The sequence below is a fragment of the Tursiops truncatus genome, chromosome 5 (assembly GCF_011762595.2).
Source record: "Tursiops truncatus isolate mTurTru1 chromosome 5, mTurTru1.mat.Y, whole genome shotgun sequence".
Classification (NCBI taxonomy): domain Eukaryota; kingdom Metazoa; phylum Chordata; class Mammalia; order Artiodactyla; family Delphinidae; genus Tursiops; species Tursiops truncatus.
The window spans coordinates 82425093-82569271 of NC_047038.1; the positions used below are offsets into that span (position 1 = coordinate 82425093).

At 32.3% G+C, this 144179-nt stretch overlaps 1 protein-coding gene and 1 pseudogene across 1 annotated transcript; both read right to left on the reverse strand.

Moving 5' to 3' along the window:
- Positions 1-23573: 23573 nt before the first annotated feature.
- On the reverse strand, positions 23574-115320 carry TECRL (trans-2,3-enoyl-CoA reductase like). The gene is made up of 12 exons (XM_019928033.3): positions 115087-115320; positions 89079-89130; positions 67746-67790; positions 63050-63153; positions 55406-55521; positions 51019-51124; positions 49678-49750; positions 43839-43882; positions 33355-33412; positions 25176-25261; positions 24580-24625; positions 23574-23701 (listed from the first exon to the last, which is right to left on the reverse strand). Exons 1-12 carry the CDS (start codon positions 115318-115320, stop codon positions 23574-23576), a joined length of 1092 nt encoding a protein of 363 aa, XP_019783592.2.
- A 24743-nt stretch (positions 115321-140063) lies between these two features.
- Positions 140064-141702, reverse strand: LOC101333184 (importin subunit alpha-1 pseudogene; annotated as a pseudogene).
- Between the last annotated feature and the right edge of the window lie 2477 nt (positions 141703-144179).

A 144179-nucleotide genomic window follows, 5' to 3' on the forward strand; every position in this document is an offset into this window, starting at 1 on the left:
CATAATTTAGTACGTATGTGTATTAAAAAAATAAAATGAACAACTGAAGAATATGCATTCTTTTTAACATACAAAGGATATTTATATAATTTAAGAGCAAACTGGACCATTTAAGAAAGTTTGTAAACTTAAATCATTGATATCATTAAATAACATGCTCTGATAATAGCAGAATTTGGATAGACATTAATAATGAAGAAAGATATATTTAGAACATAATTATACATTTGGAAACTTGTAAACGCCATTGTAAATAACGCATGAGTTAAAGTATAGCAATTAAATTGTAAAATACTGTAAGCTATGCTATAAAAAATTTACAGTTCTGAATACTATTTGTAAATATCTCATGATTCAAAGAAGAAACAATAATCAAATTTTAAAATAATTTGAGCTCTTCCATGAGGAAAATGTATATTCTTGAGTGCTAATATCAAAAAATTTGGAAACACTAAAAATGTATTTTTAAATGTGCTTGTAGGAAGTTACAAAAAGAATGACAAAATTTTAGTGTGGCAGATTTTATTTTCTAAAGCTGGTTGAAAAAATATGTGCTCTTCCAACAGCATGACTGACTCTTCTCCCAACAAAGGGAGGTGTGGTCTTCATTTGCTTCCCTTGAATCTCAACAGAAACTTGGGACTATTCATTTAAGTAGAGGATATTAGAATGATGCTCTCAAGTCTAAGGCTTGGTCATAAAAAGCATAGACCTTCCACATGACTTCTCACTCTCTAATGATAGGTGCCATGGGAGACATGAGTGGACATGCAAAAAAGTCCAAATACTGTGAAGCCTCTATGCTAAAGAGGTCACATGTAGACACCACATAAAATAAATATGCCCAAGGAGCTTCAGCCTTACTGGCCCTTAGCTCTTTGAGTTTTCCCAGCACCAACCACCAGACTTGTAAATGAATATGTTCTAAGATGATTCCATGTCCTGGCCTTCAAACTGCAATAAGAGATGCCAAGTAGAGCAGAGACAAGTCTTCCCCACTGTGTCCTGTCCAAATTTCTGGCTCACAGAATCTGTGAGCATAATAAATAGTTGACAACTTAGCTAAAACTGGAAACTATATTTTCCATATTCCTCTTTCATATATATTTCTAAGTTAGAGTTGACCAAAACAGGAAAATGAATAAGAATTAAAAGTTGGAAATAAAGAAGCATTACTTTACAAAGACCTTAGGAGCAGGTCAGAGCTAGACATAGAGGTGCCTAGAGGACTCCAGAATCCAGGTGATCTTTCAGACTACTGGCCCCAGCAGCCAATTGTGGACCCAAGACAGCTCTCAAACCCTTCACTGAAGTTGAAAAATAGCAAATTCCACAGGTATCTCCACCAGATTTCCCTTCGTGGTTTCACTTTGACAGCAAGACATGCGTGAATTCCAGGATTTCCCTTAAAGCTCAAATCTGCCCAACTGTTTCTGTGACTCAGGCTTTTATTGACAGTGATTGTACCTTATTACCAATTCCCATCTTTCTTATTTCATTTAGACAATTTCACTCACATTTGTGTAAGTCCTAATTTCTACAGTAAACTCTTTAGCCCTATAACATTTCAAATAGTTATGTCCTAATTAAACACTGATTAATACAATCATGAATTTATCACCTATTATATAAAAAAATGTCTTTGGGAAATATAAACATTTTTTAATTCTCTAGCTTATATTAGAGGCTACATCATTGGATAAGAGATCTTGAACATAAAAAAATTTGCAAAGCAAACAACGTATATTTAACCTACAAGGATTTTCATACATCTAGAGTGGGGTTGGCAACCTGTTTTTGCAAAGGATGAGATAATATTTTAGAGTTTGTAGGCCTTATACTCTCTGTTACAACTACTCAACTCTGCAGGTGCAGTGTTAAGTCAGCCATAGACAGTACATAAAAAATGATTGTCCTATGTTCCAATAAAACTTTATTTACAAAACAACTGTTAACAGGCCAGACTTGGTCCACAGACCATAGTTTGCTGAACATGGTCTATGGAATCAGGTTGAAACAACTAAAAAGAGAAGAATCTGAGAATCTATTCTACTTTGGATTCTACTTAATTAACTTACAACACTGCTATGTGCAAACCATATTTTATTACATGTTCCTGGCTTAACCATTCATTACTCCCTAATTTCTATCACACATGCATTTTTCTTCTGACTCTAAATATCTTAGATATGACACTTTGACTTTTGAAATGTACAGCTCATTTCCAATTAAAGTCTAATTCCACATATCAGTTGACAAATTACATAGACTTGAACTCTCACAATCTCTTGTGTATCAGCTCATTTTATGCTCCAAATATCCTCTCATATTTGTTATGGAAACCTGGTAAATATGTGGGCTCCCCCATGGTAAAATGTCAAGGGAAATAGTGGTACATGAAATTTAAATTGATTAAGCCCCACAATACTGAACTTCAGGTTGTAAAGCAAATGTGAGGATTTATTCCCTTTGCTCCTTGCTAATAATATAACACCTAAAGAGTGAAAAATAGAAAGAATAAATGAAACACTAGTTCAAAGAGCCTGAAGAACTTGTTAACATTCACATCTTGTGGACTTTACCTCTTTTAGGCAATGAAATCTCAGATTTATTTGGTTACCCTCAGAAGAAAACAAATTACTGTGACATTCCAGAAACGTTTGTAATTCTATCCACAGGCAGCTTAGAGCCTCTCCTTCATTAAGACTCTACATTCTGTAGCTGCTGTAGTCTGTTAAAGTCACAGTAAACATTTCTGACAGCCAGCTGTTTCTTTCTTATGCCATAACTGAACTTTTTTTTCCTCTTTTATATATATATATATTTTTTTTTTCTTATTAGTTATCTATTTTATACATATTAGTGTATAGATCTCAATCCCAATCTCCATAACTGAACTTCTTAAAGTAAATCATTAGTTGTATTAAATCCACACACATTTTTGTCACTCAAATGATAAAAATATTCATCTGTAAATATTACTAATGTGAATTTTGAGTAATATGAAATGCTTCTCTGAGAGAAAAATTACATTTCAAGTTAAAAAAATCTATTCTTAATTGTACACAAAAGTTCAAATACTATTGAATATTTATGTCACTATGTTTTGACTTTGAACCGTGACTGGTTAAGAAGATTTGTTTTTTCCCCTATGTGAAATGGCATTATTAGAAATGTTAAAGAACTGTCAGTCAACTATAGCTGTTGATTGTTCAGTTTACACTGAGCTTAAATTTTAGGCATTTAAAGTGAATGTCATCCTTTTTCTCAAGTAACTGATGATATTTTCATCTTTGATTTTAATTCAGGCAGGTATTTTTAACTGAGATACATAGACATATTTTGGTGTCCTTAAATTCCCTTAAATTGTATGCATGCTTGTGCATGTGATTTTTTTCTGGTGAAAAAAAGTCTGTAGATATTAGTAGATTAAAAAATGGAACTATGAACCAAAATGATCATTAACAGGAAGATGATTGCTATGACATTAGGATAAAAAAATAACTTTTCCCCACTTTTTTCATACAATAACAACATATGTTTTAACTTTATTGTGAAAACTTAGACTCTAAAAATAATTCTGTTTCTGGATTTAAAGGCTTTAAATTAACACTTAAAGACAATTTTCATATCACACACAAAAAGGCATTGCCTAAGACTTACAAGAAATGACAGCAGAATCAATGCCTTTTGCTGAAATCAATCAATAACTAACATTATGTGACAAATATATTGTAAACCAGAATTTTTCACTGTGCTTCTAATAATGACATGTGGCCCTATGATATAGGAGAGCTATAAGAACTTCTTTCAAGGTTTTGATGTAATCACGCTTGGGTCTGTGCCAGGGCACCAACTGTTTTCTACTATATACCATTTGTAAAGTCCCAGACAAGTTTTTATTGGTTGCTTGATTTTGTTGTTTAGGCTTTCTCCTTCAATGAATTTTTAAACCACAAAATCATGTATTTGGAGCATGTTCATCTAAAAAATCGGTCTGGGTTAGGCTAGAAGAGAACTAGCAAATAGGGCATATTTCTAATTATCCTTACATAACATTCAAGTTAAAAATAAAATAGAAACCAGTTTCAGAAGAATGACTTAAAACGAAGACACTTAACCTTCCTGATTCTTTAGTTTTATCATTTGTAAAATCTCTTTTAGCTTGAAACTGCTGTGATTTCAGTTTCAATAAAATTCTAGCAAATGAACCATGAAAACAATACTGCATCGATCAGGATAATGGATTAAAAAGGATATAATGAGTATTGGTGATACCCTCTCAGTGGAATCAAGCTATTAAACACCTAAGGTCAATTTCAGCCATCAGCTACTCAGAAATTTTCACTTCAGCTACTAGGTAAATTTAATTGAGCAGAATTTGGGCTTGTGTACTTGTCTCAGTAATGTACAGTGAAAACACTATGGCATAGTGTCTAATGCTAATGAGGCAGGTAACCCATCTGTTCCTCCAGGCTTATTGGATTGACCTAAGAACAATACTTGCTAAATATTATAATTGGTGGGATGATCCACTCTTCACTGCCATAGAGCAAAAGGAGAAATAGACCCCGGTGGAGGTCTATTCAGAGACGTGAATATTCTGAATTGAAATAAATATGTGAATGCTTCTAAACTGAGAGTCTGCTGAAAAAGAATAACACAACTTCTCTTATTTTTTAACTATATTTAACACTTGACTATTTATCCAGTATAAAAATGTACAGATATTTTAGTTCTGGAAGCTTTATCTTTTTGCTTGTATGATCATACCAGAAGAATTGACCCCTCCTATTTCAGTGAAATGATACAAATAATTGCTTATATTTAGAAACATGATATTCAGCTACAACTGTCAATATTTTAAAAGTAAGTTCAAGGATGGTAATGAGAAAGTTGCCTTCATCACATCATTTAAAAATAAACATGAGCGGGCTTCCCTGGTGGTGCAGTGGTTGAGAGTCCGCCTGCTGATGCAGGGGACATGGGTTCGTGCCCCGGTCCGGGAAGATCCCACATGGCGCGTAGCAGCTAGGCCGCTGGGCCTGCGCGTCCGGAGCTTGTGCTCCGAAACGGGAGAGGCCACAACATTGAGAGGCCCACGTACCGCAAAAACAAACAAACAAACAAACAAAACATGAGCAATTAAGAAATACAAACAATACAAAACACCCAGGGAAAATAATTATAAATGTAAGAGATAAAAATAACTACAACATATTTCTCTGTGTAGTCATTTATGGTCAGTTAGAATGTGCTTTTAGATTACCTTTACTGGAAAAATTATAAGATTTTTTGTCTTAATATTAGTCTTTTTAGGAACTTTGTGAAATATGGTTTAATTTTGTGAGGTGGAAGGTATACACATTAATCATATAAATGAGTATATAAATTGAACATCTAAACAAATTTACATTTAAAATCAGATTTATTTATTGAAGAAAAATGGCAGATCTAGAACGTGAGAAACAGAGAAGATTAAATTGATATTTTTGTGAGATGAGCTACCATTATAAAGAAGCCTTTGAAAAAATAAATGAATGAGTTAGATTTTTAGGTGCTTTTGCTTTCTATTATGAGATGCAATCCTCTAGTTTGTGCATTTTCAGGGAACCCAGAAAATATGTTAATTAATTTACAATAATATTTAGATATCTGATTTAAGAGTTTTTAAGTAGAAAACCATGAAAATTTTCTTTATAATTACATAATTTTGTTCAAATTACCAAGAGTATCATAAGATCTTGTTAGGAAAAAATGCTTGATCTTTTAAAATAACTGATTTAGTTCAAACGTCTCTATTTATGAGAAAATAGAGATGTAACAATTGTCTTATTAAAGGACAATATTACTTAACTGAAATAAAAATTCTGCCTTCCATTTCAGTGATTTTCTCTAGTTTCAAGGGTTACCTGTGATTGAGAATCTAATGATTAGATAAGAAGTAGAAAGTATTATAATCTAAAGCACAACACCCTTCAAATCCTGGCTAAATTGCCTTGATTCTTTTCATATAAGAAAAAACCAGCTTGAAGTACAAATATTTTTGACATGAAAATATTTATTTTCAAAACTTTCCCGTGCAGACGCAAACCTTTTCATTCAACCCAGTGGACTTAGTTGTGTGGCTTACTAAGTTCTCTTGGCAGAGGAATGCAAGAACATGAACATCAAAATTTTGAGGCTATAGAGATATTTATTATGTGCTGCATTGTAGCGTAGCTTCCAGACACTCCATTTGGTTAACTTAATACATAATCAATCTTTGGATATGTGAACTGAAGGTCCCAAGTACTCTGAGTTCAATAAATACTTTCTGTAACAACAAGTGGGCTGTACATTCTGGCAGGACTTAAGACCAAAATAAAATGAATATAAATCATGAATAAAGATGATGCTTATTACATGATTTAGAAACAGAATGTGGAGATTAAGGTAAGAGATTAAAACTTACTTGGCTAAGGCTCTGGAAATTTATCAATTGTCAGACTTAAGTGGGGATGAATGGAGAAGTAACTAGTATTATTGAGTTCCTATTATGTGGCAGGTGCATAATGCATATAGTGTTTCACTTAATCTAATAATTTAGTATCTTAATTCCCATTTTTATAAATAAGAAATCAAAGATATGTTTACTTTAAAGATTCCATGTGCTGATAACAATGAGGACACTTAAAATCCCATCTAGAGGTCAACTTGGAAGGTGTCAATTAACGTTCTTCTGCAACTAAGCATGTTTGGGGAAGACAAAAATGACTGCTACATTCCAATTTAAGAAGAGTTTTAAGTGAGTTTTATTTAAATTCTCAAATACCTTTCTTCTTGGCAGGCCCATCCTTTCTTCTCCAAATAAAAATCAAATCTGAAGCACAAATTCTGTGTAAATTAAACATTCACTTTCCATGCAATGTTGAAAAAACTTGAAAATCTAGTATGTTATCTTTAGAGATTTTAGAAATTTACCCCCAAACTGGAAATATGAAAAAAATATTCTTCTGTTAAAATTATCTCAAAATTAAATAGGATTAGAAAGTACTCATAAATGTAAGATTTGAACATACAGAATCTCAAATACAAATATTTATGTGTGTGTGAAATTATTAATTACAAAACCATGGATTTTCTATGTAGCTCTATTTAGAAGACTGACGGGACCCAAATTTTATACAGTGGGCCCTCTGTATCTGCAGATGTGTAACTCGTGGATATGGAGGGTTGACTGTAAGGGACTTGAACATCAGAAGATTTTGGTATCCATGGGGATCTTGGATAAATTAGCAAAATTGATGGATGGCAAAATAAAAATATACATATTATAATAACCATTGTCCTTTCTGACTATTTTAATTTCAATAAGATTTTGGATGCGATAGTAATAAAACATATACAGCCTTGAAATGATGAAAAGACATTAAATTTTCAGCAGAGAAATGGAAACTATAAAAAATAACTAAATGGAATTTTAAGATTTGAAAAATCTTATTTACTAGATTTGAAAAAATCTAGTAAATCTAGTAAAAAATCTAGTAAAAAATCTAATTTACTAGATTTGAAAAACAAATACTTCAAATTTAACAAATAATTTACTAGTCAAATGGCAAAATAGAGAACTGATGAAAGAGAGAGTAGTTGGAAAGATAGATCAATGAGCATTGCTCAATCTGAAGAATGGAGAATAAAGATATTTTTTAAAAAATGAATCAAGACTCAAGGACATATGAGACAATGTCAAATGATCTAACATTCATGTCATAGTAGCCTTCAGCAGAGACTTCCCAGAGAAGAAAAATGTATGACATCAACCAATTCCCAAATCTGGTAAAAGGCAAATGCTCAATAAACAAGAAATGAACAAATATAAGAATACAAAGACATTATAAACAAGCTACTGAAAATTTTTAAAAATCCTGAAATCAGGCAGAGAAAAATAAAATATTACATATGGTAACAATAATATGAATTACAGTAGATTTATCACCAGAAACATGGGAGGTAGAAAAAAAGAACAACTTAAAAACAAAAATATTTTCAAAAAATTATGACATTCTACACACCAAACTGAAAAGAAAACAAGAGAAATGGTGAATAACTGGATACATATAAAGGACTAATGTTCTTCTTTTAAATAATTTAAAATATATATTACTGTTTAACACAAAATTAGAACATAGGTGGGGTTTTCACTTATGTAGGTGAAATATATATGACACCAATAACATAAAGGGGGGGACTAAAGGGACTTACATGACTTGTAAGTGTTATATATTTTATTTGAAATAATAAAACAACTCTAAATAGATTGTAAAGGTTAGTTGTACATATTGTAATCCCTACCTATATGTAAAACAAAACAAAACAAAACAAACAAAAAACCCACCAAATTTGGAACATTCCACTATATGAAAGCTGAGTGCTTATTTGCTGCTTGGCAACAGATTCTTCTTACATCTTAGGGGAAACCTTTCCCATTTTCTAGGTACACAGTGAACTTCTTTGTATTGCTTAAGAGTGTGCACTATATGGCTTTTGGCCAGTCTCACCACCAATATATCTGTCCCTCCAGGAAGGGAATGGTATCTTCACCTGCATCACAAGAGGGGTACATGCTGTCCATCACCCTGAATCAGCTATGGGGAGGGCCTGCTGGCTAGTGGGAGACCTGCACACACTACAAACACTGAATTGTTTTATTTCTTTTCCTTTCTGTAAGTAAAACATTGCTCCACCAGTGACTTGTGAGTTGAGTCTTTCTTGGAGATTCCAAACCTGTAAAATACGCCATGGACCTATGTCTGCAAGCACCTACTTCTGGAGGTTGGCATTATGACTTTTGCCATCTTCCACACCGTGGGAATCCTCCCTTGTGATTGGTAGTTTGGAACTTCCTGCTCAACATGTAGAGTATCCCGTATATGTCTGTTAGATCTAGTTGGTTGCGTTGTTCAAGCACTCTATTTGCTTGCTGGTTGCTCTACTCATTATTTAAAATGTGATATTGAAATATTTATTATTGTAGAAATGTCAATATCTCCCTTTAATTCTGTAACTTTTTGCTTCATATAATTTGATGGTTTATTATTAGGGACATAGGTGTTTATAATTTCTATGTCTTCTCAATATATTGAAACTTTTATTAATAGATGATGTCTTTTTTGTCTCTAGTAAAATTTTTGATTTAAAGTATATTTTGTCTTATGTTAGTATAGCCATGCCAGCAATGAATATCTTTTTCCAGCATTTCCCTTTCTACCTATTTATGTCTTTGGGTCTAAAGTGAGACTCTTGTAGATAGCATATAGTTGGCTCATGTAATTTTTTTTAAATTCATCCTACCAATATCATTCTTTTGTTGGAAAGTTTAATCAATATATATTTAAATTACTTACTGATAAGGAAGGACTTAATTTTGTCATTTCGCTATTTGTTTTCTATATGCCTTCCAACTTTTTTGTCCCTCATTTCCTGCATTACTGTCTCTTTTATGTTCAGCTGATTTTTTTCTAGTGAAACGTTATAATTCCCTTCTAATTTCCTTTTGTATATATTCTATAACTATATTTTTAGTTACCATGGGGATTACATTTATCATCCTAACATTATAACACTCTAATTTGAATTTATACCAGCTTAATTTCAATAACACACAAAAACTCTGCTCATTTACAGCTCTGTCCCTACTCTTTTCACTTATTGACGTCACAAAATTACATCTTTGCACATTGTGTGTCCAAAATCATAAAGTAATAATTTTTAATGCATTAGTCTCTTAAATTATTTAGAAAACAAAACAAGGAGTTATAAACCAAAGTTACAATAATACTAGCTTTTAGACCAATAACTTTGCAAGGTATTAGTCTCATATCATGTAGAAAACAAAAAATGGAGCCATAAACCATTGTTACAACAATGCTAGCTTTTATAATCGCCCATGTATTTTCCTTTACTGAAATTTTTATTTCTTCATATGGCTTTCTAGTTACTGTCTGGTATCCTTTTATTACAACCTGCAGGAATCCCTTTAGAACTTGTTTCAGAATAAGCCTAGCGATAACAAACTTCCTCAGCTTTGTTTATCTGGGAATGTCTTAACTTCTTCCTCATTTTTGAAGGATATTTTTACCAGATATGAGATTCTTGCTTGGAAGTTTTTTCTTGTAGCACTTAACTATATAACCCACTGTCTTCTGGCTTTCAATGTTTCTGGTAAGAAAACTACTGAGGATCCTTTGTATGTGACGAATCACTTCTCTCTTGTTGCTTTCAAGATTCTCTCTTTGTCTTTTTCTTTCCACAATTTGATTATAACATGTCTTGGTTTGAGCCTCTTTGAGGTCATCCTGCATGGAGTTCCTTGAACTTTTTGGATGTTTATATTCAGGTTTTTCACCGTACTTTTGAATTAAATTTATGTGAAATGGTACTGCCTTTTCAAATATATTTCATAATTCATATGACCAAAGACATTTCCATTTGTCTCTTAAAAATGTTCTCTTGATTTTTAAAATAGTCTTCTGTACTTCAGAGAAACCATGTTATTCAGTGGACTAAAAAGAGAACTAATCAATCTGAGACTATATAGTTTCTAATGAACATATTTTGCCAATAAAGACATGTGTGAAATCTACCTTTACATTTACACCATCATCGTTTGGGAGGAAAAAAAATAATCAGCTACACTTCCATGAAATGGAAGACTTAAAAAGACTCAGAAAAATACACAATTCAAATAAAGCTCCCAAAATGAAATATGTTATTTTAATCTCTGGTAGACTAAAAACATCTATCCATAGATTTATTTAACCTTACCATTCCACATCACTGATTTTTGAAGGTAAATGTTTAATTGAAGTTTAATTTTTATTTAATGCTGCCTAGACTTTCTATTCAATACCACAAACATTTAATAGTATTTTGGCAAATTTTAGTAATCTGTCTAGTATATCCCCAGCCCATTAGTTTATTTAATCTATCAAAAAAAATCCTAAATGACTGTTCTCCTTTGTCTACTTTCATTTATTTTGATGCTATAAAATTATAGCATGTGTTATTGTCTGTAGATTGTATATGTCAACAAGAGAAATAAAATTGTAATTACATTTTCAAAATATTTCTGAAAAATAACATTCCCAGTGCTTCTCAGGGGTAAATGTCTTGTCATCATGTTTTATAATGCACTATTCATAAATAATAGTGTAGAAGCAGTGTGATCATTCACTATACCTACTCTATGAATGAGAAAATTAAAACAATTTTTTTTCTCACACGCTATATGTTTTATAGTCCTTAGAACATAAAGCTGCTTGCTTTGCTTTGCATTTCCCAGTAGCCTGTCGCACGTGTACAGACGTGGTGTTCTTACATGAACTGAGCTCAAGTAGACAAAAGTGACCATTTTCTCTAAATACTTACTGAATGATAGTCCAATTGTCAGTCTTTTAAAACTGAGCTTTTCCCCATGTAGCAGTTGCCAGAAAAGATGTCATCTGAATCATACTGTCGTAGAACAAAAACTGATTTCACATTAAGAACTCTAGATTCAACATTTCCAACTGAGAGAGAAAAAGAAAGGGAAAGAAAGAACCCTAAAATTGAGCTTTTATAAGTGTGTCATCTCTAGATTGAAACCTCTATAGTATTCTTGAATAATTACTCATCACTGCAGATGCACGGATGATTAAAGCTTGATTCTTGACTTTAAGAAAAGCAGAGAGTATACTATCTACCAATGCAGGAAGATAATAAGTACATGTAATATGATATGATAGATAACCTGCTCTAATAGAGTATATTTGAGTATAACAGGGTATAGTAAGCATATTTGGGTGCCCAAAAGAAACAACAACCTGAACCTGCCAGAAGAGAAGAGAAAAAGAAAGGGTCAGGTTATGGAAAGTTTTATAGAGAAGCTGTCAATTCAGTTCATCTTTAAAGATGATTTCATAGCTTTATGAAATAAAATTTTTCCCCTTTCTGGATAAACACACATGTGTGTGCATACACACACACACACGCTCTCTCTCTTTCTCTTTCTCTCTCTCTCTCTCTCTCTCTCTCTCTGTCTCACACACACACACACACACACACACACACACACACACACACACACACAGAGTTAATTGTAATGGAGATGAAGGCTGTTAAAAGCCAGATTAGACAAACACCTTCAAGGGACATTTTTTTTTTTTTTTGCGTACGCGGGCCTCTCACTGCTGTGGCCTCTCCTGTTGTGGAGCACAGGCTCCGGATGCGCAGCCCCAGCGGCCATGGCCCATGCGCCCAGCCGCTCCACGGCATGTGGGATCCTCCCGGACTGGGGCACGAACCCGTGTCCCCTGCATCGGCAGGCGGACTCTCAACCACTGCGCCACCAGGGAAGCCCCAAGGGACATTTTGAATATTAAAATTTGGCCCAATTTGTTCGGTTGGCTCAGAAGCCAGTACTACCCGAAGGCAGAATGTTATTTTCACTTACATTTAAATTTAACTTAAATCCACGTTAATTAAGTTGTAAGTGCTTAATAAATAGTGACAAGTAATAATAATCAGGGCCTTAACATTTAAAAGTATATATGTTCCTATTCTCCTCCAATTAATCACAGGTGTGGAGAATCAGTTGGAGAAACAGCTATTTAAAATAAAATATGTTAAATAGAAAAATAGCTAAAAGAGTCATTTGCTTTCATTTTTTCTCTTGATGAAACTTTGTTGGGTAGTAATGAGGTTAGTTTATTTAGGGAGATTATATGTATTCAAATGCTGAAGGTGCACAAATGAATCAATAAACAGATTTTCTGGACCAACAGAGGATACACTGGTGAATAATGTGGAAATGTTCCAGTTGATACAAGGGCTTGGAGTGTGCAGAAATGAGAAGGTAGACTGTAATCAAGATCTGCTGCTGTTGTGGGATGACTTCAGGTACTGGGTTAAGAATTAGCTTAGCAGGATAATTTATAAAAACTGGAAAGTACTCTGAGAATAGCATAGGTTATAGGTATGTAAAATAACTTTTCGCTCATGAAGTGAAAAGTCAAAGTGAAACTGCACAGTGGTACCAACATAGAAAGTCACCAAATGCACGTGATGTGCCTATTGCTGATGCTTATGAATTAAGTAGTTTGGAGAGATTTTCCAAATGAAAAATTTGTGGATACAGATATCTTTTTCCCCCTTGAATTCTAAACACAATCTAAACACACGTGGTTTTTCATGACTATTAAGTAGTAATAAAAGACTATTTTAAAATCTATAACAATTACATTCTTTTTCTTATATAACCTGTAATTAATTTCAGAACAGTTAAGACCAGTTTACTAGTTTATAATTTCCAAATTATCATCTTTATAGTATTTAAAGACTAACTTTAGTAAATGCTAAATATATTTTTAGTATTTAATACTAATTTAAACACTAATTTGGTGTGAATTAGAATTTATATTTAAATTTTCAAATCATAATTCCTATAGTATATAATATTTTACAGTAGTTTTATATCAAAACCATACCCTGATAAGGCCTACAAGATAGTTATAAGATAAATTTATTTGAGTAAATTAGTATATCTGTGTCTTGTGGAAGAAACTAAGTTATACAGAGGCAGATTATCTACATTTAGACAGATATTGAATGAGAAAAAGTATCCTATTTTGCTTCCAGAAAATTGTTTATATAACTGACTTAATGTTCTCTATTAGTTCTTATTTGGACTATATTTACAATGTCTTTGCCAAAGTTATTTAATTTGTTATTTGTCCTCATTTTAACTGAGACTTAAAAATCTGCCTTATAAAATATCACATATTTAATATATATGAGAACACAATGTGAAGCCTTGTCTGCCTATCTTTAGCTCCATGACTTTAAATACAAAGCAAATAAATAGATATGCACATGATATTAGGGGAAGAGAGAAGGAAAATATAAAACTTACTGGAGAAGAAAAGATTGGAAAAGAATTTCTAGAGACCATAAACCTTGAGCTGGATCTTGGGTATTAGAAAAACTTGGGATGAGATCAAGTGTATTACAAGCAGGGACAATGCATGAATGAAAGCAGACATATTGAAAATAGAATATTATGATTGAGGAACTATAAATGATTGTTCTGGCTGAGTGGAATTGAGATAGTTATGGCCTGATTATGGAGAGACCTGTGTACCAATGTAACCAGCTTGCTTCTATACTTAAAAATTGCTAAGAGAGTAGACCTTAAATGTCCTCACCACAAAAAACAAACAGAAAACCAATTTAAAAAAGCTTATGTGAGGTGATATATGTATTAACTAACCTTTCTGTGGTAATCATTTTGCAATATATATGTGTATCCAATCACCATGTTGTATATCTTAACCTTACACAATGTTACATGCCAATTATAGCTCAGTAAAACAGGAAAAAGTAAAAGAAAGAAACAAAAAACCCACAAAGCAACCAGCTTGGTCTTAATTTTAGTATTAATGGAGAACCACTTAATGGCTTTAAATAAGAGAGATATGTCCAGATTACCATTTGATGTAACTCACTCTATCCGTTTTGTTGAAAAAATGTATATCAACTAGGAGTAGTTTCAAAAATGCCACAGAGTGTGAAAGTTAATAAACACAAAAGAATATAAGGAGAAGAACAATTTATGACATACTTTTAGGAAATAAGTTTTGAGATACATTTTGAACTAATATATTGTCTTGAATTTCTGTTTCTGATCTTCCGTTGTTAGTGTATAGAAATGCAACCGATTTCTGTGTATTAATTTTTCAACCTGCAACTTTACCAAATTCATTGATGAGCTCTAGTAGTTTTCTGGTAGCTTCTTTAGGATTTTCAATGTGTAGTATCATGTCATCCCCAAACAGTGACAGTTTAACTTCTTCTTTTCCCATTTGGATTCCTTTTATTTCTTTTTCTTCTCTGATTGCCATAGCTAGGACTTCCAAAACTATGTTGAATATAAGTGGCAAGAGTGGACGTCCTTGTCTTGTTCCTGATCTTAGAGGAAATGCTTTTTACCGTTGAGTATGTTAGCTGCAGGTTTGTTGTATATGGCCTTTATTATGTTGAGGTAAGTCCCTTTATGCCCACTTTCTGGAGAGTTTTTATCATAAATGGGTGTTGAATTTTGTCAAAAGTTTTTTCTGTAGCTATTGAGATGATCATGTGGTTTTTAGTCTTCAATTTGTTGATCTGGTGTATCACACTGATTGATTCTCAGATATTGAAAAATCCTTGCATCCCTGGGTTAAATCCCACTTGATCATGGTGTATGATCCTCTTAATGTACTGTTGGATTTGGATTGCTAGTACCTTGTTGAGGAATTTTGCAGTTTTATTCATCAGTGATATTGGCCTGTAATTTTCTTTTTGTGGTATGTTTGTCTCGCTTTGGTATCAGGGTGATGGTGGCCTCATGGAATGAGTTTGGGAGTTTTCCTTCCTCTGCAATTTGTTGGAACAGTTTCAGAAGGATAGGTGTTAGCTCTTCTCTAAAGGTTTAATAGAATTTGCCTGTGAAGCCATCTGGTCCTGGACTTTTGTTTCTTGGGAGTGTTTTAATCACAGTTTCAACTTCAGTACTTATGATTGGTCTGCTCATATTTTCTATTTCTTTCTGATTCAGTCTTGGGAGATTATACCTTTCTAAGAATTTGTCCATTTCCTTGTGGTTGTCCATTTTATTGCCATAGAGTTGTTGGTAGTAGTCTCTTATGATCCTTTGTATTTCTGTAATGTCATTGTAACTTCTCCTTTTTCATTTCTAATTTTATTAATTTGAGTCCTCTCCATTTTTTTCTTGATGAATCTGGTTAAAGGTTTATCAATTTTGTTTTTTCAAAGAATCAGCTTTTAGTTTCATTGATCTTTGCGATTGTTTTATTTATCTCTATTTCATTTATTTCTGCTCTGATCTTTATTTCTTTTCTTCTACTAACTTTAGGTTTTGTTTGTTCTTCTTTCTCTAGTTGACTTATAATATATATATATGTACACAGAGTCTATAAAACAGTTGATTTTAGCTCTACTAATTACAGACAGTATAATTGTGGACAAGTTACCTATCCTATATATCTGAGATTCTCAATGTCAATACTATTACCATTTTTAACTGGGTAATACTTTATTGTACATATGTTGGGGGTGTTGGAGGAGGTGTATCTTGTGTATTGTAGAATGCTTAGCAGGACCTCTGCCTTCTACTCTCTAGGTGCCAGTAGTAACCTCCCAGTCATGGCAATCAAAAATGTCCCAAATATTGTAAAATATTTCCTGTGGGAGAAAAACACCCTGTTGGTAAGCCACTGATGTATACCCTCTCAAAATTCAATGTCTTCAGTAATACTGTGAAGATTTGGAGCACATTAAATGAAAATATGTAGTTCCCGATTGTCAATAAATGTTAGCTTATCGCATTGTTTTGATTTTATCATAATACATGTTAATATATAGATGTGTTTTTTCTTTGTGAAATATATATAAATTATAGAGGTATATATTTCACAAAGGATTACTTTATTATATATAAATTATGCATATATGATTTTTTACCTGTTTGAAAAATAAATTATGAATAAAGAAAGTTGTGATTATGTTAGATTTTTGTGGGAAATGGAAGAATGAGAAGATGATTTACGCAAGTGGGTGGGTACAACTCTGTGTTTTGAGATGATGGAGATGGCAAAGCCCCAAGAGGAAACAATAATTATTCTTGTGAAACTGGAAAACTCTGAATAATTCTGTTAAATAAAGATATGCTAATTAGATGATGGAAACAGTAGTAAATATAGGTGTGTATTGAATAAATAATTAGGGAAATAAGAATATAGATGTTGGAGCTGGAAAAGAGATGCCAAGAAGAAAAAGGTTGTTACAGTTCTCTACTTAATATAAACAATACTCCACATTGTTTTTTGTTTGTTTGTTTTTGCATCTTATCTAGACTGCAGGTGATTATGACCTACCGTCAAAGAAATGGAGCCTCAAAACTAAAAGAAACTCTGTTTTTACCTGTTATGGCTGGGAAATAAGAATTTCAGTGTCTTCTTTACTTTGGGCTGCTATAACAAAATACCATAATAGACTGAGTACCTTAGGGGGAAAAATATTTCTGCCAGTTCTAAAGGCTGGGATCAGGGTACCAGTGTCATAGGGTTCTGATGAAGATATTGAAAGGGATGAGGATGTCACAAAATTAGAAAACTGTGTGCAAAACTACATGAACAATATTAATCTTGCATGTTTTGAGTAAAAAAGAAAAAAAAACAAGAATAAATTACAGCAATTGTAAAATTAATCTATATTAGAAGTCATACTAGTTTTACTTTTGGGGAGGTTAGTAACTACAAGGTAGCAAGAAGGGGGGCTTCTGGGTTGCTGGAACATTCTGTTTCTGAAATAATCTGACTATATGCAGATTATACTTAGAATAATGTATACTTTTTGCTATATATTTTATGTACAAAGGTGAATTTTAATATAAAGTAAAATAAAAAAGATCTTTAAGAGAGTTCATATTATAAAATGAAGAACATATACAGAAATTTGGCCATATAAAATCACTTGAAAAATTCAATACATTTTATGTTGATCAGTTATTATTTAAACGTAGGGAATATGAGAAAATATGTGTGGAGATTACACTAGAAAAAAAATGCAGGAACCAGTTCTTAAGGAATCTGTTGTGTTTAATAAAGTTGTTTAAAAATTTATAATCGATTATACTTGTTCATGGAAAACTATCTGGAAAGCATAAAACAGACAGGAAAAAAGTTTTTTTAATCCTCCTAGCCTAAAATCATTGTGAATATTTTGATATCATTTGTGGTATTCTTGCTTTTATATTATGATTTAATATGTAAATAAATTTCTTTTGTCTTCTTTGGTAGGTTTATTTTTTTATTATTTTAGTTTTGTAAAATACCTACAGGATAATTGTTTACCTATTTTTACATTTTATTTAATCTTTCATATGAGGATTTAATTATGCCAATTAAAATTCCTAGAATATGTATTTTAAAGGCTACAAATAACTCCATTATTTAGCTATAACATAAATTGATTTGTTGGATCCTTTATCCATTCAGTCCACACCTGATGTCTGCCTGAACATTATCATGCATACATATATACATTATCATGCCTGTCTCAATTGTTTCTAGATAAAATTCTTGATACTAAAATAGTGTTTGATGCACAGTGCTAAATTTGAATATACAGCTGACCCTTGAACAACATGGGTTTGGGCTGCATGGGGTCCACTTATACAGGGATATTTTCAATAGTAAATACTAGAGTACTACACAGTCTGTACTTGGTTGAATCCAGGGATGTGAAAGAACTGCAGATAAGGAGAGCTGACCATAAGTTATATGCAGAGTAACATCTACCTTTTTCAAAGGTCAACTGTGTATCATAATTTTAGGATGTAATAAGTCTGATTGATTTTGGTGGGAAAATTATTGGAGATTTCTTTGGATCTAAAATCAGAATTTAAAATTTAATGAAGGTTGATGAATTTATTCTACCTCTGAACCTGCTGTAGCACTTTCTGTACTCAGTGTGTCCAGCTTTTTATGTAGCAGTCTCATATGGCTAATAAGATCAGGACAGTTTATCTTGATGGTTACACTGTTCAGACTGGTCAGTACATACAAAATTGTTTGTGTGGGGGACTCATTAGAATTGTATGGAGTGGTATCTTCCTCAAGACCAGTTTGTGTATCTGGAAAAATCAGGTTTTGGGTCCTTTCAGCCTTTTCAGAAAGATGCATTTGTGCAGGCTCATAGGCTTTGATAAAATCCTACATATTCTAACTAGGAATGTTGTTCTGGGGCATTTTTGGCAAATGTATGTATGTGAATGGGCATGGGAAGCTCTTACTAACCCTTTGAAGGAGGGGTTATTGACACTGAAGTGGTTTTTGGTCTGCTTACTCAGGGCAATAAAGGGGCTTCTTAAATAATACTTGAAATCTAGGCCCATCTTGCCCTCACTCCAATTCTTCCCTGTAAACTAGAATGTCCCATAGATGGTGGTGGGGATCCCATAAATTTTCTTCTCTCTATAGCAAAAGCAAAACCCAGAGCATTCATGACAACTAAATGTTTCTCCCCTTGGATATTACTGGATTCTTCTAAATGCATTCCTATGTCATCTCTTTACCCATAACAATTTGTCCAGATGAGATGGAATAATACATTTTAAAAAGCATATCAGATTACATTATAATATTTATTTGCCCTGAATAAAATTTTTCTTTCAGTTAGAATAAAATATAAATTCTCTACTATCCTCTTGGAAATTATCTTGATGCAATTTCATATGTGTCTCCTCCAACTCCTCGTTTTCTTGTATTCTATGACAAAATTGAATATTCTAAAATAATATATCAAAGTAACATAGATCTAGACTGGTCTAAGAGCCATGCATTACATGTCCTTTCAATACCTCTCCAAATCCAGGATAAATGACTCTTTCTCTTACTCAGTATGTTCCAACTACACTGGGTGACTTGCTGGTCCTCAAGCACACCAAGGTTTTCCTGTCCCAGTGCCTTATATAAATCAGTTTTATTTGTCTAAAACATTCTTCCAGTAATCATTCACCTGGCTAAATACCCTAAAAGTGTCAGTTGAAAGGTCACCCAATTAGAGAGAAAATTCACAATCTCACCATCTGACTCATCCTGCCCCTCATATTACTCAGTCAAATAACATGAAAATATGTCTTCTATATTCTCAAGGAAACAAATCTGTTATGATTATATTCATTTTAAAAAATATTTCTGAGCATATTTTTCTTACATTTTTTAAGCACCATTATAGAACTACAGCTAAAAGCCAAAATCCCATTTTAGCAGGGAACTTCTGCCTCCAAAAATGCTTTTGTACATTTCCATGATCAAACCTCCTCTGAGGGAAAGCTAATTATAGGCTTCAATATGCACCTGGGTGAAAATTAACTTTTAAGCAGCCTTTAAAATGGTTTTTAATTATTATCATTATGCAAAAGCTGCATAAATGCCTTTAATTGTACTTATAAAGTAACATTTGCTGTAATCACCTCTAATATTCAGGAGCAACTACAACAGTTTTCTTTTTTATTAAAATAAAAATATAAGTAACCCTCATTATTGATTCACAGGTCATTTTATTTTATGAGTACAAATGTTATAAATGAAGTACAGCAACTGCTAAAATTTAACATGCATTGAATGATAGTTACTCAAAATTGAGCTTAAAATATCTTGAAAATATGTTTAATTACTGGAAGATGATTAAAGGTCAGTATACAAGATATTCAGCTATAATGTTGAATTTTATGATTTGATTACCCCTCAGTATTAGGCATAATATCTTTTCATAGAGAAATATAATTGAACATGCACATTTAAAAAATAAGAATATATTTCATTTATTTTAAAAAAATTTAATGCTACCATATTTGTATTGTCTCTTTTAAGAAATGGTATTGCTTAAAATTTCTGTGTCTGTGTCTGCGTATGAGTTAGAGAATAATTTTCCACAAAACTCTTGCTAAAAGACAAAATGTGTTGAGTCTATTTTTATTTAAATTTAGCCAGAAATTAAAAAAAAAAACACACATGCAAAAAAACCCAAAAACACCTTTAAAGTAGTAGCTTTAGGGAGAAATGATGAAGGGGTGGGGAAGTGAGGCAAGAGGCTGTGATAATACGGGGTGGTATAGCAGCTGATTCAACTTTTGTACTTTTGTTTTTCTTTTGATTTCTCTCCCTCTCTAGCACTTTTTATAAGAAATGTATAAAAGATGAAGATGTGGTATTTTAAAAGCACTGTTTTCAGTTTTCATTTTTGGATAGAAAAAAAATCATTCTAGACAATTATTTAAAAATTAACTATCAATGCCTAAATTAATTTAACTATGATGCTTCTTTGTAATACTATATGTAATCACAAATCTAATATCTGTCAGAAAATTCTAATGTTAATTTATTAAATCTTGAATACTTATTTTCAAAAAATTTAAATACATTATTAGCTACCATCCTAATATTTAAACTAATATTTAATTTAAATTGAAGATGCAAAACTGTAGCTTGCCAGGCATCCTAATTGTTACATTAAATGATTTGGAGGCAGAAGCTAATATCTGTGTCCTGTGATTTTATTTTTCCACTCCTGCTTAAGATTATTTCCAGCATTTGTTTGGAATGGGACCTTTATTAGTAAAGATATAGTAAGTTCTACTTGGATGAGGGGCAGATTTATGTGAAAAACTCACTCCCTACTTGGTCCAGTCTACTTTGAGTAGTTTCCTCCTGAAGACCCCTTAAACTGATTCACATATAAATATGTAGAAGAGAGTTACTAAACACAAAGTAAATGAATGGATAACTCAATCTATGAAGATATCATTGGACATTAATTCATATATCTATGCATTTTCCAGAAGAAATATTCATAGTATATTTTTATATACCAACCAGTAATGGTATATTTTCAGTTTTTTAACTTTTGAGGGTTTTGTTTCTTTTGATTATTAATGGTATGTTCTGCAAAAGTGATAGAAATGGAGAGCAAATGCATTCTAATATATTATCATGGAGAAATGGCCTGAGAGAAGACTGATCATGTGAACCAGGACATTTAATACAACCAGGGCAGATAATTTTTAACAGGCATATACAGGTTGAGGTAATATCCATTCCTTTATATCCCATGTAGCCCAAGGAATAAAAGAACAAAGACTAACTTTAATATTGTCTTCATACATGTTTTAATTAATTTCAATTAATGCTACTAACAATTCATTTTATCTTTAAGAATTATGTTGTCTTTTAACTAAGTAAACTATCTAAAAAACAAGACCTGCATTATTTATTCCCTTTTCTGCTCTCATCTACTGTTCGTCTACAGTTGACATTTAGTTCCTTTAACAAATCTATCAATAAATAGAGTATGAAAATTTGAATGTTAAATGGCAGTATTTTAGTACTGTTTCCCAGTTGATATGGCCAATCGTAGCATTTAACTTGTTCCTTTCCCATACTACAAGACTTCTTTTGACCAATCCCATATTACTTTGATGATGATATCATGCATAGACATACCTCATTTAAATTAGAAATAAGACCTATTTGTCTTTCTCTATTGAAAGCAGGGAATTTATGAGTTGCTAATATCATCATAACCTTTACATTGACATAAAAATCACAATTGTTGAAAATACACACAAAAGAACTTTAGAATTTGATAATGTAATTGCATCTTATTTATAAGATGAGAGTAGTCACATTTTTCGGGAATATAGTATAATGAAACATATTTGGGATAGCCTATTACATCAACAAATAACTATGATTCCATACTATTTTGCTGAATGAATATTAGTGAATTAAACTTTGTTGTTGTCTTCCCGTGAGATATATTAATACTGTGCATTTGGGAATGATAAAGCTTTTAAATGGGTGCTTCTTTTATATCTTGAAAGTTGGTCACGTATATTAACAGTAAACACCCACAGAATGCATATAGACCTACCTTTACCAAGGATATTTTGTCATATATGTATATATCTAATATATTGATATATGTATATCCATCTATCATCTATCTATCCATCTGTTTATCTAGATACATTTATATCTAATAATTGGAAAGGCTCTAGAAATTAACCAATGTAAATAATCCCAATTTAAATATGAATAAACTAAGATTTTAAAAAATATTTACCTAATATGTATTTAATTTTTGTAATATCATCCCTCTCCTTGTCAAAATATATATGCATATTTACATACACACTCATACACATACCACACTGACTTTGAGAAGACATAAGAATTTAAAAATATGAAAATAAAGCAAAAAATCTTTCCACTCTAAATCTCAAAGTTCCAATGCACTCTCTCTTCATCATCACATATAATCCATTTGAAATATATATATATATTTCTATATATATGCATATATAAATATGATGTATGTATAAATATATATTTCAATATAGTATATTCAAATGATTTAATAAGTAATGTCTAGAAAATATTTTGATTGTTATAATTTCAGAATGATATACAATGTATATGTTATGAATAAGATTCATGGCTAATTAAAAATATTTAACTTTTAATATAGGAAATTGAACTACTGACATAAGACATTTGATATTTCTCAATAACATATTGAACAATAAAGAAAAAAATTAAATTACTATCAAAATAATATGTAAGATTCAAGTGATTTAAATGTTACAACTTTTTAAAATATTTACTTTTTAAAATTCAGATATTCTAAATGGTCTTAAGCAAATAGTTATGAAATATTTAATGCGGTAAGAACATTTCATTCAAGGATCAGTCTCTTGCAAACATACTGGATGCTATTTACCATTAGTTATATCGATAATTTCTACTTTTCATTTACCTCAAGTTTATTACTCTAAATTCAGCTAGAGTCTACCATTTTGTATTTTTACTCAAGCAAAAAATACTGTTGTTTGTGAGTTTCTGGAGCATAATAGGCAACTATCCTTTATCAAGTTTGATTTAGTGAGTTTATATACTGCTTTCTGTATATGAGATAAGATCACTTATTTTTTCTTACAGTATAAATGGAATCATTGCTGATTTCCTATGCATATAAGAACTGAATTTCTTCAGATACATCTTATGTTTCTTTTGTGCCCACAAAGACATCTGGATACTCATCAGAAGTGTAAAAATCCCAACTAGAAGAAAAAAGAAATAATTGTTCTTTATTTCTTATTTTTATTATGGATGTAGCAAGCTATATTAGAAAAAAAATCATATATACTTCTTAAAATATTTCTCGTGTTGCATAGTTCTCTATCAATTTTCTTTACTCATGTATATTGCCTAGCATCATATACATTCAATCAATATTTATTGCATAGCTGAATAAACATAAAAAGTATATAGAGATCAAAATAAATCTATGTTTTTTACATCCCACTGCCACAAAATACTCCCAAATAAGGCATTTAAAAATATCCTTGAATTTTTCAATAATAGTTTTTCATATGTGTATAAAATACTTCTACACACACATACACACATACGACAAGCAGCATTAATTTTAATCCACATTTTTGTACAGTGGAACAAAGAATTGATGAAAAGGATATGACACATATCCCTTTAATACATGGAGTTCATTACAATTTAACTTCCTTGTGTGTTAAAATGACCAGCGTTCAAGATTACACATTCATGCTCCCAGCTTTCCCTTCACAGATGCATATGAACACTTGAAGACACAGTACATGCAAGTCTGTGCACATGCACAAGAGAGGGTTTAAAATGAAGTGTATTATTATTACCACTCCTTTTTAACAAAAGCTTGTTGCTTAATAAATATATTTGGACTACATTTTCTAGCTTGGATTAAGCCACAATTATATAGAGATGCATAGTAAATAATGTTCCAATATATTTTAATACTGCTAAAAAAATCCAAACTAAAAATAAAGGCAAAACATCCCTTTACAAACATGCCTAATTTTAGTACCATACAATCTGTTCTCAGAAATCACTTCTCCTAAAGGTGTATCTACTTCAATTAAATGTCAGTAAACACAGATCTCACCTGGCAATGTTTGCGTCATGACTGTGAAACTAATCCATGATCCAATCTGTTAGATTAAAACATAAATTAACAAATATTGATAGTCAGTCTAGAAATTTGCTCACTTGTGAAATTAAATAGGTAATTTAAAAACTAAACAGTAGGAAAATTCTAAGTAGAAATAAATTTCCTAAAGACAATAATTTTGTTGTTAAATATAATAAAGTTATTAAACAATCCCATAAAACAGTATCATATTCATAAGAAAATGAGACATTATTCCAAAATTTTTGGTAAAAAATAAAATCCTGAAGCTTCTCAAGACATTTTATATGATGATTATAAAATTTTCTTTAAATCTAGATAAATATATGCACATATATTCTATATTCTGCAGGGAAAATTGAGGTTGAACTATTCCAGTTTCCTATGCCTATAACTTAAATTGAAATCTATATAATCATCTATATCTTTGGCTATACCTATATCTACAGACAAAACATATACACATATTATCATATATATATATTAATCTATAATACATGTAAGTACATAAACACATGTATTTAGTATATTATCAGATAAAGTTCAGTTACTTGCATACATAGCTAGCATACCTCATAGGTGTAGTTAGGACATGAAACCAGGAAAAACATCCACGTAAAGGGGTTATAATTTGGACTTGGAAAACAGGCATTATTTCCTTTTAAAAAGTAGAGTAAAATGTCAATGATGTTACATATTGCAAATTTGATCACATATTTATTGTATAATTCTAAATTCCCTAGAACAACTATATACCACATGAAATGTCATCATATATTTACAGAAACCTATTTCACAAATTACTCAGAAGAGACCCAGTTTCAAATGTTATAACCTTTTGACTGAAATAGTATCCCTATCATTTTCTGACCATGTCTACAGCTATGTTGCTGTAAAATTACAGAATACCATCATAATAATCAATTGTTTAAGTTTTAAAATCAAACAATATATAGATATTACTTTATCAAGTAGAGCAGCAGTATTGCATACTGAGATTCATAAATGTGTTTTCACAATTGCATACCTCTTCCTATTCTCCTTTTAGTGTCAAAGAATATATTTTTGGTTGAGAATATTAAATACCTCAAACCTCTTTCTATTAAATTACTGAAAATCCAAAGAGAAGTTCATAATTATGTCATTTATATCAGAAAAGTATGAAAATCGCTCATAAGAGGATTACAGTGAATATCAGTATAGTTAATATTCAGAAATACCATATAAATTATTTCTGCTCAGTAATCAGGATTGTTATTTACAACTCTCATTATACTTAGCATATTGTCACTTGATTTTTGTTAGCTACTTTTTGCCTTTCAAATTTTTTTGAGAAATATTTTGGATAACAAATTTATAATGATTTCAAGTTGAACTTTGAGCTATGACATTTTGTAAAAGTAAATATGAATTATAAAATTACTGTTTATTCTCCATAGCAAGATTTAATCAGATAACACATCAACTAATCTCTTTTAGTTGTAATTCTAAAGTCATAATGAAATGTCAGTATGTTGTTTTCAAAATTGTAACTATTGTTGAACTATCACAGTGAAAAATATATTAGGCAATGTGCAGATTTCATGCATTGCTCATTTCAAGATAAGGATAAATATGTACGCCATTTAATAGTACAGATTCTCTTGGTAACATTTATGTAAACATCTTTGTGTAGCCTCCATATATTCATCAAAAGAAAGATAATTGAGGAACCTACCCACGTTATAGTAAGTGACTTTCAGGTGCAGAATGTGCACACAAGGTAATTTGGGTTAAAGCCAGTTTATGACTGTTCAATTCCTGGAGGTAGTGGAATGATCAGGATCCACAAACACACATTTCTTCCAGATGTGGTTTGCAGATTAAATAACCAATGTGTCTTGTGACACAGAAAAACCTAGTTTTCTTTCCCAGTTTTTGGACTTAAACTAGTTAAACTCATTGATGGAAGAACAGTCTGGGACCCCAGGGAGAAAGACTGCAACATGGAAACAACTGTATACATATAAGGATTCTCACAATCATTCATTAAAATAACTTCACTAAACTATCTACGGTCATCTGTCTGGGGAACTGTATACTAGTGAGAGTAGACTATCCCTACATTTTAAGGACTGCTAAACACAGTTAGTCCACTGCTTCATAGGGGTTATTTCCCCAGACACTGAATGAATAATTGGAATATACATACTTTGTAGTTTGCATAATCCCATTGTGCATTGATTTACTGGCCTTTGGGGCAAGAGCTAGTGGGGAAATCCAAGTGGAAGCCTCTGAAATTGCACTCATTCTTTTGTAAATATAAACAGTCTGCATCCCAATGAGAGATTAATGCTACATTTAAGATCTAAAGTATGTTTGTATGATATTCTCCATTATATCTCCATTTAATTCACTTCTTTAGGTCCTGCAGAAGCCAGATGTATTTAGGAGGGTGACAGTGGAGTACTGCAAACTTGATCACACATTATCCACCATTGCAATTTATTACCAGATATGATATCTTTACTAAAGCAGATTAACCCAAACTTGGGTCTATGGATATAGCCACTGAATTGACAAATGTATTTTCCATCTCTAGTAGAAAGGAAGGCCAGAATTGTTTACTATTCTTTAAAATGGGCAATAGCATAGAGTTTCAGTTGTTTTTTTTTTTTTGTTTTGTTTTGTTTTTCTTTAACTGTTTAATACTCACACCCTTTGCTAAAAAATAGCTCAAGAAGACCCAGGTTGGTTGGGCATCTCACTGAAAATCACTAGATCAATAACATTATGCTATTCATACTGAATGAGTAAGAAGTGTTTAGTATGCTGGTGGCCTTACTTAGACATGTGTGGTCCACAGAAGGGGGGTTGCTAATAAACACTACAAAGATTTAGGGGCCAAAGGATTGTGGGGCAACCTTTCCAAAACAGAGAAAATGTGTGGCAAATTGAAACCCATATCATTAAGAAGGAAGCAAAATGCCTTGTAGGCCTCTTCTAGTTTGGCAGGTATATTATACACCAGGGAAACCTCCTCTGAACTGCACACCATGGAGTACAAAAAGCTGTGAAAGTTTAGTAGGGCACAAGGCAGAAAATTGCAGCAGGTTCAAGTTTTACTGCAAGCATTCCTGCACTTGGACTTATAATCAGGTAGACTCTACATATTAAATTTATCAGTGGTGGAAAAACTTAATATGTGGAACTTATGGTTAGCCCCAATGGAATAATCACAATCCTGAACCTTGGTATTCTAGAGCAGGCCATGGCTTTGTAGCACAGAATTATATCTCTTTGACAAGATAGTCCTGGAATGCTATTGAATCCTGGTATAATTAAGACTCTACTCTAGGGACACCAAGTGACCATGTGGTCCTAACTGAGCACTATAAGCTGAGTTCTGTTAGATGTACCAAGTCATAAGGTTAGGTAAGACTAGTAATAATTCATTTTAAGATAGAAGTGATATATTCAGAATGAAACTGAAAATAGGCAATAGGATACAAACAAGCTGCATTACCAGGCATCCAGACATGTCACACACCACTGTTGAGCCAAAATGTCTCCTAACTCACATGCATGAAAACCTTAGGTATCCCTTCAGGCCAGCTGAAAAGGAGGAAGACCTTGAGCTTAGTTGAGGGATGAGTTGGCTGGCATGTGGGAGGAAGCCAAAATGCACAGCGGCTACAATAGAGTCACATTTAGGGGTCACACCCTAAAAGACAGTAGTGAGGGGTAAATTCTCCCAGTGGGCAGAGTCTCTGTAGTTGAACAAAATATATCCAATCTACATTATACATAAAATAACAGGCAGTGTCAAATGGACAAACTAGTAAGGATTGCAAGACTGCCCATGAATATGAGTGGCCATGAAATATGAAGATATGTGTACCACATGTTAATGCCCCAAAGGGAGCATCAATGATGGAAGAGACAAACAGGTAGAAAATTTGACTTAGCCAGTCACTGTCAGCCTGTTTCTGTAATGGATTACTTATTGCTAGTATGGGTGCATGAATGGAGTATGGTGGCAGGGATGGAAGCTATACTTGGCCTCAATAGCATGAGCTCCCACTTACCAGGGCAGATATAACTACTGCCGCTACCAAGTGTCTAAACTGTCACCAATAAAGAACACCAGTTAGACTGTAACAAGGCACCATTCTGCACAGATATGATCTAGTAACCTGATGGCAAGGTGATTTGTTGAACACCTTCTATTTTTAAAGAGGCAGCAATTCAGATTTGCAGGAAATGACACATACTCTGTGAATGGATTTCCCTTTCCTTCCTTTAGGTCCTGAGTCAGTCCTATTATCTGAGGATTTACACAGTATTTGATCAATTAACACATCTCTTCCACAATACACTATTTGTTTGTTTGTTTGTTTTAACATCTTTATTGGAGTATAATTGCTTTACAATGGTGTGTTAGTTTCTGCTTTATAACAAAGTGAATCAGCTATACATATACATATATCCCCATATTCCCTCCCTCTTGCATCTCCCTCCCACCCTCCCTATCCCACCCCTCTAGGTGGTCACAAAGCACCAAGCTGATCTCCCTGTGCTATGCGCTGCTTCCCACTAGCTATCTATTTTACATTTGGTAGTATATATATGTCCATGCCACTTTCTCACTTCGTCCCAGCTTACACTTCCCCCTCCCTGTGTCCTCAAGCCCATTCATTATGTCTGAGTTTTTATTCCTGTCCTGTCCCTAGGTTCTTCATAACCATTTTTTTTTAAGATTCCATATATATGTGTTAGCATATGGTATTTGTTTTTCTCTTTCTGACTTACTTCACTCTGTATGACAGACTCTAGGTCCATCCACAATACACTGTTACTTTAAGAAATCCATTTTTCAAAAAGGAAGTACAGAAGTGGGCCCATAACCAAAGGAACAATTTCTCATATCAAATACAGCATCATCAAAAAGTTGCCAACCTCTTCCCTGGTGGCGCAGTGGTTGGGAGTCTGCCTGCCGATGCAGGGGACACGGGTTCGTGCCCCGGTCCGGGAAGATCCCACATGCCACGGAGTGGCTGGGCCCGTGAGCCGTGGCCGCTGAGCCTGCGCGTCCGGAGCCTGTGCTCCGCAATGGGAGAGGCCACAGCAGCGAGAGGCCCGCGTACCGCCAAAAAAAATAAAAAGTTGCCAACCTGATGGATTAATTTGCTAATCTGTTGAAGGCACAGTTGAAATGCTGATTTAGGGTCAAAGTACACCTTTAAATCTATAAGATAAGGTTTATAATTGAATAGGAATCAACCCAGGTCCCATGACAGAAAATTCTCCACTTGGAAACAAGGATCTTAAAACCTGAAGACCCCAGTGTTGTGGGGAATGAATCACTACTCTTGGCAGAGTAATTGATTCTATCATGAAAAGGAGGTAAACCTGCTGTTATACAGTGGGGTAAGAAGAGTATATTTTGCCTCTAGTATTTGGACATCTCTGGTATTCCCTTGACCCATGGACAGGGGCCATGTCCATGTCCTGATAAGGACCCTCAAGTGAGGGTCCATGTCATACCACAGATAATCCCTGAGTTGTTAAATGTGTCAGTTGAGGGTGAAGGGAATCTAGAAGTTTGTGGAGGAGGAAGATGGTACAAATCAGTTGTTAGACCAAGGCCATGTGCAGCAGTGAAGGCTGTGTAATTTCCCACAAATATGTCTCTTTCAAATTTCTTCTGGTAGCAGAAAGCTTTCACCTATTACACCCTCTAAAAGGATGGCCTTGACAAAAGAGAACTGCCTTATCCTAGATAATTTCCCCATTTCCAGGGAGCCCCAAATCCAACCTACCTTTTCTCTAGTCATTCCAACTTAGGGTAACTCAGAAGTGTTCTCCTAGTTTCAGATAACCCTAGAGAAATGACTGAGGCCATCCTTCAGACATCACAACTCAGTTTCCTACTAGGCACAATTCTTCCCTTTTTTTCAGTACTTTGTAATAAGCATTTTAAAAATGTGTTCTATATCAAATGGTGTTTTCTGGGGAACACATTTTGTGACATCTTGCTTAAACAGTCAATATAAAATGGTCCCCCAATCCATAATTCATGCCTAAAGCATATCTAAGGTACAGATATTACTACAAACTTGAATTAATATGTAAGTGGGGAAATAAAAATCCAAGAGCAACAGAGACTCATTTAGAGGTGACACAGGAACTGAGAGTTGGATAAGGATTTTATGTAAGGAAAAAGAGTGCACTGTGTATGCAGATATCAAGAATTCATGATCAGAAGAAGAGGGTTTACTCTGAGAAAACGTCTGAGACCTGAGGTTATCAGGACACTGGATACAGAGAACTGAAATGAAATGATTTGAGAGTAGTGAGTCCAGAGGTTTTCATATTAGAAGGCACTGCTTCTAAGAAAGGAGAAAATACTTTGAAGGCTTAGAGGGGAAGGGAAAGAAGGTAGTATTTCTGGGAATTAAGGAATTTAGAAAACAAAGGAGTGTATAGAGGATCAAAAGACACAATGAAACACCCCATCCCCTCCAGAGCACACTTTATTCTTTATAGACTTCACTTCAATCACCCCATCTGTAAAAACACTTGTTATTTCTCTTCAGGGACAATCTACACTCTTAAAATGAACATAAGTTGATCAGTATTCACATAAGGCTTTTATATGAATAAAAACAAAAGCCAGAACTTTTTCCAACTGATAAAAATAACTCCCCCAAAAATTAAAACAGAGAAAAAATTTAATGCATAGAAGCATTTGCAGATAACAAAGAATATAACTGTTAAGAAATCCCAGAACTCAAAATAGGTATGGACAAAACAGGAACAAAAAAATAGTTGATTTTTCTCAAGAATTAAATTGTAGGAAAAAATCACATTACTAATATGGTACATATTTTCAGTTTGCCTAAGGGTAGAATGTTCAGTAGAATAGGGGATATTAAGTAGATGAACAAAAACAGTGAAAAAAAATCTAAAAAGTTAAAAACAGAAAGTGATAGATATATAAAATAGAGGCAGATGTAACATGCGTGTAATGTAACCCCACCCTCTCCACACAGTCCACAATGTAACAAACCAAATTTTCAACTATAATACAAGAAAACTTTCTAGAATTAAAACAAAGACATGAGTCAACCTACTAGAAGATTACATCATGTCTCTGGGAAAATTGATCTGGAATTATCAAATCTAAGACACATCCTGCAAAACTCTGTACAAAATTAATAGACTTCAGTGATAAAGAAAAAGTATCTTGAGTCTAGAGGCAAAAGACCAAGCCAATTAATCAAGGAGGGAAGATTAGATTGGCTTCTGACTTGGCAAGAGCAACATACAAAGCAAGGTAAAGGGTGGAGTAAAAGCATACACACACACATAGAAAAGTCTTTCTCACATAAACATTTCCAAAGTTTGACTTTGAAAACGTGATGATTTAAAATTTTCATTTTCAAGTAATGACTGCATATACCAGATAGATGAAGAAACTTGAGCAAAGTCACAGTTAGAGAGTCAGGGTCAAGACTAAAAGTTGTGATATTCATAACTTTGGCAATGTTAGCATTTTTGTAAAATTGTGTTGTGTTCTGCTTCTATACTTAAAAAAATCAGACTATCAGAAGTTTTTCATCTGGGCTTCACATACTTCCAAAGAGAAATCAGTAGATCTATGAATTTGGATTAGATAAAAATGGCATTTAACCTCTAAATAAAATGCAAGATTTACTTCAATACAAATGCAGACAACAAAACACAATACTATTTGCATTATTCTGTTAATTTTTTTCAGGCAGAGATATTTTCAAATAATATTACAGTTGTTTTAGATTTCCGTATATATAATTTATGGTTATCAATATGGTACTGATCAAAGTGTTATGTAGGAATCAAAACATCTATGTTATATATAATATTACAGCTTTTATGTGTTCACAAATATTCTAATATAATAAATTTCTTTTGTAATTTTATGTATTATAGAAAAAAATATTCTGGAAAGTGTTTCATATATTTCCCCAGCCTGCCAGAACTGTTCAAGACAAGAAAATGTTAAGAAATTCAGGTAGATTCAAGTTAAAACAAACTTGAAGAGACAGACACAACTTTATATTTGCAACTAGATTGATAAAAACATGAAATCCAAATGTTGACCACTGCTATTGGAAATTACAGTTAAATTATGTACAATGTACAGTAAGCCATTGCGAATCCCTACCTATAATTTAACCTGAATGAGAGTATTGATTTACCAAAAATACCTTTAAATTATATAGACAGTGTAAATTTTTTCAAATCTTTTGGCAAACCAGTAAATTCAAAATGTTCTCCCAAACATTGCTATTTCACTGCTGTTGAATTTGTCAAAGAGAAAATTCACTTTTATTAGAAAAAGTTTAAGAAGTCATTTGAAATACAGTGGGATTGTAACATACTGTGCAAATTAGATTAAGAATTGAAAGTTAACCTAAGAAATGTGGATATTCATCAAAGGATTTCATACTTCTTTACTTCTTAATCATGTTTGTTTCTTCATATATTTAAATGAGAGAGACAGAGAGATTGTGTGTGTGTGTGTGTGTGTGTGTTTGTGTTTGTACATGCACACTTCACTTTAGAGAAACCATAATTAGGGAATATAATATAGTTCAAATATTTTGAAAACTTAGGCATAAAAGAGCAATAATTGGGGAATACTAATCTTAAATGTTTCCAACTATTGCTTTAAAAAATAACAATTAGCATAATTCACTCTAGAGGAGATTAAAAAAAGTGACTAACCTGTGTGATTGGGATGAGCCAACACTACATTGATGAAGTGATTTCCAGCTTCACAAATCTGCAAAACATTTCAACCTTTTCAGTGTGATATACTTGTCTTTTTTAAAAATACATTTTTAGATATACAAATATCCATGTAACATATTGATTCTAAAGATCCAAAAATATACTATTACTCTAACTGTAAGAAGAAGAAATTTTGTATTTTAACAATGAAAGAAGCTGCTGTGGACATATGTAGAATCAAAGGAATGAGTTACATTGAGGTAGAGATTTTGAAGGTATTCTTGATCACTTTTGATAGTTATGTTCAAATTGCCTTGTTAATCTGGTCCTGTTGATTATCTGCTTTGTATTTGATACAATAGGTAAATTTTCACAGCATGAAGAGACAAGCCGTATCACTGAAAGATATATTTGGCATAGGTTTATATATTCCAGGTTTACTAACACAGTAGCAACCCTTCCACTGCAAGGGTAGTAGTATGGTTCCTGGTTGGTTTCAGCTCAGTTTAGAAAATGTATTGTAAGCAGTACTGCCCCACAAAGTCACTTGTTGCTTGTCTGTCACCTGACCCCTTAATCATGTACACTCCACTAGTTGTCCCTGTTTAGTAGACAACTATGACCCTCTAAGAAGCTTCAGGGTTAACAATATCTCCTGGGCTAATACTGTTTGAATTTGCAACATGTAGCCTCTGAAGATAGGACTGTTTCCTTTGTCTGTCATATACACCTTACCTGATTCAATGCAAAGTATGTATTCAATATATAAATACTACGTTATTAATAGCAGGTTATGCTATCCAAAATATAAGCAACCCACAGATATTACCAAAATTGCTTTAGTTGTGAAGAACAAGATGGGCTAGATTTTAAAATTGCTATCGCACAACAGTATGAATATACATAACACTACTGAACTGTACACTAAAAATGGTTAAGATAGTAAATGTTATGATATTTTTATTTTTACCACAATTAAAAGTAAAAGAAGCCACTAGGTAAAATGTTTTAAGTGAGAAAGAACATTAGAATGGTAAATGATAAAAATTCAAATAGACTTGTACCTGGATGCATATGGGTGGCTTAAAGTAAATTTTAAAATATTCATTTGTGCTTGATTTTATAAAAACTTTATTGACTACTTGTTGCTTCACAGTAGCATTCATTTGAAAAATGATTCAATAGTCCACTCTCTTCTTCAGAGTTATCATTAGGTGAATAAATAAGAAATATGAAATTTCCAGCTAACAGAATTGAAAAAAATCACAGTTTTTACATGGAAAAAATCATCATTTAAAAAATGTTTTGATTCAGAATGTAATGAAAGCATTTTTACTTCTTTCAGCACCCTTTGTACTCTCAGTTCGTTGAGATTACAATTTTATTTTTAATCAGTACGCCTAAACATTTAACAATGTACAATGTGGGGAATGTTAAATTTTAATAAACCACAAAGCACTTTGGTTAATATATTAGAAGTGACATATCATGCATCACATTGTACTCCACAGATTTTTCTGAAAATATTCCTGATTAAGTTCTACTGTTTTCAGGTTGAAAGACATGATTGTATCAGAATATATAAAATTTCAGCAGTAAGATTCTTATTGTTTAATACTAGGCACAGTAGCCCCTCCCCCTTATCTGCAGTTTCACTTTCTGTGGTTTCAGTTACCCACAGTCAATTGAAGTCCAAAAATATTAAATGGAAAATTACAGATATTAATTTGTGTGTTTTAAATTGCCCTCCATCCTGAGCAGCATGATGAAATCTCAGGCCATTCTAATCTGTTCTGACATTCTCTTGCTGTGCTTAATTTATAAATTAAACTTAGCCATAGTTATGTATGTTAAGAAAAAATACATGATATATATAGGGTTCAGTACTATATGAGGTTTCAGACATTCAGTGAGAGCCTTGGAATGTATCCCCCACAGATAAGGGGAGATGGTTGTATTGTGACTCAGTCATAGCATGTTGGCATTGTAGCAAAGATGGCAGTGGCCAATGACCAAAACAAAAGTTCCAGGGAGACCAACTTGAAGGGAGATGTATATCTTGCTCTTCCTAACAAGTTTCATCATGTTAAGCATTCTCTGCTTTAAATAGTGAAAGTGATGTGTCTTAGAAAAACAAACAACAGCAGACAAATGCCCTAATATAGAATTTGTAGCCATCAATCAAGTAGTCAGGCTGTCATATTATCAAACTAAAATACTTTTAGTTTCCACAGCAAAAACAAGTAACCTTTATTCTGTGATCTCATAATATTTTTAGAGGATGACCATAATCTATCTTTTTTCTGCATATGTTATCCCTACATTTTTATATGCATTATTATTAATTATTGGCAGTTCTAATATCTTATAACTTTATCATTTAAGCAATGTGATAATCATTTTACTAATTTATATGAAACAGAATCTGCTAAAATATTTCTAACACTCTTAAGCTTGAGTTTCGGCTATTTTTTCTCTATAATAATGATAATAACAATAATTATAATTTTGTTATATTTATTTTACCTTAATAAACATTTCAAAAATAAGGAAAATCTAGGCTAAATATATAATTACAAAAAGTTTCACCTGTAAAATATATCAACTCCTCTGATCTTGGGAAGTTAGTTTCTCTTTTTTTTTCTTTTTGGAGAGTTAGTTTCTACTGTAAGGGATAAGGTATATCACATACATTGAAATACTGTTTGATACTATAAGCCAATATACTGTCTCAGCATTCATTAAGTCATAACTTATGATAATTTATATTACTATGATCATAAAATTATAGAACTTTATTCTAATTCCTAATCTCTACTCTTTAATTATGAAACCCACTTATATGTGATTCCATTTTTTTATTCCATTTCTTAAAAAGGATAATATACATGTGTTTCAGAAGAAATATATTCAATATATTAATTATTGGTTTAACAGAAAGTATATGAATACCAACCTATGATTTTTTTTCATTAAGACAATTTTTTTAGAGCAGTGTGAAGTACACAGCAAAATTGAGGAGAAGTTACAGAGATTTACAGACTCCCTGCCAATACATGCATAACCTCCTTCATTATCAACACCCACCATCAGACTGGTACATTTGTTACATTTGATGAACCTACATTGACACATCATTATCAACCGATGTGCACAGTTTACATTACAGTTTGCTTGGTGTTATACATTCTATGTTTGGACAAATGTGTGACATTTATCTATCATTATGGTATCATACAGAGTATTGTCACTGCCCTAAAAATCCTCTGTACTCCTCCTGTTCATCCTTCTCCCCCAACTTCTGGAAACCACTGACTTTTTTTTTACTGTCACCAGAGCTTTGGCTATTCCAGAATATCATAGAGTTGGAATCATACAGTATATAAGCTTTTTAGATTGGTTTAAATATACATTTAAGGTTCCTCCATATTTTTTTCATGGATTGATAGCTCTTTTTTTTTTTTTTAACACTGAATACTATCCCATTGTCTGGATATACCACAATTTATCCATTCACCTACTGAAGGATATCTTTACTGCTTCCAAATTTTTCCAATTATGAATAAAGCTGCTGTAAACATCCCTGTGCAAGGCTTTGTATAGACATATGTTTTCAACTCCTCTGGGTAATACTAAGGAGCATGATTGCTGGATCACATGGTAAGAGTAAGTTTAGTTTTGTAAGAAATGTCAGTCTTTTTAAAATGGCAGTGCCATTTTCATCAGCGGTGAATGATAGTTCTCATTGTTCCACATCCTCACCAGCATTTGGTGTTATCAGTGTTTTGGATTTTGGCTATTCTATAGGTGTATAGTGGTATCATGTTGTCTTAATTTGCATTTCCCTGATGACAGATATGTGGAGCATCTTTTCATATGCTTATTTGCCATCTGTATATCTTCTTTTGTGAAATATTGGTTAAGGTCTTGGTCAATCTTTTAATCAAATTGTTTGTCTTACTGTTGAGTTTTAAGAGTTTTTTTTTTTTTATATTTTGGATAACAGTATTTCATCAGATGTGTCATTTGCAAATTATTTTCGCAGTCTATGCTTGTCTTCTCATTCTCTTGACATTGTCTTTGCATAGCAGTGTTACATTTTAATAAATTAGCTTACCACTTATTGCTTTCATGGATTGTGTTTTGGTGTTGTATCTAAAAAGTCATTGCTATACCTAAAGTCATCTAGGTTTTCTCCTATGTTATCTTCTAAGGATGTTATAGTTTTGTGTTTCACATTTAGGTCTGTGATTCATTTTGAGTCAATTTTTGTGTTGAGTATAAGTTCTAGGCCTAGATTTTTTTTTTTTGGCATGTGAATGTCTAGTCATTTCAGCACCACTTATGACTGTCTTTGCTCCATCGTATTTTCTTTGCTTTAACCAATATACTTTTGAAAATGAAAAACTGAAAGATTTTTTAAAAAATTTCAGACATCATATTTATATTATTGTATGATATGAATGATAAATTTTACTAGTTCTTTTAGTAATTTATTTTTTGCATGAGACTAATAGTTTATTGCCTAAACTTTGCTATAGGAGAGGATATTTTCACTCATAAATTGTAACCCGAAGTCTGATTTTGGAATTGATTTAATGTTTAAAAATATTTTATTTCTCTGATCCATCTCATTACCACAATTTTGGGGATATCTGAATTGTTTTAATCCATAGAGCTTTCATGAAATATTGTATAACAAAAGAGTGTGCACATATAGCATAACAATATAGTATAAGAATAGTACAATAGAGTAGAATTTTTTAAATAAATATTATTTTTTAAATAAATATATACTATGTAGTTAATTATTGTTAAAACACTTGTCATTATTTTGGGGATTCTTTTACATTAGCTTTGATATTATATATTTATATATAATTTATAATTATATATTTTGATAATTATATATCAAGATGATAATTTTTATGGTTATAGTAACTGCTGATTTTATTTTAAATCACTACTGTTATTAGGAGTAAGTCAGTTTTAGCTGAAAAACAACAACAATTATAACAAATTATAATGAAATAGCAAAATATAATATGTATTAATTTTATATCATTAATTTCTTAAAACTAGTTTTCTAAATAAGTTATTTAAGAAGAAGTGAGCTCAAATTTAGGTATAAATGTTGATTCCTATTTATGTTATTATTTATATCAGATATTTCAGGGGCTTTGAGAAGAAGTGAAAATGATGAGAAAACAGAGTCCTAGATTTTAAGTCTTCAGTAAGGAGTAAATGTAAATCATTTTATTCGTATCTCTCAAGAGTTGGCAGAGGATCAGAAAAAAATTGTCATGACCAAATCTGAGCAAATTGCTGAAAATATTTAACTGTGGTACATCTTTTTTTCCCCTCATTCATCTCATCCACAAATACTAAATACTCACAAGCACTTCACTAGCCTTTCTGTGGTTTCCACAGCAGGAACCCACTCTCCTCCACCCTTATTAAAAGCTATGATATATCATTCCCAGAATCCTCTCCCCTAATCAAAAATCATTGTACTATGTACAATGTCCTTTTCAGCTAAATGCTACAAGAGCAGGTGTGACTTCTTGATAAGAGCCTAATTTATTATTTCTCTAAGAGTATTTGCATTTTAATAATGAGAAAACAAACTCAACCTAAATGAGTGAATAACTAATTGTGAGAATGAGGACACAGAGGTAAAACCACGGAGAAAAATTAATGTCACCACTTTTCAAACCATGTCTTATGCATTATTATCTATTCCTCCCATTTTGTACATTATTGAAGAGAGTAAGAAAAGCAAGAAAAAAAATTCTTTTCTGATGTAATGCTCAATGTACAAAGAATTGACAATCAGTTGCTTCTGGAGAGCAAAAATAAAGTTGAAAGAAAGAATGGATAAAGGAAACAAGATTATTATTTATGTAAAATATATATTGTTTTGCAATGGTAATTTTGGTGTTTTGTGGGTGAAGTTGGGTTCAGAGGATAATTAGGGGAATCATAGAAATATGAAGAGCCTGGATTATAGTGTGTCTCAACAATATTTGCAGCAGAAAAATCAAAATTACATCTAAAAGTTTTGTAGAGAGATATTCTAAAGTGCTTACAAAGTTGCATATAATTGATTTTCCATATTTGATTTTTTCCTTGTAGATTTTGTGATACCAGAATATATTCAAGGGAAGTAAATTGTGTTGCAAGTCAAAAAGAATTTATACAAAAAGAAGGGTGATAAAATACTTCTTAGAACATAGTTTAAACATGTTTAAACATGACATAGTTTAAACATGTCAAAACTCAGCAAAATCAGATTTTCCACAAAGAATCATTACCTAATTTTGGAATATATTATGTACACATTGTGAAGTGTCTTGTTTTGCTTGACATATTTTGTTTAGTGTATTAGGGAACTCAGAATATTAGTAGAAAGAAAATGGAGGGAGTAGAAGAAAAAGTTATAATTGTTAATGGTTAGTCTGCAAAAGGGATGATTCATCCATTAATAATTAAGAATTAACTGTAATCATATTCAACACAGTTCTAACATATTATCTTCTTACCAAGTGGTAATCTGGCTCTACATAACTACAGAAGGTAAACCAACTTTAATGAATAATACTTTTCTTCTTCTGTGTTGAAAGAGTGTATAGATCAATAAATGAAGAACATGAAGTTTTGCAAACATAACATTTTATTAGCAAAAACATTAGCACTTGCAAATAGGATACACATTTTCTGGTTGAATTTTATATTATACAAGATTGACCCACGAATTTCCCCTTTGTTTCTTCTATATAATTGATTCTACTATATACTGGTAATTTTAATATAAAATAATTTAAAATAGATTAGACATAAAAACAGTTTGCTTATTTTTTCTAAACTGTTTGCACATATGTATTTGTGATAAACCTGAAACTCACACATATGTTTTCAGTTATTATGAATGAAAAATTTAACCTTGAACTATAGGGTGTTATGCTCATAAGAATATGGTAGGAATCTTCAATTTAGGTGATTATATACAAGCTCAATAAACTCACTAGTTGTTATATTCTGTATTAGAATCAATTTCCTAAAATGTATATCTTACTATCATATTTTATTAGTAAAAGTTCAATGTGTCTTGCCTACATTAAGAAGTTCCAGGATTAGCAGGCCTTTTAATTATATTTACTTATTTTTATTCTTTTCCATTATAGTTTATTACAAGATATTGAACATATTTCCCCATGCTATACATTAGGGCCTTGTAGTTTATCTATTTTGTACACAGTAGCTTGCATCTGCCAATCCCAAGCTCCTAATTTATCCCTTCCCCCACCCCACTCTCCCCTTTTGTAACCATAAGTTTGTTTTCTAGGTCTGTGAGTCTGTTTCCGTTTTGTATCATATTTTAGATTCCACATAAAAGTGATATCATATGATATTTGTCTTTCTCTGTTTAACTTACTTCACTTAGTATGATAATCTCTAGGTCCATCCATGTTGCTGCAAATGGCACTATTTTATTTTTAATGACTGAGTGATATTCCATTTTATATACCACATCTTTGTTATCCATTCATCTGTCAATAGACACTTAGGTTGCTTCCATGTCTTAGCTATTGTAAATAGTGCCACTGTGAACATTGGGTGCATGTATCTTTTCGAATTAGAGTTTTCTCCAGATACATGCCCAGGAGTGGCATTGTTGGATCATATGGTACCTCTATTTTTAGTTTTTTAAGGGACCTCCATACTGTTTTCCCTAGTGGCTGCACTAATTTACATTCCTACCAACAGTGTAGGAGGGTTCCCTTTTCTCCACACCCTCTCCAACATTTGTTATTTGTAGACTTTTGAATGATTGTCATTCTGAATGGTGTGAAGTGATACATAATTGTAGTTTTCATTTGTGTTTCTTTAATAATTAGCAATGTTGAGCATCTTTTCATGTGTTTTTTGGCCATCCGTATGTCTTCTTTGGAGAAATGTCTATTTAGGTCTTCTGCCCATTTTTTGATTGGGTTGTTTTTTGATTTTGTTGTCGTTGTTGTTATTGAGTTGTATGAGCTGTTTGTATATCTTGGAAATTAAGCCCTTGTCTGTTGCATTGTTTGCAAATATTTTCTCCCAGTACATAGGTTGTCTTTTCATTTGTTTATAGTTTCCTTCACTGTGCAAAAACCTATAAGTTTGATTAGGTCCTATTTGTTCATTCTTGCTTTTATTTATACTGCCTTTGGAGACTGACCTAAGAAAACTTTGCTACGAATTATGTCAGAGAATCTTTTGCCTATGTTCTCTTCTAGGAGTCTTATGGTGTCATGTTTTATATTTAAGTCTTAAAGCCATTTTGAGTTTATTTTTTGTGTGTGGTGTGAGGGAGTGTTCTAACTACACTGATTTACATGACGCTGTCTAGCTTTCTCAACACCAGTTGCCAAAGAGACTTTCTTTTCTCTATTATACATTCTTGCCTCCTTTGTCGAAGATTAATTGACGGTAGGTGTGGGAGCTTATTTCTGGGTTCTCTGTTCTGTTCCATTGATCTATATGTCTGTTTTTGTGCCAGTACCATGCTGTTTTGATTACTGTAGCTTTGTAGTCTTGTCTGAAGTCTGGGAGGGTTATGCTAGAAGGCCTTTTAAATTTGTCATCACAATTTACAAGTTTAACAGAGTCACAGTGGAACTTATGTTGCTTTGAAATGTGGAATTAAAGTTCTTACATTTACCTAGTACGTCTGTATTGGACATAGTCTATGCTACTATTAATTGGTATTTGTGTAGTTTGGTGCCTTGGCTCCTATAAGACAGCAACTGTGATAAAGTTTTCCTATTTGCCTAATTCTTCTTGTTATTATTTAATAAATGTTTTCCAGTGGATAATGTACAAAATAGCACTGACTAATAAAGGCATGTATGAGAAGGAAGAACTAGTATATTAATAAAAAGGGCATATTTTTAAAAAATCTTTAGGGGAAAATGTACATAGCAAACTATTAGAATTTTGATTATTTCCAATTATGTATCTTTTCACTTTTTAAGAAAAATATTATAACTATTATGACATATAGTGTTTTAAAAAGTTAAAATTTTTCTTTCACACCAGAGCCATGGATTTATAACCATATCACATTTGAGAAAAGGGAAGAAATCAAAAATATTATATAAAATGAGAGCTGTGTAAATATTTACAATGAAATAAATGACAGTAAATGAGTTGCAAAAAAAAAGTAGGAGATATCTTAAGGAGGAAAAATAAAACAATCAGATATTAATCTAAATACATATCTGAATAAATAGCAAGTGTGTGGTTATTATTTTGTTCACTCATCAATTTATTCTTCCATTTGCTCACATTTACTGAGTAGTTAATACACAGAGAACATTAGACTTGGTTCAACATAGGTTAACAATGAAGGCATCAAAATAAATGAATTGCAAGATTGCTGACTATAAACAATATGCACACATGGAAAAGTAAAAGGCAGTGATATATTTACAAACTATTTGCTTTAAAATTCTAAATAAAATAATTTGTAATTTATTCAAGCAAGTGGTGAGTACACTTGTACAATACTAGGTGCTAAAAAGATAAAAGCATAACCTGCCCCTCTCAGAGCCAACACAGTAGTGGATGTTATTAACTAAATTATTAATTCTATATACATATATATCTATGTGTATTTACACACATATACACATAGAGGTTCATATGAGAGCTTTTTACAAAGTGTAGTGTATAATCTGTTCCTTGTATGAAATGGTGGGGTATAAGTTGTTCAATACAAACTTCACAAAGGATCTTGTCATGTACGTGAGTCATGGGTGTTTATTAATGTATCAGGGACAGGAATAATGAAAGTTAATCTATCAAGGGCAAGAATGAGGGAAAACACGACTAAAGAATGAAATCATGGAGTTATATGGCATGTGGAGCTAAATATATATCTAATAAAATAATGCATTTCAGAAATAATAAAGAATATTTTGTAGTCAGATTGATTTGTATCAGATTCAGACAATGCATATGTGAAGTTAAATAGAATGATCTAAAGAACTGGACTGAGGACAATTAGTATAGAGCCCTGTTTCATTCACAAAAGTAGACTTTGTTTTCATTCAGAATTACTTAATAATTACGCCAGAGTTTTCTGCATAATCATCAGGTAGACTTGTAAAACTTTCTGCTTTTAGCAGTTTGTAAGTTGGTAAATGTGCAGACAATTGGAAGAATTACTGAGTTTAATTTTTCCCCCAAATTTTACTATATTTCAAATAATTCTAATCATCCTTTATAGATGAGTAGAACATTTTGATGAAAAGATTTAGAGAGCTAATGACTTGATTATGGGAAGTTATTTGATTTATTTAATTTAATGCCATTATGCATATAATATAAAAATAAATCATATTTTCTACATGACAAATCCTTAAATGCAATCTATTTGAATGCTTAATAATGTCACAACTAGAGCATGAATAGCAAATTATATAAATAATACATACCAGAAAATTGATAGCAGATACTGTGACTTGCCTGTTTCCAAATGCTAGAAAGCAGAAGAAGATGTTATGTAAGCACTCATTTTTTGGATTGGCAAACTATAGATATAATTCAGGAAAGGTTTATTGGATATCACTACCCTCTAATAAACAGTACTATGTGATATGTGATATGTACTATCTGACCTTTTGGAATGATACTTTTGCAATCTAAAGAGATGACAATATTTTGCTTTCTATGTATACTTATCTTCTAGTGACCTAATGATATTTAGAATATAAATGGAGTCTATTTATAATTTTTATTATTAAACTATTTGAAAACAGATTTAATATACCTTGTTTGTCATTTTAAAAGCATATTAGTATGACCTAGTGTGTAATTGCACTCAATAATATCTCTTCTTTTTAAATGTTCAACAATAAAAAGAAAAATGCTAATAATAGTAATTTTTATTTTTGCATTGATGTTTTGCAACAGGCAATATTTTAAGTGTTTTATATATTTTCACCATAAAAACAAACACATGAAGCAAATATTATTGTTCTCACCTTACAGTAAAAAATTATACTTTATATAACTTGCCAAATCATATAAAGAGTAATGAACAAAATGGAATTTGAAACAGAGTTCTAAATTCACCTTGTTTATAGAGGAGAATTTGGAATATACAAAAATAATGAAAAATAAAATTATCTAATAAGCTCATTATCTATATTAACAGTTGCATTTCTTCTAGTTTTATGTAAATTGCATTTATTTATATAAACACATCTACAAATAAAAATTAATGTAAATACTCATTTTGAATCAGGTTTTTTACATAAGAATATATTTAAAGACTTTTACGATATTATTAAATATTCGTGGTCAAAGGTATGATAGAAACTACATCACAATGTATAATGTGGCTAGTCTTAAAACATTAAATATTATCCAATTGCTGCATAATTAGAATTACTTTAATTTTATAAATAATAGTACTGTTTCAAACATCTTTCCATATAAATCTTTTATTTAAGTTCTATTTCCATGGGCTAGAAACTTAAGAGGGTAATATAGTTAAATTTTATATAAGTATTTATGCATGGATATATGTAAAACACGTACATGTATTGGAATTTTTTTAATAAAGTACATATATATTATTATAAAATAAAATATATTAATGGAGACATTTTTGAAAGACATAAAAGTGTAAAGGGAAAATAAAATTCATCCATGGAAAACCAGTTAATATTCAGATTTTTCCCTTTGGAAATATACATATTTGTTATATACTTTTACCATATTTGATAGAATTATTTTATAATCACTTAGTCCCTTAATATTATGTTATACACATTTTGCCATATAATTAAATATTTTTCTCTAGCTAAATCATAATAATTAGTTGGTATTCATCCCTATAGAGCATAATTTTTAAAAATTTGTATCTACTACTAGACTAAACTTCACTAATTCAACACTAGTTTTTAGTAATTTATATGGCAGGCTGTGTGACTGTGGATAAATTAATTATAAATAAACACAAATGCAGCCCTTATCTTAATAGAAATTATTTTCTGACAAGGAAACAAATACTCATCACACGCTAACAAATGAAAGCATGCAACTTTAATGTGTTACTGAGAAGGATCTATGCAATATTTAATATAAGAGCTAAAAAGAAAGATTTGTTGTAATCAGGGAGATCAGGGAGAACTTTGAGTACATGACTGAACTTTTATCTAAAAAAATGAATAGATATTAACACAGGGATGAGAGGGTTCAGAACATTTCATCAAGACTGTGAAGATATGCCTTGTTTCAATTTTTTCATGAGAAAAAATAATGATGTGGTATAAAGGTACTGGGCCAAAGAGTGTAATTTTAAAGTATTTTTATATTTATTTCCAAAAAAAGTTACAGATAATATAATTTGAAATAAACTTTCTAGAAAAAATGTTAGATACCATTAAAACCTTATATAATGTTTTTATAATTTGTATAATATTTCACATTTAGATAGGCAAAAATATAGGTCATTTTTCCTTGACTGTTTTTGATACTGAATATTTTTGTATTAAACTTCCTGAACATATACATTCCAGTTTATGGTTAATGGAATATTCCTGCCATTGGGCAGTCCAATTATGATAATATATTTTTCTTATTTATTTTAAATATTGTTCAAGTATGTAAAGTGACCTCCCTAATGGTATATGTGTTGGAAATACATACCAATATGTTGTTTTTCATTTAAGTACTTTGTGTGTGTAAATGTGCAAATGCTATTTATTTTGTGCAGTCAGATCTGTTGAGAATAGGGCTATAAAAAATGTGAAACTGTTAGTGTAGAGAATACAGAAAGAGGTGAAAAAAAAACCCAATTGATGTAAGGGGCAAAGCACAATGTAAATTATGACAACATAAAAATAACAGAAAATTAATTATCATATCTGTAGTAAGGACAAAATATCCTGAATTAAACACTTGAGTATGTAAGTCAAAAGAACATATACAAAGTGAAAGCACAGAAAAATATGATGAAAAAATTAAACATGCATAAAAAATACAACCACTGTTTCTTCTAATTGTGAGGATAAAATGAAGGAAGATTACATTGTAAGCATTCAGGTTTTAAAGAAAATTTTCAAGGGAAATAATTTAAAAATTGGCTCAACTATTCTACAACTCTTAAGTACCTGAACTTAATGCAGCATATAATTTGAGTACAGTGTTTTAATATAAAGGAATTTTTAACTTGTTTAATTAGTATGTTTGTTTCATTTTCCTTAAATATGATTATTTAATAAGATTATAACTACTTGGCTAAAAAAGCTCTGATATGTACTGGTTACTCTTTTGTCACTTTGTCATTGTCTTTTCTGTAATGTATTTTTACTTTTAAATTCAATAGTTATTTAGGAATAGGTTTTTAAGTATCTAGTTTTAAAATTTTTATTTAAAAATGTTTTATACTTATCTATGTTTTCAGGTTTAGTTCATCTCATCTAAAGATAATGTAGTTTGTACCGTTTTTTTCTTTTTTTTGGATTCCACATATAAGCCTATTTACAAAACAGAAATAGAGTCACAGATGTAGAAAACATACTTATGGTTACCTAGGGGGAATGTGGGGAGGGATAAATTGGAAAATTGGGATTGACATATATACACTACTATATATAAAATACATAACTAATAAGAACATACTGTATAGCACAGAGAATTCTACTCAATACTCTAATGACCTATAAGGGAATAGAGTCTAAAAAAGTGTGGATACAGGTATATGTATAACTGATTCACTTTGCTGCACAGCAGAAACTAACACAACATTGTAAATCAACTATACTTCAATAAAATTAATTAAAAAATAAAGATAGTGTAGTTTGTACTAGTTCTACTTTGAAGGAACAGCATTGGATTTTTACAATCTAATATATAATCAAAAATTTTACTCTATAAATTCTAATCAAAGAGTTATAAAAGGGGAAGAACAATCTTTAAAAATCTTAGGCAGAGATAATGAATGCAAGGATCGAACTTTTTGTAGCATTTATGCAGAAAAGTGAAATTCTAAGGAAAAAATAAAACCTAACAAATGTCATAATCACATGACAACTTAGATCCCATTATTTGCCTGCAATGTGGGCTAATTATCCTAGGCCCCTCACCACTATTGCTATAGACTGAATGGTGCCTCTCAACATTTAGATGTTGAAACCACAATCTTCAATATAATGGTGTTTAGAGATGGACCTTTGGGAAGTAATTAAGTTTAGATGAGGTCATGAGGTTAGGGCCCTTTTGATGGGAATTAGTGTCCTTAATAGAAGAGATGCCAGAGAGCTTGCTTTCTCTCTCTCCACCACGTGAGCACACAGTGAGAAGGGAGCAATCTGCAAGTCAGGAAGAGAGTCCCCACCAGGGAACCCAATCTGCCAGCACCTTGATCTTGGACTTCCCAGACTCCACAATTGTTCCAGTTATTTGCTGGTTGTGAGTGAACTGAATAAGAGATGTGCAGTTATCAACCACCATCAGATGTCACTGACCATGATGTGCATCCATTATTTATAGAGTGATATGTGGACTAAAGAGCTAGCTGCAATTGTGAAATTACAATTAGCGTATGTGGTAACTGAATTTGAAGCATGGTTTTAGGGGCTGGTATTATTTAAATAAACCATAAAAACTGAAATCCATGCATATCAGAGCCATGCAAAGCATGCAGTGCATGTATATGATATTCACCCTCCACTTGGAATAGGTATTGTAATGCTCTATATATTTTCACATTATTTGAGTCCTACTTACATCATATTCATTTAAGAGTCTTAAGCACAGTAAAATTAAACTTTCAGAGCCTTATTTTCCTAATATATAATGGGGAATATTAACACCTACATAATAATATTGTTTCTAATTACAAAAGAAATAGCAATTTTACAGTTCTTGACAAACAATAAGTGTTCCATAAATATTTTGCATATATGACACAGTTAACCTCTATTATTTTGTATCAGATATATGAATGTAGCATTTTTCAGAGGCTCCTCTTTTTAAACATACTATGGATAAAAAATATCTTTTAAAAAATTTTTCTGTTCATGTTCTAAACTTAGAAGGTACATCTTCTGTTAAAATATTTTTAAAAATCAGCTAGAGTTTTGTGAGATCAGGGAATTTTCTCCTTCAATATTCATAGTTAATTTGTTAGTATTTAGAAGAGTTAAAGTTCTGAACATTGCAATCATTTACTGTGATTGCTGAACTAGATTTGCTGATTTTGGCAAAAACCCTGAATAATGTAATTCTCTGTGTCAGTGCTTCAAGAAAAGATATTAATTTATTTTAATGTCTTTAAGATTTATGTTATTTTATAAAATCTAAAATAAAGCTTGAATACATCATTTATATCCATTTATTTTCAAACTTTATAAACTAGAAATAGACCACAAAAAATAACTCTCAGGGGCTTCCCTGGTGGCGCAGTGGTTGAGAGTCCGCCTGCCAATGCAGGGGACACGGGTTCGTGCCCCAGTCCGGGAAGATCCCACATGTTGCGGAGCGGCTAGGCCCTTGGGCCATGGCCTCTGGACCTGCATGTCCGGAGCCTGTGCTCTGCAACGGGAGAGGCCACAACAGTGAGAGGCCCGCGTACCGCAAAAAAACAAAAAACAAAAAACTCTCAGTTAAATATGAAATGTCAACACATAACAATAGGGCTCTGCTGTGTGTGCCTTGTGAGCTACAGTAAAAGCTGAGAAGAGAAAGGTCCACAGAAGATAAAAGAAATGTAATTCTTTGATCAGGACAGGTATGTTTCCCCCAAGATAAGGAGCTGAGGATTTAGATTTGGTTCCAGTGTGCAGTTCACTAAATTGCTTCATCTGAGTCAAGGGACAAGACATTTAATAAAGTTATAAATAGAGAACAATATGTCACAGGAAAAAAAAGCCTCTATTTTTTTCTTTTGAAGTTATATTTAAAATAATAATTTAATTATATTTTAAAAATCCTGATGGTTGTACATGATTATGTGATTATATGGCATATTTCTTTTTCATCTTTACTCTTTCATTTTACTGTCTGTCATTTTCAAGGTTTATAATCAACTTACATTTTTTGCTAGAGTTTCTATGGAAAGAAAATAAATCAAAATACGTCAGTCAAATTTGGTCTTTTAAGCCTACATAAAAATTTAATGGAGTATTATGAAAGCAATTTAAAATTGACATTATTTTCTTATTCCTCTATATGTGCCATGTCGTTCATTATCTCTATGTAGTTTAGAACAGAGTTTTGATGTTGGCAATTTAGTATGGGTATAGAAGAATAAATTCTACATACATGGTGGTGTATACCGTGGGTGATTAATGTAGTAGGCAATCCAAGAAGTGAATCCCCAATAAAAGGCACAACTCTACAAATAAAACACAATAAAAGTTAGGGAATATATATATATATATATATATATATATATATAATATATATATCACATCATTTGAAGTCACCCCACACATTTATATGCCACACTGCAGCATTTTGGTATAAAAAATGTTATAAATTTTCTAAGCTAGTGAAATGGAATGCTTCTTCATTCAGTAAAGTAGCATTTTAAAAGTACCTATTTGATATCACTAAGAAAATGCATTTCTTTGCTCAACACTTGTTAATATAAATGAGGATTTAGAGAAATGTAACAATATATTTTATGAAGATTTTTCAAGAATAGCTTTTGTCTATCAAGTAGTATATAGGAGTGAAGTAATAAAAATAATAAACAGCTATTTTCCAACAGTAAATGAGTAAAAGAATGAATTATTTAATCATTAGTAATAATGTTTCTTGATTGATTATAGAGGGAAATGGCCTCATTTTAGGTGTACTAGGCTATGTTGCTGATCTTACATGATGAATTTTAATAACTTCTCTCAAAAGAGAAGCTAGTCTAAATGATTTTTTGAGGTTTGTAAAAGTTCTAGAGTTTACTGTTTCATTATAATGACAACAATAGAATGTCTGCTTGTTGAAATTCTAAGAAAACAGATATTTGCTAAAACTCAGGAATATTTTAGTAAAGAAATAATTCATTCTGAAACTAAATTTTAAATTGGAAAAAAATTAAAATAAATTTTACTTTGAATTGGAAAACTGAATTACACCATGTTATCTAATGTACATTTCCATTTCAATGTTCCAGAACATTTCCCGTTTTCTTGATAGTTAATTGATGGTTAATAACATTTGTATTTACCATTTTGGGGAAGAGCAAAGATATTGTCATTACACTGACACCAATCACAATTATAGGGTGTAGCATCATCATTTTAATCACACAAATGTATATTTATAAGAGGGTTTATATATGAGATTCTTCCTCTTCAAGTGGCACTTAATCTGAATTCAGTGCTAAGTATTTCCAAAATTAAAGGTGCCTAAAAGTATGTAACTTGTAACGTAAGGTCATGCCAAATATTTTATGTAATGTTATCGGTTGAGGGCAGCTCCAATGAACTAGATCGCTCAGGAAATGGCATTTCAGGAGCGGAATGTTTAAGATATGCTGATAAAGCTGAATAGAAAAATCTAAGCTTGAGAGAAATAAACATGATTTAATGATGATGTAGATGATCCAATACATAAAATTTCTCAATAACAATTAAAATTACAAAACATATCAGTTCCCACCTTTATCAAATTTTTCAAAGGTGTATGTCCTGCGGAAACCTTGTGAACAAATAAGGTTTCCAAAAGGTATCGGATATAGTGTATACAATGACAGAAGCAGGCCAAGCTAGAAAGAAAATAAAACACAAACACATTAAATTCCCTTCCAAAAAATCTGGGTCACCTTATATATAAGATGTTTTAATTTTTTTTTTTTTTTTTTAGTTTACTACAACTTTCTTTTTCTTTTTTTCTTTTATTATTTTTTTATGTGGACCATTTTTAAAGTCTTTATTGACTTTGTTACAATATTGTTTCTGCTTTATGTTTTGGTTTTTTGGCCTCGAGGCATGTGGGAATCTCAGCTCCCTGGCCAGGGATTGAACCCACATCCCTTACATTGGAAGGCAAAGTCTTAACCATTGGACCACCAGGGAAGTCCCTTTTTCTTATTTTTGAAGTTACATCTTTTTTAAAATTAATTTTTACTGGAGTATAGTTGATTTACAATGTTGTGTTAGTTTCTGCTGTATAGCAAAGTGAATCAGTTATACATATACATATATTCACTGTTTTTTAGATTCCTTTCCCATATAGATCATTACAGAGTATTGAATAGAGTTCCCTGTGCTATACAGTAGGTTCTTATTAGTTATCTATTTTATACATAGTAGTGTGTATATGTCAATGCCAATCTTTCAATTTATCCTTCCCCCACTTTTCCCCCTTGGTAATCGTAAGTTTGTTTTCTCATCTGTGACTTTATTTCTGTTTTGTAAATAGGTTCATTTGTATGCTACAACTTTCTATTTATCAGGAAATATTGTTTCTGGTAACCAAAACACAAGTTTTTTTGATATTTTTATTTTCTAGAAAATTTCTAAATTTATTTAATAATAAAAGTACTGTAACAACAGTTTCTATAAATTTACTTCTGATGACTCTCAAAATATTTCATAACAACAGTCATTAACTGTATGTTTACATCTGCCCAAGGAATATATATATAAATATAATAATTGTAAATATGCTCATTTCAAAATGCCTTAAGACTGAAGCAGAAAATTTACAACTTTAAAAGTATTCAAAACATACTTACAATGCATTTGACATTTTATAATATCCAAAATACTTTTTTCATTGTCTGATTGTCCTTTAGCAAGTACCATAGACTGAAAAAGTTGGAATTTCCTTTCCTATGGAGTCAATGCAGCTTTTGTTTTGTTTAGTTTGTTTTATGTTTGGTCTTTGACTGCCTAACATATTGCAGTATTTTGTGTTGCTTTGTTTTTGTTGCTATTCTAACATATCACCTCTTCTTGTCATTTATATAACTAATATTTAAAAAGTAGATGTCAAATATGGTTTATAGAAATATGTTTTCTTGTTTATATTTAAAATATTTTCTATTAAAATATGCATCTATTTTATTATAAATAAACCTGTAAAACTTCAAAAACTATAATTGTTTTTCAAGAAAATCAATAAGGATCAAAGATCATATACTTAAATGTATAAAGGTTAAGCATAAAAATAAGCATTTCATTTACAATATGTAAAATCAAACATTGAGTCGACACTGTAAGTTTATATTAAACACAATGAATTAATGATTTCTGGTATTAATAAGAATGACTTTAGGGAAAACAAATAATTAATCAAACAAAAACAAACCAACCTGGCTAAATCATTAGGGAATAGATCATTATTCATTAATTCATAAAAATATAATTGTGCACCTATTATGGGAGAGACATGTTCTGTGTGATGTGTATATCTAAGAACAATAGACAAATTCTGAAAGAAGTGAGAAAACAAAGTGTAGATATTTGGGGACAGAGCTTTCTAGACAGTAAGAGAAGCAAAAACAAACATCCTGATATAGGAGGTTGCATGTGGGTTCAAAGGACTGGTAAGAGAATCAGCATCTCTCTTAACTTCTTGGTTCTTTTGAAGAATATTTATATAAATACTTGAGTAGTAGAATTTTCCATTTTGTAAGAAAGCAGAAAAATTATCTTATGCCCAGCAATGTAGCAGAGCACTGAATGAGAAATTTTAATTTAAACTATGATTAAATTAGTTCACATATTTAATTTATATTTCACGATTAGGGCATAGATATTAGCATAGCAGCTAGCTATGACTTAATATCTGGATATATACCACTTTGCACATTATTGGACTTTGTACTTACCAAGTTTGATTTCATTCCAAAATATTCTATTTAATTATGGTTGACCTCCCTTCAAACATCAACTCTTTCTCTTTCCAGTGCTAAACTAATTGAACATCCATAAATAGGCTTGGGTCTCTTTTTCCCAAATGTAATATTTGAAAATATCTTATGTTTCATCAAGTAAGTTTCAAGGTATGAGGACTGTGAAAAAAGACACTTTATAGAGCTGCAAGGGAGGCAGTGTACCAGGTTTCTGTTGAGGAAGAATATGAAGGCAATGCTCAGATAAAAGGTTGACAATATAAGAAATTTGCTAACAGTGGACTTTGAATTGCAGAGGGCACAGTGGAAGGATTCCAGGAGTTGAGAAGGGCTCAGGAAAGGCAACAAAAAGAAGATTTTAGAGTTTTTTTTAGATGGAGTGTGGTATATGAGGGATGACCTGACCTCTACTAGACACTCAAATTTCAAAAGTAGTTTGTGTGTTTGTGTGTATCTCCTCTGAATGATTTAATATAAACTTCACATATTTGCTCCTTAGGAAGAATGTGGAACAGATACATTTATCACTGAGAAGTTATAAAACATGCTGTGTTTGTGTTTAAGAATAATAACCAACTGTCGGTCAATTCCTTTGAGAATGCTGCTGGGGAAAAAAAAACGTGTTCTTTTTTCATGCTGTGATATATATCTGGTACACATTATATGTTTGATCTAAAAAATGAGGGCAATTACATTCACCTATGAACACTCCATCCCAGACTTTCTAAATGAATTTGGCATTCTCTTAACTTAAGAAAAAGAAAGGTAGACTTTAACATTCCAAAAGGCCCTGAGCAACTTGCCAGATACTGACCTGACTATGATCCCTGAGATCCAATCTCCCCTTGCTTCTCTGTGCCTCTACTCTCCTAGCTTTCTGTCTGCTCCTACAAAGCATCAAACTGCTATGTACCACAGATAATTTCCATATGAAGATTCCTCAGATTTACTAGTTAAAATCTGACACGTCCCTTCAGAAAACAAAGAAAAATGTTCAAACATAACTTTCATAGAAAAGCCCATTTCAGAACTCACATCCAGATCAGGTTCCTCTGTTTTTATACTCTAAAAGTGCCTAATATAAAATAAATTTTCATGTAACTGGTTCATGTATTTATTCATACAGAACATTACTATTGAGTATTTTTTATAAATCAGGTAATGTGTTAAGCAGCAAAATTGACTGAGCACCAAAAGACACCCGTTATAGAAATTAAACTCTATAGAGGGAAAGACACAAATGACTATGTAAATATATAATTTTAAAGTAATAAGCTGTATAAAGGAAAAACATTTTAGTAACGTATTTCTCATTGAAGGAATAGGAATGGCTAATACTAAGTAATATTGAGCTCTATTTGAAGTTTGAAAAAAATAAAGAAGAGGGAGGCAATGGAGGAAGAGGGATGGTGTGTAAGGGCATGGTAGGTGTCAGGACAAGGGTGGTAATTGTTGCTGGAGTACAGGATTAAGAATGAAGGAAAGACAAATCTGAGATGAGAAATCCAGGAGTCAAATTATTCTCTGTCTTCTAGCATCCTTATGACCTGAATTTTGCTTTTTAATTCACTTAGAGTTTAGTCATTTGCCCAGGTTCCTTTTTTTTTTTTTAACAGATTTCTAACTCTACATGTCAATGTAGCATCTTGAATGATTATTCTTTCTCTTTAATTTGTTATTTGATATGAAGAGAGAAAGAGAGAAGGAGACTATTTCTACAATACGTGAAGAACTGTAGTTATATATTCTGCTTTGATAACTGTCCTGGTTAAAAGTAAAATTTAATTTTGTAATTTTTAAAACCTTTTTCTTCCAGTTTATTAGTTCAGTCATTATTTCTTTTCTACGCAATGTTGCCCATGTTTTCAGGGAAGTATTAATATTTTGAGTCCTATATATGGCCTCTCAACTTTGTAATATTAAGCTTTTCTCTTGTTGATTGTGATCATTATTAACTGAAATTACCTCTGCTTTAAGGTATACTTAAAGTATTAAGTATATTAAGTAATAGTTCCTGTTTATAAACTTAAAAGTTGGCATGCATACATTACTTCTTGTTATCTAAAATATATTACCCTAAAATTCAATCCACTATAATTGTGTTTACAAAAAATATTTATTAGCATAATGTCTGTACTAGTTTGTCTCCTCCTTAATCTATATGTTCCATGTATATGTATTACTTACTGTACTACTGGGTGACGTAATCTTCTAGAGCTCTCTTTCATGTCATATATATATGGGATCCTCAAATAAAAGAGGAGATATATTAGCAGAGGTCCTGTGTATTCAGCCAAAAATACCTAAAAAAAGAAGGTGATTTAGATTAAACAGTACATTTTATAGATATGATTAAGATTTACTTAGGACCATAATAAGCATGTCCACAGACTTAGCCTGCTACGTAAATTGGTGAAATGGACAGGTGAGCATCTATTCTTGAAAAAGAACTAAATTAAGTGCTATCACAAATAGCAAGAAGTCTTCCTTGGAAGAATTAGCCAAGTGTTAAGGAAAAGGACAATCATAAATGGTTAATTTAACTAAAAATATTGAACATAATGATTTCTTCATAAATAGTACACTGGAATTTTTATTTAATCAAACAATCATAAATGCATTTCTCATGTCTCTCCAGCCCCATACAAATGAATCTTCTGTGTTAACTGTCTTTGTCATTGAATGGAATGGGAAATAGTTTCTCTTTCTTTCTTTTAATCTTTTTATGGCCATGTCATTTTGAACTCAATTGATTTGACACTTATTCAGATTGAAATAATTTACTTCTCATTTTTGGAAATTTTAGATTAATTCTAATGAGTCTGAGTGAGTAGTTTTATAAGATTGACTTCTGAATTCTGGAGCTAAGTGGCAACCATGTATGTGGAGAGAGATATCCAATCTACAGAGACACAATCATAAAAATTGGAAAGATAATTGAAAATGAGACCTTGTGATTGCAGAAAGATAATTGACTTGTTTTCTAATAGTTTTCTGAATCTGGTGACTGTCAATTATTTGGTTTTGTTTTGATGCTAAAACCAGGTTAAAGTCACATTCTGAAAATTTCAGGCAAAAAAGCAAAAATAATTTCCTCTATGGGTGTTCAAAGAGAAGAGAAAGAATACAAACATGACAATGATTAATTCGACTGCCGTTACTACTTTGCTTTGTCTTTGCCAATTTTTATCATTTTTCTAAGGTAGGAAACTTGAAGTTGTACATATTTTGCTCAAAAATACAGGTGTTCACATTGATTATTAATTATGCTCTTATCTCTGGTGAGAATTTTGTATAGCTACATGGTTAAAATATATGATATATGAACATACATATATAATTACATATATATGTATATATACATACGTGTAAATAGCTATTTATACATGCAGGTTTCTTCAGTTATACTTTTTCTAAATGATATTTATTATCTCATGAGGCAAGAAAGACGTCTATGTGAGGATAAGAACAGTGCAACGTCCAATAAATTCAGTATTAAAGCAACATTTTTACTGAGAGAAGAGACTATATTAATTTATGGCATACAACATTCCTGATTATTCAGATATGGAATAAAAATGTTTATCACTTTTTTTTTTTTTTTTTTTTTTTTCGGTACGCGGGCCTCTCACTGTTGTGGCTTCTCCCATTGCGGAGCACAGGCTCCGGACACGCAGGCTCAGCGGCCATGGCTCACGGGCCTAGCCGCTCCGCGGCATGTGGGATCTCCCCGGACCGGGGCACGAACCCGTGTCCCCTGCATCGGCAGGTGGACTCTTAACCACTGCACCACCAGGGAAGCCCCGTTTACCACTTTTGAATATCTGATAATATAGTCTAGTTAATAATACTCTAGAACAATTAGGATAGTGATTGTTTTATTACAACAAAAAGTTTAAAATATCTATTTCAATGCCTCTGACCTAGTCAAGTCAATTTTGAGCAAGTTCTATTGTAATATGTCAGAAATGAAAAATATTGTAAACAATAGTTAACCTGACCAAATGTCACTCTTTATTAAGTTAGTAAAAATGTTATCACAAATATGAAACTTTTTTGGATCAGAGAAAATTAAACTACAATCTTGTCTCCATCATCTCCTAAAAAAAATCAGGGGAGCCTGCTAGCTTACAATAATATGTTCTAGAAGACCCAGCATTTTATCACAAATATTGTTCATGCTGAAACATGGGGGTTAAAAGAGTACCGAAGTATGAAGGATACATCCGGACCTGAAAGAACTGGAGGATAATAACAAATAACTTTTAGACAATGCATCTTTCAAGCAAAATGTCTATTTGGGTGCAGATAGAAGGAATAGAGATGTTTGATTATATTTAGGAAGTAATCAGAAAATAGATTTAGAGTAAAGAAAAACAAGAGCCATGCAGAGAAATATTAATAAAACAGACTTCTGAAACAGGAATTGCTCTTCTTCTACCAAAAAAGAGTAAAAACAAGACTAAAGCCAAAGTAAACATACAAACATATGTATTTACAGGTATACAGCCTAAGCAAAGCAGGTGAATTTACAAAGACTGGGAATTCCATAATCTAAAAGTTTAATAGAGATTCTATATTCAAAATAAGCAGATGCACTTTCTTGTTACTTTGAAGATATATACTACTTTTAAATTCCAATTTATTTCTGACATCAAGTTATTTTCATGCATCTCCTTATAGAAAGTTCTCTGTTTTAAACTTAGGTGTTGCTTTAAATGTAAAATCCATTATTTCTACTAGGCAAGCTATGTAATTGGGATTTTTGGAGCTTCTGTGGAATATTCAAATTGGTATATATCTAAATTGAAAAGGAAGAAGGCAATAAGCTGTTTAGAGAATATAAATTGAAACATTCAGCTGCAATTGTTGTGAACTGATTAAGACCCTTGTACTTAGACTGCACTTAATGTATTTCATTCTCCCTTAATTTTTTTTTTAGTCCTGTCATTATTAGGGTGGTGTTGGCTTTATTTATTTTCTAAAATAACAATTGACAGTCAAAAGCAAAATAAATTGCACATTTCACAGTTGTTGGAAATTGCTGACAAAAATAAAGTAGTGCCAACCTTAATTTTCCAAAGATAGGAGAGCTACTAAGTAAAATTACAAAAACATTTCCCAGTAGTAATATCACTTTTTACTCAGTGAACACTATTGAAGGTAATATGATACTAGAAGGGTTTTCTTAAAAGAAAAAAAAAACTATTATATGTATAACATATAATGGAGAATTCTATTCCCATGTTATTCAAACAAACCATCCTAATGAGATCAGCAAGAAAAATTGATCGAAATGTTTTTCAGCCTCCAAAGAGCTACTGAGTCACTGAAGAATTAGAAGGTCAAGATGTTTTAAATGGAGCTCCAGAGAAGTGATTGACCTGGGATATGAAGCTTGGTAACAGCCTGATAAAAAGACCAAAACTTTTGAGGGTGCTTGAGAATGGAAGTACAAAAATTATTGCTTGCTATCTTTCAAAGACAGAGGTGGCTCTATAAAATCTCCAGGATTTGGGCTGGGATCTAGAAGAGTTACAACTTAGGAGTGAAGATGAGGGAGAAATAGATCTGTCTTCATAGATACTGAAGCTCAGTCTGAAATCATTTTAATCATGGATTGGAATGAGATGACCTGTACACAATAGTGCCATTAGTCCATCTGCAGAATGATAGATTATCTTTGAAAGACAATAACATCATCCTAGGCCTCAAGTTATCTTTAAATTTATTCACATAAATTTTCCCACACTAAGTCAGAAATATGAAGGTATACAAGGAGTGAAGATATTATGACCATAACGAAGGACATTGAAAACAGGAGAACTAAAGATTCACATAACAGAATTATCAGTTAGATTTAGAAAACAATCTTTTAATGTTCAAAGAAAAATAAAAGATTGAGAATTGAGGCAGATATTTGAAAACTCTGAAAAGTATGAAAACGTAATATAAATCCCAGAAGGAGAATACAAAGAGAATAACAGAGAATCAAAAGATGACAAGATTATGCTAATTTTTCAATTTAAATATATATCAAACCATAGACTCAGATAACACATAAACCCAAAGCAGGATAAATAAAACCACAATCATAGCTATGTACACCATAATCAAACTTCTGATAATCAAACAAAAGTAGAATTTTAAATAAGCCACGTAAAAGACTTAAGGAGTACAGTAGACTTTTCAACAAAAACAATGGGAGTCAGAAGTCAAAATAATGCAGTTTTGTGAAGTAAGGACAAAAATAACTGCCAACATGTATTTTTTTCTGCAAAAATATTCTCAAAGAATAGAAGTTAAATAAGTTCAATAAATACATTTTAAGATGAACAATAATTGAGAGAACTCATCAAAGACAGAACCAGAATAAAGCATTAAAAGTGTTTTTAAGGAAGAAGGAAAATGATACCAGATGTAAGCTCAGTATTAGAAGGAAAAATGAAATTGCAGTGAAAAGGATAAATTTAAATAAAGATTGGCCACGTGATATTATAGTAGTGGATTTTAACTTTAAAGTATATAATTAAAATATATCACAGTAATAGAAAATTCAGGAGGGGCCTAAATACCTTAAAGGTATTCAACTCTCTGTGAAGTATTTTCACATTAATAAACAAACAATTTTTACTAGTATTTAATATTTTAAAGATGCACATTATAATCTCTTGGGTAATCACTAGAGTTAGTGAAAAATAAGATATAACTACCAAAATACCAGAGAGGCTAATAGAAAAGATAGTATGACAATTAATCCATATGGAGTAAGAAAAAAAAAAAGCCAACAATAGATTATAGGACACATGAGGCAAATTAAAAATAAACATTAAGTTTGACAATTAAAAAATAGATAATTCTTTATAATAAAAAACTATGATTAAAACGTAAAATATTAAACTATTAAACCATTAGAAGAACTCATAAAAGAAAAACTCCTGGCAAAAGTTTCTTACATATGATAGTGAAGGCAAGATCCTTAAAAGAAAACATTACTAAATTAGGTTGCATTAAAATTGAAAACTTTTTGTACAGCAACAAAAGTCCTGTTAAGAGGATGAAAAGACTAGTTAAAACTGAGAGAAAATATTTGCAAACCACGTATCAGACAAAGAACTTGTATGTGGAATATAAATGTTACTCTTAAAACTCAACAGTGGTCCCAGAGAAATAAAAAACTATGTTCATACCAACACCTACACTCAGATAGGTAGTAGCTTTATTTGTAACAGCAAAATACTGACAACTAGTCAAATGTCTGTCAATGGGTGAATAATTAAACAAACCCTGTTACATACATACAACTGAGTACCACTCACCAATAAAAAGAAGCTAAGTATTGATATACATGCAACAGCCAGTATGGATCCCAAGGGCACTATGCTTAGAGAAAAATAAACGTCAATCAAAAAATATTTGATTCTGTTTATATAGCAATTGCCACATGACAGAAATATAGAGTTGAAAAACAGATTGGTGGTTGCCCCAGGATAGGAAAAAGAGTGTGTGAATACAGAGGGGTAATATGAGGGAGTTCCTTTGTGGGAATGAATAATTCTGTATCTGATTTTGGTGGTGAATACATGAATCTATGCAAGAGATAAGTTGCATAGGACTATATACACACATGAATGAATATAAAAATAGTGAAAACTGAATAAGATCTTTAGTTAATAGGATTTGTGTGATGGGGATTATTATATTATTATAATAAACCTTTCTCCTAAGTCTTCCAATAAGTTCCATGAGGCAAGAGTTTTCTCAATATTCTGTAACAAACTCTTATTTCATGAAAATTATTAAAATCTTAATTTTGACTTTGCTAAATTGAAGAGATTATTTCTTACAAAGAGAATACTTATGATAGGGCTTCCCCGGTGGCGCAGTGGTTGAGAGTCCGCCTGCCGATGCAAGGGACACGAGTTCGAGCCCCGGTCCGGGAAGATCCCACATGCCGCAGAGCGGCTAGGCCCGTGAGCCACGGCCGCTGAGCCTGCGCGTCCGGAGCCTGTTCTCCGCAACGGGAGAGGCCACAGCAGTGAGAGGCCCGCGTACCGCAAAAAAAAAAAAAAAAAAAAAAAAAAGAATACTTATGATAATGCTTTTATTATAGGAGTACATTTTAATATTTTATGAATGTGCAAGAACGTTATGTGTGGTAAAAATATTGCTTTTATTGTATAATTTGGTTGATATAAAGTGGGTGTGACTGCAATATAATGTGTATATTTTTAGCATTTAATAGGACTGACTCATTTGGAGCAAAAGAGTGTGTGAACCATAGGGTTGATTTTAAAATATCCAGCCTATTTTCAGAGTTCTCTTTGTCACCTAAATGACTTTCTTCCCAAATAAGCTATAATTTTCTAGTACAATTATCATAGAATTCTACCTTAGCACTTTTTCTCCTCAGTGCTTATCCAAATGCTGCAGCTGGAATTTCTTATGAACTCACAGTTATTGTCACTCACTCTGATATTATTTCTGTAGACAGAATTCCCTTTTCATTATAAATGTGGACAAAGACTCTGTGAATATTTTAACCTTCGAAAATCAAAATCTGCTAGACTAAAATCTCTTTTAGCAAAGGTCTGTAGATATCACATTTAAACACTAAGCCCTTTGCTTATTTGATGCATGTATTAGTAGGTTGTTTTGTAAACATTATGATATACTTCACAAGGATTCAGAATACTACAAACTCAGTTTTTAGTGCAACAAATTAGTACTCAGAGGCTCAGAAAATCTTGGAAACTAAAGGAACCATTTAACCAAACACACTAAAAGAATTATCTAAATACAGGAAGATAATGTATGTTAAAGGAGAAATTGCTGGAAAAGTAAAGCATGTGACAACATTTTGATTAATGAATGTAAACTGGAATTTCTCCTTTTGAGAATTAAATAACAATGTATAAATTATCATGTGTCTGTAATAATTTTAAAAATTGATTGTTTAACTATAAAGGGAAAACTCAAAGCACTATGCTGGCAAAAGAATGCCATTTTGAATAGAAAATATTAAAAGTAACCATATCACAAATATTAAATAGAAGGTAATCAGAAAAAAACTTTTAAAATCTGAACAATATAAAAATAGGTTTAATTTAATTGAATAATAGAATGATTGCACTAGTCAAAATTATTTATCAGATTAACTCCTTAACTGCCTGTCACTAAATATCACATAGCTTCATAGCTTCTTTCTACTGAAGATATTCCGTCTATTCCATTACTCATGAATATGTCAATACTTGTGAAGTAGTGTCAAGTATTTTATGTTTCTTAGTCCTCCTGTTTTTTAATATGGTCTTCATTCTTCTAATGTTATTGGATTCAGTTGCCACCACTTTGAAAACACCTCCTTCAAGAAAGTCAAAAGAATGCCCCACCCCTCACAACACAAAGAAGTCTTACTACTTCACTCTCAGTCTTTAAAATGTCCTCCCCACTGCCTTGGAACATTTTTTATTGAATATTCTCTCTCCACTCTTTCCAAACAAATGGGTCTTCATTATCCCGAGGCTCTTAGAAGGAAAAGTTGAAGAAACACTATGTAACTGACAAAGCATAGGGAAAGCAGAAAGCCATCGGTCATAAGATAGATTGACATTTAAAAAGGGATTTATCCTCCTTTCAACCATGTATTTTCATTTCTCCAATTCTTGAATGGAAATTTGGCCACTGATCATAGTAAGAATGGAAAATTTAAAATACCTTTAGTGCAATATTTTGTTTCGCTATGAATTTATTTGACAGAAAATGTCCTCTATGTCAACAAATTACGTCAAAATGTGGGACATGTTTATTGCATTTCAAATCGATACTTACTGTAGTCCAACTGACTTGTTGACCTAGGTCTGTAAAATAAAGTGTGACAATGGAGGAAGATGCAACACTTTGAATGGTTATGTAGTCCTTCAAAAAGGGCCCACCTTAAACGACAAGGAAATATCATTTTAATACAATTTCAAGGCATAATGGTAAATAATTTTAATGCGAAACCAGTGAAAGCTAAGGATGAATTTTACATAGAAATTGCAATTTACAGTAAAATCTTTAAAGTAAGATAACGTGAATAAACCCATTTTATAAAATATATCTGGCAAATTTTCAAATACACAGTGGTTTCCCAATGCTATTTAAACAAAGTACAGACTACCACTAGCTACTATCATATTGTGTTCTGAGAAAATGTAATATTAGGTGATATCATAATCAACTATGATACAAGGTATTTTTAAAGTATAATTTTGTGTGTCAGTAGATACACATATCCGTTCTATAAATGATTTTATTATAAGATAAATTATTTGGAGTAGAATGATTTTAAAAGTCATTGCAAAGCACCTGGGGATAGGCATGATTCACCTTTTTAAAAGATGGTTATGGGTGCTGTGTGGTAACTGGGAAGAAAGGGAGCAAGATTACTTAGGAGGAAGTCAAAATTCGTCAATCAGGGTATGAGGTTTGTTTGGATTAACATGGCACTGGTGGAAATGTTAAAATTTCATCAATCCCAGACATATTTTGAACTTAGAGCAGGTTCAACTTGAGAGAAAAGGATTCAGTGAGATACAGGCAGTGCTTATATTTTTGACCTGAGCACTTATGTGCATTGTACTCTCATTAACTGTCATGAAGAAGATTGAGGAAAGAGTGGGATTTGGGGTGAAAATGAAAATTTCGGTTAGGGTGTATTTAGTGTGTGATATCTATTAGACCTGCAAGTGGGAGCTGTCAAGTAGGCAGTTGGGTAGCTCTGTAGATGATTTAAAAGTCATTAACAGTTAAAGCCATGGGGCATGAAGAGATTATTTATGCATTCAGTTTGAAAAGGAAAGATAGAAACTAAGACTGAGATTTCTAGCACTCCAGGCTTTTGAAGTAAGAAGACATATATACCGCAAAGATTACTGAGAAGGAATTTCTCATTAAATAGGAGGAAAATAAACAGAACATGTCAAAAGATGTGTAAGGGAAATGTTCTGTTCTTAAAAATAAACACTAGGTAAGTCTGGCAAGTGTGTCCTGAAGAATATGTACAAAGATGTCCTTTTTAGCACTGTTTGTAATAACAAAACATTGTAAAAAATCTTGTGTTCATAAATGAGATATGGATAACTATATTTTGTTTTATTTTTTTAATAAATTTTTTAAATTTATTCTGTACAGTATACTGTACAGAAAGAAAAATGAGTAGATTAGAGCCATATGTACCAACACGGATGTATCTCACAAGTATAATGCTATTAGTGTTGCTGTTGTTGTTTTTATTTATATTGTAGTTTATGTTAATCTATTTGTGATTTATATTATCTCCAGTCATGTACAGGTTTCATTTTATTCTCTATTATTGAAAGAAAGAGTAAGATGTTAATTTATGACTATCATTAGATGATTTTCAAAATCCAAGACATAGATTTACAATTATAGGTATTTTAACATAACATAAAAATATAAAATTGTTATATATTAATTTTGATAAATACAACATGAATATAATAGGCTATCACTTCCTTGATTAGGTTTTGATATATGGCTTCAAAAGAGATCATCTAGATGGGCCTGAGTTAATAACAAATTCTTTAAATCTGCATGAAGGAGTCAGAAAGAGGGATGCAGAGCTTCAATATATTGATACTAGTTTTACAGACTAGGGTTCTGGCCTCCTTAATCAGTAGAAATTTATCAGAGGCCAGACAAGAAATTCAGGTGAGGTTTTATTGGGACTCCTGCTACAGCAGGGGGAAGAGAGAACAAACAAAAGATTTCCTTGCATGCCCGTTCCCTGAGGCGAGGGAGTGCTTGTTCCTTATATGGGGTGAGGGTAGGAGTGTGTCCAGAGATAGGGCCAGAGGGGTGGCTTAGGTGTTTTGCCCACCTCTTAGGTGGTGTTGTGTGCAGGGGGCATGCGCAGCACCCTGCTCTTGCTCCCGACCCCCCCGCAATATGTGGGCCCAGGAGACCATGCCTAATGGAAGCCCATCCATCTATGTGATACTTTGACCATTTAAGACCACTGAATTTTCTGCCTGAATTAACTCAAGTAATACATTTTTGGGGGGCATTTTCTCCCAAGAATGGGCCAGACACTAAGGTGCATACTTCTAACCTTACGGGTTTGTCAAGGCTGTTTTATAATGGGTATGGATGGTTGGAGTCAGGGATGGGAAGAGAAGGACCAACTCTACCCATGCTTCAACTTTCTGTTGAACAAATCTAATGGTTCTAAGAATTAGAAATTCAACACTGTACTTCCAGGACCTTATGAAGTATATTAATCGCAGTAATAAGAGAGAGCACATTTTAGTTACCAGTTTGTATGACAGATTTATTGCAATAATGACTGCAATTATTCACCATTACCATAACAACACCATTTGCAATATAACTTTTAGTTCCTTCTATTAAGAGTTGGTGTCTATTTTCCCACCCCTTGAATATAGGCTAGCCTAGTGTCTTGCTTTGACAAATAGAATGTGGGACAAGGGATCATATCCCAGTTCTAAGCCTGAATCTCATGAATTCTTGAGTGCTTGTGCTCATTTATTTGCACCTCTGACGCCACCATGATAACAAGCCCAGAATATTCTGATGAAGCATAGAGCAGAGAGGAGTGACTGTAGTCGTGGCCATCTTAAAAAGGTCAGTCTTCAACAATCTGCCAGTTGACTGTAGCTATTTGAGTGAGATTAGCCAAGCAAAGCCAAGTTCAGCCCAGCTCAGCAGAAGCACTGAGCTAAATAAACCTTTGCTATTTTTCACATAAAAATCAATTGCTTACTCTTTTATTTGTGTTTTAGCAGTCTTTTGTGTCAGGAAACTGTAAAGGACTCTAAATTCACATGGCATCATTACTTATAGTGCAATCATTCTGGCAAATGTATTCTGGCAGCAACTATAATGTAAATATTCATGCCTTGCTTTGTTTTGGTGTTAAGTCTTTTTCCTTAATATTAATAGTTACAACTATGTTCAATGAAGCATCTACCATGTACAAATCATTATAGCATTTTATAAACATAATCCTATTTAATACTTACAAACCTTCCCACCCCCCCCCCCACACACACACAAAAAAACATGTTAGGTTCTTTATTAGCTCTACTTTATAAAAGAAGACTCTAAAGATAAGTAGAAGAGTCAGGTTTAAAATTCTGCATTACTGCAAATAACCTCTTCTTGGCACCATGTCCTGCTTGTATTACTAAATGCATTGATTCGTTTTTTAAAATATGCCATCATATTCCTATCAAAGAACACTTGGAGGGTTATACTTTATTCAGATCACACCCTGGAACACTTAACCAGGTATATAAGTGAGGGGAAAGTAAAAAGTCACATTCACCAGAAAGGGTGAAGTAACAGAAATCCCCCAGTCCCATATAGTGTCCTTCAAATTGAAGTTACACTTGACATTGATGCCTGTGGCATTCTCAGTTTTCTTTATATAAGAGTCAAGTTCAGAAAACAAAACCACTATTTCATTTTATGTTATTTCAGTATCCGTGTGTTGAAAGGTATTTATGTGCCTGGCACATACTATGCCCTGCAGAGGCAGAAATAAACAAGACAATGATTCTCTTTTAAACTCTAGCCAGATGGGAATTTGTCTTGAACAATTGAGTTTGGAAAAATGTGAGACCTTAAGAAAGTGTGACTTTTAAGAATGATGTGGATTCCTATGTTTTCAACATAGACATCTCATAGAAAGATGGAATATTTAAGATAACAATGAAAACAGAATATCTTAGAGAAATCCAAGAAAATCATCATTTGTCCTTAAGTGAATGTGATAGCTAAGAAATGATACACTGAATATTAGGAAAAGCAAAAACTGCAGAAAAATAAAATTCAGTTCACAATTGAATGGAAAAATTTAGATATTGAAATTCCTTAATAGATGCCTCTTGTAGACTTACTATCATGGACCTGAACTGAGTAGCCCCCCCAAATTTACATTCTACCCACAGTTTTTATTTAACAAGTCCAAATTTAAGGTCATGTTGATGCAATGTCAAAAACAATGATTCTAAACAGGATTCGCTTTAGTGTGTATATTTATAAATTTTCTGAATGGAGAATAGGGTTTGAAATTTTGAAATACTTGAGGGTTATTAATGGATACAATACTTTTCCCTATAATTCATTCATTCTGTTCCTCCTTACCTCCCTTATTCTGTTTTTAAATAGAAAAAAAAAGGAAACAGAGCTAAGCTGTATCCCTAAGTATATATCAGGAAGCAGTAGATTGCAGGAATATAGCAGTAAAAGCTTTTGATACAGATGTTAGTTCAGATCCTGTCTCCAATACACACTGACAGTGAATGTGTGAAATTTATTTCTGTAAGACTAAAATTCCTTGCCCATAAAAGGGGAACATTACCTTTTTGGGAGGATCAAATGAGATAATATATTTAAAGTATTTATTACAATACCTGCCATTTAGTAAGTGATAAATAAATATTATCTATTGAGACAGCAAAGGGACTCAAATAAATAGATTCGTAAAATTGGTTCTTACCACGTTCTAGCTGCAGGCCCACTCGAGAAGGGTACCACTTTGGACCTATTCAATGAAAAATAACATTTAATTGTAAGCACAGGTGTAAACACATTTTATTTATTTATTTTTTAAATAAATACATTTATTTATTTATTTATTTATGGCTTCATTGGGTCTTCATTACTTCTTAGGGGCTTTCTCTAGCTGTGGTGAGAGCGGGCTACTCTTCGTTGAGGTGTGCGGGCTTCTAATTGCGTTGGCTTCTCTTGCAGAGCACAGGCTCTAGGCATGCAGGCTTCAGTAGTTGTGGTACGTGAGCTCAGTAGTTGTGGCTTGCGGGCTCTAGAGAGCAGGCTTAGTAGTTTTAGTGCACGGGCTCTGCGGCATGTGGGATCTTCCCACACCAGGGCTTGAACTGTGCCCCCCTGCATTGGCAGGCGGATTCTTAACCACTGTGCCACCAGGAAGCCCTAAACACATTTTAAAAGCAATAGTTTCCATTGGAAGACAGATTAGATCTCAGGAAGTGAATAAAAATTATCATTCAGTGCCAGAAATAGAGATAGTGGTTATCCTTTGCAGGGTGCTGAGAAACACTGTGGATAGTTCTGGAAGAAAGCATGATGGGAGCTTTAGGAGTGGTGTTTTTCTGCTTTTTGATCTGAGGACTTTTTAAGTAGTTGCATTCAATTTGTGGACATGTTCTAAAATAAGTGACCTATGACTTGTGTGCTTTTCGAAAATTATTCTTCAAAAAATAATCTTAAACATCTTCATTTAAAACTGGAGAACTCTGACTTCATTTAAGATTTATTTAACATTAGCATGTGAAAGTGAGTTATTTTCTCTATCAGGAGTAAGACACTCTATCAGAATAATATATACCATCGACTTTTAGTATTATGGGCATATTAATTATAGCAGAATCATCACTTTAGTATCTTCTACTTATACTACTATTAGTAATACATAGATTACTAAAAATTCTATCTGGTTAGGAAAATCAAAATACCTTTATTACACACTGCCATAAAAAAAATGTTGGTTCACAATTACCAGAATATAATTATTTTCTCTTAAAATGAATTCTATGTTACTATTTTAAAGTCTCTATTGAAAATTTAATTCTTAACTTTGAAGTACAATTTTAAGCACATTCAGTTAATAAAAAATAAAAGAAGAAATCATCAAAAGAATATTCCACAGTTGTTATTTCATTCTCAAAACATTACTTTCTAAAGTGTCAGAGTAATTAATGATAACATGGCATAACTAGACTATTGGGATCAATTCTTTCTAAATTTACTGCAAAAAGACAACTATACATGCAAGTTCTCATGGACAAAAAACTCATAAGTCAAAACTTGTAATCACAAGTTAAAAGCTATTTAGGATTATATCTAAACAAAATTTAGTAATAGCAAGGCAAATGAGGAAGACACAGACATTTAACTCTGACATTTGATTCTTTTTAATTAGAAAATATGCAGGTAAAGAGACTTTATTTTTGTTTTGTATTTACTAATAATTGTTATTATTTATATAGCCATTTGTTGTTCTGAAATGCATGTTAACATCATCTGTTGAAAAGCATTTATAAATAGCTATCTTTATTATTCATACTGAAAATCTGCTGCCAAAGAAGCATAATGGAAACAAATGCAAAGAGATGTCTACAGTTTTAATTGTTTCCAATTATGGATATTGAAGAAAAGACAAAACTTATAACATTCCATTTATATTTGACAAATAGTCATTGAGCACTTATGATTAGTGTGCATAAGCTGTCAAGTTCTGTCCATTTTAACAATATTCATGTAAAACATCATTTTTAATAGCACTTTATGATGCCTTTAATGGTGGAAATGCCAACGCAAAACTTACTCTATCATTTTAGGCAAATAGATATGTCTATGAACTAGATGAATCAATACTGGCTGAATCCACAATGATCAGTCAGAGGAGTCAGAAGCTCTAAACACCTTCAGGGAAAACCATGTCCTTCCAACTCTCTCAACAAGGATAAACTATAAATCTACTTATGAAATAAACCCGGCACTTAATGGTTGTGATCTTTGAATACTGTGTCCTAGTGAAAGAGAATTAATAACTGCCTATTAAAGCTATAGATTAGTTTCAGTCATCTTTTCAAAGAGCAAAGCATACATTTTCTGAAATGCTCTGTGATTGTTGGGGTGAGATGGAATAGGCTGGAAGAACAGCAGAGAAAAAGACAGTTTATAAGGGATAAAGGACCCATGTTGTACAAGGTTTTTTAGCATATATGAATGGTCTAGAATATTATTTATAATGCTGAGTACATTTGAATTTGGACAACTGGCTCACAGCTGAATTATGACTGTGTAGTAGATCTAATGCATCTGCCAGTATCTTAAATTACTTAAGGTATTGAACTTGACTTGTGTAACTCCTGTCATATTCTAGGCATGACTTCGCGTTCTATCCTTGATGAATGGAAGTGTTCATATCACTATGTAGTAACATCCTAAATAAGTAATGTCTGCATGTAATTCAAATATATTTATTTTAGTAAGATAGGGTTTTCTAAACTGCTTGTGACCCATTAGTAAGTTGAAAAATAGAATTAATGTTATTCTCAGCATTATATAAAGGAGTAGAATAGAATAAAGCAGAAATGGATTGTCATGGCACTGGTTGTCATATATTAGGATAAACTCTGGATAGACAGGTTCAGTATTGTTTCTTGAATTTTTGTTTCAATAACTTAAATTATAGAGATACATTTGTGTTTTTATAAGATTAATGTTCATTCTTTATTCTGAATAATATGGATCTAATATATATATATTGTATTTTATTATAAAATAAAATACATTTCCTAAAGCTCTGTATTATAGAGTTTTTTATAAAAATTGGCATCAGTGATTGAATTAAATCCTGTAAGATAAATAAAACAGATTTAAAGGTTTGAACATTTTCTTTCTTCAAAAAGATTTGTTTTAAAATTTTGAAACATAAAGGAAGAGGGCAATAATATAATTATATTGGACATAAATCATCTAAAATATGTTATAAGCTACATACACTCAAGTACATATGCCAAGATGTACCTAAGAACATGTTGACTGCCATCATTTTATTATGATTGGAATTCCTCTTATAGAATATTGATCAACAGTATAAATTTTAACTGAAATGCACCATTCATATTTCCAGGTATTCAATTTTAGAAATGACAAAAGTCAGCAATAGAGAAATATTTTATTCTTGACTCACTGATGGCATGTGTTCTATCTTTGTGTATATGAAAATATAGAGCCAATTAGTAGTTACAACATACAGACTAAAGCATGCATAGATTAAATTATTTAGTGTGGTATAGTTTATAAGGTATTAAAATTATTCTTGTTAGTTCTTGATTACACATGGTATTGAATACTTAAATGAAACATATGTGTCATATTAATACTGAAAGAGGAGAAATTTAGAAGAAAAAGTACTATAGGAACTTTTCAGAAATAATTAGTATCCTTCATGACCTAGAACTTGACTCCCTTACATAAGACTCTAGGTAAAACTTGCCCCCTAACCTCTACCATTTTCTTGATCACCAGTCCTACTAGGAGGGAGAAATTCTGAGAACAATTAAGGATTAATTAAAGAAACCACTTAATTAACATGGTGGAATATTCATAGCAGACCACAGAGACGTTTGGGGAAAGAAAGCAGTGATTTATTTTTGTTGTTTACATCTTGGGTTCTTTGTGGCTGGTGTGGTGAGATGGGATGAAGAGTAAAGAGAAATAGAATGCAGTTCTTAAGAATATGCTATGCAGAGCTGGCTGTGTTCAAGAATTTAGCATAAGTAAGATAAAACAATGTTGTACAAGTTTCTATGCGGCTCAGCTCAGTGCCTCAAAATTCCATAACTGCATGTAGGAGAAAACAAGTGAATTTGTCTGGGTTGTTCACTGTGACCTACCACTAGATACAAGTGTTGCAGTCAGAGTTAATCTGGGAGATGACAGTTCCAGAGAGGAAGAAGCAAAGAAGGCCCATATTTTCTAAATAATTGATATATACAGGATATTAGGAAATACATTTGAAATGTTCAGAAAAATAAATATGTGATATGTCAACAAAACCTTTAGGTAATAAAGCCTCAAAAATCTAGCATCATAAATTTAAAGTGTATTAATTGTTATTTTCAATAACCCATTTGAAAAGTGAACTATATATAATTAATGTGTTTATATGTAATATAAATATGTTATATATTAACTTTTTTCAAATACAAGTACATATAAAAGGACTCTGTGTATATATGTATAAAACAATGCAGATTCATTTTAAGGTTAAAAATATAAAAAATGGAAAAAATAGTTATATGAATAGATGAATAACAAGACATTAATACAAAAGAACCATTTAGAATTCTATCTGGAATAATAAAGTCTGGCATAATGTGAATATGTACTAAAAGTTAATATAATGCAAAATCTCTTAATGATATTCCCTATATGAAAATGAATAAAGGAAGGATATCATCAATATTTGATGAAGAGGTTTTCATGGTAAATTTCTGAGCATAGAACACTGCATTTCACCTTCAATAGACTTTTTTCTTACCCCAGAAAATGACAGTAATACTATAAATGCTAAAATAAACATAATTAGAAGACCATTAAAATCCTATAGGAAAGAAACATTTTTTTAAAAAATCTCTAAAACTTATGAAATCAACTTGATTTAATCTAAAATGATTTCCTGAAATGAACTAAAATAACTGCAAGTGTAATTGAAAAACAATTGTGAACCAGTAGCTGCTAAGTGCATTTCAAATGGCATCCCATTTCAAGATAACCTTGTAAGGCAAGCAAATAAAACCAGAGTGTAATGAGAAATAAATTAAAGGAACTATAAGCATGAGGTAAAAGAAATTAATTTTCCAGAAGAGGGATGGTAGTAGTCTCCTGTGCTTAAATTCTATGACACCAGATCTGAGTTTTGAACATACATCTATACACAGCACTTTGAAGAAAAGATAACAGGCAAGAGGCCATTTGTTGAAAACATCAAGCATGATGATTGGTCTTGAAATGCTGCTTTTCATGAGGTGATTCTGAAACATTGTATATATTTTATCTAAAGAAAAAGATTTAGGGGAAAATGAAAGTAATTTTTAAATACTGAAAAATTATTAAGCAGAATAAAAACAAGGACTATTAAAAACACCTTTAGGGTTAACTGGAAGAAAGAGTATTTGTGCAAGGTAAGAATTTCACTGAAAGTGGTTAACCACTGGCTTCCTCTCATAGATATGTGTAATGTGAATATTTAAAAGGTAATGTAGCATAAATTCCTCTATTTTGTGGGGAGGTGGACTGAAAAACTTTTAAGATACATATCACTTCTCAAAAAAGCATTTATTAATAATTCTGTATTATTAAAAAATGAATACCTGAAACTTTGTATCAGGTTTTGTCAATCATCCTAATAATATATATTTTTAATCCTTGCTTAAGGTAAATTAAATTAAGAAAAATAATTGGCATAATAAGCATAAACTACATAACATGCATAATGCTTGTATGTATAATAAGCAGACATAAAATTTTTCATCATAGAATATTCATACTGTAAAATTCTTCAAAATATATCTACTATTAATCATAACAATGAAAAAGATAAGGCCAAGTATGATGAAATTATTTGCCTAAATTAAATCAATGATTTAATGGTTAAGTCTGGTCTAGCACCCAAGACTCTCAATTCTCAATTTACTAAACTTTCTAATATACCGTGTTTTATTTTTTTTCTGATTCTTTTAAATCAGTAAATAGCATGTCAAAGAGTAGTAAAAGGAAAGCAATAAGTGAAGGACAGGAAAATGAATATATGTAGCCACTCTTATTCCTCAATCCCTTGATTGTTCTAAGCCTTAACTGGGACTTTCATTTTATTTATTTATTTCTTATTGACATATAGTTGATGTACAATATTATATACAAATGTACAATATAGTGATTTGCAATTTTTAAAGGTTGTACTCTATTGATAGTTATTATAAAATATTGGCTATATTCCCTGTGTTGTACAATAAATCCTTGTAGCTTATTTTATATATAATAGTTTGTACCTCTTAATCCTCTACCGCTATGTTGATCCTCTCCCTTTCTGTCTCCCCACTGGTAACCACTAGTTTGCTCTCCATATCTGTGAGTCTGCTTCCTTTTAGTTATATTTACTAGTTTGTTGTATGTTTTTAGATTCCACAGATAAGTGATATCATACAGTACTTTTCTTTCTCTGTTTGGCTTATTTCACTTAGCATAATACCCTCCAATTCCATCCATGTTGCTGCATATGGCAAATTTTCATTCGTTTCTATAGATGAGTATTAGTCCATTGCATATATCTATATCACATCTTCTTTATCCATTCATTTGTTGATGGACACTTAAGTTGCTTGCATATCTTGGCAACTGTAAATAATGCTGCTATAAATTTTGAAGTAAATTCTTGTTTCCTCTTATCTTTTTTTCTGTTATGCATATTAATGTCTTTGAAATTGAAACATTTCAGTAGCAAATTTAAAGGACAAAAGAATCATGTCAGTTATAAATGGTTTAAATGGCATATCACTGTTTGTATTGCATAATCTGTGGACTCTCTCTGGATGGAAATTTATTGCAAGTTTGCCAAATATATGATCATTTACCTGTGTCTTTTTTTTTTTTTTTTTTTTTTTTTTTTTTTTTTTTTTGCGGTACACGGGCCTCTCACTGTTGTGGCCTCTCCTGCTGCAGAGCACAGGCTCTGAATGTGCAGGCTCAGCAGCCATGGCTCACGGGTCCAGCCGTTCCGTGGCATGTGGGATCTTCCCGGACCAGGGCACGAACCCACATCCCCTGCATCGGCAGGTGGACTCTCAACCACTGTGCCACCAGGGAAGCCCTATCTGTGTCTTCTTGTTTATGCAGGAATTGAAATGCACTGCAATGTTATAAATTATATTTAATACATAGTAAGTGCCCACTTATACACGATAAGAATCTATATGGCATGATTACCATTCTTCAGTATTTTATAAATTAAAAAGAACAACTGATGACTCAGAATGATGCACATAACATATTTTACAATGTCATTTTTAAGAGACATTGGAATTCAGAGAAGCCTGAAGTGACTGAATACTGGAAAAGCATGGGAGTATTTCATGGGCAGAGACTTTATTAACACATAATATATAACTAATTAGAAGAAAATAGGAAAGGTCAGGTGAGAAATATATGTGGAAAATTAAAAAGATACATTGAATCATTTACCTTCCAATATGTGTGTGTATCTTCAATACATGCACTGAAGTAAATGTAACTTTGTAGAAAATATGTTATTTCCCTAAAAATAACAAATTAAAATAGCAGATAACAAAGCTGATGGATTCCATTTAGGGATAAATAGTTTTGTGACTTTCCATAGTCAATGATTGCATTTGGTTGGAAACTATATTTCCATGATCATGATTCAGTGTATTCACACTGATAATAAATAAATCTTCCAAGGTATGTTTATGATATGAATAGTCAAATTAATATACTCAATCATCAGTACTTTTTAAAATTAACATTTGAAATGCAGCATATAATACAATAAATGATCAAAGACCAAGATTAAGTCCAGAGAGCATCAGATATGTAAAGTGTCTCATAAACTTAATCACCTAAATTTATTAAAAAATGAGTAAAGATGTAAAATAAGGAATCAAAAACATGAGAAAAGTATATGGCACTATAAACATTTAGAGTTTTATTTGATAAAATACCAAATAAAATTTATAGAAAACAAACAGTTAATTTTATAGTAATAAAAATGTAATGGAATGATGGTATAGTCAATACTACGAGGCAGAAGAGAGAATTTGTCAATTGGAAGATGAACCAGAAGAAATTACTCAAGAAGAAGAAAATTAAAAGGAATAAGAGAATATAAAAAACATTAAAAGAAATAGAAAATTGAATGATAATCCATACATTAGACATCCTTAAGCATATGCAAAGAATTCCATTAACTGCAATAGTAAACTATATGTTCTACCCAATTCTTCCTATTGAGGACAACTAAGAAAGTATGGCAAAATATTTTATCAAAATCTTCATAGAGTTAATAACAAAAATGAAGTATTATGAAGCTAATATCTGGGAGAAAGGGAATCCCAGAAAGCTGAGCCCAGCAACTGAAGCCACATTCCTCTCAGGATATCTGCTTATATTGAAAGAGACAGCTGAGCAAGGCTTTCCACAGACTCACAAGCCTGAGAAAACAGAAAAGCAGATTTTATTCTCAATCAAGAAGGAAAAGTCCTAGTAAAAGCCCACTTTTTCAACCGGCATCACAAAATAAGGACAAATCAGAAACACAAGTTCTCACAAAGAATGAAGCTGAATTTTGAATCATCTTAATACTTGTTTGGATTCAAGGGATCTGTAAGTTCCAAAGTCCAGCCCTACTGCCTGAAGAAGCAAAAGTAAATCTCTGGAGACATACAATTTTATCCAGTCTTTAATTACCTCACATTTTTTGATATTTTCAAATTTCATGAAGGGCAATTAGACTGAGAACAGATTTCAAAATGATGGCAACAAGAGATATTGTCCAAATAGCTTCCAAATGGAGTATTTTTTAAAGGAAATATAAAATAGTAACATTATTAGTTAGACTGACAAATCTTACCATTAATAGACCCTTGTTGTCTGTTAGTAGATGAACATCCAAAGGATCAACTTTGAGAAAAAGAAATTGATTCTAGGACTGAGATGAGATAAACTAAACAATATTGAGCAAAGAAACTAGCACATAAGTAGATGTTTTATATAAGATAGCAGAATATCTATATAATTTGAATATATAAATTAATAATGATAAATAAGTAATAATTTACATTCATATACAAAAACAAAATACTGGACAGCAATAATGTACAAAGTGGAAAGTATTCTTTGGATTTAAGCATTCTGAATACCTTATAAAATTTAAGAAGGATGTAAAAAGTAGTAGTTAATCTCAGATTTTGATAAAAGGTTTTTAAAATTTTTTGAGCAGTTTTATTAGTAAAATTTTGTACATCTGGGAATCCAAACTTTTTCTTAATAATGGCAAACTATTTTCCTTATTCTGGCATCCAGAGATGTACACAACTTTCTCCTTTCCTGTCCAGCAAAAGCCCTGCTCCAATGGGAAGTTCTCATGTGTACAAAACAGAATTAAGGGACAGGAAATATTGACCAGGCCATGGAATGCTAAATAGGAAACACGGTAGCATTACAGAATGTCCTGTGTACGTTGAATTATCAGTTTAGCTACATTGCTTTAGTAGTACTTTTATACTCTTTCCAAACAGTAAAAGCCTAAAAGCCTGAACAAATGGGCAAACACATGATTTCTGTTTCTTTTCTCATTGGAAATAAACACCAAGTATCATACAAAACCCTTCCTTGATGTACTACAATACTTTCTGGTGATTTAATATTGTTGAATCAGTTGTTTTATTTGTGAGAAATGATTCCTTCCTTATAGTACTTCACTAGAAATAAATGAACCATTTTATTCCCTGTACACCATAAATGCCGCCTACACAATTAAGTGAAAACGCTAAAATGGAATCAAGGAAACCAGTAAAAATATGTGTGATAGTGTTTATGTATCTGAAAAATAAGAGGACAATTTCCTATCTTATACCCAATAACAACAAGTTTTAACACTCAAACCAGCATCAACCAATGTGTATAAATTTTGCTGACCTTGAAAAGAAAATGCATCTGCTAGAGAGTTTGCTATTACAAAGTTCTCAAGTAAGAAAGACAAAGTGTTATAATGCTGTATAATCTGCAACCACAAGGCAAGCCTTCTGTAGGAAAACAGACATGGTTCTAAAAATATTTAAAAGCTGCATAAACAAATATTCAGAATTATAAAATAAAGAGTATGAAAGCAAGAGACATAAAGTAACAAGCCAATTTCACAGTAAAATACAGGGCACAAAGCAAGAAAATGTGGGACAGGAAGAAGAGCATACAGAGCACAACTGAACTATTTTTTTGTCTTCCCTGGTTTAAGTTTATAACCAGTTTGTTCACGTAATTACCCACCATACTTCTAAGACACCACCAGGATTGATCATCATGCCTATACTCCCATTTACTTTAGATATAATTTAGTTGTTCAAGTGTCTCAGAGCATCCAATATCAGAGTGATACTTCTCCCAATTTGGCTTTGTACAACAACTAATCAGACCTAACTGTCCACCTATCCATGTTTTCTCAGACTCCTCCAATGTACTTCAGGGCATTTATAGTCTGTCATCAGCAACAACTTTTAAATCAACAACTTCCACTCAAAAAATCCCTCAATCTTCTTACTTTAATGTAAAACTTTTCTGCATCTTCTTCAACTGGTATTTATTCTTTATGCCAAACCCAATTGTGTGCCTAAAAGTATATTAGGAATCCTCCTTGCTGTTAAATCCAAAACATTTTTCCCCATTCTCCTCAGGTAATGCCTATCAACACACTTTACTACTTAGCATTATTTCTTCTTGTTGACATCTATGATCCACAGGTATTTCCATCTAAGTCACTGAGGACTTAACTCAGAGCAACCTCTCTACCACTATTCATTTACCATTGTACCATTGTAGGTGATTTTAATATCACTTAAATTCCCTGTCCTTTAGTGCCTTGATCTACTCATCCAAATATTCTCTGTCTACTCTCTCACTCTTTCCCAGAGTCTCATGCTCACCAATAAATGCATTGCCTCCAAAACACATATTTCCAACCTCCTACTTTCTCATCATCACTACCATTCCTTCCTATTTAATTAAGTTAGTATTTCTAGCTCAGATAATTTTTGATTCTCCAAGGACTTCCCAAAAATTATCTTACTATTTTCACTATGATAAGTTTTTTTATTTTTCCCACATTTAAATTTTTCTCTAGGCTCAATTCTAGTATCCATAATTGTAATCACACCTAATCAATTATCTTAACTACTTCACTACTTAGAAAATGCTAAACCTTGTTGTATTCAACTATTCCATTCTCTGTGTCTGAATCTGAGTTTTTGAATGGTTTTCCTCTGATGCTATCACTTCCCTGGTTTCCCTTATACTATCAGAATGAGCAGACCCCAGTACTACTTCCCAGTTACTTTTTCCCATGACCTTGCTTTTTGATCTTTCTATCTGAAATGATTTTATGTAGCTATTAAGATGCTTAGTATACATTCCTCCTTACTGTTGTGCAACATCATGAGGATAGGTAGCTATAGTCATTTGTATTACCACTATATAGGGAGATTAGAAGATTACCTGGCACAGAGGAATGTGTGAATTTATAAGATTTGAATAAACACATGGCCTCTTATTGAAGAATAATTGGCAGAAGATATGCACCATAGTTTTAATAAAATGTAATATCAGTTATTTATAATAAATCCTTTTCCCTGTATAATGAATCAGTGTCTTGTTACTAGTTAATTGCAAAGTCTGTGGACATTGACTGGGTTTAAATCCTGAGACTATAATCTACTAGTTGTCTTATTTATCTTGAGCAAGTTACCTTTCTGAATCCTATTTTTCTCGTATGTTAAGCAAAATTTTTTGAAAACAAATAGAGGAGGGATAACAAAGTTATCTAACTCTTAGGGATGTTTTGAGACTTAAACGAGATAATGCATGCAAATAATCAAAAACTCTTAACAACTAATTGAAAGATGTGATGTGTGTAAGAAAGATTTGTGACTGCTGAAATTAACAAAGATAAGGGGGAAATAGATTGTAATCATTTCCAAGACAGAGTGCATCGGCAAATTGAGCCAGGTAAGAAATAAATACTGTGATACAGTGTCTATTTGCCTACATCTTCTTCATGTGTTCATGTTATTTACTTTGCAGTAAGTTACTGTTTCTCAGTGGTGCAAAGTGATCATGCTCATAAAAAATGTGTAAGAACAATTATAAATTTCACACTATGCTAATATAATTCTCCTATTTATCAATCATATATGAACTCACTAGAGTTACAGAAACTAATAGAGCAAATAAATAATAGAGTATGAATAATGTCACAGTCAAAACACAGTTGCTCTTCAACAGGGACAAAACCAAGGAAACATTCCTCACCCCACACCTCAAATTATACATTAAATAGATTTTTCTTTGCCGCCACCAAGATGAACATACACACATACATGCAGAGTATGAGGACATTATGAGAATCTTCTGTGCCATAAGAAGCTTGAACCTGATGCTGGAGGTAGTTAGGTAGTAAGGACAAGATACTAGAGTAGGTCAATATATGAGAAAATGTATCCAACAGGAGTCTATGCAGGTATCTAGATTAAAAATTACAGATTAAAAATTACAAAGACTTAAACTGTGGTTATGAGAATTACGGTGATTTGCAGATTTCAAATATACCAATGGTATCAAATTGGTAATTTTTTCAGTAGTAGTCACTTATTTATTAATCAGAGGCCCCTTTCAGAAAATCGCATTGTAATTTCTGAACACAATCTAAGAATTTTAATATGGCTTTATGTACACATGCCTGCACAGCCAGACCTATATACAAACAAACACAAATAGTTGCTCTTATAATTGAGATATTTCACCTTTTTTGGGATTAGGAAAGTTTACATTAATTTTCATTCCCCAAACCCAATAGCTTCAAATATAAACAAAATGCTTAGGATATATATGACTTCTCATTATCAAACTACTACAATTACTGAGAAATCCAAACACAGTTTTCAGCTAAGGCAGATAAACAGTTCATAAGGTGAAAATCTTCCATGTCAATAAACCCTAGAACTTTTTAAATGACATTTTTATATCACAAGATGATTTAATATGAAGTACATTTTATTATATATTGTCCCAAAGATTACTTCTTTTCAGTTTTCACCAATTGTTAAGACTTGGAAAAAACCTTGAATGTTTCCAGATTGAGTCTATTCCCCCAGGTATGTGTGTCAAAATTCTAATGAATTGCTCTTAGGTGTCTGCAATATGTACAAGATATTGAGATGCCAGATTGGCTGTTTAATATACAGTTGAAAGTTCTAAGAAGGAGACAGTTTTGATTTCTTTTATTCATTAGTGATATTTTCTAAGCCATGGGAATTGTTGAGAACATAGCATAAGAGAAAGAAATGTAGAATTAAAAGGGGAAATTGTTGAAAATAGAATCTGAGAAGTAATGAATATTTAAGAGTCCAAAAAATGATGAGCGGTCCTCAAAGGAGTCTGGGAACAAGAAGTTTTAGAGATGACAAAAGTCATATATAATGTCTTAAAATCAAATGGGCAGAGAGTTAAAATCAACAAACAAATGAAGACAATCAAAGAGAAGAATGGGGTATTAGGTCAAATGCAACTGAGAGTTCAAGTTACACATGACCAAAAATGATCCATCGCCTCAGCAAAACAGAAACTGCCAGTGACCTTAGACAGGTCTTTGGCATGCTGACAAAGAAAACTATTTTGAAGTGACTGCTAAGTGATGGACAGAAGAAGGAGTGATGGTATTGCTAGAAGTGGTTTGTAAGTTGAGATATTCTTTTTTATTTATTATTTTAAAATTTTTATTTATTTATTTTATATAGCAGGTTCTTATTAGTTATCTATTTTATACAGATATTCTTTTTTTTAAACACCTTTATTGGAATATAATTGCTTTACAATGGTGTGTTAGTTTCTGCTTTATAACAAAGTGAATCAGTTATACATATACATATGTTCCCATATCTCTTCCCTCTTGCATCTCCCTCCCTCCCACCCTCCCTATCCTACCCCTCTAGGGTGGGACAAAGCACCAAGCTGATCTCCCTGTGCTATGCAGCTGCTTCCCACTAGCTATCTATTTTACATTTGGTAATGTATATATGTCCATGCCACTCTCTCACTTTGTCACACCTTACCCTTCCCCCTCCCCATATCCTCAAGTCCATTCTCTAGTAGGTCTGTGTCTTTATTCCCGTCTTGCTCCAGGTTCTTCATGACCTTTTTTTTTTTTTCTCTTAGATTCCATATATACGTGTTAGCATATGGTATTTGTTTTTCTCTTTCTGACTTACTTCACTCTGTATGACAGACTCTAGGTCCATCTACCTCACTACAAATAACTCAATTTTGTTTCTTTTTATGGCTGAGTAATATACCATTGTATATATGTGCCACATCTTCTTTATCCATTCATGTTGATGGACACTTAGGTTGCTTCCATGTCCTGGCTATTGTAAATAGAGCTGCAATGAACATTTTGGTACATGACTCTTTTTGAATTATGGTTTTCTCAGGGTATATGCCCAGTAGTGGAATTGCTGGGTCATATGGTAGTTCTATTTGTAGTTTTTTAAGGAACCTCCATACTGTTCTCCATAGTGGCTGTATCAATTTACATTCCCACCAGCAGTGCAAGAGTGTTCCCTTTTCTCCATACCCTCTCCAGCATTTATTGTTTCTAGATTTTTTGATGATGGCCATTCTGACAGCTGTGAGATGATATCTCATTGTAGTTTTGATTTGCATTTCTCTAATGATTAGTGATGTTGAGCATTCTTTCATGTGTTTGTTGGCAATCTGTATATCTTCTTTGGAGAAATGTCTATTTAGGTCTTCTGCCCATTTTTGGATTGGGTTGTTTGTTTTTTTTGATATTGAGCTGCATGAGCTACTTGTAAATTTTGGAGATTAATCCTTTGTCAGTTGATTCATCAGATACTCTTGATAAAAGAATAAAGAGGAAACATCTGAAGATATAAGGAGAATGAGAGTAAAGGAATAAATCTCATTTATTTAAACGATATGGAGAGAGGATTGCACAGTGGAGCTAAGAATTTGATATGGATCAACCAGAAAGAGAGCAATTTAGGTAAAGTACAAAAAAAAAATCAATGTTAAGCTAGATGATAAATCCAAAGACAGGTGGTGTTCTAGAGACTGTGTATCTCCCTGAGTTCCAGAAACTGGAAGTCCTGAAGCAAAAGAGAGAGATGTTTAGAATAATAGATGGTCAAGAGATTTGTTCAGAGTTTCAAATATTGAAATTAACTTCTAACTAATGACAAATCTCATGGTATTGATAAGGGGGTAAGTAGCTAAAGCAGAGTGGAAGTGAAAATAGCAGAAAATCAAGGAGTTCTGGGACTAGCATACTGGATGGTTATTATTTTAGGTGTAATTTTCAATGAAATGCCAGAACTTCGAATGAAGGTGAAATTTTAGTCAGATTCTAGAGCCATCAAAGAAAATAGAGAAAGGTTATGTAGGTAAGTACAAAATAAAGAGGAATGAAATGTAGTAAACTAGAATAACATGAATCTTACAGAAGGTGAAGTTTTATGTGAAAGAAAATTTAATGACTTAAATTTTAAAAGTCAACTAGATGAATGATGTACTGTGGATTATGACAAAATATAGGAATTTTACTTGATGAACATACAGTCAACCTCAAATTATACTATAGATATGTCTATCTAAAATATTCTTTTTAGATTAAATCATTTTACTTTTGACTCTCCTACGTTACTTAGGTACAGCCCAGAAATGACCAAGATAGGCTTTTAGACTCAAGTGATACTGTAATAGGGAATTAAGATATTCTCTTGTTAAGAACATATAGATATAATAAGTAGTAACGTGTTAATCATAATATATTTGTATTATATATACATTATTTGGGGTTTCTGAAAATCTTTTGTCTATACTAAATAAGTTAGCCAGGAAAGATTGCTTAATTCATACAAATGCATTTCATAATTTTCTGAAAAGACTTTAGAACATCTCTATACTTTCCCAGCTCTATGGTGGAAAAGGTAAATATTTTAACAATATGTTCAATTGATGATACACCTTGCCCTAACATCTAATCATACACACACACACACACACACACACACACACACACACCCTAAGTTCTGTATATTAAAATGCACAGAATACTTATATAATACCGCATAATGCTACCCTATAATCATTTAGATGGTACTATGAATAAAAGCTGTTTCAGTGTGGCTTTATTTGACAGTTTATTCTAACTCATTTCAAGAGAGAACTAGTACTCATTAAAATATATGGTGAGGGCTTCCCTGGCGGCACAGTTGTTGGGAATCCGCCTGCCAATGCAGGGGACATTGGTTCGAGCCCTGGTCCAGGAAGATCCCACATGCCGCAGAGCAACTGAGCCCATGCACCACAACTGCTGAGCCAGTGCTCTGGAGCCCACAAGCTAGAGCCTGCTTGCTGCAGCTACTGAAGCCCATGCTCCTAGAGCCTGTGCTTCGCAACAGGAGAGGCCACCTCAATGTGAGGCCCCTGCACCACAGCAAAGAGTGGCCCCTGCTCGCCACAACTAGAGAAAGCCTGTGTGCAGCAATGAAGACCCAATGCAGCCAAAAATAAATTAAATAAATAAATTTATTTTAAAAAATAAAATAAACTATATGGTGAAAAGATAAGAGTGCTATTCAGGGTGATATTTGGTAACTATTAAAAATTAAATATTACTGATTTATATAAATATTGGGATTATAATTTTGTAAAGCATTATGCCCCTGAAAATGTTTAGAATTCAAATTTATGAACCCTAAAAGTAAATGAAAGGGATGTCAAGAAGTTACCTTCTGAGAATTATGAATGAAAGAAGAGAGAAATCATGATACAAAATAAATGACCATGGGAACATTTTTAAAGTAGAAGTAATTCTCTAAGATTTAAATTTCTAAGATTTAGATATTTAAAAAAGAAAATATATAAAATATCTATATGAGAGAAAACAGCTCTATAAATTTATTAATAATATGTGAGTAGAAGCTAAAATTTTAAAAATGACAAAGACAATTGAAATGGTGAGAATCCTATATCCATTCCTTATACCAGGATATATTCCAGATACCAAAAATATTTTATGTAAAAAACAAAACCATAACTTACAAGTGTAAAAATAAAACATCAGTAACATTTTTAAAGTTTGGAGGATGAAAAAAATAATTCTAAGCTACATAAAACAGAAAATATGAAATATGTAATTGGCAAATTTAGATTTATAAGATTTATTTTTTCCAGAAGAAAATAAAAAACAGTGACTGTGGCCTGTACACCAATTAGTAAAGACATATATTATTAAGGCAATAAAAACATCTGAATAAACAAAAATGTGGGTAAAGACCTTGAATGGGCAATATCCAGAAAAAATACATATAAATCACAAACAAGAGTATGAAAAACTTCTCTAGTGATCCAATAAATGGAATCTAATACTAAATGAAATTGTTTTTCCAATCCTTAATTACTAAAAATTGATATCTGTGAATATCCAGGGTTATTGAGAAAAGGGAAAAAAGACATTCTGAAGTATTGTTTTGAGTCTGTAAATTAGGAGGGTAAATTTTGCAATAATGTATTACATCAGTAATGAATACATCAATGCATAGTACATGGTAAATGTTCAATAAATATTTTTCAACATTCAACAAATATTGCTGAATAAACAAACATAATATTGCTTTATTATGGAAGCAGTTAGGTATGTATCCAGAGAATGTGTATTGCTCATCCAAGCAAATGTATATCTCCAGTAATTTTTTTTTTTTTTTTTTTTTTTTTTGCGGTACGCGGGCCTCTCACTGTTGTGGCCTCTCGCGTTGTGGAGCACAGGCTCCAGACGCGCAGGCTCAGCAGCCGTGGCTCACGAGTCCAGCTGCTCCGTGGCATGTGGGATCTTCCCGGACCAGGGCACGAACCCGTGTCCCCTGCATTGGCAGGCGGACTCTCAACCACTGCGCCACCAGGGAAGCCCACGGGAAGTTTTTTTTAAGTTTCCTGAAATCTTAAAAAAAGATCCACATAGTTTTAGGCAGAATGTCACCTGGACTTGTATAATTCTTTATTTTTCATCTCAGTTTTCAAAGCAAGGTTTAATTCTTCTGTGAGACCTTTGTGAGAAGATGAGAATGACTAGAGTGTGGTGTATAGAGACATGAGTATGAAAATCACTGAAGCTCTCCAGGAGAGACTTCAAGATACAAACAAGAATGATAATTACAAGTGTTAATGAATAAATAAATGGAGATAAAGAAAGACTAGTGGAGGATTTGCAGCTGAGGGCTTTTCACCATTTTGGTACATGAAATAAGAAGAGGAGAAATAGGTCAAAGTATATATTTGTATGTGTATGCATATATATAATTTATAATTTTATCTCTTTTTCATGAAAACCATTGCTCTTTCCCTTTTGCCTTAACAGCTAATATTATGACTGTAGTTTCCTCCCCTTTCCACCTCTTCACCAGTCTGATTGTTATGGTGTCACCAAGGTAATCTAAAATATGACTCATAACAAAGCAGAACTGAAAAATTATGAGCCTTAGAAGAGCATAAGATAGTCATTTTATAGGACAAGAAAAATCAGAGTAAAGAAAGTTCTAAAATAGAGCTAAGAAAAATGTTACACTAACACAAGTCAGAGAAATAGGAGGAAGACAAGAAATCAAGTTTAGTCAGAACACCTAAGAGAAGAAAGGATAGAGATAAACGACATGTAGAGAGAATTTTCCCCTCAGGAAACCTAGTCTTCTGATAAGAGTTATATATATATATATATTATTTTCTTTTCTTTACAAGATTAACAATTCCTATTATAACTCCAGGGCCTAAAAATAAACATCATCCAAAACATCTTAATAAAAAATGATTTGGTGTCAAAAAGTAAAGAAGTAACTGTAAAAACCTTACTGTTACAAAACTGTAGTTATAAAACAACTGTAGATATAAAACTACATATATAATATATATTTTTATGTTAAAATAATTTATGAATTTGAATAAAGTATTCAATATTGGTCAATCTTAAAATATGCTAAAAACATGAAATATTAAGGCAATCAACACATAATTTTTTTTACCATTATATATACAGTCACATATTGTTAGATTTAGCAATATTTTTTTATTTCCTTTCACCGTTTGGCAAATGCATTAAGCATAATGTCCAATTTAATTCACTTCTAGATATTTCTCTGTAATGTGATACAGAAAAAAATGTTTTTGTGTTTCTGTACTTTGTAAAACCTGAAGACCAATACGTCTTTGAAATACGCTATAATAAATACAAGATCTTTTGAATCTTATTTTTCTTTAAGTGATAGGTATACTTTTAAAGTAAAGGTAATTTTGAAAAAGTAGAAAAAGTTACAATTTATTTAAAGCTGATAAAGTTTAGAACTGTGCTTCAAAAAGTGAATAAAATAATAGGGGTCAAGAAATCCTTAAGTCTTGATACAGGTATTAAAACTAACCATATTATCATCATATTTTCAACTGTCCAGTTCTGAGACTGGATGTTACTAGGATTTTTCACAAGCTATTACACCTCACTTTCCTAATTACTAGAAAAGGCTCTAGACCACATAAATGTAGAACTGGTTCTAAAATTTTAAGTCACTGTATAATTATGTCTATATGTAGATACAAACTAACATAAAAATAGTCATAATATCACACATCAAGGTGACTGCACATTCTTTCTAAACATACATTAGCTTTTGACTAACTTCCTTGTTTCCAGACAGTGATAGAAATAATATATTCTTACATTGTCATTATTAACTTAAATGAAATAATTTTGTTGTATCTTTCTGCTTTATAGCAAAAAAGTCTTTTTTAAATGTCTTCGCACTTATTACTACAATCTAAACTTTCTGAAACTTTACTAGATAAAATTACTAAGTCTTTCAAAGGATGGAAATTCAATTGCTAGCTTAACAAAACAAATGCATTTAGAATGTAAATAAACTGGAAATACTTGAAATAACCAGGGTAACATCTTTCACATATGTACTAAGGTAGAAATTTTGAGTTTTCAATAATTTAGAAAATACTGGCATAAATATACAGAGAATTTAATTACCAAGCTAAAAGTTAGAGAATTAATCCACAACAGATCTCTGCACTTCACTTGTTTTATTCTTTTTTCTCTACTATAATGCATTTCTGGTTCTCTTCTGCATATCCAAATCCTACATGTCCTTATGGCAAAATATCAAAACTCACCTGCCTCAAGAATTTTAAACTGGCTAAGCATATTTCAAATAATTCTGTTTCATCCTGTATCTGCTTTATGTTCCTATTAAAAATTCTAAATAGAGCTTTCCCCAAATATTTATAAATTTTATATACATTGACTACTTGGGTTTTATTTTTATATTCTTTATATATATATATATATATATATATATATAAAATCTTCATGAGCAATTTTTTGAAGGCTAATAAGATGTCTTCTATCTTCATTTGATTATTCATTATGCCTAGCATAATGTCATATACACAAAAAGTATTCAGCAAATAGTCTACATTTTTCCTGAAAGAAAATAATGAAAATAATAAAACAGTTCTACCAATTTTACTCTCAAGTATTGTTAAACAATGTGATGTATTAAATTGTGAGCTTTAACTATTTTCAGAAAAGAAATGTTGTTCAACTAAATCCAAAAGTATTAAAAATGCTCCTTAGCAAAATCCACAGAATGTACAACACCAAAAATGAATCCTAATGTAAACTGTGGACTTTGGGTAATTATGATGTGTCAATGTAAGTTTGGGGGGTGTACAAATGTACGACTCTGTATGCTTGTGGTGGAGAATGCTGTACCCCTGTGGGGCAGGTGTATATGGGAAATCTGTATTTTCTGCATAATTTTTCTGTGAATCTAAAACTGCTCTAAAAATTTAGTTACTTAAAAATTGTTACCTAATAATTATAGACATTATCACTATGTTAACAATTATAGCTAAACTAATTGAAAAGTTGTAAAAATAAAAGAAATCTCATATAATTATTTCCCAATAAATAGTAACAGGAGATCTCTTAATGAGATCTCTTAAATCTAGCTATTAAAATTAAATAACAATTTAAATGCATTGTTTAAAGAATTTCTATGTGGAAGATATTTGACCAGTATAAATACTGAAGTAAAAATTTGCTCTATATTTGCTTAAATGTAAAGAAATATCTTATATTGATTAATGCCTTTCACATATAGGAAGTTTCTTGTTAGTATGAAAAAAGTTCAAATAAAAAACTGAAAGAGTGTTGAAGATTAAAATGTGAATTAGAAAGTTAGATATGAAAATGTTCACAATGAAGAAGTGTTTAGAATAGAATAGAATATTTCTGAGTTCCATGTAAAAATATGATTTCCACACACTCTTTCCAGCGTAATATTGAACTTATTCTTACAGGTAAATCTTAAGCAATTTGAGAAAAAAAAGACTGTAATATAAATTCAAAATTGTGTATAAAACTTACATGCTTTGTGAAATTTTTGTTTCACGTCATGAATAGTAGATTTTTGTGTCACCTGAAAAATAAAATAGAATTATAAGGAAAAAGTGTTCATTTGTTTGCTACATATTTGTTTAAGAAGAAAACATAATTTAATATATTCAAAATGTAAAATAAGTACAAAATAGCCAGCTTGTTTGTTTAGCTCTTTAGGCACTACTGCTTTGACAACCTTGAAAATTTTCATCAGTATAGCTTTTTCCAAAGTTTTATATTTGTATATAATAATAATAGTATAATCATGTGAGTCCATCCAAATTTTTATCTCAAAATATACTTTTGAATTTTCTCTGCCCATATTATTAAATTTCTGGTTTCCAAATTGATGAGACTATCAATTAAAAGTATGAGTAAATGCAAAAAGAGAAAAAATATATAGTAAAAGAGTTTATCAGAGGAGGCCAGGGATATAAAATTGATTTACATGGACAAAAGAGGGAAATGTTTACTTCAAAATATTATAAGAAAAAAATATATCCTATCTAAACCCTGTAGTTAGTTATGTTTTTAAAACTTCCATCCAAAAATATAATAGGTCCATCAAGAATCTATGTTAGATACCTTTTTTTCTGGAATCTTTAAGTATATTATTGTTATTTGATCCTAATCTACTAAAATTACCTCTTTCTAATGTTAGAAAAGTGCATAAGGGAAAAATATTTCTTCATCTAAATAGGAAAATTCATGATAAGAGTTTTATCCAAACACCTCAAGCCATCACAGTACTTTTTGACTTTCTGATTTTGTTCATATCAAACTTGCCAACTGAAATTCCCCTCTGCCTCTAATTCTTCACTGGCTTATGAAAAACCCAACAATCCTTCAAAGTCTACATCAAAGACATTTTCATGATCATGCAAGTCAAATTTATTTCCTTTCTCTAAACATGTATAGAATATTGCATACATTATTTTATTTTTTGCTACACTAAAAATCTTCTTATGGCTATTTTGGAGGACAAAATGAAAAAAAAGTGCATAAAGGGATGCCACATAATAATACTCCAGGCAGTTCTTATTAACATTATTATATTATATTTAATATTGTATTATATATCAAAAGCATGATGATGAATTCATTTCTTTTACTATATTCCACTCCCTCCCATAACCAAGTGTGTGATATACCATTCAGAATTTTTTTCTTATTTTTTCTATTTATATAGTTTACTAACAAGAAAGTTCTAAGATTTGGGCAATGAAAAATGATATTAATTTCCAGTTATGTTATGCTTTAAATAACAAAAGAACCCTAAATGATTCTGTTACTATGAAATTTTAAATTGTTCATAGCACTGTCCTTTTCTGGAATATGTTAGGAAATATTTGAAAAAGTTTTTAGAGAGGGTAATATATATTTATTTGTGTGAACATGTCATATTTCATTTTAATTTTGATTATTGCATTTAATATTTGAATTATATTTTTAAAAGGGGATGTTTTGTTTTAACAATGTTCATTGCTTTATCTCACTGTTACTTAATCACGAAGCAGTATTATATGTTGTGTCCTCTGACAGGGATGCCTAAAATCCATGTGCTATCTCTACAGTAACAAATACCGGTCCATCAGTCTTTTCAAGGGCCATCTAATTTTAAAAAAATAATAATTTTCATAATTAACAACCCCTCTGTTAGGATTTGCTATATGCTTAACTTCTGCTTTATGAGGGCACATAATCTTGTGCTTACACGCTGGCAGTTCCAACAATCTATCAGGTTCTTGAAAACAATGATCTTCTCTATTGCAGTTTGTGTCTCAACATGTAGCACACCACATAGCATATAAGGAAGTGTTAAGTCACTTTTGTTGAAGTCAAAAGTAAAGCTGTGAATGCAAAGTCACATGAAAACAGAAGCTCCTTGATCTGATATGAAGTGTTTCACAAGTAGATTACTATGGAAAAGCTGTATGTTTTTTTCCCAAACCAGCATACATTAAATAACAATATTCTAATTTATATATGCATATTTTTTCCTGAATTTACAAACTTTCAAGACTAAGATTATGTTCTCCTGAAAATACCTACATGTGGGAAGTGGGTTGTTATTAAAAGCTTTCTCACAAAGTTTTAAATTTTTTTTTTATTTTTTTAAATTACATTGGGCTTTCACTTGTTAAAATGTTGATTTTGCATAAATCTTTGAGAACTGACCTTTCTGGAGCAATTTTAGTCAAATACAGCAGAAAAGAATATAATTAACCATTAAATGATTCAGACAGCGTTGCTCAATTAGCCACAAGACTATGCTTGATCAACTCTTTCAGTACTTTAGCTGTACTCAGAACACAAATAGAGGAAAAGATGATAATTAACAGAGCATATAGGACTTTCTGATTACTAAATTGATGACTCTGTAGCTTCATCAAGAAGTTTATTCGTAATAACTTCTACTTTTTAGCCAGTTTTACCTCTTAAAAAGGACAAACTATCATTACAATAATGTATTCACTTTTATATATCACCATTAATTGTGCAGATGGAAGAAATAAGTATTCCGTCATCTGAAATCCTGAAATTCTCTTCATTAATGTTTCCTTCTAATTAGAGGAAATTAATCTTAAAATGTTAAGTACACAAGGTAAATGATGTTTGAAACAGAAATTTACCTCTGAATTTCAACTGATCGTAGTTGAATTTTGGGTCATCATTACTTTATTCAACACTTAAGTTGATGGACTTAGATAAAGCTTTTCACATTCAAGTGAAATTTAGGATTTGCTTGAATTTGCCCCCTGTGAAGATACTGCAGTATTTCACAAAAAACTTTTTTTTTTTGCACTATTACTAATTTTTAATACTATATTTTAGCCACTTTCTCAGGAACTCCTTAAAATGAACAGATATCCCCAGAATACTGTTTGTCCTGCTTAGAGAAATGAACATTAAATAGTAAGGAAAAATAACAACTTGAAATTTGTTTGACAGAGTAATTGCAAAGTGCAAACCAAAAATTGTTAATGAACTTTGTAAAAAAATGTGTTTACTAAAGACACAGAGAGACTATATAGTATACATAAAACAAAAAGACACATAGAATATATAGTTGCATATACATTACTCAGAATGGACAGGAAGTTTTCTGAGTAAAAATATATTATTTTACTAGTGAATAACCTTCAGATTGTAACTAAGATACAAATAAGCAATCTATATGAAAACATTCTTATAAATTCAGAACATGTTTGATATGTTATAGAATATCAAGAATTTTTGCTATGAATGAAATTGACATGATACTATAGATATGCAGAAATATCAGTTTTAATAAGGTTTAAACATTTTAAATTTAACTGGATTTCATTTACTATTTAAGAAATTAGATAATTGTTTTTTAGCCTATCAATTTTATTTCTTTATATACTACACTGGATTATTTAAAATGAGTTTTTGTTATGTCAAAATAATATATGTACGTATATACACATATTTTTCAATTTTTAGTATCATAACAAATGGTTCTTTATATGTTGCAATAACACATTTAGTCAATTCATTTTTAATTCTAAAAGAAAATAAACATTAATAAATTCTTTATAATTTTTACCATAGAAATTTTCAAAAATATATTCTTCTGAAATAATATGCTTTTTTAAAAATAAAAAACAAAAGATACTTTATTATTATCCTAAAGTTTCATAACTGGAAAAAATCTATTTGCACATTGTTTTAATATAACATTACCCTGATGATATTGATTTTATTTTATTTATTTAATTTTTAAAACATCTTTATTGGAGTATAGCTGCTTTACAATGTTGTGTTAGTTTCTTCTGTATAACAAAGTGAATCAGCTATATGTATACATATATCCCCATATCCCCTCCCTCTTGCATCTGCCTCCCACCCTTCCTATCCCACCCCTCTAGGTTGTCACAAAGCACAGATCTGATCTCCCTGTGCTATGCAGCTGCTTCCCACTACCTTGAATAATAAGCTTTTAAATAAATACTTTACTCCCCAGTAAATTATGTGTAAATATAAATTTTATTTAGGAGTATAGCCTAGATATTATTTATTTTCTTATTACATATACATATATATCATATAAATATTATAAATATGAGTAGAGGGAAAATATGGTGAAAAATATGACTGAATATCTGATTTTATTATATGTAATTTTTGTATAGTTATATTATTTCAACATTGCAGACATAAATAAAATCTCAGTAGCCACTCTAAAACTAATATTTAATTTTTATAATCCTTCAATAAAATTAAATGTCCTTTAGTGACTAGAATATTTATTTATAGTATTTATTGCAAAGCCATTTCATTTCTATTCAATATGAAAATGGTAGTCTTTATATAATATGTATTAAATAAATGGTTATTTCTATACACTTGTTTTCTGTCTTATAACTTGAAATTCTAACATATGGAAAATATGAAAGAAAATTTAACATTGCAACTAGAGTTTGATACCCTATCAAAATAAAGAAAAAAAAAGAAATATGTTTTATTAAAGTAGAAAATAATTCTGGTTTTATAGAACACACAATTTTCCATGGTGAATGGTCTTTCTGGAATATTTTTTAGGATGTATGATTTATAAACTAGGCGAGGATATTTTAGGACTAGAGAGGATCATGAAGACCACAGAATTAAAAGCATATATTTAAGAATAAAATAAAGCCTGGTGAAATGTATGATTACTTCTTAGATGACTTTGATTATGCTTTCCTATTGCAGGTTTGTGATGTCAAGAAAATAATCCTTGCATTCAGGAAAGTTTAGACTTAATACATGATATTAAAACATGATATTACTGAAATAAGGAAGCTCAAATCCTATTTAAATGAAGTGGTTTCTGTATAAATACTGAAGGACTATTTCAAATAAAATAGTGTTACCTATGGGCAAACTAATAAGTAATCATTAAGAAAACAATCTGTTAAAAACACTATGATAAGTTTTACTTTTTCTTTTCCAATTGTATTCCTTTTTCTTCTCTGATTGCCATGACTAGGACTTCCAAAATTATGTTAAATTAGAGTGGCAAGAGTGGACATCCTTGTATTGTTCCTGATCTTACAGGAAATGCTTTCAGTTTTTCACCACTGAGAATGATGTTTGCTGTGGGTTTGTCATATATAGCCTTTATTATGTTGACATAGGTTCCCTCTATGCTCACTTTCTGGAGAGTTTTTTTCATAAATTGGTGTTGAATTTTGCCAAAAACTTTTTCTGCATCTATTGAGATGATCATATGGTTTTTATTCTTCAATTTCTTAATATGGTGTTTCACATTGATTGAGTTGTGTACACTGAAGAATCCTTGCATCCCTCGGATAAATCCCACTTGATCATGGTGATCGTGTATGATCCTTTTCATGGTTGTTGTATTCTGTTTGCTAGTATTTTGTTGAGGATTTTTGCATCTATATTCATCAGTGATATTGGTCTGTAATTTTCTTTTTTTGTAGTATCTTTGTCTGGTTTTGGTATCAGGGTGATGTGGCCTCATAGAATGAATTCGGAAGGGTTCCTCCCTCTGCAATTTTTTGGAAGAGTTTGAGAGGGATGGGTGTTAGCCCTTCTCAAAAGGTTTGATAGAATTTGCCTGTGAAGTCATCTGGTCCTGGACTTTTGTTTGTTGGAAGATTTTTAATCACAGCTTCAATTTTGTTACTTGTGATTGGTCTGTTCATATTTTCTGTTTCTTCCTGGTTCAGTCTTGGAAGGTTATACCTTTCTAAGAATTTGTCCATTTCTTCCAGGTTGTCCATTTTATTGGCATAGAGTTGTTTGTAGTAGTCTCTTATGATGCTTTGTATTTCTGTGGTGTCCGTTGTAATGTCTCCTTTTTCATTTCTAATTTTATTGATTGGAGTCCTCTCCCTCTTTTTCTTGATGAGTCTGGCTAAAGGATTACCAATTTTGTTTATCTTCTCAAAGAACCAGCTTTTAGTTTTATTGATCTTGCCTACTGTTTTCTTTGTTTCTATTTCATTTATTTCAGCTGTGATCTTTATGAATTCTTTCCTTCTATAACTTCGGGTTTTGTTTGTTCTTCTTTCTCTAGTTCCTTTAGGTGTAAGGTTAGATTGTTTATGTGAGATTTTTCTTGTTTCTTGATGTAGGCATATATAGCTATAAACTTCCCTCTTAGAACTGCTTTTGCTGCATCCCATAGATTTTGGATCATTGTGTTTTAATTGTAATTTGTCTCTAGGTATTTTTTGATTTCCTCTTTGATTTCTTCAGTGATCTCTTGGTTATTTAGCACTGTACTTAGTCTCCGCGTTTTTGTGTTTTTTACATTTTTTCCCCTGTAATTGGTTTCTAATTTCATAGCGTTGTGGTCAGAAAAGATGCTTGATATGATTTCAGTTTTCTTACATTTACCAAGGTTTGATTTGTGACCCAGGATGTACTCTATCCTGGAGAATGTTTCGTGTGCACTTGAGAAGAAAGTGTAATCTGCTGTTTTTGGATGAAATGTCCTATAAATATCAATTAAATCTATCTGGTCTATTTAGTCATTTAAAGCTTGTGTTTCCTTATTAATTTTCTGTCTGGATGATCTGTCCACTGGTGTAAGTGAGGTGTTAAAGTCCGTCACTATTACTGTGTTACTGTTGATTTCCTCTTTTATAGCTGTTGGTAGTTGCCTTATGTATTGAGGTGCTCCTATGATGGGTGCATATATATTTATAATTGTTATATCTTCTTCTTGGATTGATCCCTTGATCATTATGTAGTGTCCTTTCTTGTTTCTGGATGACATGATACTATACATAGAAAATTCTAAATGTCACCAGAAAACTACTAGAGCTAATCAATGAATTTGGTAAAGTTGCAGGATACAAAATTAATGCACAGAAATCTCTTGCATTCCTATACACTAATGATGAAAAATCTGAAAGAGAAATTAAGGAAACACTCTCATTAACCATTGCAACAAAAAGAATAAAATACCCAGGAATAAACCTACCTAAGGAGGGAAAAGACTTGTACTCAGAAAAGTGTAAGACACTGATGAAAGAAATCAAAGATGACACACACAGATGGAGAGATACACCATTTTCTTGGATTGGAAGAATCAATATTTTGAAAATGACTATACTACCCAAAGCAATCTACAGATTCAATGCAATCCCTATCAAATTACCAGTGGCATTCTTTACAGAACTAGAACAAAATATCTTAAAATTTGTATGGAGACACAAAAGACCTCAAATAGCCAAAGCAGTCTTGAGGGAAAAAAAACGGAGCTGGAGGAATCAGACTCCCTGACTTCAAACTATACTACAGTGCTACAGTAATCAAGACAATATGGTACTGGCACAGAAACAGAAATATAGATCAATGGAACAGGATAGAAAGCTCAGAGATAAACCTATGCACCTATGCTCAACTAATCTATGACAAAGGAGGCACGGATATACAATGGAGAAAAGACAGTCTCTTCAATAAATAGTGCTGGGAAAACTGGACAGCTACATGTAAAAGAATGAAACTAGAACACTCCCTAACACCGTATGCAAAAATAAACTCAAAATGGATTAAAGACCTAAATGTAAGACTGGACACTATACAACTCTTAGAGGAAAACATAGGAAGAACACTCTTTGACATAAATCACAGCAAGAGCTTTTTTGATCCACCTCCTAGAGTAATGGAAATAAAAACAAAAATAAACAAATGGGATCTAATAAACTTAAAAGCTCTTATGAACAAAGGAAACTACAAACAAGACGAAAAGACAACCCTCAGAATGGGAGAAAATATTTGCAAACAAATCAATAAACAAAGGATTAATCTCTAAAATATATAAATAGCTCATGCAGCTCAATATTAAAAAAAAAACAACCCAATCAAAAAATAGGCAGAAGATGTAAATAGACCTTTCTCCAAAAAAGACATACAAATGGCCAAGAAGCTCATGAAAATCTGCTCAACATCATTAATTATTAGAGAAATGCAATTCAAAACTACAATTAGGTATCATCTCAAACCAGTTAGAATGAGCATCATCAGAAAATCTACAATAAACAAATGCTATAGAGGGTGTGGAGAAAAGGGAACCCTCTTGCACTGTTGGTGGGAATGTAAATTGATACAGCTACTATGCAGAACAGCATGGAGGTTCCTTAAAAAACTATAAATAGAATTACCATATGACCCAGCAATCCCACTACTGGGCATATACCCTGCGAAAACCATAATTCAAAAACAGTCATGTACCACAATGGTCATTGAAGCATCATTTACATTAGCCAGGACATGGAAACAACTTAAATGCCCATCGACAGACAAATGGGTAAAGAAGAAGTGGTACATATATACAATGGAATATTACTCAGCCATAAAAAGGAATGAAATTGGGTCATTTGTAGAGACATGGATGGATCTAGAGACTCATACAGAGTGACGTATGTCAGAAAGAGAAAAACAAATATTGTATATTAACACATATATGTGGAACCTAGAAAAATGGTACAGATGAACCAATTTTCAGGGCAGAAATAGAACACAGATGTAGAGAACAAACGTATGGACACCAAGATCGGAAAGCGGTGGGGGTGGTGGAGGTGGTGTGATGAATTGGGAGATTGGGATTGACATAGATACACTACTATGTACAAAATAAATAACTAGTAAGAAAAAATTATATGTTTATTTAAACCGAAGTACAATTCTGACAAACTTTTTGATAGCAACAATAATTAAGTTCTGTAATATGTCAGCTTAAATATAATTCCCAAGGCCCTTAGTTAACTTTAAAATCTAGTATGAATGGTAAGTATAATTTTGGATATCTGGGTAATTTCTAAGTAATATAGGAGGCTCAAACATTGGTCATGAGGTGTAGTCTATATCTAGCTTTGCTTCTTATTTTTATATATCATGAAGTAGGTAGATCTTTGTGTCAGTCAAATTACCACTAAGAAGGTATAAAATGTATGTGTGTAGCAGTGGGGGTTATTTCATGTGTTCTGATAAACTCTTTTGGTCTGTGTGAAATTGTGATTTATATTAAGAAATATATATTTTGTCTTCCTTTTGTTTCTGGCTCCCAAAACCCTTAGAACTTCCTAAGTGATGAGCGTAATAAAGGTGTCTTTTGTTATGTTAAAAAGAAAAAAAACCCTGTAGTGATCAAATGACAATCATATTCCTTTCCAAATAGTCACACATATTATTACATGAAAATTAACTATATGAAGAAAATAGTTAACAAATGAATGATATTCTACTACCTATTGATTAATCATTCAGCTTCATAATCATAGGGAAAAGACTTAATGTATCTATGCATAATCCAAATTAATTTATATTCATTTCTTTGAAAAAGATGATTTTTCCATAAGTAAAAAAATTCTACATCAATAATACTGTTCATCAAAATATAAATGCAGATAAAGGGGAAATAAAAAGTCCATGTGATATATTTTAAATCTAGTTTGAATTTTCTTTTTTTTTTTTTTTTTTTTGGTAGAAAGGAAAGTTGTTTTTAATCAGAATTCTGGCAATCTGGGGAGATGGTGGACTCAGTGTCCAGTTTGAATTTTCTTAATTGCAGTTTGTAAAATGTTTCAGGGCCATATTTAAGTGATATAATTGCCTAATGATAATCAGAATAAAAAGTCTTGGAAGAAGTAAGCATTTATAGTCCATTGAAAAATTATTGCTTAAAACATAATTGGTTTCTATTTATTGATTTGCAGTGACAATGACAAGAACATTTACCAAAGTTGCTTTGCTTTTAGTTGTAAATGGAAAAGGTGATGTTTATGAATACTTCAATTATAAGTGCCATGAAATATATTTTGAATAAAGGCTCAAATATAGTGAAAATAGCAATGAAAGTGATAATAATAATGGGCTCAGTATTAGTAGTATCTATAATCTGTTTTGTATATATGTACATATGTATATAATATTTATTAGTAATAAAAGTATATGTTATTCTATACTATTGTGGTGATTGTAAAATTGGCCACAATATTTTGCAGATCCTCCCATCAAGAACTAGAGTTTATTTCCCTGGACATTATATTTAAGCTAGCCTTATTATTTGATTTAACCAAAAGCATGTGTTGAAAGTGAGGCTGTGCAAGTCATGAATCTAAGACTCGACAGGTCATGTATTTCTATTCTTTCTGCCAACATCCTCACATAAAGAAGCCCGAGTTAGCTTCCCCAGTGATGACAGACACATGGCCCTGTTGCACCCTTTCCTAGAGCTCACTCCCAGATCAATCACCCAGCTACCTGGCAGCGGGCTTGAGCCCAGCAGACATCAGCAGATCTGCTGAACAACTATAAGCTAAAACAAATAACAGAATAATGAGATAAATAAATGGCCTTTATTTTAAGTTGCTAGGTTCTTGAGTATTTTCTCTCAAGTGGTAAAGAACTATTAAAAACATTAATCATGTAAGGAGGACAAGGAAAAGAAATTTATCGCTCAACCATTTCATTGTACAGATTACAAACAAATTCAGAAGGGTGATGTTTACTTTTTAAAATTGTACAGGTTTGTAAATCACCTGCGATGTTAACTCTGTTGTGTAATTAATTTTTGGCTTTTTTCTACTGACGATGTTAAAGAGATATGTCAATTAACTTTAAAAAAATACACTCAAATGTCAAATTCTATATGCAAAAATGAAACTAACATGGTACCACTGTGAAATATGTCATATGTTTAGTTTTATAATAAATCTGAAACTATTCATGACTCCATAAATATTTAACCTTAATATTCAAGATACCTAGTATTTGCTTTTGAAAGATGCACAATGCAGTTAAACTGAATTTCAGCAAAAACCAAAACAACACAAAACAAAAAACAGTAACAAAAAATATAACCAAAATCTTATACTGCATAAGATCTTAAAACGTGAGGTTTTTTTCCCCCTGGTGATTCAAGGAAATCCACAGTTTAAGATTCATAGTATCTCTTGGGAAAAGAGTTATTATGGGTGGCCAGTTTTCTAGAAATGTAGGATTTTACCTACCTCTTTATGCATCAAATATTTAAATCCATCCACTTTGAATAATTTTCTTTCTAAAATATATTTATTGCCCTACCAAAAGAAGGATAATTTTAATGGTTCTTAGAAACTGAATATCTGTGGCATATTAGTTATTTTAGCAAATATTTGTTCTATTCATCATTTCCACTTCTCTAGAAAGTGATGCTGGTTGTGTTGGACTTGGCTCTTTGGCTTGCTTTGTACAATAGAATGTGGACAGATGAGGCAATGTCAATTTCATGCCTTAGGTCCTAAAAGGCATTATGAGCTTTCACGTGACCATCTGGGAGCTACTGAATTCTACCATGACAAGTACATGTTCTGGAAGCTGGCTCTCATTTCTTAACTTTTCCCTTCATTCTCTTGCTACAGTGTCACTTCTCTTTTTTGCTTATAAACCAGGCATCCAGTATTGTTTCAACTAAGTAAATCTGTGAGTAGAATTTGAAAGAGAAATTGGGGCTCCATATATGATTAAAGTGAATGAAGTTTGGAATATGAATTTTGGAATAAATAACTTCATTGCAAAGAGTCTGCTTACTCTGGTAGATTTATAATTGCTCAAAATACTTGTTGTCCTTCTGAGGGCAGGCCTTCTAGAGGGAATAATCGGTATCTCTACCATGTTGAACTCAGCCCTGACACAGATTGACCAGTGAAATATGAGAGGAAAACAAATGTCTAATGTCCAAGCAGAAGCTTTACAAGCCAGAGTGTAGCTCACCAACTGCCATGGACTGAATGTTTGTGTGTCCCCAAATCCAAATGCTGAAATCCTAACCCACAATGTTATGTTATTAGGAGCTGGGGGTCTTTGGGAGGTAATTATGTCATGAGGGTGGAGCTTTCATGATGGAGTTAGTGCCCTTATGAAAGAAACTCCAGAGAGCGTTTAGTCTTCTAAATAAAATAAAAGAATGGCAGTCTGCAACCCAAAAGGGGATCCTAACCAGAACCTGACCATGCTGGCACCCTGATCTTGGACTTCGAGCCTCCAGAACTGAGAAGTAAACTTCTGTTGTTTAAAAGCCACCCCGTCTATGTCACTTTTTATAGTAGTCGAAACTAAGATTCCTCCTGTCTGTTCACTCTACTTGGAAACTGACATGATAATGACAATGACAAGAGCTGCTTCATCAACCTGGTTACAGAACAGAGAGCTCAGAGCACAGCCACAGCTCATCCACACTGGCATGCCACGAGTGAGAATTAAACCTTTGTTATTGTCCATCATTGATTATTTGGAGTCATTGCTTAATCTAGACTGAAAGTCACTCTTGTTTTATAAAATAAATTTTACTTGTTCAAAAATTTGTGGGACTTTTTTTTAGATAACTAGATTAAACCTATTGATGTGGAAGGACTCCATATCTTATAACCTTGATAGATTTTATATGACTTCCAAAACATCAGAGATCACTTCAAATTTTGAAGTGATGGTCATAAACTTCTTTTTAGCTACTTCAAGATTTATGTTACAGTTTTTAAAATGTGGAGAATGTGAAATGAGTTTCAAGAAAAAAATAATTAGGGAGGAAAACCAACTTTAGAAAGTTTATATTATTAATTAATTGTTTGACATCAAACCACAGAGATAGATGCTACAATTATTTCTGCATCACTGGCTCACTGCCTTCATAAATGCTACTACAGAGTGCCAGCCACTGAAAGTGATTGCATTACTTTTCAAATTTCACTGTGTATTGCATGTTCATGGACAAATTCATCAACAATTAAACAAATTCTGAGTATATTTCATCTTAGAACAATGAAACATTTATTATTTAATATGCCTGAAAATCTAAAAAATGTTTGATGATTAAGTGAGCCATGAAGCTTCAATACCTTCATTACATCATTTTACATTACGTCCTGGGTAAAAATAAGACATGCTTTATCTGTAAAGCTGATCTAATGCATTCTCATGACTTTGAATGCCATGTATTTTCATACCCTCAGGTGTATATCTCCAGCACTAACTTGTTTTCATAGCTGCAAACTTATATATACAACTAGATATTTAATACATTTACATGGATATCTGACAGTGATCACAAATTTAAACATCCAGAACTGAATGCTATGTGGGTTAAGCCAAGAACTGTTTCTATTCTATTAATGACACTAATATTCAAAGAGTTTTTCAAACTAGAATCTTTTTTATAAATGATGAATTTTCAACTTTGTTATCTGAGAAATTTCAGAGTTCTATTGATCCAACCTCCTATATTTAGAATCATCCCACTTCTGCTGCCTATTTTATTCAATATCTCCTACTAGATATACACTAAGTACTCATTAAATATTCACTGAAGAAATTAATATCCAGTGAATAGGTGGAGCATCTAATATAGTCAATTTATTGAATTATCTTCTTTGTATAATAAGATATTTTATTAACCTGTTTTACAGTTTTCTGTATGTGTTTATTAAAATATTTTATTTAAAATTTGTTTCAGGTTTATTGAGGTAAAATTAAAAATTAAATGATAAGATACTTAAAATGTACAACACGATGACTTGATATACGTATACATTACCCCAGTGAGTTAATTAACACATCCATCACCATACATATTTACTTTTTTGGTTTTGATGAGAACATTTAAGTTGTACTCTCAGCAAATTTCAATTATACAATACAGTGGTGTCAGCTATAGTCATCATGTTGTACAATAGATCCTCTGGCCTTATTCATCTTATAACTGAAATTTCATACCCTTTTAACAACCTCTCTTTATTTCCTCCAACCCCCAGCCAACAACAGTCACTTTTCTACTCTCTGATTCTATGAGTTTAACTTAAAAACAAAATCCACATATAAGTGATACCATGCAGTATTAATTTTTCTATCTGACATTTCTTTTACCATAATGCCCTTTAGTTTCATTCATACTGTTGCAAATAACAGAATCTCCTTCTTTTTAAAGGCTGAATAATATTTCATTGAATATATATACAATGAATATATATATATACACACAATATATTTACATATTTTCTTTATCCATTCATCTGTAGATGGACACTTAGGTTGTTTCCATAATACTGGAAATAATACTTTGTAAATAATACTGCTTTGTAACTAATACTTGGCTTCTGTAAATAATACTGCTATAATCATGGAAGTACAGATATCTCTGAGATAATGATTTCACTTCCATTGGATATATACACAAAAGTTCGATTATTGGATTATATGGTAGTTCTATTTTCCATTTCTTGAGGAATATCCATACTGTTTTCCATAGTGTCTGTGCCAATTTGCATTCCCACCAACTAGTGCACAAAGGTTCCCTTTTCTTCACATCCTGGCCAACACATATTATCTCTTGTTGTTTTGATGATAGCCATTGTAACAGGTTTGAGGTGATATTGTGGTTTTGATTTTCATTTTCCTGATGACTAGTGATTTTGAAAATCTTTTCATGTACCTGTTGGCCACCTGTATGTCTTTGGGAAAAAAGTCTATTTAGATCCTTTGTTTATTTTAAAGTTGGGTTATTTATTCTTTTGTTATTGAGGTATATGAGTTCCTTATATATTTTGGGTAATAACCCCTTGTTGGATATATGGTTTGCAAATTTTTCTCCCATTTCATAGGTTGTCTTTACATTTTATTGATGGTTTTCTTTACCATGAAGAAGCTTTTTAGTTTGAGTAATCCTGCCTTACTGTAATCCTACAGTTTTAAATAGAAAAGGAAACATTACACATATACATGTATATATATACATATATATATGTATAACTGTTTTTCCTCTCTCTCTTTCTCTTTGTTATATTTTTCTAATGATGAAAAGATCACTAATATTGAAATGACAGAATCATGACTCTCATCTTTAATTCAAGTTTCATTGAATGCACCTGTCAGAATAGTTTAGGTTGTGTTGCAAAACTCATTGGTTTGAAACAACATATGCTATGTTTTCACATGCACTACATGTATATCACAGGTTGACTGATGCAACTACTCTGCATTTTCCTTAGTCTAGGATCTATATTGACATAGCAGACAACATATGGAAATTGCTTGTTTCCAAGGCAAAAGTTAGGGGGAAAAATGGTAGTGAAATTAGATTAGGTTTTTAAAGCTTCCCTCAGGAAATAAATACGTCTTTCACTCTCATTTCACAGAACAAAATCCGTTACTTTGAAGAGGTAGGCAAGTTAAATTCTACCATGTTTCTGTGTGAAAACAAGAAAAAATCTTAATAAACAGCACCAATATTTACCAGAGTTTAATATTTACCTTCTGATCAAATAGTTGGTCCCCTATCCTTTACTCATGAGTATCCTTTACTCACCCCTATCATTTACTCAAAATACAACACCATGTCCTCACAGAAGCAATGAAAAATTCTTTTCAATTATGGTATCAATCTCAATGTCCAAGATGTCTGAATGATGTGAGGTATTATGTACTTATGCAACTCAGAGACCTATGAACTAAAAGACAAGGTATCTGCTCTCCAAGAGCCCACTTCCTACCCATGGATGTTGAGAAACCAAAAATGCTTTTAATGCTTCTAAAGTCAGTGTCCAAAATGATTAAAATTTTATTATCTAGAATATTCTAGAAGGCCATAAAACCAGGCACTATTTCCATCGTTTCTCTGTGTGTCTTAAGTAAGAATACACAATGCATGTTATTTTACTCTCATGATAGATAGATATAGGTATATAGATATAATGTTACATATATATTTCAAACATTATTTTATACATGCTAGAGAGAGAGAGAGAGAGAGAAGAGAGGGAGGGAGGAGAGAAGAGAGGGAGGCCAGAAAATTTAGTTTTTTTCAGGTTGGGGAGACAGAATATGAAATATAATTCATTTTCCCTGCTTTACATAAGACATAGGCTTTCCATCATTGACCAAGAAAGACATTAGTTTCCTAAGCACATGACAGAAATAAAATATAGTCAGCTCATCAGCTATTAAATAAATATAAAATCAACTATTTTGTTACATGAATTACAAAGTTACCTCTATCACCAGTGTGATCTTATATATAGTGTCCATAAAATCATGATCGCAAATAATAATCAAAATTCCTTCCCCACTGCATATGTCAGGCAGTTTAGTCTCTGTTCCTCATGGTCCAGCAGTGGTAGCTATTAGGCACGATAACATTATCGTTCTCCTCATTGTTGTACAGTTAACATTTTTTTGAAACTTTTATCAGTTTCTTTTGAAACTAGAAAAATTAGTCTTCAGTAGTTATGCAGGGCATAGGCTTCTAGAGTACACTCATCTCACAGACTTAAATGTAGAAAAGGCAAGCACAGAATTCGTAGTTCCAATTGACAGTTTTAAATGTAAAATGTTTTCATTAAATACACCACAACATAAGAATAAAAAGTATTTTACAGGTAAGGAATTCTACCTCTGGACATATGTTTTCTGGCTTCTGTAAATTGAACAGACTCTAGGTGACAAAGTGATAATGCAATAACAAAACTATTTCACCTGCAATAACAAATGCCAAATTCTATTTCACCTGGCAATATTGTGGAAACTCTGTGGGCTATAACTACATCTGATAGAAATAGTATATTTTTAGTATATATAGTATAGTTACTCTGTTTTGCTACATATACTGTGGGTGTTCAGTGAAGAATCATGTAGAGTGTAGATCAGTCCATATGTTAGAGATGATGGTAATTTAAACTTGGATGGGTACAGTTCAGTAAGGAGATATATTGTGTATAGAATGAAGTGATTTACTGATTGATTGCATGTAGTAAAAACAGGGAGAGATTCTAGAGAGTCAGCAGCTTGATAAACTGGCTCAGGTGAGACTTTCTCCATCAGTTCATTAAAGAATTATATTCATAGGTGAATTCTCTATTGATGAGGACACTTTGATCATGTTGCAAACACTTGCTGATTGTTGGCCTCTTCAACCTCCCAAATGAATAACTTTGAGGCAATAAGCAGATATGGAAAAATTGCACATTCCATCACATACACGTTATGCATCATTTTAGTGAAAAGTAGTATGTGTAAATAGAAGAGCCATAATCAGGCAAAGAGGAAATGAGTGTGTTTCTATACAGAAGTAAAGCTAACCTTTGAGTCCAGATTTTTTTTCTATTATAATACAGAACAGCCTCAATATCAGTTAACTAGAAAATTAGGTATTTTAGCCAAATTGTACTTACGTACTTAAACTGACATGGAGCATTAAGTTATTGAATTCTATTATCAACAAAGGCCTAGGAAGACATTATGTCTATACGATGCCAGAAATGCCAACTGAAAAGTAAAAGCAAACAAGTAAATTTATGGATCTATTTATTTATAATTACAAAAAACCTATTTGATTTCTTTCTTCCCAGTTTGAAATAAAGCCAGTTTTATTTTAGCAATCAACACCTCAGGGTTTGTGGCTATTCTTGCTGTTTGTGTTCTTATCATGTCAAGAGTTAAAAGAATTCTACATAAAATAGCTCTTTAGATAGAAATAGTTTCTCAGGGATTTTAGAGTGAGAGCTTTTTGAAATTTTTCTATCTATAAAAAAGTAGTAGCCTATATCTGAATGATTGCCTCAGGATTCTATGTTAAAGTTGTGATTAAATTAAATTCAGACTATTACAGGATTTTATTAAATAAAGTTTATGAGAAGCAGATAATAAATATATATTTAATGGCACACAGATCAGTATTGACAAGTAAAGGGCTCAGTTAGGCAGTAATTCATCAAATGTCTTCTAAAAGGATATTACTAACTACCTCACATTTTGATTTTTTTTTAAAAAATCAAATAACCAATAATTACAATTCAGAGACACCCAACATGAAGTAATATTACATGGTTATTTGGGAGGCAGTAAAAATGTGTAATGAGAAAACAAACTACCATAAGAAAAAAAGGAGAGGTAATAATTCAGTCTTTTTACAATATGATGTTAGAATGATGAGTTTATAAGAAGGCAGAAGTACAGCATTCCTTGGTTTAAGAGTAAGATCAATTCTGAAATATATGTTAGCTAGATGTAGTAGGCAGTTCAAAATAAATCTGTCTAAAAGAGAACTAACCTCTCATAGGAAAATAAATGTGTGTGACATTCATAGGCTTCATAGGCTTTATGTGGTGACAGACTGGTGGGCTCAGTTTACTTAGTTGAATCCCAGTAGATCAACAGGGATTGAAAATTATTTAATGACTGTCAGTTTAAAAATTCACTAATAAAATATAGTATACTAATGGTGAAAAGTGTACACATTTGAAGTTCTTAAGTAGGTAGGGAGTTCATCTTTGCCTTCCTTCCTAAATTCTCCAGAGGTGTGCTTATAGCAATATGCTTTCAGTTAAAGCCTGAAAGGCCGAGGATGTAAGGCATTTAGAGGAGATAATTTCTACTTTAGGAGATTGCCCTTTACTGTTAGAGCCATCCCCAGGATGATCGTTCAGTGTGCTGGTACTCCTTATAACAGGAAGAGATTTCTAAAGCCACTTTCTTCAATAGAAGAAAAAAAATCATCCATCTGTGCTCAGCACCTTGTTCTTACCTCTACTTTAGCTTAGGTTATATCATCTTGTGTTGGACTATTTACATGTAATTATCCATTACAATATGGTGAACATTTGAAGAGGAGGGAACAGATTTTGTGTGGTTTGGATTGGTTTCTATGCTGATGTTCCTAGTGTCTATTAAAGGGCCTACCAACTAGAAGGCTGGTATTCTTCAACGTATATGAAGAAAAACAGGGAAAAACGAAAGTAGGAAGGAGGGGAGGAGAGAAATGGAAGGCAGGTGCTGTTCTAGGATTATGTCCCTGCAAGACGTTCTTGTAGGTACTTGATAATAGTCAATTGAAATCATTTTAAGGGTAATATTACTTCAAACAATGATTGCCTCAAAACCTTTGAGCTCATATCATGTAGCCATGCAAATAACATAGCTTTACACAGCAGAATAACACAGCAGAAAGTAAAATGCAAGTACATCTTCTTAGCTTAACTGTAAATAAAAACAGTTTTCTTAGATGGTGATACAATTGGAAAGTGGAAAAATATAGACATAATTTAGTTGATTATATGTAATACTATATATTAGTTTTGTAAATTCCCCTCATGAATAGTTTTCTAGAGTATATTTGTTTTTTTCTCTACTATTAAATTGACATGCAATGTTTGTATATCCATTGGTATCTTTCATGGTATAACATAGTATAAGTAACCAATGCATATTATTTGGAGTATGGGAGTAGGATACAGAATTCTAGAAACTGATACTACAAAGATGGGTCCCTGTGACTATGTTTTCTAATTCTAATGCTTCCTAATCATTTCAGAAAGGGATAATAATAGCTATCATTTTTAAATGCCTAAATTTTTATAGTCATAATAGAAAAGTATCAATTCAGTTATTTTCCCACTTTAATGGAATAATAATATTTTAAAATATATTGCCACTATCTAAAATACAATGTTCATTAGCAGAAAAATAACCATGTGGCAGACAAGGTGTTACATTTTGCATACAAATATAAAATCCTTAGATACTCCTGGAAGATAGATATTTACCCTACTTTGATTTGTAATTTACCCTACTTGGAAAACCAAGACTCAGAGTAGTTAAGTAATATGTTAAGGTGATAAGACTTTAATGATTTGCAAAGCTCAAGTGCAGACACAAATATGTCTGACTTCAGAGCATACACATTTTTACTACATTGTCTCTCATCACATTATATATTTGGACTATATATTGTGACCAAATCTATATAATAGGTCTACATTTTCTGAGAGAAATATAAGTCAGAGCAGATAATATTAAACACTGATTTTTTTGATGTTAGAACCACATGCTGTATTACGGAATTCTCAAGTATATATAAAAGAGAGGTTGACATTGGAGATCCTCTGGGTTCGTATAAAATGATTACATTACTTACCTCTTTTGGGAGGAACTATTTATTTTAATTTCTTAATTATTAATGATGCAAAAATTTGAGCATATTTTGTCTTTATTATTAAAAGGAATTTAAAATATTTTTAATTTCTAGGTTTGAATATTAAATAATGCTATTTTATATTTATATATATAAAATAGAATGCGTAAGATCCTTCCTACCTCTGTCCTGAAACACATTGTATTGGAAGTCAGATGCCCTAATCATGAAATTAAATAGAACATGAGAATCTTGGCTAATGGAGGTCATTAATCTTTCACATTATACTGTATAATAGTTAAGAGCAAGGCACAGAATGTGTATTAGCCAGGTTCAAAGCTTGGTTCTAACACACACTAAGTTCTTCTTTTCGAGTCTCTGTGCCACCTTTTCTTCATCTACACAGGGGAAGAATAATAATATCTAAATCCTTTTGTAGAAAAAGATAATAAGGGGCAGAGGTATTAGACCATATCCAAGGAAAAAGAAAAAACAGGCCAGAGTTATATTAAAATTGTAGTCTATGTAAATCCAAAGGTCATAAATTTTCAATTATATCATTCTGCATCATAAGAAATAGGATGAAGGGGATGGGGGTGGAGAGGAGAAAAAAGGGGACAGGCATGGGAAGAAGAGAGCAACAAAACAGAGGAGGAAACGAGGAATAAAAAACAGAAGAGAAGGAGAAAGGAGTAATGGAAGAGAAAGAAGATATTGTTACTTGCTTACACATGAAATTCTGAAAACTGCCATTAGGCCATTTTAAGGCAGGTGCTATTCTCATTTTACAGATGAGCAAATTAAGGCATAAATATGCTAAATCGCATGTACAAGGTGAAGTATTAAAAGTGGCAAACTCAGACATTAAGAATTCTCAAATTTTCTAACTGAAGTATTAAAAGTACAGTTTTTATGAAATCTTACTACCCTATTATTCTCTCTACAGTTTTCTGGTGAACATTGGTATTTTTATCATTAAAAGGATAGGAGAATTTTTGAGTACTTTATTTTATTCATAAGAAGCCTTTAAAAAACTTTTGAGAATTTTTACTTAGCGTATATAGGTGATAGAGGGCTCTTGAGGTCAAGTTCCTTGAAGAAAAGATTAAAGAAAAAAGAATGTGATGATATTGGAAATGTTTATCAACCCTAACATTTTAGAGTTCTTTCCTTGCTCTTGAATCATCCACTTGTCACTAGATAAGCTTCTGACATTTTAAAAAATAGAAGTGAGACAGGAATAGTTAGCAACTGGAAATTATTCCATTTTACACTGTTAAATTTTTAAAATGTATTTTTCATATACATTTTTGATGTTCCAAAAAATAATTAAGGTGATATTTAACAATATTTTTAAAAAATATGCTCTCCATTTTCATCATTCTTTATAGTTATATTATTTTAATTATTCATGGGAAATAACTACATCAGTTAAATATTTCCATCTGCATTTCTTTCTTTATGAAGGGCTTGTTAGCCTTTGTAATCAGAACATGACTATTTGTTAGTAAATTATACACAGTACAAAGTTGAATTCTATACATTTTTGTTGGGAGCAAGCCGAGAGGAATTTGGGCATTCAGTAGAATGATTTAATTAAATGTCCTTTTCTATGAATATATTTACATTTATTTGATTGATAATTAGATTTAGAAAATAGTAAAAAGTACTTTCAAATATCATACTCCTCCATCCAAAAACTGTCACTGCTAAACATGAGTGCATTATCAAATCCATATATCCCTTGAACAGGCATCGATTTATTCAGTAAATATTGGTTAAACCCTTTCTTTGGGCCAAGCACTGTTTTAAATGTTGGAGATACAGGAGTGAAAATACCCAAAGCCCTGATTTTGTGAAACTGGAATAATAGGGGTAGACCAAATAATAACCAAAATGAAAAAAAGGAAAATAAGCAGTATGTTAAATAGTGATAAGTGTTAGCAAAGAAGTAGAACAGGGAAGAGTAATAGAGGATACTGGCAGATTTTGCAATTTTACACAGGTAAAGGGCCCCAAGGAAAAAGTGACAGGTAAGTAAAGACCTAAAGGAAGAGACTGACTAGTTCTGAGTAGGGAATGATATTATCTGACATGATTTTAACAGGCTAGTTCTGGTTGCTATGTAGAGAATATATTGAATGTGCTAAGGACGGAGCAGAGGAAAGATTTAGAAGTGCGGGCATTTAGAGGTGGTGAAAATTTGTCAGTCTGGATATATTTGAAAGTATCAAAGAAGATGGATTGTATGTGGGCTGTGAGATTAACAGATGAGTCATGATGCCTCTAAGTGTTTGGTTTGAGCTATTTGAAAGATGTAGTTGCTACTTGTTGATTTGGAAAACTCTGTGGAAAATTTTTTTGGGAAGACCAAGCGCTCAGTTTTAGATACACCAAGTTTGAAATGCCTAGTAAATATCCAAGTAGATGGATAGATAGATGGATGAATACACAGATACATAGATAAATACACAGATAGATACATACATAGATAAATGGATTTGTATTTCAGGGGAAAAGAATAAGCTGTAGTTTTATGTTTATGAGTTATCAATATGCAGATGATATTTAAAGCTATAGGACTCCATAAAGTAAATGACTAAAGATGTGGAAAAGTCCTGATGACTGAGTTGGTGACAGTCCACACCTAATAAGTCAGATAATGAAGAAGCAGCAGGAGAAAAGGGAGAAGCCAATGATATGGGTTTTTAAAAAATGTGTGTGTTATTCTGGAACTCAAAGAGCAAACATGTTTTCAGGAGAAGGATGTGCTTAGCAGTGGCAGATGTTGACCATATACTAAGTAAGTGAAGCATGAGAACCGACCTTTGGATTTAGCAAGGTATTTATTACTGCCTCACTGGTGACCTCAGCAAGTTCATATTCTGAGAAGTGATAGAGGCAAATGCCTGAATACAGTGGGTTCAGTATAGAATGAGAAGAGGAAAATGTGTACAGACAACATGAACACAATGAAAGTAAGGAGAGAAATGGGATAGAAGCTGGAGAAGATAATGAAGGCAGTAGAAGGATTTGTGGTTCTTTGGGGTGTGTGTTTGTGTGTGTGTGTAAGTAAAAGAACATGATTCAATATGTTTTCTTTAATCCAAGGAATTCATTTAATGTTTTTGTCTTATGAATATCTTGAGTAAATACTTTGTCCATTCTGAAGTTAAAGTTATAATATCTAGATGCAAACAAAATTTCTGAGATCAGCATATATTACTAAAATACATACATCCTACTCATATTTGAAAATTCATATCTAACATAAGCATTATACCAGATCATGTCAATAGGCAATTGTCAAGAAGTCAAATTTACAGACTGTGCCAGTATCACGAGTTTCATCACTTATTTTTTCTTGGATTTGTATGCAGATTAAATTTCTCTTTCCAAGTGATTATTAAATTAAAAAAATTAGTTTCCCTATTACGTTCAAGACACTATGCTAAATGTGTTACATATCTTACTCTTCACTATAGGCTTACAAAATAGATTTTATTAACCTATGTTCTAAATAAGAGTCCTGGGGATCAGCAATTCAGTGACTTTCCCAAGCCTTTGATAAATATGACTGATGTAGCAGGGATTCAGTCCAGGTATACTTAGTTCCAAAATATATGACCTTCAACCTTGACTACTTTATAACATTATAGTTACTGAAAGACAGGGACTAATTTATAAGCAACACTTCTTTTGTATACTGGGTAGAACCAAGTCTAATGAGAGGCAATTAACATGACCTTACTCTTAATATAGCTGTTAATTTGTCCAAGAAAAAAACAATATGTTGGACAACAAACAAAATGTTTCTCATGTTTACAATCATTAAGCAAAAAAAACAGTAAACTAATCCAGATTATTTTTTCTTTTAAATGTCTTGCCATTATTATGAGACACTATTATGAGACATTATTTATGAGACAGTTTTAAATTACAAAGCTAAAACAAGACAAAACAAAATTTGTGCTGCTGACAAGTCAGAGATTTGGATGCAGTAGGTTGCACATCAGATGGTGTTGATTGTGCAATAAAGTCTGTGAGGAATCCAAAATTAATCTCTAGCTAGTCTACTGAGTTTCCCTAAAGGTTTGCCACTGGAGATGCAATTACCAGGACTCTTACAGTTCAAGTGTAACCAAATCCTTACCTCGAAAGAATGATGGCTTTCTGCATGCTTAAATTTTGTGCAGTTTAATTAATACCTAAAAATGTAAAGCTCCATGTCTTAGCTTCAAATAAAATCTCAAAAACAGAAATGTTAAATGTACTAGGAAAATAATTAGTAGCCTAACATTTTCTCATTACTTTAAAGAGATTTTGTGTCAACATTTAGACACATATCAGAAAAGACACAACCAGCCTCATTTTAGAATTTTGGTCTTTGGAAATCCTTGACCAGTATAATATCTATTCCACTTATTGTTTTATTCCCCTTCATTTCATTGTATTTTCCTTCTAAGTTTTAAATTTTCAGTAGTGAGAAACTGCAAACATCAACAACCTCTGGATGATAATTTTATTTTTAAAATCCTATGGATGTAGAAAAAAAACTTATGGTTACCAGGGGATAAGGCGGGGGGGATAAATTGGGAGATTGGGATTGACATATACACACTCCTATTTATAAAATAGATAACTAATAAGAACCTGCTTTGTAGCACAGGGAACTCTATTCAATACTCTGTAATGGCCTATATGGGAAAATAATCTAAATAAAAAAGAGTGGATATATGTATATGTATAACTGATTCACATTGCTGTACACCTGAAACTAACAAAACATTGTAAATCAGCTATACTTCAATTAAAAAAAAAGTCTTATTCCTGTATGATATAAAAATACATTTTACTGAGATACTTAAATGGTAACATGCCTGAAGTTTATAATTTAAAGGTCTATTATACATAATTCATATTTATCATTTATACATGGCCCCAGTGGTACTATAGAAAAGAATATGATTTCGAGTTGCAAAGAAATGGTTTTGAATTTCATATTTGCCACATATGACCTACATGAACTTGTAAAAGGTCTGTATTTTTCATTTCCATATGTAAATAAAAGTTAATATTACACGAGTAATAGGCTGGTCATAGTGTTATAATTACTAAATAAGAAAGTATTATTATCTTCTTGGCAATTAAAAGCAAGTAAACAATTTCTTCTCTTTTCCTCTTATCTAGAAACACAGCTAGAGCATAGATAAATGGAATCAGTGATTGAACTTTAATTTTAGAACAACAGAAAAAAACTTATTCAACCTGTCTGTAAAGCAAAATAAAGATATGTCTTATTAAAAATGTCAATCTTTCTCATAATAAATTGAAATACTAATGTTTTTTCAAACTTTAGGAAAACTGAAAATGACTGGAATATTGTACATACACATGTATATCTACAATACACACATATATTTGTTTTTTTAATTTTGTAAACTAGGAAGTATATATCTTATCTTTCCTTAGTGAAACATTGATATGTGATATGAATATAGAGGAACAGCATATTAAGCAAGACTTTTTTTTAGGAACTTAAACATTGTAGTTTTGAAATGAGTTAACTTTTCATAAAAAGTGAAATGGTTATATTTCAAGACAGTTAAATCAATTATAAATAATTTTCAAATGACTAGATTTTATCATATATGCTAAATATTACTTTTAATAACTTTGGGGCCTTTTGCTTGCTGTTTTCTACAAACACTATTAAGACTGAAAATTTGAATATGCAAGGAAGTGCATGAATAGAAAGACATTTTGTCATGTAGGCTGAGAAGGTGAGCACTAAAATTTTACCTTCTGCCAATGGCCAATGTTAGGAGGAAAACCAAAACCTAATAATTATTAGCTACCATTTAAATTGAGTATGAAAATTCAATGAATATTTTCTACTGAAACAAAGTATATAAAGTATACTTTAAAGTATATTATAAAGTATCCATCCCACTCATCTTAAAATTAATATTAAAATCCAGAAATACATTTTGGTATTGCCTTATCAGCATTAAGCAAGTGATCAGTAATCTTTGGGGCAAAAAAGAGAATTTTAAATAAATAAATGAAACTCACCTTGTCCACAATACATATCTGCTTTCTGGTTTGAGCATCAAGTATTTCAATCTCAAAGTGAGTAGTTTTTGAATGTTTAACTGCTGGAGTTGATCTTAGAGGGCCTGCTGAGAGTATAAATTGCGACAAAGAGTGAAAATTTCTCAGGTCATTCTTCAGTATGGACCGTGTAGCTCCTGGGGAAGTTAATTCTCTCTTGCGTTCTGAAGCAAGGAACTTGTGCCTTTTGAACATTGTGTGAACTACCAGGAGAATCTGTCTTGTCAACAGGAGACACTTGCAAGTGTGTTCCCTTCAAACAAGTTAAATACTGCTGGTGAAACCTGGAAAGGTCAAGTGGCATGCAATTCCAAGAGTTCAGTTTTATTTAGCAGGCTTGAAAACAATGACTGATCTCTTTCTATATATAACACACTATTGTGAATTGCTGCAATGTAGATTACTTGACCAGCATTGGAATTATTTCTAGCTTTCTCCTTTTATCTCTGCTTCTTAATATGGCCAGTAGTATCTGAAATTCCAAAGTAAGATAAGAATAGACAAGAGTTTTATCTCTGAATTCTGGATACACTAATCTTTAAACACATATATTATTATTCACACATTCACATGTAGATGTATTTAAAATTAGCTTATTGCTATCTTATAGTTAGATTTTAAAATACCTAGTACATTATTACATAACAACATTTTTTGGTAAATGCTGCCTAGGATAAAGATTTGTGCCATGTTTTGAATGCACACATATACATCTGATAGAAAGCAGACAAGTTCTTCATTCCATACAGGGAGTAGAAAAATGGCAAATCATCTATGAGATTGGAATATATAGAGAGGAACTTTATAATTTAAGGAAAAGGAAGTAAACCTTATTTTAACATTTTTATGCACATTACATCATAAGGAGATCATTAAGTTTATATACAAAATCAGTACTAAACATCACATTTATCACAAAACTAGGTTATGGCAAATTCAAATAATCTCAGAATGAACACTGAAAAGTGATAAATAAATTAGAAAGAAGGGTTTGTGAAAGATTCCTGGTACTCTGAGACCTGTAAATCTGATGAAGGAACAACTGACAAAAATCCAAACTGCAGTGTCACTGATTCAAAGGAATATTACAGGAAAATATTCTGGGATGTTATTTTCAATGAAAACATGAAAAGGGAAATGGCTACAACAGTAGATGGGGAAATCTAAATATCTACATTAAACTAATCTTTACTTTTATAATTAAATAAAATAATGTAGTTTTAAAAATTTGGACTACACATTATGTGCTGGAGATTCACTTACACATTGTTCAGTTATCATTTTCCTACTCTAGACCACCAGCACACTCAATATTTATTATTAAAAATAGAAGACGGATGTATGTGTATATATACTTGCATGCGCGCGCGCACACACACACACACACACACACACACACACACACAGTCAATTTTATCACCCCAGTTGTTCAGGACTTTAAACTTGGGATTACCCTTAACATTTCCCTTTCTCCCACACCTAAGATCTAATCCATCAGAAATCCAGAACACAATCTTGTCACCATCTCCATAGCTAACTTCAAAGCATCAATCTCACCTGTATTGCTTTTCCAAACTGATCTCCCTTTGTCAATATTGTTCAATTTATAGTCTCTTTATAAGGCAGCAGCTAATGATCAATCCTTATATTAAAACAGGTAATGCAATTATCTGCTTAACGCACTGTTTGGGGATTCCTATTTTATGTAATGAAAAAGCCAAATTTCTCTGTAAACGTCTACAAGGCTCTGCATCATCAGCATTTTTTTTTTTTTTTTTTTGCGGTACGCGGACCTCTCACTGTTGTGGCCTCTCCCGTTGCGGAGCACAGGCTCCGGACGCGCAGGCTCAGTGGCCATGGCTCACGGGCCCAGCCGCTCCGCAGCATGTGGGATCTTCCCGGACCGGAGCACGAACCCATGTCCCCTGCATCGGCAGGCGGACTCTCACCACTGCGCCACCAGGGAAGCCCCATCAGCGTTTTTTAGTATCTCTGGTCTCATCCTCTAATCTATCCACAGTGCTCAGAACAGTGTCTGGCACACAGCAGGTGCCTAATACATATGTATTAAACAAATAATCAACTAATAAATAATCGATCAATAAATGTATCTTAACGGTGTAGGCAGAATGATGTAAATTAATTGCATGCTGAGGCAAACTACTAGCACATTATAGCAAGGTAACATAACTGTGCAACCCATATAATATAATCTTCAGAGATAGTTTCTATTTAAAAAAAAAAAAGAAGAGAATAGTTGAAGGACACAGGTGCCAAACTGCTCTAGAGCTCCCATTGCCAACACTGGAATAATTCAAGTAAGAACATAAATACTGATGATAATATATTCTAACTCAAAGAACAGTGTAAATATCTGTGAGTCCATACTGTTATAAATAAGTGATTGAATAAATAATAGATAAATTGGGACAAGGGGTGAAATTTTCATATACAAGAATTGCAAATTATATATAAAAATCTCCCCTTGAATGTGGGTTTCATTTAAGTAACACAGTGAATGGAAGTGGAAAATAGAAGCTTTATGGTGGAAAAACCTGGCAGGCAAACAGCATTTTAACCTAGAGGCCAAGTCTAATATCACCACGAAGAGTCATGCTGATATCATGTACCAACTGATATCATGAGGTGAGGGCACTTCACCTCTGGGGTATTCTTCCAAAAGTTTATTACCTCAGTCTAACCATGAGAAAATATCAGACAAACACAAATTGAGGGATGTTCTACAAAAATACCTAATATTCTCTCAAACTGTCAAGAATATAAAAAATGAGGAAAAATTGAGATACTGTGGCAGATCAAAAGAGACTATGTAAAGACATGAATAAAAATGCAATGTGGGGCTTCCCTGGTGGCGCAGTGGTTGAGAGTCCGCCTGCCGATGCAGGGGACACGGGTTCGTGCCCCGGTCCGGGAAGATCCCACATGCCGCAGAGCGGCTGGGCCCGTGAGCCATGGCTGCTGAGCCTGCACGTCCAGAGCCTGTGCTCCACAATGGGAGAGGCCACAACAGAGAGGCCCACGTACTGCAAAAAAAAAAAAAAAAAAAAATGCAATGTGGTATACTGATTGTTTTCTGGAAGAGAAAATAAATGAATAGAAAATCCAGTAAAATAAGAATAACATCTGAAGTTTAATTAATAGTATTATACCAATATTAATTTCTGAGTTTTGACCAAGGTTATGCAAGATGTTAAGATAGGGGAAACTGAGTAAAAACTACACAAAAAACTTTCTTTTCAATATTTTTGTAAAATTATTCTAAAGTAAAAGGTATGAAGTAAACATATACTGACACATGCAAAAAAAATGGCATTATTTAAAAGGAGAAAATTGTAGATTTTTGTCTGCTGGTCACCTAAGTTAAAAATTTTGGAAGAGAATAAAAAACATTTCAGATATTATGCTATTTATTGTTTCATTTTGTATTTTGAAATAGCTTTAAAAATAAAATGTTTTATATATGCTAAGGTGTTCTTTTAAGATTATTGCTAAATACATCATAATGAAATTAATACCATGAATTACTATTTGTTTAATACTAGACCTGGCATACCACTTTAAACTAGATTGCAGTTTAAATATATTTATAATAGAAAACTATTATAAAACAATGCAGCATAAAACAGGAATCTTTATTCCAATTGCATTTACTTACAGTAAAATGTGAAGAGGGGGGCTTACAATATCATTTTTCTTTATCCTCATATTTTTCATTTTTTTGACAGAAAGCATATCATTTCAATTTATTTTCCATTTGAAGTGCTACTTCTTATGAGATCATTTAAAATAATTAATAGACATTTTTAGAGCAGTTTTAGTTCAAACAAAAATTGGGCAATTAAAAGTGCGGAGTTTCCATATATTTATTCTCTTCCTTCCCAATACACTATACATCCTATTATTAATATCTTGCATTAATGTGAAACATTTGTTACAATTGATGAAACAATATTGATAGATATTTATGAATTAAAGTCCATACTTCATTTTAGAGTTTAGTCTTGGTGTTTTAGGACTAAACTAAAGTTCTATGACTTTTGACAAATGGATAAATTCATGTATCCACCATGATAGCATCATACAGAATAGTTTCACTGACCTGAGAATGTCCTGTGCTCTACCTTTTCATCCCTCTCTGCACTCCTTCTAAATTCATGGCAAACACTGATATTTTTACTGTCTTTGTAGTTTTGCCTTTTCCAGAATATCATTAGTTGGAATCATACAGTATGTAATGTTTTCAGACTGGCTTCTTTCACTTAACAATATGCATTTAAAATTAGAGCTTTTTTAAAAATCACTGAATAATACCCCATTATATGAATGTACCACAGTTTACTTATTCATTCATCTATTGAAGGACATCTTCGTTGTTGCCATGAACATTTGTGTTCAGGTTTATGTATGAGTATAATTTCAATTTATTTGGGTAAAGAACTAAGAGTGTGATTGCTTAATTGAACGGTAGGCCTATGTTTAGCTTTGTATGAAACTGTCAGACTGCCTTCCAAATTGGTTGTACCATTTTGCATTCCTACCAGCAGTGAATGAGAGTTCCTGTTGCGCCACATCCTCCACAGTGTTTGGTATTATCACTGTTGCTGGAATTTGGCCATTCTAGTAAGTGTGTTGTGGTATCTCATTGTTTAAATATGCAATTCTCTAATGAAAAATGATGTAGAGCATCTTTTCTTATGCTTATTTGCCATCTGTACATCTTTGGTGAGGTGTCTGTCCAGATCTCTTGTCCATATTGTAATTGCTTTTTTTCCCCCTACTGTTGATTTTTGAGAGTTCTTTTGTATTTTGGATATAAGTCCTTTATCATATATGTATTTTCCACATCCCTTCTACCTGTTTGTCTTATTTTCTAATTCTCTTAAGAGTATCTTTTGCAGAGCAAGTGTTTTAAATTTTAATGAATCCAACTTACCACTTTTTCTCATTCATGGACTGGGCTTTTGGTGTGTTGTTTTCTATAAATTGTATTGTTTTGCATTTTACATTTATGTCTATGATCCATTTTGAGTTAATGTATGTGAAAGATAAAAGGTCTGTGAATAGATTCATTTTCTTTTTGCATGTGGGTTTTGAGCTGTCCCAGTACCATTTGTTGGAAAGACTATCCTTTCTCCATTGACCTGCCTATAATTGCTTGATTATACTTGTGTGGGTCTATTTCTAGGCTGTCTATTCTGTTCCACTGATCTATCTGTCTATTCTTTTGCCAACACCACATCATCCTTATTATGGTAACTTCATAATAAGTCTTAATGTCTGGTAATGTTGGCCCTCCGACTTTGTTCTTCTTCAATATTGAGGGTCTTCTGTTTCTTAGTTCAGTTTTTATGATAGATACTCCATGTATTTCCAAAATTGCATTGTGGATTTTCTAATTCATGGTCTCTTAAATTTGAACATCTCCATGTTAACAATGAATATTCTTATAAAATTATAATATTGGGAATTTACAGAATTGATACACTTTTGCTATGAGTCAATGGCAAAGATGTAAAAAGAAAGGACATTATGCCCATCATTGGATAAATTGTTCTCAGCCATTTTTCTAGAGAGTAGTTCATTTCTCTGTATTTACATTTTTTGTTGATACTTTAGTCAAGTAATGGAGATTGTAATTATCCAAACATATTTGTGATATTTAACCACCACAGCATAAAATTCATGAGGCAAAGATCAGATCTAATTTTGTCCATCACTCTACCTTCAAGGCATAGTATAATTCCTGGCATATACTAAGTCCTCAACATTGTTTGTTGAATGAATAAATCATCATGTGAATAAATTTTCCTCTTTAAGTTGAGATACTAATCAATGACATCACAATAAGGTAGTCACTGGACTCCTTTGATAATAGAAAGAACTTCATGATAAGACGTATGTCTTTAATCTGTACTGTCTCCTGAGTAAATCCTCAAAGACACTAAACCTGGAGTTAGTTGGGTGAAAAAGAAAGAAATAGGAAGCCAAAGACCAACCACTGGTCATGGATATTTTTTGGTCAATGTTCATAAGAAAATTTTATATATAAGGTACAAAGAATTTGATTTTAGGAAGTTAAGGTGGGAGCAGAATATTAAAATAAACATCAAGTCATACTGTACTTGGACCTAGGCAAATATATAAGCAAGTAATATGTGTCTAGCAAATAACATTTTTAGTAGAAATAGTATGGGTTCAAGAAGTTCCTTGTAATATTTAAATAGCTATGTGATGTCAAGCTTTCCATTAGCAGTCACATTTTGATAACATTATGCATTTTGCAAGACTCTTATGATATATAGTCAGACAATGCATATAAAGTAAATAGAGAAGTTTTTGAAAAATGGAGGGTGTTCAATATACACATACAACATACATTTTCAGTGTTGGTTTGCAAAATCAGATTTATACCTCCCAAAATCAGATCTATGCTTTTCTTTCCCATCACCCTACTCAAGCATTCAGATTATTCCTCTTCTCTACTTTTGTAAATCTAAATGGTTACAGTCACTGGAAAGTGAAATTTACTCATAATTACCACACTGATGGGTGGACAGATTTCTAACCTAGTTCAATTGACTCCTTAAAATATCTGCAAGTATATTTATCAACCTCTTCCTCTATAAAGTTTATATAGTCTTATTTTTTTCTCTAATTTTCTCAATTTTAATGACACCAATGAACTATGAAATGGGCTCTGAATAGGCAGGCTAAAGGCAGATAGAAAGGATTTCACTAATATGAAAATAAATTATTTTCTGAGTCTCCAGAGGATATGAGTTTTCCCAAAAGAATATTTTATATCCTGATTTATTACACAAGCTTCTTAAAGTCCTGAAACTACTAAGTGGTTAAAACCACTGATGTTAACATTTGAACTAATAGATAATGATTGAAACATTTTATATAATAATTGAGTATTTATTTTGGTTATATGAAATAAATTACTTGTAATAAAGGAAAGGATTAAGAGAGAAACAGGTGTTCTTACCATGACAAAGTTTCAGTTTTACATTTTTGACCAACAGATTAGGATAGTTGATCTAAAACAGTCATCAATAAGAAATAATGATGAATAAATTAATTCAGATTATAGATAAATAATAGTTGTTCTATTTAAAAAGACTGAAACGTAGGGGAAAGAACTCTGGAGTTAAATTCAGAGCTGTAGATTCTTGGTCTAACTCTGCCAATGTCTGCTGTGTGATACTGGATAAACTGGGAAACCTCTCTTAATACTGGTTGTATCATTCATAAAATGAACGCACGCTCAGAATGATATCTAATGATCCTTCGAACTATAATATCCAAGTAATATTTAAAAGTTTGTTTCCTGTTTAAAATCAGCTGTAATAAAAAATACAAACAGAAATAAGATCTGCATAGTAGTCTTGCCCTCACAAAGTTATTGTACCGTTAAAATAATGTTTGTGAAAATGAACCGTGAAATCCTATACATTATTAGTAATTAATAAATTAGACTGGAATGGAAGTCTCTGTATTTCACTAAGACTATGGTGAAACTAAATGGTTTCCTGAAAACTGAATCAACTGAACGGAGATTTAATCATTGTTTTAAATTGAGGAAAGCATAGTCTCATCTTGTGTGTACAAGGTTCAAGTTTCTTGTAAAATTAAAATATCTGTAGAAAAGTAAAGTTAAAAAGGAGGAGGAACTTCATATTCAGTTTCAAGCAAACCATGTATTTCTATTTAACTTGTCTCTATTTTTTTTTTTTTAATTTTGAGTTCAGTATTTACCAAAATGTTTTCTTTGGGCCATTTACATAAATTACAAACTCACCACAAACCATTTAATCTCAGTCTTTAACTCAACTCTGCCTTCTTCATTTATCCTTGATTGCACACAATGTTTTCATTAAGGCAGTTGGCTATGCCCTCTCCTGTGTTCTCTGATTCATCCCTGGAGAGTTTCCAGACATTCAGGCTTGCCCTTCCCAGAGTCTGCCATGCGATTGCAGTTGTTCTCTGATGTGTGTTGGCAAGTGCTGTCCTTTATTTTGGGAGCTGAGGCCATGCCTATTCCTCCTCTGTAAGGGATTTGTTGCCATGAACTCTATGGACTATAGAGTTTCTTTCTCAATGTTGAAAGAAAAACTTGAAAAAAAAAATCCAAATACTCAGGGTCTATATATATTTAGAAACAAACACATACACTTTCTAGGCAGTTTTATCTCTACTTTGGTAAGTTGTGAGGAAATCATGGTCAAACAAAAAGTTTTCCATTTGAGAAATAAGAACTCAGCTGTATTATGTACAGCTTCTTTCTTCATTGGGCTTGGGGGATTGAGGCCAGCACATTTTTTGGTTTCATAGATATTCAAGAAAACTTAAAAACATCAGAAAGATAAGAATGAGACAGTACAAACAGAGTGAGGGTATTAACTCTTCATCCTCATAATTTAAAAGTCAGTAATATTATTTTTATTTAGGTTTTTCATGCACATTTCAAATAATTTAAGTAGCATGACCTGAGATGTTTGAGGTGCATTTTCAAGTTGAAGGAGAGAGGTTGACTAGCACTATTTGAAACATTATCTTGTCTGGTGATTCTCTGGAGTTGTAATGTTGTTTTCATTTTTATACATTTTATGCCACAAGATTTGCATAATCTATTTAGAAAACAGCAGAAGTTATGCTTGTAGTGAAGTATTTGGTATTCACAGAATAATAGTCAGTGACCATGTGAGGCATATTATGGTTCAGGCAATATACTCAGTGCTTATCCATATAGCAACTGTATAATATAGTTTTTATTATAGATGCAGAAAGAGGCACGGAGAATTTAAGTAACTTCACCAAAGTGAATAGTCAAAAAGTGGCATAGGGCTTCCCTGGTGGCGCAGTGGTTGAGAGTCCGCCTGCCGATGCAGGGGACACGGGTTCGTGCCCCGGTCTGGGAGGATCCCACGTGCTGCAGAGCAACTGAGTCCATGAACCATGGCTGCTGAGCCTGTGCTCCGTTGGCAACGGGAGAGGCCACAACAGTGAGAGGCCCGCGTACTGCAAAGGAAAAAAAAAAAAGTGGCATAGTCACAAACCAGTCCAAGTTCTTAATCACTTTCCAGCATCACATTTTATGACCACATACATACACATACAGAGCTAAATACGTATGTAGGGATCTATTATTTGTCATTGCATAGTTAAAGTCATTCAATAAGCTACATGTATACACTATCAAAATATAAATGTGGCTGCAAAATGATCAACACACATTTTGCAATGGCAAACACACAATATCATCTATGTGTGAGTATATCTGTGCTTACAAATGCGTGTGTGTGTGTGTGTGTGTGTGTGTGTGTGATATCTTAGAACAATTGGTGCTGCTCTTTGGGGAGCTTGCTCTTAACGAAATAACAAACATAATGTCCCTTGACATATATATAGGCTTATGCTTCTCTGACTTCAATTCACTCTAAATTTGACGCATGAGTCAGTTTTCCTGCCATTCCTACATCCTAGCCATTCTGGAATTTACTTGGGCCATAGTGATACCTAGAGTTACACAATTTTCTTAAGGACTAAAATAGGCCATCACAGGATCCTTCTGTTTACTATATAATGAAATTAAACTGCACCATACTCAGAGCCATGTTATTTTGTCTTTTGATTTGGTATATTATGCAGTTTCTCTAAAGGAATTGTATTTTCTTTAAATATCAGTATTTATCTTAACCTGTTTTGAAAGGATACAGCACAATACCTAGTGTGTAGTATAGAAGGTGCTCAAAAAAATTTAATGAATGTACAAATGAATGGCAATATAAAAATTATGCTTAAGATGGTATAAAATAATGGGTAAGATATAGTTTTATGTTAATAAGTACAGTGAATATCAATATTTGGTTAGATTGTGTGTGGGACCAGAATATTCCTTTGATTATATTAGCAAAGAAACATCCAGTCAAGAATAGTCATACTCTGTAGAGAACAATGTATGGATATCAAGGGGGGGAAGGAGGAGGTGGGATGGATTGGGAGATTGGGATTGACATATATACACTACTATGTATAAAATAGATAACTAATGAGAACTAACTGTATAGCACAGGGAACTCTACTCAATGCTCTGTGGTGACCTAAATAGGAAGGAAAACCATAAAAGAGGGGATATATGTATATGTATAGCTGATTCTTTGCTGTACAGTGAAACTAACACAATATTGTAAAGCAACTGTACCTCAGTAAAAAAAAAAAAAAAAGAAAAGAAAAGAAAACAGAAGAGTCATACTCAAACTCTGTCATTTCTGTCTCCTGGTAGAATGTACTGACAATAGATGAATTAAGAAATATCATATATCAGAAAGATATAAAATTCAGGATTTTTATTGTATCTCCTTTCTTATTGGTCTATGCAATTACATAAACAGTGAAGAATGACAATTCTTTACAGTAGAATAGCAAGTAATAAGGAATAAGAGAACCACAAAAACACCATTTTGCTATCATCATATTAAAATTTTTCTGGCAAGAATCTTCAATGGACAATAAAACATGATATTTACATAGTTTCAACGTGTCTATCAAATAATCACAGATTAAAGAGGGAAAGTGGTAATGTTTCATTGAAGAAATCTGGGAGCCATCACCATAAGTGATCTATATTAACATCAACAAAATACCATAAACTGATAGTATCTCCTGATATGATATACTGAGAAGGCTATATTAATTCTGTAGTACTCTTTCCATAAATAATTGTTCACTTTAATCATAAAGAAATATCAGATAAAAATAAATAAGACATCTGAACTAAATTCCTCAAAATTACAATGTAAAATAATTACTAAATAGCTGTTTCAGATGAAGAAAAACTAAAGAAACATGAAAAATAATTAGTATTTACTTCTCAATTGGATGCAGGATAAGGTAGAAATTAGTGTAATGCTATAAAGGATGAATCTGAGATAAATGAAGACACATTGAACTGTATATTAAATAATATCTTTGTAAAAATAGTTAATGTTCTAAGTTGAATAATTTTTAACATAATTATTTAAGAAAGTGTACTTGGGAAATAAATGCTGAATTATTTAGGAAGAAAGCGCCTTGATGTTTGGAACTAAATCTCAAATAGTTTTAGGAAAATAAAATGTATTTATACAAGTCAAAAAATGGTAAATCTTCATTAAGGATGTTCTTTATATTATTATTGTTACTCTTTAACCTTGTAACTACTTAAAAATAAGAAGTACTTCTGGTATAAATGAAACAGGCTCAAACTATATGACTCAAAAGAGATGAAGAATAAATATATAAGGCTACAAGCTTTTAATTTAAAATGTATTTCTCATTTGCAATGAGATTAAATGGAAAAAAATAGTAGGGATCTGGAGTTTTCCTCCAGGTATCCATGGCATCTTGCAATTTTTAACCTCCTAGTAAGTGTATTAGTAGCTTTGTTTCCTGGCTTGTCTTCAGAGCAATGAGTTTCACTGTTATGACATTACATCATTTATATTTTAGTGGAGTCTACACATAATGGGCACTTTAGAATAAAGTATAGAAATGAGTGATTACCATAAAATTACTATGAAATTTACATTGCACCAATACCTTATACCAGGAACTGTGAAAAATGCCATAAATTGTTTTTCTTCTAATTTAGTTATTTCTCTTGACTCTTTTCTTCTGTCTGTAAATAGTAAATCTGCAGGATGATTTTATAAACACTCTAAAGTTGGTTCTAAATATCACATATGTCATCAGCTAAGTGATGAATATTAATGTGCTTATTATTTCACTTCTGATTGATATAACACAATTTAAAATCTTTCTATAAACAAGTATGTGTCTGTTAACATTATTTTACATCTATTCAAGTTTATGTAACAAACCAGTATTATGTCTATTAACTTTCTTGTTAATAAATCTTATTATTATGCCTGTCGACCTTAAAAGCAGTTAAACTGAATACATTACTGAAAATTAAACTAAAATTTTTGAAGGTTAAATGCTAATGAAAAAGGAAAGTGCATATGTGTATATATGTAAATGTGATAATATTCATATATATAAAACTATGTATAAAATGAGTTCTTAATAATAAAAGTTAACAGAAGATTATGTGTTATAAAATCATTTCTCTTCTGCCCAATATGTATAGTAAGAGACTTTGTTTGGAAAGGGCTAATCCGTACATTTTGCCACCCACTCCTGACCCATCTGTATTTAACTGGACATATCTGAGTGTCTGGAACTTTCTCATTTTTCTTATTCTTCTAGCACTTTTACCCCACCCTTCTCTCTCTCAGCTGTTGAATTTTCTTCACATACCAATAAGAAAATATAAGCAGTGGTAAGACAAGTTCCACATCTGTCAATAAACCTGCCTCTGTGCCCATATATTCCTACTTCTTTGCACTCATATTGCAAGACTGACCTTCTCCCACCTAAGGACAGAGCCTCCAATTGTACACAAATTCCCATTTCCTTTTGCTGGTTAAGAACATTGTTCCAGCAATTAGTCCTTTGTTTTCTGTATCACCAGTTTTAATTCTTCTTACAGTATCATTAATATTAGCTTATAAATGTCATAATATCACTGATATTAAAAAATAAACAACTTCTCTTTACCCCATGTCTTCTTCCATCTAGTTCCCCTTTATTTCTATGTTCCTCTCTATATAGAAACCCTTACAAATTTTATCTGAAATCCTTGTCCCATTTCCTTTCCTCCTCTTACAAATCAAATTTTCAATTCTGTCTTCAGTTTTCAAACCAGTCTGCAGTGTTTAACCGACTAAGTCACAATCTCTAAAACATTTTCAGCCTTTGACCTCTGAGACTCCATCTCCCCTCATTCTTTCTTTATCACTTGCATAGTCTCCCAAGGATTTCTTTCTAGAATTCCTCCTGAACCCCTAAACGCTGCTGCTCTTCCCTTATGTTAGTCCCAAAACTCTTGCTTTCTCCACATAACAATCACTCTCTAAATAATACTATTCTGTTTTATGGCTTTTTCTTTAATCAACAAATATTCACTTAGCACCTGCTACGTTCCAGACACTATGCTGTGTGATAGTGTTACTTCAAAAACTCCTCGGATCTTTCTGGGTATTGTCTGAAACTGGCCCCCTTACACAGAGGGTAGGGAGAAACCTAAGAAAAAGGTAGCCACTCCAGATTGGCAGGGGTAACTTTTAAAAAGCAAGGGAATTTACTTATGAGGTTTGTCTTGGGCAGCCAAAAGACAAGTAGATTTCTTCACCTGCCCACCAGAACCTTAAAAGTTTATTTAGAGCCTAACTGGGTTCAGTCACAGTCACATACCAGTACGGATAGCTTCACATTTCTATTTCAAGGCTGCATGCTTGGAGCAGCTTCTGGGAGCAGGGAAGGCAAGCTGAAAGCATATTCAAAGGACAAGGAGGGGGTGGGGAGCCTCCAATTGCCCAGGTCCAGCTCACGGGTCAATTGGTGGTCACATCGTTTTGATGGCCTGCTTCAACAGGTAGAGATATATTAATGAACAAAATAAACAAGCAGCCTACCTCCTGGAGTGCACATTCTGTTGGGTAGAGAGACCTGTAATATACAGCAAATTATATAGTGTAGTAGAAGGTGGTAAATATTAAGGAGAAAAATAAATCAGTGCTAAGAAAAGTTGGGTAGGTGGTATTTGAGCAAAGGCATGAAGAAAGTGGAATAGTGAGCAATGGATTCTCAGGAAGTCATATACTTTTAAATGCAGCCTATGCATGGGGAAAAAAATCACAGCTCCAGCTCTGGTCTGTACCATAAACACCACACTCCCATGTCCAATTACTTACTTATATCTCATGTGGATAAATAATCTAAGAGACATCTCAAGTATGGCATGTCTAAAAACAAAACAAAATTTGAAAATCCTGATTTTCTCCAACAAACATTCTCCCTGCAGTTATTTACATTTCAGTAAATGGCAATTCTAGTTTTTTTGACCAGCATTCATGTATCAACCTTCTCTCTCTCCTTTCTCACAACCCATAGCCAGTCCAACAGCAAATGCTGTTGAGTTTATTGTTTAAAAATAGCTGGAATCTGAGCATTTTCACAACCTTCACAGAAAATGCTGTGAAGACATCATATCGCTCAAGACATCATCATCTCTCATTTTGAATATGGCAATAGCCTCCAAACTCCTATTCCTTCTTCTAATCTTGTTTCTCAAAAGCCAAGCCCTGAGTAAACCAAATCTATCTTATCATCTCCCTAAAAAGTAAATGCAAAGATAATGTACACTGCAGAGTCTTGTACTGCTGGAGCCCCAATCTCTTGTCTTTTCCCACTGTTCTCTTTGCTCACTCTGCTCCATCACTCTGGTTCAGCTGTTTCTGGAAAACATCAAGCATCTCTCCCCTGAGATTTGCAACTTGTCTTCACTCTCCTTGGAGTCCAATTACTCAGATAATTTGCAAGACCACTTAAAATTTTTTTTCCAGGTCTCTGCTTAAATATCATCATTTTAAAGAGGATGTTCTTAACCATTCTGTCTCTATTGGCCACAAGTCTGGGTCCTTATCCTCCATCATTTCTTCTGAGCACATATCATCATTTGACACATTAAGAATGTATCTTAAATATTCTCCTCCTACTTCCACTAGAATATAAGCTCCACAGAGTAAGAAGTAATCTGTTTATTTACCATTGTATATTCAACACCAAGAATAATTGTCAGGCATATAGTAGGTATAAGAAAAATATTTATTAAATGTATCTTGAATAAGTTAAACATGAAACAAAGCAGACAGTCTAAATGTACTGCAGATTATTGTAGCTGAAAGTAGTCTTAAGATTTAGTAGTTTTGTAGCTATCAAAACCAAAATGTACAAGATACACAATAATGTATGTATATGTAAATATACATGTATTTGCCTCTGCATTTAGAAAAATGTTTAGACCAGAAGCTTTTCTTAAAAGAATTTCTAGGATTTCTTTTCTTGTTTCTTCAGGTAGACTACATTATGCAAGTATACTATAGAATAAGTAATATTTCTTAGTTGCCAATCTAAATAGATATCTTGAATTTTCCATGTAGTAAGTGAGAAAAAGAGTGGAGGTAGACCATCCCAGTTTTGAGAACAGACACAAACACTGGCTAGCTAATGTGTTCAGCAACAGTTTAAATTTTTTAAAAGTGCTTATACGTCACAATTCTTTAAAAGATGTTTTCAGTAATCATGAAATTGTTCTTTAAACAAAGTTATGCATATTTTATTTAATGCGCTATCTCACAGCCTCTCATTTCCCCCTAATCCACATCATAATTATACAAAGTATTTTTTGTCAAATTTCTAAATATACATTTTTCTCATAAAAATCAACCTGTGTCATTCAGTATTTCATATTCTCCACATCAATGCTTACTAGTTTGGCAAAACTAAACGATCTGTTAATCCAGTTACTCTGATAAAGAATAATCTTGAATAGAATATTGACATAGAAATTTAGAATCAATAGAGAATGGAAAATAAATACACTACCTGGCATAATAAGGAACACATGGGTATATGAAACTTTTCCCACAGCACTAAAAAAAAGACTGCTTACCTTTTGCAGAGCGACAATATATTTTTAGGGTAAAAACTAATGTGTACTGATGGCTGCTTCAGTAGATTCAGATTTGGGATTTTCTCTTAAATGTTACTTTCCCTTATGTGCTCAGCCTGTAATGGATTTATGGTTCATACTAGTGTGACATTACATAAAGTGTTAAAGTTTTACATCAGTAAAACAACATATTTATCACACATGCATGCTGCTCAGACTCACATATTCACTCTATACCACTTTTCATTTCAACTTGTTATAAAGGCTGGCTAATTTTTAAGATATGCTCTTTAGATTACTAAAGCAATTAATATCCATTTATACTGTTTGTAATAAATTTGTAAATTCTATGTCTGAAGAGGTTTCCGGAAAGACACTTCAAAGTTATAGGATCTTACTCTTCTAGTTCAAATCTGATTAAGAAAAAACTAAGCTCATTTTAAAATACAGTTGAATCATCATATTTGATTGTACATTCGTTTCACTGAATGCATATTTTTGAAAAATTGAAAAATAATTTTGTTTGATTTTCTACTTAATAATTACATACTTTAATTGAAGATCCAATGCCAAAATGAAACAAATAAATTGACATTTTTAATAGTTCTCTGGCACTATCATTAGTCATAATCTTATACTGTTTGTGGCAGGTCATGTTGGATGTTGAAAACTCCATTGTGTGGAATAGCTCCTGGCACACTGAGTTATTTGAATTGTGTCATCATTAGTTTAGCAAATAAGTCATTTGCTATGAGATAATGTTTGCTTTTATTATAGAAGAACAGAGAAGTACCAACTATATTCCTGATTCAAATTACATTAATACTACTTCAATTTGTACTTCAGAAAAGCATACAGGTTGATTTTGGAAAACAAACAGCAAATAAATTATCACATTTTGTGTAATGCCACTCATACACTTTCTAATAATCTGAGCTGCTCCTCAAAACAATCATGTGTGATAGGGTTTTTGTGTGTGTGTGCTTTTAAAGGTTTTTAAATTTTCATTAAATAGAACTGGGTACAGCAAAACCTTAACTGGTGGTTAAGCAATTTGACAAAGTTATAAAAAGGGCACATCTGGGCTTGACTCCAAGTCTTCTGAGGAAAATTTAAATGACTGTCTGATACAAAGTATTTCAACCCAAAAGTTTGTTCAGGAGAAAATATGAAGATAAACGAAAATATTTATAAGCAAAAGGGAGGTTTCCTTGTATGATGGAGACATATATTAAAACCTTAACCCTAATAGGCTCCAATCTTTGTGTTTGTGCATGTTTATATAGGTGTAGTGGGTACTGTGTCTATATAAAAGAAAATATACATAAACATGTGATTGTACATTTGAGTTTCAATCATTTTATTTCTGAAATGTATTGTGAGTACAAAATGCTCCACATAATATAGTTTTAAAGTCTATTAAAAAAACAAAACTGAAGTATCATGGCATAAAATTAAAAACTAATATTTAAAGTTCTTTTTATGCCCCTCCACAAAATCATCTTGCTTTCTCTTTCAGTTAACCCTTTCCTTAATTTTGGCTTATTTATTCCTAAAAAAAATAGTATTGTTTGGGGTTTTGAGAACCAATTTTTGATATCTATATAAGCAGTGCTCATTCTTCTGTGATTTGCATTTTCTCCCAAATATACTTTCTTTGAAACTTAGATATATTCATGCATGCAGTGAGAGGGGATTCCAATAGAAGAATATAGTCACCAATCATTAGACATGACATGGTCAGATCATATCGTTCCATGTTTTGGCATATAGTAAAATTTATTTAATTGTGATTGTACATAATTTTTTATTATATGTTTGTCAGGGTTTTTGTTTGCAATTTTTTATTTTGCAAACAATTCTGCAACAAAAATGTAAGAACATGACTTTGGTACACACATTAGCTGTGCTGTACACCCAGAAGTACATGTGCATACATGTTCAATTGTATTGGGAAATAAAAATTGTTTTCCAAAGTTGTTGCATACACTTTCAGTAGAGTGCATAAAATTTCCATTGCCCTACAAGCTTTTCTGCACTTGATATTATCACCAGCCTCATTTTTTCCAACACAATATGTGTAAAATGTTTTTTGACTGCAATTTTAATTTCCATTTTCTAGATTACTCATATGGTCAAGCATGTCATCATAGATTTTTGGATGATATGCTTTTCCTTGTTCAATACAGTCAACTCAAGATTTTTGTTTATATATTTATTTATATATTGAATTGTTTGCTCATTCAAATAATTTGTATAGGCTTTTTACAGTTCTGTATTTAAATTTTATTGCTTATGTATATTGTTAATATACAAATTTTTGAATTGTCATTTCTCCCTCTCTGTAGTATATTTAATAAACACAAATTCTTAATTTCAAGGTAGTATAATTTGTTGGTTTTTTCTTTGCCTAACTGCTTTTGGATCTTTAAGAAAACTTTCTATTTACTAAAATGGTAAAGCTTTTCCTCTATATTTTCTTCTAAAGGTTTTCAAAATTTTCCTTCCAAATATAACTACATAATTCATTAGAATTGAAAATTTATGTTATAATGAAGGGTTCATATTTTTTCCCACATGAATAACAAATGGACACAGAACCATTGATTTAATGGGCCACTATTGCCTTGCTAATTTGCAACACCAGATCTCTCTCTATATGAAGTTTCCATATAAATCTCATTCCAGGGTCTCTATTTGGTGCAACTCGTGAAATTGCCCATTCCTGTACCATTATTATAGTATTTTTATTACTATAAGGAGCCATAATATGAACTAGGACAAATCCTCCCATTTGGTTGTTCAGCAGGTATATCTTGTATATGTTTGGATTCTTTCTCTTTTATATTAATTTTAGATATATGTTATCACATTCCTTGGAAAATTGTGTAGATTTTGACTGTGATTACAATTTGGAGAAACTAATATTTTATTACCTTTAATAACTTTGTATGATTTATATTCTTTCTCTGAATTGTCTGCAAATAACAATATTTTGAATCTTTACATTGTCTTTTTTTCTTATTCTGCTGGTTAGGACTTGTAACTCATTTTTAAAAAGAAATGATGACAAGATGTCAGCAAGAATGATGAAATAAGAGACTTCTGATTTTCTCTCCTCTTACAGACACACTGAATAAACTACTACACAGGGGTCAATTCCCTCTGACCAAAATACGAAAATTAATTGAGTGACTCCTATACATTCAGTGACTGAGAAAATACCCACACTGAAAAGAGTAGGAAAATCTGAGAAACACCCACACCATACAACACAGCCCCTGGTACAGAGTTTTCTATTCAGGATGGAACCCTCAACTCTCAGCTTCTCCCAGAGATGCACATTTAGCACCCCAACTTTTAAGGCTGCTATTTGAGAAACTGGCTCCCAAATTACCCACCTCTGAGAGCTGATGAGTCTCAGCATTTGCAAGTCTCCCGGACCACGTGAACCAAAGAGGCAGCTTTGTTTCACCCCCAACCCAACCCTGACCAGCTCAGAAGGAGCAGGTGAAAACTCAAGGCTCCCAGTTTTTCCCTGAATGGGGTTTCACTGCATACTTTCCCAGCTGAGGGTCAAACTTCTAATCAGCTTGCATCTGGGAGCTGACTGGGATCCTCTGGGAGCTTGAAAGGGCTTTACTTGCCCTGTCTTCTCCTCCCAGCTTGCTCCAACAATAAAACAGTCTCCAGTTTCTCCCTAGAAGAAAGTGTCCACCATCTTGTGCCCCAATTTCTAAGGCTGCCACTCAAGAGACTGGCTCCTAAATCACCTAGTTCTAGGAGCTGATGGCGTTCTGCAATTTCATGTCCTCAAGAACACAAAGACAAAGGGCAGTTTTATATGGATGCACAACCACCCCAGTGGTTATTCCCTCTGGCTCAGCAAAGAGCTAGTAGGCAAAATAACCAGTTCCCAGTTTCTGCCTGAGAAGAGCTAGACTGCTTATAGAACATCCCAGCTTTCACAGCTGCTGCCTGAAAGGCTTCCAATCAGCCCCTATCTGGGAGCTGACAGGGCAGGCTATTAGAAGTCCTCTGGAAATGGGAATGGGAATGTGGAAATTTCCCCACCTTTGGGTCACTGACTGGACTTGACATATTCTAATCTCCTGGGGGCCACTAAGAACAGAGGTAGGGATTTGGAAAAACACAAAGACTTTAGAGGTGCCAGAATCTCAGACCAGATTGAGGACTTTTCCATCTATATTCATCAGAAATATTGGCCTATAGTTTTCTTTTCTTGTAGTGTCCTCATCTGACTTTGATATCAAGGAAATGCTGGCCTTGTAAAATAAGTTGAGAAATATTCTTCTCTATTCAATTCTTTGGAAGAATTTGAGAAGGATTGACATTAATTTTTCTTTAAAAGTTTGGTAGCATTCTCCAGTGAAGCTATTTGTTTCTGGACTTTTCTTTTTTGGAAAATTTTCTAGTGCTACTTCGATCTCTTTACTTGTCTGTTCAGATTTTCTATTTTATCATGACTCATTATTGGAGGGTTGTATATTTCCAGAAATTTCTTCTAGGTTAGTTGGTATATAATTATTCATAGTAATCTCTTATGATTCTTCATATATCTGTTGTATCAGTTATAATGTCTCCTCTTTCATTTCTGATTTTATTTATTTCAGTGTTTGCTCATTGGTTTTCTTAGTCTAGCTAAAATCTTGACAATTTTGTTTATCTTTTCAAAAAACCAAACTCAGTTTGTTGATTTTTTTCTATTGCCTTTCTACTTTCTATTTTTGCTCATCTTTGTTATTTCTTCATTCTACTAACTTTGGGCTTAGTTTGTTCTTTTTCTAGTTGCTTAGTTTGTTCTTTTTTCTAATTCCTAGTTGGCTTGCTTATTGGAAATCTTTCTTTTTTCTTAATATAGACATTTATTGCCATAAGCTTCACTCATAGAACTGCTGTTGCTGCATTCTATAAGTTTTGGGCTGTTGCATTTCTATTTTTGTTTGTCTCGAGACACTCTTTGATTTCTCTTTTGATGTCTTCTTTGACCCATTGTTTGTTCAGGACTCTCAAGTGTCCAGATTTGTCACTGCAGCCCCATGCAACCACCAGAAGCTCTGTTGTTTTCTTTTTCCACCAGCAGTAGTCCTCTGCCTGGACTGAACAAATCACTTTTATATTTTAAGTTGTTTTACTGATTGTTCTCAGTGTAAGGATTAGCCTGCCACAGACTGTCGTATCCTATTTTGAACAAGGAAACTGAAATCTGATTTTCAAAATCAACTCTGATAATAGTTTTCTTTAACTGAAGTGTTAAGACCATTTACATTTATCACATATCTCTCATATGCCAATACAATGAATACGGATTCATTTCTATTTTTTTATATGTTTCTTACCCATTCTGTCTTTAACCACTTTCTTAGATTGTTTTCTAATGCATTCTTTGTTTTCCTTTGTGTTACACTATTTTTTCCTATTCCTTTTTTTGGGGGAATTTTACACATATTTATATTCGTTAATGGTTTATCTTAAAATTTTGGTACTCACATTCAACTTAATAATGTGAATCCTATTTGATAGATTTTCTCAGTTCTGAAGTGATATAATGAACTTTAGATTATTTTGTGTGATTAACACATGCTGTTGTTATTCAGCATGTTTATTTTATATTGATTTATTTATCCCACATATTTGGTATTATTATGCAGTATTGCTGTAAAAAATGATTGTCTCGATTTTCCAAACATTTACTATTTCCTTTGATTACCATTTTTTTCCCTCAGATTTCTTAGATGATTTTTCTTTTTCCTTGAATCTCATCCTTCAGTTTTCTACAGAGATGCTCTGTTGGAACTAACCCAGTATGATACTGTATATCTGGAAATATTTCCCCCTTTTCTTCTCAAGAGAGAGTTTCATTAGGTGTGCAATTGATATCAGTTGTTTGAAGCTATTATTTTGTTGTTTATGCAACCATTGTTACTACTAAGATATCAACTGGCCCTCTATTTTCATTTTTTTCTAAGTAGTCTATCTATCCCATCCAACTCCTCTTTTTCCCTTTTAGTATGCTCTAAAGATACCCTCTTTATCTTTGGTTCTGATTTCACTAAAATATATCTGGCTGGGAATTTCTTTTTACTTATCATCCTTTGGAGTCACTAGGTTAACAGAGTGTGAGAATTGGTGTCATTCAATTATGTATGTCTTGGTCATTTTGTCTTCAAAAATTCACTTTAGGATTAGCTTTTTTGAAAATAGTGTGAATTTTTATTTACAATTATAGTTCAGGTTCATTTTAGCAAATTTGTGGTATATGAAAAATTCAGAAAAACACTTTTAAACACAACTCCAAGAAATGATTACATCTTAGTATAAGCAACTATTTTGTTTTTGCTTTACTAAGATATAAAAAGTATACATAGAAAAGTTAATATAAATGAGTTTCATAGACTATTTCTCAAGATAATTAATATTCTTCTACAACATAAATTTGGTGACTCTATGGTATTATATATATAAACCAATTTAACCAATCATCTAGCTTTCAAATATTTAAGTTGTTCCCATCTCTCCATTCTTATGCTCAGTTTTTAGGATATGATAGTGAAATAAATGTGGGAAAATTTTTGTCTGCAGAAACCTTGCAATCTACTTGGTGAAAACAAGCACTAAGTAACATAGTAGTAAGTATATAGTATTTTTTTTAATGTGATGAATGTTGAGGAAAAAAACATATGAAGTGGGAAAGGTGAATACAGATTATTAGGGCTTGCTGTGTGAAATATTAGCATGTCCAGGAAAGGTTTCTCTGAGAAAGTGTTTTGATTAACATATGAATAAGAAACCAGTCATACAGATACCTGGAAGATCATGCTAGGAAAAGAAAACAGCAAGTACAGAGTCTCAAAGTGGCAACATGCCATGAGTAGGAAGCCAGAATGCTGGATTGAAGGAGGCATTGGAGAGCATGGGATGACATCAGATGGTACCAGAGGGTCAGGTCATGCTGGATTTTAGGGGTCGTAGTGAGGATTTACCTTTTACTGGGAAAGAAATGAGAAGTCTTTGGGGATTCTGAGGAGAGAAGTGGTATGATCTGAATTAATAGTATCATTTTGACTACTTTGTTGAGGATAGACTAAAGAGTGGACAACAGTGAGACCAGTTAGGAGGTTGCTTTAATGTTCTAGGCCAAAGATGATGGACTTATACTGGAGAGGCAGTAGTGGGGATAATTTGGTCCCCAGATCAAATTCTGGAGCAAGACACAAATGGGAGTTGCTGGTAGGTTTATTATAAACAACTAAGACTGCAGAAGGAGATATGTTAGGAGAGGGGCAGAGACTATCAGGAGGTCATATTTATAGGTAAATATTGTGAATATTTCTACTCTTTTATTTATAAGTCCCTGAACATGAAATGTATATAAAAATATATGTACATTTTAAATATTTTTCTATCTACTGTCAAATAATTTTCCAGTGTGGTTTTTACTAATTTATGCATTTGAGCAGTGCATGCAACTATTTCCCTTCACACTCTAAAATACTAATATTGCTATTTTTAATTGCTGTAAATATTGATTTAATGTGCTCTTTAATTAGAACAAACAAACTTAATTTAAAACACTTTAGTCAAAATACCACAAGATTTGACTTCTTCCTACTTCCTCTTTTATTCTTTTATATTATTCGCTGTCCATATTTTTAGTCTGTTTCATAAATAGTGGTACTGACATTTGTAATTTCTTGCCCTTAGGACATTTGAATACTCTTACAAGTTTTGGGAATTCCCATTATGCCCCTTGGACATGGCAATCTGAAAGGGGAATGTTCTTCTTATTTTCATTTTTTGCCAGACAAGATATTGGTAGCCTAGGCTTATGTAAGTAGTCTTTCTTGCCAACAACTTAGTTTCTTGATTGAATGACTCCATTGAAAAGAGAGAGGAAACTGTAATATTCAAAGGTGTCTAGCAAGGGCAACGACATCCATTGGTAGTGGTGATGCACAGGAGTGGGGAAGTGCCTTGACTGACTGTTCTTAATTATTAATTTCCACAGACATGCTAGATTTGGTCCTATATAAAATCTATTTCTCCAGGCTTTAGTGACCCTTTCTCATCCTCCGTACCTTTAAAATAATTCCACTTTTTTTCTTACTTCTGTCAGAGCTGAATTCTGTTGCTTGTAAGCTAGAACCCTGACGGGAACTGACTACAGTATCCCATTAGGCTCAAAATGGTTCTTGCATATTGCTGTTTTTTGGTACTTTAATGGGGCAAAGCTATTTGTATTCATTAGAAATCCTCTTGGTGAGAGCATTGCATGAACCGTTATGCAATATTTTTGTTAAGCCACTTGGAACTGAGACTGAGACCCTCACTAAATGATTAACATAAGATAAAACAAAAATTATGTTACTCCTAAGAAAGAAAATATGAGACAGAGGGAGAGATTGCTGCCAGTGAGATGGCATAAGGCTATGGAGCTGAACAATTTAATTTTTTCTTATTAAAAACAAAACAAAAGAAAAATTAAATATTAATGTTACTATCAAAATTGGAAATACAGGGCAAGTAGGAGTTGGTACCTATCATAGCAATGTGATTATATAATGACTCAAGATGATTATTCAGAGGTAGACTTATAAGCATATTATTAATAAATACACAAGTAATCCTAAAATAAATTGTGAACCCATAATGTATTATATTTAAGTACGACTTTTCAAGATTTTTGTTTTAGTCACTTATACTCTTTGTTACCATAACAATAACTGAAGCATATCAGAATTAAGTCTTTTCTTTTGGTAGGTTATTTTGTTTAGATTCCTTGTGTGCATTCCACTATCTTTTCAATTATAATTTACTCATTTTGAATTCTTATTTTGAGAGATATATGGCATATGGATAAAAGTTTGGTTAAAAATTGGAATTGGGTGGTATAATCCCTATGGATCAGAGTATAGCATTCTGTTTTCAAAAAAATATTTCCTCTCAGTATAAAAATATCAAATTTTGTATTAATAAGTACTGCTTCAATTGCAAGTGACTGAAACCAACTTTAACTGTGAAAAACAAAAGGAAAAGGGAGGAAAGGGAGATTTATGGTTGGGATACTAGAATATTTCATGAATGAGGGAGAGTTAAGCAAAAAACCTCTGGTCCAGCAAACCTGCAACAGGGAATTTGATAGCCAGAATTAGGGCTAGAGAGCCTTTGTTTGGGTTTTTCCATTGACCTGTGATCTCTACTCCTTGCTGCAGATCTGTTTAATTTTACTTTATTTCTATACATTAGCTTCCTATATGTGAAGAAAATTGAGCTAAACTTTGGCTGGTGATATTCAGAGATTTAGACAGTTTAAGAAACAAACTTCTACCAGACATAGTACACAACAAACAACTTTATGCCTCAGATGTACAATCTAAAAGTTGAAGGTCCCAGCAGTGCCATCCTGAACTTGGAATGTATACCCTTCAGAGGTAGTTTCTGGCACAACATTTTGATCTTCCTCTTCCTCCACAGAGAAATACTTCTCAATCAAGTTTAATGAAGCTTTGTACACAGACTCATTTTCATGGTTTTGTAGAGCTTCAATTTTGTCCAAATCTCCACATTCTTCAATCCTTATACTAAGTTTCTCAGTTTCACCTAGTTTCTCAGCAGTCTGAGAGATATTTTAGATGGCATCCAGAATAACCAGAATAATTTTAGTGTCTTTTGCAGTTAGGAGGTTTATCAACGGTTCTATTATGCCACAATGAACAAGGTATACGATCTGCTCAACTGTTCTACCCCTTGTGTAGTTGGTCACAGCCCATACAGCTTCCTTTTGTGTCCTAAAGTCGGCCTTAGAGAGAACGCCAACAAGGAATGGGACTAATCCATGATTTACTATTTGATGTATCTGGTCCTGGTGGCCAGCTGTGATGTTTGACATTGTCCACGTAGCTTCCTTCTGAATATTAGTTTTGGAGTTTGTTAGCAGGCTGGGAAAGATGGCAAGTACTCCTACATCTATTACAACCTGAGTCTGTTCATCTGTCCCAGTGACAATATTCCCTATGGCTCTTAGCACGAGAGTCACAATTGGCAATTCAGTAGCACCTGAAAGCTTCACAAGTTGGGGTACAACCCCAGTTTTCACAACCATTTCAATCCATTCATTTGGACCATCGGTAAGATAGGAAATAGCCCAGCAGGCACCAGCTAAAATTTCTGGATCATGGTGATGCAGGAGACGAACTAAAGTAGGAAGAATTTGCTCAACAGCATCTAAGGCAGGTTGCAGTATTCTTGTTGCGACAAAGATTTGAAAGTGTCCAGGTAAGACTATGTAAGTAACCACATGCTAAAAATGACAAGTCAGGAACCGCCAAAAGTGCCAACAGTGGGTCAACTGCACCATGCTTGATAACCAAGTCTTGGAAGACCGAGCCATCACCTGCAATGTTTCCTAGAGTCCATACAGCTTGTTCACTGATGTGAGCGTGGGGAGATGTCAACAGGGAAATGAATACTGGGATAGCACCTCCATCTACCACAGCCTTGGTCTGTTCTGATGTCGCAGAAGCAATGTTAGTGAGGGCCCAAGCAGATTCAAACTGAATGGGACTACAATCAGCTCTGCCCAAGAAGGACACAAATTTTGGAATCAAACCAGCCCGGATTATGCTGACTATAGGGGGCTGTTTTTCCCTGGAAAGCAGTTTCCTAGCAGCTTGAGTAGCTTGGAGCTGGCTTTCCAAATTGTTGCTATTTATGCCTTTGACAATGTCATCAACAGACCGATTTACAGTGCCCTGGTTGTTGCGGTTTTCCTGCAGTGGAAAGCAGCATCATCTGGAAAAGAGCTGACATTTCTCCTTTTCAGCATCTGGTCACCCTTCTTAGCTTTCCTGAGCTCCACATTAACTTCTATTCGGCGCCGCCTCATTTCTGGACTGTCTTTCCCCTTGTTCTTGAATCTTTTAAGGCGGGCAGATGGTGAATTACCATTCTCATTGGTTGACATTGTTATGAGACAAAGGGAGAAAGCTACACAGCCTGCTCAAGCTTCCACAGGAGGTGGTGCAGGACGCACAGGCTACGGATCAACTGCGCTCAAATTGTCCACCATGGTCGGCTTGAGGACAGTGTCTTGGCTATTTTAAATAGTGCTGCTATGAATACTGAGGTTCATATATCTTTTCAAATTATGATTTTCTCTGGATATATTCCCAGGAGTGGGATTGCTGGATCATATGGCAGTTCAATTTTTAGTGTTTTAAGGAACCTCCATACTATTCTCCCTGATGGTTGTACCAATTTTCATTCCCACCAACAATGTAGGAGGGCTCCCTTTGCTCAACACCCTCTCCAGCATTTATTCTTTGTAGACTTTTTGATGATGGCCGTTCTGACCGGTGTGAATACCTCATTGTAGTTTTGATTTGCATTTCTCAGATAATTAGTGATGCTGAGCATTTTTCATGTGCTTTTTAGTTATCTGTATGTCTTCTTTGGAGAAATGTCCATTTAGATCTTCTGTCCGTTTATAGGTTGGGTTGCTTGGTTTTTTTGACAAACAGCTGCATGAGCTGTTTGTATATTTTGGAAATTTATCCCTTGTTGGTCACTTTGTTTGCAAATATTTTCTCCCATTCTGTGGGTTGTCTTTTCATTTTGTTTATGATTTCCTTTGCTATGCAGAAGCTTTTAAATTTATTTAGGTCCCATTTGTTCATTTTTGTTTTTATTTTCATTACTCTAGGAGGTGGATCAAAAAAGATAATGCTGTGATTTATGTCAAAGAGTGTTCTGCCTGAGTTTTTCTCTAAGAGTTTATAATGTCTGGCCTTATATTTAGGTCTTTGGTCCATTTCAAGTTTATTTTTGTGCATGGTGTTAGTGTTCTAATTTTAATTTTTTACATGTAGCTGTCCAGTTTTCCCAGCACCGCTTACTGAAGATACTCTCTTTTCTCCATTGTGTATTCTTGCCTCCTTTGTTGTAGATTAGTTGAACATAGAAAGGAAAAATATATTCTAATACTCAACAAAAGAAATACTCATTTTAGATTTCAACAGAAAGTCATCCGTATTTTTTAGTTAATGAGTAAAACCATTTGTATATGTAAACTTCTTCACATATTTTTAACATCTTTATTGGAGTATAATTGCTTTAAAATGGTGTGTTAGTTTCTGCTTTATAACAAAGTGAATCAGCTATACATATACATATATCCCCATATCTCCTCCCTCTAGCGTCTCCGTCCACCCTCCCTATCCCACACCTCTACGTGGTCACAAGGTACCGAGCTGATCTTCCTGTGCTATGCGGCTGCTTCCCAGTAGCTATCTATTTTACGTTTGGTAGTGTGTATATGTCCATGCCACTCTCTCACTTTGTCCCAGCTTACACTTCCCCTTCCCCGTATCCTCAAGTCCATTCTCTAGTAGGTCTGCATCTTTATTCCCGTATTGCCCCTAGGTTCTTCATGACCATTTTTTCTTTTTTTTAGATTCCACATATATATGTTAGCATACAGTATTTGTTTTTCTCTTTCTGATTTACTTCACTCTGAATGACAGTCTCTAGGTCCATCCACCTCACTACAAAAAACTCAGTTTCATTCCTTTTTATGGCTGAGTAATATTTCATTGTATATATGTGCCACATCTTCTTTATCCATTCATCTGTTGATGGACATTTAGGTTGCGTCCTGGCTACTGTAAATAGAGCTGCAATGAACATGGTGGTACATGACTCTTTTAGAATTATGGTTTTCTCAGGGTATGTGCGCAGTAGTGGGATTGCTAGGTCGTATGGTAGTTCTATTTTTAGTATTTTAATGAACCTCCATACTGTTATCCATAGTGGCTGTATCAATTTACATTCCCAACAATAGTGCAAGAGAGATCCCTTTTCTCCACACCCTCTCCAGCATTTATTGTTTGTACATTTTTTGATGATGGCCATTCTGACCAGTGTGAGATAATACCTCATTGTAGTTTTGATTTGCATTTCTCTAATGATTAATGATGTTGAGCATTCTTTCATGTGTTTGCTGGCAATCTGTATATCTTCTTTGGAGAAATGTCTATTTAGGTCTTCTGCCCATTTTTGGATTAGGTTGTTTGTTTTTTTGATATTGAGCTGCATGAGCTTCTTGTAAATTTTTGAGATTAATCCTTTGTCAGTTACTTTGTTTGCAAATATTTTCTCCCATTCTGAGGGTTGTCTTTTTGTCTTGTTTATGGTTTGCTTTGCTGTGCAAAAGCTTTTGAGTTTGATTAGGTCCCATTTGTTTATTTTTGTTTTTATTTCCATTTCTTGAAGAGGTGGCTGAAAAATGATCTTGCTGTGATTTATGTCATAGAGTGTTCTGCCTATGTTTTCCTCTAAGAGTTTGATGGTGTCTGGCCTTACATTTAGGTCTTTAATCCATTTTGAGTTTATTTTTGTGTATGGTGTTAGGGAGTGTTCTAATTTCATTCTTTTACATGTAGCTGTCCAGTTTTCC

Bases quoted from the DNA above. Each gene is read 5' to 3' on its own strand.
- TECRL (XM_019928033.3), bottom strand. From the start codon at position 115,320: ATGTTCAAAAGGCACAAGTTCCTTGCTTCAGAACGCAAGAGAGAATTA. The intron at 43,883-49,677 runs GTATGTAGAATT...TCTGCTTTCTAG, and splicing joins CCCACGGTATACACCACCAT to CATTTGGAAACAGGCAAGTC. The intron at 24,626-25,175 runs GTATGCTAGCTA...TTAATCTAACAG, and splicing joins GTCCTAACTACACCTATGAG to ATTGGATCATGGATTAGTTT.